Raw genomic sequence first — 127,898 nt, 5'->3', positions numbered from 1 at the left:
AGGAGTGACCTACCATTCCTTTCTGTATGCTAGTCGTCAAAAAGACCAGTCCTAATACAGTGTAGGATGGGACCAGCCACTTAAAACACTTCAAGCTTATGGCCCCCTGGTTGGCTCAGTCGTTAAGCGTCTGCCTTCGGCTCAGGTCATGATCCCAGGGTCCTGGGATTGAGCCCCACATAGGCTCCCTGCTCCACGGGAAGCCTGCTTCTCCCTCTCCCACTCCCCCTGCTTGTGTTCCCTCTCTTGCTGTGTCTCTCTCTGTCAAATAAATAAAATCTTTAAAAATAAACAAACAAACTTCAAACTTAGCTTCGTAAAATTTGTTTACTCTTCCTAAGAGCAAAGAGGATCACAGTCTTTTTTTTTTTTTAAAGATTTTATTTATTTTTGAGAAAGAGAGAAGGAGCACAAGCAGGGAGAGGGAAAGAGGGAGAAGCAGGCTCCCCGCCGAGCAAGGAGCCTGACGAGGGGCTCCATCCCAGGACCCCAGGATCATGACCTGAGCAGAAGGCAGACGCTTAACCAACTGAGCCACCCAGGTGTCCCAGGACCACAGTCTTTTTAATGTTCTACCAAGAATGTGACCTACAGAAATGTGAGGTAATAACCAAGTGTTGAGTTAAGCCACTAAGTTTATACTAATTTGTTAAATAGCAATAGAAAACTAAACTTTGAGATGATTTTGTGGAAATGGTACATTCAACCTACATTTTCTTTTCCTTTCGTCTCTGAATTTCTTCTTTAAAAAGCTGCCCAAGGTCTTTTAAGTTCTTTCAAATCATAATCAGAAGACTCAATTATTTCTAAGACCCCATTACTGATGATAATTGAATTAAAGGCTACAGAGCTGGGGCCACATTTTAATACAGTATTAAATATTGCTTTGTTGGGATTCTAATACTGCAAGCCATTCAAAGGGCTGTGGTTTCCCCCATTGCAGACAAAAACTAAAACTAAAAACAGAGGGGCCAAAGACGCAATCAAGAATGTTCATAGCAACTCTATTCATATTAGCTCAAACTAGAAATTACTCAAATGCCCATCATCAGGAGAATGGATAAACAAATTGTGGATAATAAAATGGAGTACTAACAGCAATAAAAAAAAAAGGTACTGCTATATCTAACAACATGAATGAATCTCAAAACTATTATGTTGAGTGAAATAAGCCAGATGCAAAACAGTATATACTACATGATTCCACTTTCATGAAGTTCAGGAACAAGCAAAACGAACTCTTGTGATAAAAGTCAGAATGGTAGTTACCTCTGAAAAAGGACACAAGAGAACTTTGTGGATGATAGAAATGGCCAATATCTGGATTTGGGTGGTAGTTCTATTGATGTATACACAGGTGAAAAAAAAAAATGAAGGGCTATACATTTAAGGGTTGTTCATCTTCACATATGTAAAATAGCTCAGTTAAAAGGATGGCAATTAACTGAATTAATTATGTATGAAAATTTGGGGTGAGTTCTTTTAGCATAGTCTGTATATAACTGAAAGCATGGTGATCTGTCAGAACAGTTCACCCCCTTGAGGGAGTTCAGGGAAGACTCATGCTTGTGGCCCACAAGGAAATCACAGACCTTTCTTACAAGGGATTGACTAAAAATGGATCAGAAAGAATGAAATAAAATGCAAAACCTGTGGCCACCAGCTCTGCTTCCAAGGGAGGAATTTGGATCATATGGATCATAACAACCATTTATTCCCCCCACCATCTTCTCCTCCCAAATATCCAGGTATCCGTGCTGCAGACCTTTCATACTAAGAGCTTAGGCCTTTACCATAAAGAGCTGCCTTGGCCTGTGGTAGAGTTTCCCCTTGGAGATGTCTTGTTTTTAACTGATAATCTTTGGACTTCCTTGGCTGGGGAGATCATGGTGTTCAAGGCACTTTGGAACACAGACACTGTTCTGTTTCAAACTTTATCCAGCCCTACCTCACTTGACCTGTTACCCCTTAGAAGAAGAGTCTGCAATGTTCTTCTCCTGATTCTCACATGGTTCCCTTCTTGTCTGCTATTCAGATGTTAGCTTAAATATGACCTTCTCAGGGATGATATTTTTAACTTCCAGTTTAAAATAGCCACCCACTCAAATTCTATCCCAGCATTATATTTAATTCTCTGCATAGCAACTTATTACCAGTGAATATTTTACTTGCATCCTTTTTTATTGACTGCTAAAATGCAAGCTTTCATCGAATCTGTGGCTTTATGCCTTCATTAGTTTTAGGGAATACTTCTTCAAATATTGCTTTTTCTCCATTCCATCTCTCTTCCACTTTTGAAACCTTAATCACACGTACATCAGACCTTTTTACCATGTTCCATTCATCTTTTAGGTTCTTTCATGTATTTATCATTTGTTTTTCTCTGCAAGGTCAATCTGGATATTTTCTACTGATCTATTTCCAATTGACCAATTCTCTTTTCTGCTATGTACAATCTATTAACCCATTAATTGAGTCCTGAATTTTGGTGATTCTATTTTCACTTCTAAAATTTCTATTTGGTACTTCTCATTTATCCCAGCCTTCTGTAAATTACCTCCAATGTTTTCATCTATATTCTTGAATATATTAATCACAACTTTTATAAAGTCTCTGATAATTTCAACATCTGAATCATTTATGGGCACATTTCTGTTGTATTTTATCCTCTTGATTTTCAGTCATTTGGCCTGTCTCCTGGCTTGCCTGTAGACTTTTTTTTATTGAATTTGGGAGATTCTATAGAAAATTGTACAAGTTATAGGTCATTCTGTCTTCCTCTTCTGGAAGAAAGAGAAATATAAAGCACTTTGGTCCAATGAGGAAGTGAGATGATTTAAGGTTGGTTTTCATTCCCCTGAGTTTGTCCTTCCTTTTAGAATGTACCTCTGCAGGGGGTGTCAGATGAAAGCCTGGCCTCTCTTCCTTGGTGAACTCCAGGTTTTGTCTCTCTAGTACCATAAGGCTCCTGAATGCTCTACCTAGCTTTTCAGCCTTGCAGCCTCTGTTTTCTACATGGCTTCTTGGTCTCTTGCCCTGGGCAGCTTAGGAATCAGTAAATGTATCAAAGTGAAAAGTGACACAAAAGCTCTGCTGTTCCCTCCTCCCCAGGATTTTAGCCCCTCAGATATTAGCTGCCTTGCTTCTAATGCTTCAGACTGCTGTCTTGTTTTGGAGTTGCTTCTGGCAGGAGAGTTGGTCTGATAAAAGGTACTCTATCATACACAGAAGTCATCTCTAAATGCAAGCTCTATAAGAAAAGGATCTCATCGGGCGCCTGGGTGGCTCAGTTGGTTAAGCGACTGCCTTCGGCTCAGGTCATGATCCTGGAGTCCCGGGATCGAGTCCCGCATCAGGCTTCCTGCTCAGCAGGGAGTCTGCTTCTCCCTCTGACCCTCTTCCCTCTCGTGCTTTCTATCTCTCATTCTCTCTCTCTCTCAAATAAATAAATAAAATCTTTAAAAAAAAAAAAAAAGGATCTCATCTGTGTTATTTATGGCTGTTTCTTCTAGGATAGTGCCTCGTACCAAAAACGAAAACAAAAAAAACCCCACCCCTCAATAAACATTTAATTAATATAAGTAAGAATTAGACCCTATATCTATCCTTGACATCTGTATCATTTACAGTCCTCCATATCTATCCAAAGGAGCCTAGAATTGTTCATGTCTCCCTTTTAAAATAATTCCTCACCCTCATTTCTCTCCCCGACAATAGACATCCATTCTAATGCATTTAATGTGTATCTATTAAAACTAATTATGCAAAACATCTACTGTCATATTAAATTCACATAAATGCTGTTGTATAACTTACTTTGTTCCTTTTTTCTTTTCACTACCCCTGTGCCTTTAAGCTCTGTGTATATCCAATTCATTTCTTCTGACAGTTGCATTGGATTCCATGGTTAACATCCACTGCATTTTATCTATCTAGGGTAGAGCACCAAATTGCCTAACTCCCTGCCAACAGAAATAATGCTGTACTGAATATATTTTACATGTTCTCTTCATGCTTATGTGAAACTTTCTTTTATATACGTATACCTTGTCATATATATATATGTATACCCACACACACACACACACACACACGGAGCAGACTAGTTTGATTTTAACCCACACAGTTTCTTTGACTAAGTAGTACCTGATTTCTCTCCAGAATGGCTGTACTAGTCTACTTTTTTACCAGCTGGGCATGGTGAATCTTATATCCTAACATCATCACCAACATTTGACAGTATTCACTTTCCTAATGTTTGCCGATCTAATGGGCATGTGGTGATATCTGTTTATTATTTTCATTATATTTCTCCTGTTACTAATACTTTTGAGCCTCTTGAATATGCTTAGTGACCTGTTGGTTTTCCTTTTCTGAAATTGTTTCTTGTCCTTTTAGGATTGCTACAATTTTCTTGTTGGTTTGAAGGAGTTCCCTGAATAGTTCAGAAGAGTTAATCATCTCTTGACAAGCTTAAACATCAAGAATATCTTCCCCAATTCTGTCAACTATGTATTAACCTCATTGTGTCTTTTTTTGAGGTGATATCCTTTAATATAATCAGTGACTTTAATTTTTTGCCTATGGTTTGTACTTTTGAACTTTTCTTTAAGGGGACTTTTTAAAATAGATCTTCCCATTAACCTGTCTGATATCCAGGTTCCATGGGTGTAATTGTGAGAGTGCTGGAAGATTTTGGCCCACAGGAGAACTTGGACTGGATACCCTCCTGGAATGCAGAGAGCACCCAACTTGTCTTCCTTCTTGGACTTTGCCTTTCTATCCTGCACGTTCACTTCTTTTGCCCTTTTATATGCTCTTAATGTAAACCTACCCATTTTAACCTAATTTATTCTGGGTTTGGAAGTGAAAAGAGTATAAGGATTCGGGAGGACCCCAAATACAAGGATCCTAGCCTATTCAGCAGTGTAGGCCACTTCCTAAGACTCTGAAGTCAAGCTACTCCAGTGGTCAGGAAGTCTCTGTGAGCCTTTTAAAAAACAAACCAAACAAACAAAACTTCATTCCTGTCTGGATACAGCATTGTATATGGTAGTACAAGAGTGTTGAAGGGTGTAAGTGTCACTGGTGTTCACAAGCTTATGAGTTGGCTCAAACTTTACCAGCACTGACTTCCTCAAGACATCATGACCGTGCTTAAATCCTAGTTCTGGTTGCAGGCTCTCTTATTCCATTACCCCCATCCCCAACTCTCTGTTTATTTGAGAAACAGAGGAAGAGCAACGAACCAAAACATTCTCCCTCATTTTTCATCTTCCATTTCAACTATAGGTGTTGGTGATCATCATCTCAATTCTTCCTAGCAGAAACTTTGCCCTAGTCCACTGAGTTGGCAGAAATAACAAATGACATGAGAAACTTGGCTAGTATTTTTTTAAACACCCTACAGATTGAATTTAATCCATATCCTTATAACCTTTATTTTCTACCAAACTCAGGAACTAAGTCAACTCTTCCATAACTTATTTCTAGCCAAAAAGCTCAATGTGAAATATTAAGTACCAGTAATAACGTTCTATTCTGCTTTGCTAACCTCTGTAGTCATCTAGCTAGTCATACACTGGGAACATCTAGTTGTTGTATTGAAATCTGACCACACTGTACTTCTGGAGCAGGTTTGGAAGTTTCACTTACAAACGTTAAGATCTAGTTGCTAGTTGCCAACAGCAACCTACAAAGGTAATGCCAGTTAGGGCCCACAATCCCCTGGGGATTCTAGCTCTCAGGATTCTAGCCAAATTAATGAACCAACTCAATAATAAAATTCTCCATAATCCTTGGAAAGATCCACCTCTGAAAGTTTTATTTATACTTAATATGTTGACACTTTTGCTGTATTCATTATCTGCTACAAAGCATTTGCAATCTATGTATGCTGGTTGAATTTCCCTTATCATAAATAACTATCAGGAACCTGCTGCTTTAAGCACCCTGAAAGGTACAAAAAAACAAAAGATTAAGGTCTTTCTCTGAACGATTTTACTCTTAATTGAAGACGGCAAACACATGAAGAAAATAAGAGTAAATGCTAAACTGTTATTCTTACAATAGGAGCAACAGTTTTAAAGGGATTGATCACTATGAGCTAGAAGAATTAAGAACAAAAAACAATAAAAAGTGAAAAATAAGGATGGATATGGTATGATGCGCCCAGACAATTGATTAGTCTGGAATCTCTGAAACAACCCCAACTTGAAATATTTTGTATTGTTGCCTTCACGGGAAGCACTACAGTTCAAAAATGTAACAATGACTACTACAATAGCTAAATATACAAATTATTCCAAAGACTCTCGAGACAAAAGGTTATCCAAGTTAAGCAAAAACAACCTTGCAGGGTTTATCCACTCATTCGGCTGGTTTTTACTGAGCACTTAAGATGTGCCACACACTGCAGTGAGTGGCCTCAGCTAGCCAGGCAGATTTCCTGCCTTCACTGAGCTTATTTCTTTCAGAAGACATTGGCATTAGAGTATCTGAATCACTACAATAACAAGACCTACTGAACACCTATTATGTGCCAAGTACTGCGCTAAGCACTCTTCATAGCACCTAAGATTTTCAGTTCTGTCTTCTACCTTTTATCTGTCATCTACCAGAGGTCCCCATGATAGAAGCTATGTAACATTTTGCTGTGTCAAAATGCTACAGGTCCCCAACTCTCTAAAACGTTCAAAAGTAGGGAGCAAGGAAAGAATCCCCGCTGGAGCGCAGCAGGCCCAGCGCCGCGGATCTCCCTGGCGACCCGAAGGGACGCCGGGAAGTGGTAGCTGCGGCCCCGCCCCTCCCTGGAGGCGCCCTCAGCCCTAAGCTCGCTTCATGCGCATGCGTACGCGCACTGACCCCGCCCTCCCGGCGCCGCCATCGGAGCCATTTTTCTGCCGCCTCCACGCGAGTTGCGGTGTGTTTACCGGGTGTCTCTGAGGAAGGCCGTGGCTACGGGCGGTTCTAAGAGGGCTGTGTTCTCGGACACCAGGAAGCGGACGCCGGTAGGGGAGAGATGTCTTTGCCACCCGTTGGGGGTGTGGGGCCCCGCGCTCCTGCAGCCGGGCTTTGTTGCGAAGCGCGGGCGGCGGTGGCGGGTGGGGGAAGGGGCGAGGCGCCCGCCGAGTTCCCGGATTGCGGGCTGCGTGCTGCTCGCCGCGCCACGCCTGCGCTGCCCGGGCCCGAGGTATAGACCCGTTTTTCCCCCCAGCAATGGCCAATCTCTTGTCCGAAGCAGCCAAAACCCCACTTCCTCCTCCGGCCTGCGCGCGGCAGAGGCGCTGTTGCCGCTGAGTGAAAGGGGGTGCATCGCCGGGTGGTGAGCCCGCGATGACGCCACACACACCTAGGGCCCTTCATCCATTCATTCCGACCACAAAGACCGGGCGCTGTCCTGCGGGCATGGCGGTGGAGCGGTAAACACGTGGGGCACAGCCCCTTCCACTTCCGCATGGAGGTTTCGGTGGTGGTGGGAGGCAGCAGAAAAATGTCTGCAGGTTTAAGTAAAAAGATTGAGGAAATGAAAATTGTCAAGGGAGAAAGCTAGTTTGACTACGGTGGCAAGGGAAAGCGAGGAGGTAGACTTTAGAGCTGGTATGTCGGCCCTGAGGTCGAGAATGCGTCAGCTCTGAAGATGCGGGGGGAAAGCAGAATTGCAGAGATAAGGGATTAGCGCTTGAGAGCAGAGATTGGGAAGAAACAAAGAAGGCCATGTTCCTGGAGTATGGTGAGAAGGAGTGAAGAGAATGGATTTTAGGGTGACCAGAGGGGAAACAGGGATCTAGATCTATAGGTCTAGGACGTTATTGCAGTACGCCAGGTGTGCGGTAGTGGTGGCAGGGGATGGAGAGAAGCGAATGGATTGGAAACCCGTTTTGGAGGCAGAATTGCATGTAGGTCAGGAGTCAAGACTACCTGGCTTGGAATTCTGGGTCTCCCAGTTAAGAGCTCTGTCTTCTCTGGGGCAAGGTATTCTGTCTCCGTTTATTCATCTGTAAAGGGGGAGAACAATCATAGTCTTATCTGTGTAATTATCGTAAGGGTTAAGGAAAATAGTTCACGTAGATGATCCTCTAAGGTTACTGCCTGGCCCATACTGAGAGTTCTCCCAAGGGATAGCTGTGGAGGATCTCGAGGGAGTGTATGACTCCAAAGTTGTGACAGGAGTAACTTGGTAGATGGCCGTGCCATTTCGGGAGGTGGAAACACTTGGACTGAGGGAAGAAGGAACAGGTTTGGGGAGGAAACTTTAATTTTGTTTTTACTGAGGTGTCAGGTTAGCATTTGCACATTATTGCTGCAGTTGGATGAATTTGATTTTGGAGCTTAAAGAGAAAAGATTAAGTTTTCAGTATATATTTGGGCATCATTAGCCTATAGTTGATATTGAATATAATGGAGTTAGATGAGACTGCCTAGAAAGGAAGGAATTTGATAGTGTAGTCCTTCATATTTCATGGTACTCACCCTGAGGTCTTGTTTTTTTAGTTAATTATTCAGGGGTGGAATTTACAGATAGAAAAGCTTTCCACAGCTTTTCAGTTAACAGGATTTCTCCAGGGTTAGCCTGTGGCTACAGAATAAGTTTATATTGGGGTCCGGTTTTATGATGTTAGATTTAGGTGCTTACAAAATGCACTGAACATGAGGCGCCTGGGTGGCTCAGTGTCTTAAGCGACTGTCTTCGGCTCTGGTCATGATCCTGGAGTCCTGTGATTGAGTCCCACATCGGGCTCCCTGCATCTCCCTCTGACCCTCCCCCCTCTCATGCTGTCTCTCTCATTCTCTCTCTCAAGTAAATAAATATCTTTTAAAAAAATGCACTGAACAAGAAGACAAAGGTTTATTTTTTTTTTTAAATTTTATTTATTTATTTGAGATAGAGAATGAGAGAGAGAGAGCACGAGAGGGAAGAGGGTCAGAGGGAGAAACAGACTCCCTGCCGAGTAGGGAGCCCGATGCGGGACTCGATCCCGGGATTCCAGGATCATGACCTGAGCCGAAGGCAGTCGCTTAACCAACTGAGCCACCCAGGCGCCCAAAGACAAAGGTTTCATGCTAGAAATGAGGTTTCTCTCACAGCAAACTAATTTTTTTTGCATATTTTTTCTGGATCTAAATTTGGTCTTAGATATCTTGCCTTTTTTTTTTTTTTGTAAGATTTATTGTTTATTTTTAGAGAGAGAGGGCATGTGTGTGTGGTGGGGAGGAGTAGAGAGAGAGCGAAGGAGAATCTCCAGTAGACTTCCCATTGAGCCTCACACAGGGCCCTCACACAGGGCTCAATCCCACGACCCTGAGATCATGACCCCAGCCGAAATCAAGAATCAGGCTTAACTGACTGAGCCACCCAGGCACCCTTCAGATACCTTGATTTTTAATTTAGATTCAGATTTTAGACTCACAGGCTCCATATCTTTTGGTATATTTATAAACTAGATTAGAGGGAGAGTGCCAATAAGTATGGTATGGTGCACATCAAGAAAACTTAATATCCTCAAATTTTAATGAATAACAAGGCCTAAAGGAGAGATTTAGTACTTAACAGATTAGTGTTTTTAGTCTAAGTAGAGTAATATGTAGCCTACAACTTTGAGGACAGTCTGTTAGGAGACACCTCAGAATGAGAATAAACTCTTTGATTTACACACAAAATGATTGATGATCATTTCTTAATATAGTAGTTTGAATTTATGCCTCACAGTAGGTGACTTGGAAAAGTTAAACTTTCTATGCCCTTGTTTCTTCCTTTGTAGAGACACAATAATAGTATTTACTATATAATTTTATCTCCCGTTTGAGGATTAAGTGAGTTAACCCATAAGGTGCCTGTTGTAAAAAGTGGGACATTACATAAAATGTGTTTTTTTTTTTTTTTAAGATTTATTCATTTGTGAGAGCACGGGCATGTGACTGGGGGGAGGGGCAGAGGGAAAGAGAGTCCTCAAGTGGACTCCCCTCCTAGCCTGGAGGCGAAGCCTGACACTGGGCTCAGTCCCAGGACCCTGAGATCACGACCCCAGCTGAAATCCAGAGTCAGCCACTCAACTGAGCCATCCAGGCACCTCACATAAAATGTTTCTAAGAAAAGGTCAGGGGTACCTGGGTGGCTTAGTTAAGCATCCAACGCTTGATATAGGCTCAGGTCATGATCTCAGGGTGGTGAGATTGATTCCTGCATCAGGCTCCATGCTGACCATGGAGTCTGCTTAAGATTCTCTCTCTTATTGTCAAAAAAAAAAAAAAAAAGGTCAAAATCACTTGGAGTCACCCAAAGATAACCACTTTGAGGGATATTTCTTTTTTAGTCTTGATTAATGCGTATAATTCAAGTCGTGTATTTTGTATCCTGCTTTTTTGTATGACATGTTATAGGCCTTCCAATTATGTCATTAAAATTTTGTCATAGCAATTTTAATAGCAGTATGATAGAATATCCTGTGTTTAACCTAGATTTTCAGTTAATTCCAGTTATTGGTCACTTGCTGTGTTTGCTCATAAATAATGCAGTTTAACTTTTGTTTTCTTAGGTCGGAAGAAGACATTTGAATCATGGGTGATGTTAAAAATTTTCTGTATGCCTGGTGTGGCAAAAGGAAGATGACCCCATCCTATGAAATTAGAGCAGTGGGGAACAAAAACAGGCAAAAGTTCATGTGTGAGGTATTACAGAATACAGTTTATATTTTTGTGATTTTTTTTTTTTGACACTTATTTTGGTGTTAAGAGAACCGTGTTTTCTGTTCAGAAACAGTAGTGTGTTGTATGTTCTTTATTGTCGCTTGTCTGCTATTCTGTTTCATTATAAATCATTTTCAAGCGAGCATTACTTTTAAAACAATCTGATAGGTAAATTATTCTGGTTAGAACATGTATGTCCCTCAGCTGCCACAGTACCAGTAGTGCAGATTAGAAAAGTTGGATCAGCTCTTTGCAGTTTTACTAATTCCTGTGGAAAGTGGAGCGATTCTTGATTGCTTCAAGTCAAATTGCTTAAAATAAATACAAATGGGGAGCTTGTTCTTGGGTCTTATAAAATCAGATTTTAATGTGGGACATTCTGTTACAGAAGAGAATATCTGAGCCACATAAATTAATATTGTTGTTTTTAGATTAGTTTATCACTGGGCAACATAATTCAAGCTTTTTCATAAGTCAACTTATAAATTTTCTTAGATGTGTTATTTTCTGTGTTTTTATGGAGTATTATCTTCAACATTTAACTGTTATCTCTTAATGGACTATTGAATTACCTATTTTTTAAGACCCAAAATTACTCAGGTCAATCTCTTCTAATACATTTTTTTCTTGACTGTTAAAGGTTCGAGTGGAAGGTTATAATTACATTGGCATGGGCAATTCCACCAATAAAAAAGATGCACAGAGCAATGCTGCCAGAGATTTTGTTAACTATTTGGTTCGGATAAATGAAGTAAAGAGTGAAGAAGTCCCAGCCGTTGGGGTAAGTACTTAGGCAGGCCCAGCACTTAACATATATGTGGTAAGGTAATGCCAACCCAGTACGTATAGAGAGACAGGGTGATGATTTTTCAATGATGTTTTCAAATATATTGTGTTCCTTAGTGAACCTGGGAATCTTGTTTTCTTGGAGTCCAGGGATGAGTGCCTGAAGATTCTGATTTATTGTTGATTACGTACCTGACTTGTGGGCTTGGGAAATTCTTTTAATCTGTGTGTCTAGTAGTTTTATATATTTCATTCATTCATAAACAGATTTTCAGAGCCTGTTGTATTCTGTGTACTTCCAAAGATAACATTTTAAACAGAATATAAAAATCAGAAATACCTTAAGACAGTGTTTACTCCCATTGACAGTTCCTTATTACAGCAGAGAGAAAATTCTGTTTTGTGCAATGGCATATCATTTTACTTCAATTATATTGTGTAAGTATGCAACAAAGACTCCTTTCTAGTACTGTTTTTAAGAAATAAACTTTCTCATTTAAAAAATGAAAATTTGAGTTTTAACAGAGGAATTCTTAACAATATAAAAAGATTCACATTATGCTTTAAGTAAATACCTAAGGTAACTTAAATGAAAGATTCAGTTTTTATAAATCCTTTAGGAATAATATCTATATCAATTTTAACCATTTATTTTTACTGTGTAGTCTTATTTATGAAGGTTGATATAAATGTTTTATTTCCTTCCATTGCTTTGATGCAGAAATTAGGAGATTTGTATATTGTACCACTAGATAATTGGAATTGGTTGGCCCATGTGCAAAATAAAGGGATTGGACAAGATGATCTTGGAGATTTCTTAGCTATGAAAAGAATGTTGCAAATATCTTTCAAATATTTGGAACATTGGCATTTACTCCATCTATTATGACCTAATCTGTATCTTTTAACCTCTTCCTCTTAAAGTGTAGGTCTGCTGGTGACAAAGTCTTCTTAATTTTGTTATATGTGAAAATGTTATTTTATCTTCTGTCTCGCATAGTTTCACTAGATGTAGAATTCTGGTGTGCCAGTGTCCTTTTCTTTCAGCACTTGTTTTCTTCCATTGTTATCTGATGAGAAGTCAGTTATAATCAGATCATTTCCCCCTATATGTAATGTATTATTTTCTTTGGTTGCATTTTTTTTGTTGTTGTTTTCAAGCAGTTTGACTATGATATGACTAGGTGTGGTTTTCTTTGTACTTATCCCACTTGGAATTTGCTGAGATTCCTGAATCTGTAAATTTATGTCTTTTACCAAACTTGGGGAATCTTTGGCTATTATTTTTTCAAATACGTTTTTTTGCCTCATTTGTTCTCTTCTTTTGGGACTCATATGCTAAACTTTTGTATATTATCCCAAAGGTCCCTGAGGCTCTTTCTTTTTTTCTTTCTGTTCTTCAGGTTGAATGACTTCTACTGATTATCTTCAAGTTCGGGGATTGTTCTCTGTCAGCTCCCTTTTGTCAGCCCATCCAGTGAATTTATTTCATATATTGTCTTTCTCGTTTCCAGAATTAACAGATTGTTGTTTTCATTTGTGTTTTTTAAGATTTTATTTATTTATTCATGAGAGACAGAGAGGCAGAGGGAGAAGCAAGGAACAGGGGGCCCGATGCTGAACTCGATCCCAGGACCCTGGGATCATGCCCTGAGCCGAAGGCAGACACTTAGCCATCTGAGCCACCCAGGGCACGCTGTTGTTGTTTTTTAAGGGATTTTATTTCTCTGGTGGCATTTCTTAGTGTTGCATTCATTATAAGCATATGTTCATAATACGAATGTGAATTTTGTTTATGCCATTGAGCATAGTTATAATAGCTGTTTTAAAATTCTTGACTAAATCTAACATCTGGATCATCTCAGGTTGGGTTCTCTTGATTGTATTTTCTCTTGAGATTTGTTCACCTTTTTTCTCTCTGTCAAGTAATTTTGGATTATTTCTTGGGCGTTGTGATAATCATGTTGTAGAGACCCTAAATAATGTTATATTTCTTGAAAGATTATTGATTTTGTTGTACTGTCAAGAAATTCGGTTGGACTCCAGACACTGTCTTTTGGGTAACAGTTTAAATCTCATTTTAGTTTTCTGATCCTTGCTAGGCACCTTGGAGTTTGTCTTAATACGTGTGTTGTTCAGGGGTTAACCAGTGATTTGGGCAGAGTTTATACGTGGAATTTGAGATTCTTCCTTCTTTCCTTCCCAGGATTGCTGCCTCATTTCTCTAGCAGCGTTCATTTACCCAAGCTTATATTCTCTGATTGTTCAGGCCTGAAAGACTGGGTTTTCTTTTGGAGTTTTAACTGCCTCACATGGTCTTCCCTTAGGCTAAAAGCCGTAATAGACTGGAATTACAGCCTTTGCTATTCCTTGCTTTCTCATTTCAAGTCACCTCCATAATCTTCCAGCTTTGTTCACTTTTTAGTGCTTGCATAAATAGTTGTGGGGGTTTTGGGGGCAGGTTTTTTTGTATCTTTTTCCCCCTAGATTTCATGTTATTTGCAGGAAGGTCAATCTAGTCTATGCATTTGCCACTTTCCCCCCAACTTCCTCTGTTCCAGCTACACTGGCTTATCATTTCTCAATGTGCCAATACCTTTCTACCTCAAGACTTTTGTATGTAACTCTTCTTTCTGCCTTGAGTGCTCTTCTCCAGCCATCCTTGTCAAAGTTGCAAATCCAGTGCTACCATTACCCTGGTATTTCTTATCCCCTTTCATTGTTTCATTTTTCTTAGTAGCACTTACTAACCTCTAACCCAGTGCTTGTCAGCTGGAGGTGATTTTGTTCCTTAGGGATGTTTGGCAATGTATGGAGTCATTTTTGTTACAACTGGAAGGGAGTGTCAGCAATACTAACCTACTAAACATCTACAATGCATAAGATAGCCTCCTACAACAAAGAATTGTCCAGCCCCAAATGGTCAGTTGTACTGAGCGTAAAAAACACGCTTCTAACCTCATTTTTCCCCAAACTTTAATATAAGAATAAAAGTTCATAAGAGCAGGTTTTTGTCTTTTTTTTTTTTTAAGAGTTTATTTATTAGAGAAAGAGCATGTTTGGGGGGGCAGAGAGGGAGAAGCAGACTCCCTGCTGAGCAGGGAGCCCAGTCCAGTGCTCCCTGGGCACAATCCCAGGACCCTGAGACCAACACCTGAGCCGAAGGCAGATGCTTCACTGACTGAACCATCCATGTGCCCTGGTTTTTGTTTTGAGTCCATTTGCTGTTTCTACAGTGTTAAAATTACAGCAGGCACTTGAAGTTCCTTTTTTTCGGTTGAATGAATGAATGATGAATGGGTGAATTTGGAAAAACATCATATAACAAGCCAATCCCTACTTTTAACTACCATCTTCATCTCATCTCCTCATTCCTGCCAAATCCTTGATCATGTCACTTACTTCATCTAGCATTTGCCCTTTCATTCCACAAATTGCTCTTCCCGAAAGTGACCTGTTTCTGAATGCAAAGGATACTTTAAAATTTTTTCATTGTGGAAATTTCAAATGTGTACAGAAGTAAGAATAATACTATGAGCTCATGTTTTCATAATTCAGTTGCAGTACTTTACAGTAGGGCCAGTCGTGATTCATCTCTAATCTTTACTTTCTTCAGATTTTTTTTTTTAAGATTTATTTATTTATTTATTTATTTGACAGCAAGAGAGGGAACACAAGCAGGGGGGAGTGGGAGAGGGAGAAGCAGACTCCCCTCCGAGCAGGGAGCCCGATGTGGGACTCAATCCCAGGACCCTGGGATCATGACCTGAGCTGGAGGCAGACGCTTAACGACTGGGCCACACAGGTGCCCCTCTTCAGATTATTTTGAAGCATATTCTAGGCATCCTATCATTCATCTGTTACTATTTCAGTTTGTATCTCTTCAAGATAATCCTTCTAAAAAACACAATAACAATTCCATTATCAAATCTAAAAAATTTTAGAATTGTTTCTTAATGTCCTCAGATATCCAGTTAGTACTCAAATTTTCCTGTTTCCCAAATCAATTTTTGACATTCTGTTTAAATCATGCTCCAAATGATGTCCGTGTTTATATAGCAAGTGATTAATATCTCTTTTAATCGGCAGATTCTCTTACCCTCTTTCTCATTTTTCTCTGTAATTTCTTGAAGAAAGCATATCACTTATTCTTTAGTTTCCCACAGTTTGGAATTTGCAGATTAGATCCATGTGGTATCACAAAACATTTCTCTGCCTTTGTTTCCCACAATTGGTAGTTAGATCTAGAGACTTGATTAGATTCAGATTTGATGGGAGTGGAGGGGCAAGAATAAGAAAATACCGAAGGTGATGTTCTGTTCTATCAGGAGGAGGCATGTAATGTGACGTTAGCAGTGATTTATGATCACTGTTTAGATTTATTCATTAGCAGTTTCCTTTGATTTTGAGCTGGAATACTTTCATAACAAGAAACCTCTTATCAATAATTTAGTCACCCTGAGTTAGAGTTTAGACAGAGAAGGCGAGATAAATGATAATTTTACTTTACTTGGTGGTGTTCTATAAATATCTGTTGTCCGTCTGCTCTAACAAGTCATTTAAATCCAGTGTTTCCTTACTGATTTCTGTCTGAATGACTACCCATTGATGTAAATGGGGTATTAAAGTTCTCTACTATAGTTGTACTGTTATCTCTTTCTCTTTTATGTCTGTTAATATTTGCTTTTTGTATATTTTGGTGCTCCTGTGTTGGGTGCCTAAATATTTACAAATGCTATATCCTTTTGTTGCATTGACCTTTTTATCATTAGGAAATGCCCTTCTTTGTCTCTTATTACACTCTTTGTTTCAAAGTTTATTATCCACACACACACACAAAACAAAAAACAAAGTCTTATTTTCTGGGTGCTACCCCAGACAAATAGAAATGTTTATTTCCATTGCATGGAATATCTTTCTGTCCTTTCACTTTCAGTCTGTGTGTACTTCCATCTAAAGTGTATCTCTTGGATCCCTTCTGGCCTCTCTGGCTGCCATCTTGCGTCCGCATGTGTGTGCACTGAACCTCAGCTGGTCCGCCCAAGACCACCTAAGTGCCAACCAACCCTATTCCCTCATGTGGTCCTGTTTCCGTTCCAACAAGATGAAAGAAACTATCATGAACATTTGCCAAACTTGCCAAACTGCAAGCACACATGTGCATTGGTGGGAAAGAAACTGCTCACCAAGAAGAAGGTGGTTCATGGAACGGCTACAGCAGATGGTAGAAAACTTCAGTTCTCTTTAAAGAAGTTAGGGATAAACAGTATCTCTGGTATTGAAAAAGTGAATGTGTTCGCAAACCAAGGAACAGTGATCCACTTTAACAACCCTAAAATTCAGGCATCCCTGGCAGTGTGAACACTTTAACAACCATTATAGGCCATGCTAAGACCACGCAGCTGACAGAAGTGCTACCCAATATCTTAAACCAGCTTAGTGGAGACAGTCTGACTCCTTTAAGAAGACTGACTGAAGCTCTGCCCAAATCAGTCTATGGATGGAAAAGCACCACTTGTTACCAGAAAGGATGATGATGATGAAGTTCCAGATCTTACGGAGAATTTTGATGAAGCTTCCAAGAATGAAGCAAACTGAATTGAATCAACTTCTGAAGAAGATAAAACTTGAAGTTACTGGGAGCTGCTACTTTATATTATGCTGCTTTTTAAAATTCTGTTCATGGATCTGATAAAATCTAGATCTCTAATATTTTTAAGGTCAAGCACCTAGGACACTACAGCTCTTTTCAGTTTTTGCTTATACACAATTCATTCCTTGTAGCTAATTAAGCCGAAGAAGCCTGGGAATAAAGTTTGAAAGAAGGTTAATAAAGTTCTTTTTGTACTAAAAAATAAACTGTATCTTGTAGGCAACATATAGGTGGTTCATGTTTTTTTATCCATTCAGCCACTCTGTTTTGATTGGAGAATTTAGTCCATTTAAGTCAGTAACTTAAGTTCTAAAGTGCAACATTTTTACACTCCTCCACCACGTTTTCTATTTTTTATATAACTTACATTTTTTTAATTTTGTGTATCCTTTAATTATTAAAATCAGTTATTTTTTCTATTTTTGTTTTTTAACCTTCATACTAGTTTTATAAGTACTTATTCTATTACTTTTATTATATATTAACTTCCCAGTGAGATTTACTCTTTCATATTTCTTCTTGTTACCAGTTAGTGCCCTTTCGTTACAGCTTAGAGAAGTCCTTTTTTAAAAAAATACTTATTTGAGAGAGAGCACAAGCAGCAGAGGGAGAGGGAGAAGCAGGCTCCCTGCCAAGCAAGGAAGTCCAATGCAGAGCTCGATCCCAGGGCCCTGGGATCATGACCTGAGCCGAAGGCTTACTGAGCCACCCAGGCAGCCCAAGAAGTCCTTTTAACATTTCTTGTAAGGCAGGTTTAGTGGTAACAAATTAATTCTAGCATTTGCTTATCTGGGAAACTATTTCTCTCTCCTTCAGTTCTGAATGATGACTTTGCCAGGTAACATATATTCTTGCATGGAAATTTTTTTTCCAGCGCTTTGAATATATTATGCTACTTCTACCTTCTGGCCCCCAAAGTTTCCACTGAAGAATCTGCTCATGGATGAGGGTTCCCATGTGTGTAATGAGATGTTTCTCTCTTGCTGCCTTTTATTCTGTCCTTGCTTTACCTTTTGACATCTTAATTATAATGTGTCTTGCTTTGGGTTTCTTTGCATTCATCTTACTTATAACCCTCCGGGTTTCCTGCATCTGGATAGTCTGTTTCCTTCCCCAGGTTAGGAAACTTTTCAGCTTCAAATAAGATCTATGCTCCTTGCTCTTCCCTCCTCCTTGAAACCCAGTGATATGAATATTAGTCCATTTGATATTTTCCTGTAAGTCCCTTAAGGTATCTTTACGTTTTTTCCCTTTTTTTACTTTTTGCTGCTCTGATTGGGTGAGTTCCACTGCCTTGGATTTGAATTAACTAATCCTTCTTTTCCATCTGGTCTGCTGTTTTAACTCCTCTAGTGTTATTTTTCAGTTCAGTTACTGTATTTTTCAGCTCTGTGACTTCTCTAATTGGTACTTTTTTATATTTTCCATCGCTTTGTTGAAGTTCTATGTTCATACATTGTTCTCCCCAGTTTGGTGAGCATCTTTATGATTTTAAAGTCTATCAGATAAATTACATAGTTCCGTTTCATTAAGGTTTTATCTGGTTCTTTCATTTGGAATATATTCCTGTTTCATTTTGCCTATGTTAGTTTCTATACAGTACATGAAACAACTACTTCTCCCAAGTCTTGAAGGAGTGGCCTCATATAGGAGATGAACTTTTTTATTCAGTGTTGCCCCAGCTTTTGGTGGTTTCTTAAACCTCTGTTCTTGTCCAGGCAGTTCATTAATAGCTCCTTGTAGTTGAGGATGTGCTAAGATCACTCAGTGTCCCAAAGGGTAGGATCTCAGCACCTGATTCAGGCAGACTAGAAGCCAGACCCTCAGGCAGCATCTTTTAAAAGTATGTGAATATATATAAAGTTCTGAGGTGCCAAAAGCATAAGTCCTGCTGGCCACCAGAGCCAGGTAATCTAGAAGTGTTCCCTGGGCAGCAGTTAACAAATATTTGGGCTCCAGACGAGTGTATAATCTCCTTTTCGGGAGATACCAACAAGCTGGAACAAGGCAGAGGAAGATCACCAAGATGGCATCTATAGCATATGTTCCTTCAGAGCAGTTACCTGGGCAGTGTGTGCCAAACCTGAAGCCTGCCTGTGTCTGAAGCTTCAGGACAAATGAAGTGACCTCCTTCACAGAAAGACTGGGGATGTGCCTCAGTCCCCTCACTGTGCCTGGGTATGGTAGTCTGCCAAGAACTGTTGCTCCAATCAACACAGTCCCAGGGGACCCAAGAACATAAGCCCCTGTGGCAACCGGAGCCAGGTGATTGAGGGGCATCCCTGGGTGTTAGCTGCAAAAACCAGATGCTTGTAAAGCTTTTCCTCAGGAGACACTGGCACTCTGGAACACAGTAGAAGGAGATAGCACCTTATCTCCGAGGTCTCTGGAATACAGTCAGCCCCTAGATGCCTGTTTAATTAGAAGCCTACTCCGGCCACAGTCATGATGTTTAGCTAAAAGTAGGCCTCCTTCACCGAAAGACAGCTCCTGGATCTGTTCCCTCTTCCTGTGCCATGGGTGTGATAGCTGTTGAAGAGCTGTCTCCAGTAAGCATGGTATAACATACACACTTGTCACATCACTATGTTGTACACCTGAAACTAATATAACATGTGTTGCCTATATTAAAAAAAAAAATTAATAGGAAAAGAAAGAACACTTTCTCCATTGGTTATAGTCTTATGGGACCCAGGAGCATAAGCTGCACGGGCCACCCGACCCAGGCAAAGTAGAGGTGTCCCCTGGCAGCAGTCATGAGATTTGGAGCCACAGACAGGTTCTTGAACTCCTTTCTAAATGGTAATGCTGAGGGCGCCTGGGTGGCTCAGTTGGTTAAGCGACTGCCTTCGGCTCAGGTCATGATCCTGGAGTCCCGGGATCGAGTCCCGCATCGGACTCCCTGCTCAGCCGGGAGTCTGCTTCTCCCTCTCACCCTCTTTCCTCTTGTGCTCTCTATCTCTCCTTCTCTCTCTCTCTCTAATAAATAAATAAATTCTTTAAAAAAAAAATAAATGGTAATGCTGATTATTACAGACCTATATGACCAGGAACACAAGCTTACCTGGCCTCCAGAGCCAGGTGATAAAGAGGCATCCCCTGTGCAGCAGCCACAAAAGTTGGGGCACCACGCACATGTAAAGGTTCTTTTCTAGGATATGCTGGTGCTCCGAAGCATGAAAAGGTAGTACTCACCGGTCTCCATTCCTGGGTAATGTTCCGACAGACTTCTAGATGGATGTGTTAAAGTAGGTGCCTGTGCCTTGGACCAAGATTTTAATATAAGCAAGTGTCTCCTTCACTTTAAGTCTGGGTGCAGTTGGCTGCTTCTGAGCTGGGCCCTGGGACAGGGCACTCCAAGCACACAAGCCCTTTAAGAGACATTTTACAGATTGCTACCATCTTGTGGGTCTTGGAATATAAGCTCTCTTGGTTTCTAAAATTAGGTGTTGTGGGGGCTTGTTCCAAGTGTATGTCTTAAAACTTGAGTGTTGAACTCTGCCCATTGGGGAGGAGTTCCAGGTTGAGTTCCCCCCTGGCTGTGGGTTGCCACACCTGGAGTAGGGTTTTTGGCAAGATTGCCCCAGCTTCTCCTACCTGTTTCAAAGTGGCTTATTCCTGCTTGCCTGATGTGTGTAGTCATCACTCAGCTAGCTTTTAGATTTTTTTTAAAAGGAAACTGTTCCCGTATGTAGCTGTAGACTCAGTGTCTGCGTGAGGAAGCAAGTTCAGGATCTTCCTACATCAGTATCTTGAACCAGAACCCTTGGTAGCCTAAAAAAATGACTAAGAGATTTAAAAAAAAAATTTTTTTTTGCTTTTCTTTAGTTATTTAATAAATGGAATTATGTTCCCCCCTTTTTTTTTTTTTTTTTTTTTTTGAGAGAGAACATGCACACATAGTGGGGCAGAGGGAGAGAATCTTAAGTCCAGCTTGGAGCCCAATATGGGGCTCTGTCTCATAATCCTGAGATCATGACCTGAGCTAAAAGCAAGAGTTGGAGCTTAACCAACTGAGCCACCCAGGAGCACCTAATTTTCTTCATTTGAATTGTCTATTCATTTATTTATCAGCTCATGTTTTATTAATTAGGTATATTATGTATATAAGTTCTAGAATTAAACATTTTTACAGCGTTTAATACGTATTGCAGAAATTTTGCAAAACATACAAATTGTAAAGAAAGCAGCATGAATGAACTATGTTATTGCCAATAGATTTATTTTTGCTTCAGTATTTAAATGTGAATTTCAATTGATAGAATACATATTGCACAAACTATTTTATAACCTGTTTGTTTCACTTAACATAATTTTTCAGATCATTAGATCTTCCTTAGAGCCAAGGTTATGTACTACGGCACACTTTTAATACCCTCATTTCTTTTTTTAATTCCAGTAGAGTTAACAGTGTTTCAGGTGTAAAATAATGATTCAACACTTCCATACATCACCCAGTGCTCATCAGGACAAGTGTACTCCATCACCTGTTTCACCCATCCCCCACCTACCTCTCCTCTGTTAACCATTAGTTGGTTCTCTAAAGAGTCTGTTTCTTGGGGCGTCTGGGTGGCTCGGTCATGATCTCAGGGTCCTGGGATTGAGCCCCACATTGGGCTCCCTGCTCAGCAGGGAGTTTGCTTTTCTATCTCCCTCTGCCCCTCCTCATCCCCCTCTTGTGCTTTCTCTCTTTCATGCTCTCTGTCTCAAATAAATCTTAAAAAAATAAGTCTGTTTCTTGGTTTGCCCCCCCTTTTTTATCCTTTGCTCCTTTGTTTTGTTTCTTAAATTCCATATAAGTGAAATCATATGGTATTTATTTTTCTCTGACTTGTTTCACTTAGTATACTCTCTAGATCCTTCCGTGCTGTTGCAAATAGCAAGATTTCATTTTTTTATGGCTGAATAATATTCTGTTGTGTATATATATACACCACATCTTCTTTATCCATTCATTTATCAATGCACAGTCACAACTGCTGCCGTAATTTGGCTGTTATAAATCTGCGTAAACAGAGAGGTGCATATGTCCTTTCAAATTAGTATTTTCATATTCTTTGTGTAAATACCCCCTAGGGGAGTTACTGGATCATATGGTATTTGTATTTTTAATTTTTGAGGAACCTCCATGTTACTTTTCACAATGGTTGCCTTTTTCTCCACATCTTTGTTAACACTTGTTTCTTGTGTTTTTTATTTTAGCCATTCAGACAGGTGTGAGGTGATATCTTATTGTGCTTTTGATTTGTATTTTCCTGATGATGAGTGATGTTGAGCATCTTTTCATATGTCTGTTGGCCATCGCTATGTCTGGATAAGTGTGTGTTCATGTCTTCTGCCTTGTTGAATGAATTTGGAAGTTTTCCTTCTATTTTTGGAATAGTTTGGGAAGAGTAGGTATTAACTTTAAAATGGTAGATTTTGCTTGTGAAGCCATGTGACCCCGGACTTTTGTCTATTGGGAGTTTTTTTTTTTAATTACTGATTCAGTCTCCTTGCTGGTAATCAGCTTGTTCAAATTTTCTATTTCCTCCTGCTTCAGTTTTGGTGGGTTATATGTTTGTGGGAATTTACCCATTTCTTCCAGTTTGTCTAATTTGTTGGTATATACTTTTTCATAATACTCTATTCCAATTGTGTATCTGTGGTGTTGGTTGTTATTTATCTCCTTTAATTTGATTATGTTTGAGTATTTTTTTTTGATAAGTATGGCTAGAAGTTTATCAGTTTTGTTCACCTTTTTTTTTTTTAAGATTTTATTTATTTGACGGGAACACAGCAGGAGAGGGAACACAAGCAGGGGAAGTGGGAGAGGGAGAAGCAGGCTTCCCATGGAGCAGGGAGCCCAATGTGGGGCTTGATCCCAGGACTCTGGGATCATGACCTGAGCCAAAGGCAGACACCCAACGACTGAGCCACCCACGCACTCAGTTTAGTTCATCTTTTCAAAGAACAAGAATCTGGTTGCATTGATCTCTTCCTTTTTTTTTTTTTTTTTTTTTTTTTAGTTTCTGTATTTCTGCTCTAATCTTATTTTCTTCTGGTTTGGGTTTGCTTTGTTCTTTTTCTGGCTCCTTTAAGTGTAGAATTAGGTTGTTGATTTGAGATTTTCCTTGCTTCTTCAGTAGGCCTGTATTGCTATAACCTTCCCTCTTAGAACCACTTTTGCTGCATCTCAAAGGTTTTGGACCATTGTTTTCATTTTCACTTTCTTCCATATATATTTTTTTTTAAGTTTTTTGTGTTTTTTTTTAATTTGATAGACACAGTGAGAGAGGGAACACAAGCAGGGGGAGTGGGAGCAGGGAGCCTGATGCAGAGCTCGATCCCAGGGCCCTGAGATCATGACCTGAGCCGAAGGCAGACGCTTAACGACTGAGCCACCCAGGCGCCCCTCTTCCATGTACTTTTTAATCTCTGATTTCTTGGTTGATCCCCTTCATTGTTTAGTAGCATTTTATTTAACCTCCCTGTATTTGTGGTCTTTTGAAATTTTTTCTTATGCTTGATTTCTAGTTTCATAGCATATGGTCAGAAAAGTTGCATGGTATGACTTCTACCTTTTTATATTTGTTGAGGCTTGTTTTGTGGCCTTATATATGATCTATATTGGAGAATGTTCCATGTGCACTTGAAAAGAATATGTATTCTGCAATTTTAGGGTGGAATGTCAGAATATATCTGTTAAATCTGGGTGGCTCAGTCAGTTAAGCATCTGCCTTCCATTCAGGTCATGATCCCAGGGTTCTGGCATTGAGCCCCACATTGGGCTCCTGCTTAGCGGGGAGCCTTCTCCCTCTCCCTCTGCCTGCCGCTCCCCCTGCTTGTGCACTCGCTCGCTCTCTCTCCTTGTCAAATAAATAAGTAAAATCTTAAAAAATAGCTGTGTGTCACTGAAAGCCACTGTATCCTTGTTGATTTTCTGTTTGGATGCTGTGTCCATTGATTTAAGTTGTGTGTTAGGGGCGCCTGGGTGGCTCAGTTGGTTAAGCGACTGCCTTCAGCTCAGGTCGTGATCCTGGAGTCCCGGGATCAAGTCCCACATCAGGCTCCCTGCTCGGCGGGGAGTCTGCTTCTCCCTTTGACCCTCTCCCCTCTCGTGCTCTCTATCTCATTCTCTCTCTCAAATAAATAAATAAAATCTTAAAAAAAAAGTTGTGTGTTAAAGTCCCCTACTATTATTGTATTACCATCAATTATTTCCTTTATGTTTATTATTATTAATTGCTTTAAGTGTTCGGGTGCTCCCATGTTGGGTGCATAAATATTTATAATTGTTATATCTTCTTGTTGGATTTTCCCTTTATTATTATATCTCTTGGTACAGTGTGTTTTAAAGTCTATTTTGTCTGACAGAAGTATTGCTAGCCCAGCTTTTTTTTTTTACATCTAAATATTTCTCCATCCGTTCACTTTCAGTCTGCAGATGTCTTTTGAGCTGAAGTGAGTCTCTTGTAGGCAGCATATGAGTCTTGTTTTTTTTATCCACTTTGTCACCCTCTTTTGATTGGAGCATTGAGCCCAAGTAATTGTGATAGATACGTATTTATCACCTTTTTTTTTTAACTTGTGTTGTCGTTGTTTTTATAATATTTTTCTGATCCTTTCTTTCTCTCTCTCATGGTTTGCTGGGTTTCTTCTTTGATATTTGGATTGCTTTCTCTTTATTCTTTGCATATCTGTTAGTGGTTTTCAATTTGTGGTTACCATTAGGTAGTGTATAACATCTGCATATAGCAGTCTATATTATTAAGTTGATGGTTGCTTAAGTTCAAACCATTCTTTACTCCTCTTCCTCCCAGTGTTTTATGTATATGATGTCCTACTTTATTACATTCTTTTATTCTGTGAATTTATTTTGTTGACTGATTTTTTTTACAGAAATACTTATTTTTACTGGTTTTGTGTTTCCTACTTTTCATACTCTCAGTTAAAGGACTTTCCTTCCTACTCTGAGTCCTCTTTAATATTTCTTGTGGGGCTGGTTTAGTCCTGAACTCCTTTAGCTTTTGCTTGTCTTGGAAACTCTTCATCTCTCCTTCTATTCCGAATGATAGCCTTGCTGGATAGAATATTCTTGACAGTAAATTTCTTTCCTGTTCAGCACTTGGAATATCATGCCTTCTCTTGGCTGCCAAAGTTTCTGCTGAAAAATCCACTAAGAGCCTTATGGGGTTTCCCTTGTATGTAACTGTCTATTCTCTTGCTGCTTTAAACATCTTTTTTCTTAGGGCCCCTGGGTGGCTCAGATGGTTAAGCATCTGCCTTCGGCTCAGGTCATGATCTCTCCAGGTCCTGGGATCAAGCCCTGTGTCAGGCTCCCAGCTCAGTGGGGAGTCTGCTTCTCCCTCTCCCCCTGCTTGTGCTCTCTCTGTCTCTTTTTTTCAAATGAATACATCTTTAAAAATAATTTAAAAATTTTTTTCTTTATCTCTACTTTCTGCCATTTTGATTACTGTGTCTTGTTGTGGACCTCCTCTGGTTGATTTTGTTGGAGGATCTCTGTGTCTTCTGGATCTAGATATCTGTTTCATTCCCCAGATTAGGGAAGTTTTTAGCTATTATTTCTTGAAGTAAATTTTCTGCCCCCTTTTCTCTCTCTTTTGGGATCCCTGTAATGTGAATGTTATGCTTGATGAAGTCACGGAGTTCCCTGAGTCCATTCTCATTTTGCATAATTCTTTTTTCTCTCATTTGTTCACCTTGATTACTTTGTATTACTGTCTTCTAGTTCATTAAGTTGTTCCTCTGCTGCTTTCAGCCTGCTATTTATTCCATCAGGTGTATTAATTTCATTTATTGTGTTCTTCATCTCTGGTTCTCTTTTATGTTTTCTATCTTTTAAGCGTTCTCACTGATGTTCTCCACTCTTTTCTCATATTCATTGAGTTATCTTTATGATCATTATTTTAAAGTCTCTATCAGGCATGCTATTTATGTCTGTTTCACTTGTGTCTCTTGCTGTGGTTTCCTCCTGTTTCATTTGTGACCTACTCTTTTGTGTCTTCATTTTGCCTAACTCTGTTTCTGTGTGTTAGGAAGGTCAGCTACATCTCTTGATCTTGAAAGTAGTGGGCAGGATGCGCACTTTTAACTAGGTGGCACTGGCCCTTCTCCACAGGGGATGCATAGCCGTTACGGAGACCGAGCTGGCTGGTGCTCCTCCACAAAATGTCTGGAGGCAGGTGGTTAATACCCTCTTTGCCTCTACCTTCATCTTAGTTGATCAAGAACTACAAAAAAGAAAATCCTCCCTGTTTAGTTCGGGCTGCTATCACAAAGTACCATAGTCTGGGTGGCTTGTAAACAACAGAAACCTATTCTCACACTCCTGGAGGCTGGGAAGTGTTAAGATACTAGGTTCTGGCTGATTTAGTGTCTGGTGAGAGCCCAGTTCCTGGTTCATGAAAGGCTCTCTCACTATATCCTCACATGGTGGAAAAAGCAAGAGAGCTCTTTTTTTTTTAATAAGTCACCAGTTCTTTTATGGGGGCCGTACCCTCATGACCTGATCCCTTCCCAAAGGCCCCACCGCCTAATACTATCACATTGGAGTTTAGGATTTGGCTATTGGGACTGTCCCTAGAATAAGCTGTACTTGGCTTTCGCAGCCCTAACCTTTGGAAGAGCACTGTGCTTCATGTTACATGCTATCTGTATAAAACAAATCTTTAAATTAGAAAGATTGAAAGTAAAGACATGAGTAAAACTATACCACATGAAGTACAAAATAATATCAAAGTAAACTTCAAGGAAGAAAGCAGGAAAGACAAATATTAGTTCACAATATATACCCATCTAATGTTAGAAATGCAAATGTGTATATTGGCCCAACTAAAATGGTAATGTGAGAAAGTAGCAAAAAATCCTGAACATTAGGAAATTTAAACACTTGGTTCTAAATGAAAATTAGAAATTATACACTGTTTAGGTAACAATGTCAAAACTCTCGAAGACCAAAGGAATTGTCATTTAGTTAAAATAGTATCAAATGCTTTTATTATTGCAAAAGAAATAGTTTTTTAGATGAGTAAACTGGTAAATTTTTTTTAACTGTTAATTTTCAACTCAGGAAAATAAAAAAAACTTGAATTAATAGAGATGAAACCAGAAATTGTAGAATTAGAAATAGAATTGATGAGTAAAAATCTTAACTATAAAAGATAAATAGTCCATTCCAAGTCTAATTAAGAAAATAGTAAATAACTATAGATTCATAGTCCTTTATCAAAAACCCATGTGGTAAGATAGGTTTGAGAATTCAGTATTTTTCATATTTTAGAAAAGTAATACGGTACACGTACCGTATCTTAGATGACACCTCCAGCAAATCTGAAGCAAAACCTGGTAATCAGACTTTCTTGCTACATCATGTTAATGAGTTCATAAGAGAAAAGTACCTATCTACTCAGTGGTTGACTTAATAGAGGTTTAAAAAAAGTATTTGAGGGGTGCTTGGGTGGCTTCAGTTAAGCATGACCTTCCGCTCAGGGTCCTGAGATCAAGCCTTGCATGGGGCTCCATGCTTGGTAGGGAGTCTGTTTCTCCCTCTCCCTTTACCTCCCCTTCCATTCATGCACGCATGAGCACTCTCACAAATAAATACTTTAAAAAAATAAAATTTAATACTTATTACCAATAAAGTACTTAGGAAATGGAGTAGAAAAACACTTCTTGACGTGTTGAAAAGTATCATCTAAAAATAATAGTTCGTGTGCCTGGCTGGCTGAATTGATGGAGCATGCAACTCTTGATCTCGGGGTTCTGAGTTTGAGCCCCATTTGGGTATAGAGATTACTTAAAAATAAACTCTTAAAAATATAAATAGCAAAAATAATAAACGCTGTACTAAAAACAGGTCATAGCGCAGTGTTCAAAATGCTGAGGTGGTAAGTACATAAATGCATGCGCATCTAGATATGCTAATGGAATTGTGATACACTTGGGTTTGTATTTTGTATGTCTTATATTTCTAGGAGCAGTTCATTTTTTGTATATTTATAAAAATACTGTTTCCAGTGGATTAGGGGAAAGAACTCAAAACCAGTTCTTCACTGCAGATAGTTTAAGGTGCATTGAATTAGGGAATTTCTGTAAAGTTAAGACAAGACCAAGCACTATCACCACGAATGCAGTAAATAAAAAATAAGCAAGATATGTAATATAAGAGGAAAAATGAAGTGTAAATATCATAAAGAATTTAATTGGAAAAAATCCTATTCATTGTAAAAGTGAAAATTACAAAGAACTTAAGAATATGTAGTTGGTAGGACCTTTAAGAACAATGTAACAGATTTTTACTGAAGGATAGTATCAAGTCTGAAAGAGTCTGAGATTTTACCATACTTGCAGTCTAACAATTTAGCCTGCTTGCAGAAGACACAAGACTTCTGAGTGAGAGACAAAGGATGTTATTACTCATGGGATAGCAGGCAGCATCAGCTTCATGTTTGTATTGGTTCCCATGTGTCCTCAAATCTTTTGGGGACGATACAGAGCAGATCCATGTGGATCCTGAGGGCACAGTGAATTTGTATTATACTTGAGGTACGTTGAGTTTAAGAAACCCTCAGTCTTATAAGGGGGCTGCTGGCAAACCTGCCACCCTCCCTATCTTTACTGTACTCATTTGGAAAAAATCTCCCTATCCTGGAGGAAAATATCGCTACTTTCCAAGGTTGTTTGCTATTCAGACATCCTTGAGAAGATGTTTAAATAAAGACTTGGAGAACTACCAAATATTCATGGAGAATTGTCTCAACAGATAGATGATTTTATGAAATGTAGAGCCATACTCGGTTTCTGGGTGGGAGGTTCCATTATCATAAGATGTCAGTTACTTTCTTGTAAGTAAGGAAGGCCGTTTTCCCTAAGTAAATTGTATATATTTACCATTATTTGATAAAATAGAAAAGTTAATTGGGGGGGGCGCCTGGGTGACTCAGTCAATTAAGCATCTGTCTTTGGCTCAGGTCATGATCCTGGAGTCCTGGGATTGAGCCTCAAGTCAGGCTCCCTGCTCCTCCCTCTCCCTCTGCCCCTCCCCTGCTTCTTTCTCTCACTCAAATAAATAAATAAAATCTTGTAAAAAAATGAAAGAAAAGTTAATTAGGAAAAATAATTGCTGAAAAATAGCCAAGGAGAATTTTAAAAAGTTATGAAGTAGTAGTTGGTCCACATATTAATAAAGAATTTTAATTATTGTAAGGTTACAGGAACTATATTTACATGATACTGTCTCCAAAATGAAATTATGAAAATGATGCAGAGTAGGTTTTGGACAGGAAAGGCCATTTTATGGAGGCTATCACAGGCAGAAACTAGATTTGATTACACAAATAAAAAGTTCCTTTTTGGGCAGTAAGCATTTACAAAGTGAAAAAAGGAATCAGGACAACAAAAATTATTTGCAACTTGTATGACAGAGTGAGGTGAATAGCACTGAGATGTTAAATTCTTAGAAATTAATGAGATCAATGAATATCCAGATAGAATAATAGGCAGAGAAAATGTAAATTAAAATAGGTTGCCATAACAAAAAACTAAGGTAATATTGGTAAAGATGTAAAAACACTTGATGTAATTCCTAGAATTGGAGAGGACGTGAGGAAATTGTCAAATATATAGGGCAGGTGCGCATATGGAACTGCAGCCTTTCAGTAATGCACTATGGTGCTTTTTTAAATGTTGATGCCAGGACGCCTGGGTGGCTCAGTTGGTTAAGGGGCTGCCTTCGGCTCAGGACATGATCCCAGGGTTCTGCGATCGACAACGACCTGCCCCCCCTCCCGCATTGGACTCCCTGCTCAGCGGGGAGTCTGCTTCTCCCTCTCCCTCTGCCCCTCCTCCCACTTGTCCTTAAGTAAGCATGCACGCGCTCTCTCTCTAGCGTGTTCTCTCTCAAATCTTTTTTTAAAAAAAGTAGATGTACATAAAATATTTTACATCTTGGAACGTGACATTCTGTCTGGAAATCTCTCCTCCCCGTACTCTTTTGTTCTCACTTGTTCCATCTCTTTTCACTTATGAGTGTGGCTTTGCCAGTTAACTTTATTTAAACAGATCTCTCACAGTCCCTATTTGTCTTTTGTGCTTCATTTTTTTGTATAGTATTGTGTTGTACTTGACATATTATGTGTTTATTCATTGTTTGGCTCTGTAAGAATTAGAGTATAGGTATTTGAATAGCTCTAAGTACAGAACATCTGTTTCTTTTGTTCATTTTATCCTCAGTACCCAGAACAGTGTCTACTTTATGGAGGGTTCTTAACAGATATGATACTTCTTGGATGTGGAATGTATTTATAAAGCTACTAAGTGGGAAAAAATTATACACCATAAACCAATCCCACTTTTTGTGGAAAAACTGTATTTGTTTACACATATAAAATCTCCAGGTGGAGAATTACAAGTAATTTTTACTACCTTCTTTTCTGCCTCAAGTAAGAATATTATAGTTTCTAAACTTTGAAAACAAAGATGTTAATATTATGGGGTTAGGAGGTGGTGACACATGGACCTCCTTTAAGTATAAAAAAATTTACTACTCCCTGTGAGGGTGAAATTACTGATCCTGCCTTGACTTTGCCTCTTGCAGGTAGCACCTCCTCCACCCCCAATTACTGATACACCTGACACCACAGCAACTACGGGTGGAGGTTTACCAACAACCATGGGAGGGCCTCTTCCTCCACATTTGGCTCTAAAGGCAGGTAAGGGACTTGAATGTGTATGTATGACACGATAAGATACACATGATCCTTCTTGGTCTTCATCTCTTTCTCATTTGGATAAAAAGATAACTACAGTGAACTCATAATGTTGAGACAACCCAGGTCCTTCATAAATTTACAAATACCACCGGTGATTTCTCTTACGAAGTACGATACAGCTTAATTCCTTACTTTCATTAGCTTTTACTAATTTTTATTTCTGTATAAATTTTGCACAGGCTAGATCGTTTGATTAAAGGGTCTTATTTATTGCCCTTTCTTGTTTCTAACTTATTCCTTCCGAATATATTGTAGACTTATACCTTGTGCATCCAAGGTGTTATTGAATTCTGTATATTATCAAAGCTTTTATTGGTCTTGCCCCAGTATAGGATAGATTAACTAGGATCTTGGTCAAGTTACTTAAGTCTTAGATCCAGTAATTATGAAATGAGAATAACAGTAGTATTTATTTCATGAGATTGTTGTGAGGAATAAATTTTTCTAAAAGCATGTCGTGGACTTAGTAGAGTTAATAATCAGGCAGTATTAGGTATCTTTAGTTAGTCTGCTTTCTTACCAAGATTTTAACACTTACTTACACCTTTTCAGCTTCTTATCCCCATCACTAGTGCTAACAGGTTTCTCTCAAGGTCATATTTAGCAAAGAAGCAGTTTGAACAAATTTAATCAGTTACCAAGTTTAACCAACTTGAAAATGTATGCTAGATTGTCAGTCACTTATGATCATTGCTAGTAGCTCCCTCCATACATACCAGCCTGGCGGTTATCAATTTAGACCTATATTTCAAACATGAAACAGTTTTCAAGTAAGTCATGAAGATTTGGGGCACATTTCCAAATAATTGAGAAACTTTGGCTTTCTAGTTACAGAATGCCAAAATCTAAAAATATTCTTTAAAATATTTAGGATCTTCTTAAATATTTCATTTTCTTTTCTTATAGAAAATAATTCTGGAATTGGGGCCTCTGGCTATGGTCCTCCTGGGCCCACCTGGGATCGAGGAGCCAACTTGAAGGATTATTATTCAAGAAAGGAAGAACAAGAAGTACAAGCGGTAAGGCTATCCTATCACCCTTTGTCACATACCCAGGGTTGTCACTTAGTACTTGGTTCACTGCAAGACTTAAGATATTCACAACTTAATAATTTGGTAATTCTTTTAAGTCATTGTTTGAGGCTCCTTGTTCACGCAAGACAGCATAAACCTAAGCTACCCATTAAATCTGGTCGCTAGAATTGCCTATGAAACAAAAGAGTATTTTTCTGGTGGTGGAATGTATCCTCATCTGTTTTACAGGAAATGTAATTACCTTAGTAAACCTCATTTCGTGAGCACTCAAAAATGTCTTCATAAAAAAGCTTATTTTTCCACTTAATATGTTTAAAGTGTTAGAGCCAACACAAAATTTGTCAAGGTTTCTTAGGAATAATTTAAATACACAATACGTTAACTGATAGCTTGTTTATACAGTAGGATCACCAGATGTAGCAAAAACTATTTCTCGCTCACTTTTGTCTAGGAATAGAAGCATTAAAAACAGTTTTTGCATTATAAAGGGTGGTACAAAGAAGATATTGTTAGAAATTTCTGTACCTTAGATATGCATAACTAAATTAAAATTAATGCAACCAAATTTAATTATCATTGATTCAACAGACTTTAGAGTCAGAAGAAGTGGATTTAAATGCTGGGCTTCACGGAAACTGGACATTGGAAAATGCTAAGGCTCGTCTGAACCAGTATTTCCAAAAGGAAAAGATTCAAGGGGAATATAAGTACACCCAAGTGGGTCCTGATCACAACAGGTTTGCTTGTTTCAGTCTTTTCCTTCTATAGTAAGTTAGGGTTGTTTTATATAGTCATCGTTCTATTTTTGTATGTGTTACCTGATTCAGTTTGTGGATTAGCAATGAATTGTGAAAAGAAGATACTTTGCATAAGAAAAATTATCATTGATTTGTAATTAGTAGTTTACCATGGTTTTTATTTAGGAGGAGGATTTTAGAAGTTCTGCAAAAATCTCCTGTTTGTGTTGCTAGACTTAGGAGGTTCTCATTTGTATCTGAGAGGCAAAAATCATGCCACAAGTGGTGGTTTGTCCCTGATTTAAAAAGCAGCCCGAGGTGGTGAGTTTATTCACTGTGGTATTGTTAAAGGTAGTTATAAGGATTATTTCTTTAATAGGTCAAGTTAGACACTTAAGTTCCAAAGTCTCAGGTAGACTGCATTGCATCTAGATCCAAATTTTCCTTTCACTTTGAAAGTTGCCAGCTCTTAAGAGTCCTGTTGAAGTGTTTAAGGGCTTACTGTAAAGCTGAAGGATAGCTTCAGTCTTTGTATGTGAGTTAAAATAGCTTACTTTTATTCTGTTAAATATATAAAACTGAACATAAAGGGAGGTCGTTGTAACAGTTGACAGTATGTTTCTCAGCCTGCTTGCTATTCTTCCTGAGAGCATTCCAGGGTGTAGTAATTATTACTCCCAGGAAGGCTCATATGGATTAGACAATTGCTTTCTGGGGGCACTGTATTTTTATTGGAAGAGAAAGAAGGCTATAGTGGAAACCTTCTGGATGATTTAATTTGCTGTCCTTTATATGAAATAAATTATTCAAAATACATAAAAAGTATTTTCCTTGAAAATCAGAGTGTTCTCCCTTCGATGCATCTAGTAATCCTAAAGTAATTATTACTAAAACTTTGACGCTGTGGTCAAAATGTTCAGAGCATGGATCACCCTGCTTCCTGTTTGTTCAATCCTGAATTCTCAAATACTTAATTTGACATCAGATTTTTTAAAACCCTCAGAGGTTATAAAGGAAGGATCCATTTGTTGATTTTTCTTTAATATTTTGTCCTTCTGAACTGATTGAGCTTATTAGTAGCCCTTGGTGACTTTGAGAACAAATAAATGTGTCTGAATCTTGTAAACATGTTTTGATACCAATATCTTATCATTGACTCCTGATAGAAAAAGAATTGAAGAATTCAGGATATGACAATGAGGGAAGGCAAAGACAATTGGGGGAGCTAAGACAGCATCTCCTTGTATGTCCTTTATTTAAAGGCATAACAGACAGCAACACCAGAGGTCTGTGTTCATACACACATGTGCTGCTGCTTAGGCTGAACTAAGCAATCACATGGAAAACTATTGTAAACTGATTTCTGGTGTCGCTGTTCCCCCTAGGTGGAGGAGAATGAGATTGAGTGCTGACTTTAAGCCTGGCTGAGAAACATACTGGCATCGGTGTCATTAATGAAAGGGTGGATGTTGTTCCCTTGAAAGCCAGTGGCCTTTGACCCCTGAAGCCGCTGTGCCTGAAGGTCAGTTCACAAGAGGTATAGGAAGGAGTCTAACATTTTTTTCTTAAGCCTTACCTACCTTTTATTCACAGCACAAAGTCAAGGCTAGAATGTACCTGAGCAGTGGAAGGATCAGAAAGCATATAGTTTTCAAAGGACAGTTTTTGCTTTCTTGAAACTAAATTCATCCCCTAGAATCTGCTAGCAATTTGAGCTCTAATTTCCAAAAATATTTTGTTCCCTGGTTTAAATAAGTGTGGTATAAATAAGCTAAGTTTTTTGTTATCAAGGGCTGCTTCCAACTGCAGGCAGATACCAGACCCCTGCCTCAGGAGCCACAGATACATGCATAGTGTTTGTATGTTCATGTGTATGTGTGCATGCATGCATATATTTAGCTTATCTTAACAGATAAGTCATTAGTGGGTGGCCCATGCAAAGCAATCTTAAAATAATCACAACTATAATTTAAAGAATTTGGGGACTGTGTTATTTCTTGGCCCCAGGCTAAATGGAAAATTCCTTTTCATTGAATGTGTTCTAGCTATTGAGACTGCAACCTTTGGAGTAAGTAAACACAGAATCTAAAACCTTAACATTTTCTTTTCGTGAACAGTTGGCTTGTCAGCTTTGATTATAGTTGTCTTGTGCCATATTGTACATTATTTGAAGTTTACATATACTTGATTCGTTCTAGGATTGAACAGAAATAAGTATTTACAGTGGTTTTTTGCTGTGCCTTGCCTAAGCAGTTGGAAAGCCTGCCTGATTTGGGAATCCTGGATTTAGTAATTTCTAACAGTGAAATTCCTAACCTTGTTTGTATATGTTGTTACAGGAGCTTTATTGCAGAAATGACCATTTATATCAAGCAGCTGGGCAGAAGTAAGTGTTACTGCTTCTCTGATAACTCTGAGTCTTATATAGTAGAGTAATACATTAAAGTCTTCAGCCACATATATAATAATCTTTATTAATTGAAAGGTAGCATCCTGGGGTATTTTAGAATATTAGTAATTATATGAATTAGAGGGCCCAGTTTCCCAGTTTGCAGGTGAAAAAAAAAAAAAGATCGTGCTAGTATTTATTTCAAAGGGTAAGAGATGGTAGGTGGCCTACTTAGGAATCTGCCAGCCAGACAGCTCTAAAACATTTTTTTTAATCTCTGTACATAAATTTGTTCAGGTAGTTAGGTAAAATTTAGAAAGTAGAGTAAATGTAGAGTAGATGATAGCATTTGAAGCTCCAAGGTGGATGTGTAGCATTTAAGAGTCAAGGTGTAAAAGTTACCCTGAGGAAACAGGAATGGATTTGGGGGGTATTCATAAAGGAAGTGAAAAGGCAAAGATATAATCCTGTATTCTCTATTCTTAATAAGTTTACAACAGGCAGTGTGTTATGCTTGAAAGTAAGGAACTAGTTTACTGGTTTTGTTACTGACATTGCTGGGACCCCGTTAACTTACCTGCAAATTGAGAGAAACGGCCTAAGATTTTTTCAGCTTGAGAATTCTGCAACTAACACTAAGGATTTAAATTTATAGTGTATAAAAGACTTTCCTCATAAAATCAAACCTTCAAATAAATCATCAAGAGATAGTGTTGAATTTTTTTTATCCTAGACTTTAAAAATAAGACTTTGAGTAGATGGGATGTTAAGAGAACAGGATAAAGGCAGTCCAACTTGTGCTGTTGATCTTTCAGAATTAATTTGACTAAATTGGCTAGTAGGCCTAAAAGTATCTGTGCCCCTTCCTTACCTTATGTCATCTCCTAAAGCTGAATGATACTGGAGGAGAAGACAGTTTGTATTAGCATTTTCTTTAAGAATTTGAGTAGTTGCTGGCTTCAGTCTCGTGCCGGGATCAGCAAATTATAGGCCTCTGGCCAAATACAGCCCATTACCTGTTTTATAAACAAAATTTTATTAGAACACAGCTACACTTGTTTGTGTCAGGGGCTAGCAAACTTTGATAAAAGGCTAGATCGTAAATATTTTAAGCTTTGCAGGTCACATATATCACCCATTGTTATTTTTGTCTTATTTTTACAGCCCTTTAAAAACATAAGCCATTTTTAGTTCCTGGGCCCATAGTTTGTAAAACCCTAGTTTATGTGTTGTCTGTGGGTGCTTTCACGCTAGGCAGAGTTGAGTGGCTGTGATAGACACTATGTGGAGCCTGCCAAGCCTAAACTATTCATTATCTTATTTTTTATAGAAGATTGCCAACTCCTGGTCTAAGTAACCACTTTGGACCCATTTTCATTTCTTGCCTTGTTTCGCTTTTCAAAAATTAAACTACATTTTCTTTCTTTGTTTTAACACCAGATATTAATAATGACAACTTGGTTGAAATAGGTTTTCTGCTTTTATAATGATTTGTCTGTGTCTTAGTATCTGCCTGTAATTGAGATGGTTATTTAGTTGGTATGCTGTTAACGGAATTGCTTTTGGTTAGCAGTTAACATAAAAAAGAACTCAGAGTCTGTAACATACTCTGTGTTTTAGGGGACTTTTGTACCTAAGCCCCTAGTTGCCTATGATGAGATGTTTCTTTACTAGGATGATTTATTCTTCTGTCTTTAGTAATTCTGAACTTAAATTATAGGGATTTTCGCACGTGAACATGGATCAAATAAAAAACTGGCAGCACAGTCCTGTGCCCTGTCACTTGTCAGACAACTCTACCATCTTGGAGTAATTGAAGCTTACTCTGGACTTACAAAGAAGAAAGAAGGAGAGACAGTGAGTCTTTAGACTTAGTAGCCCAGAGGGAATGATTCAATTTAGTTTTTGATTTGGCTAAAGAAGTTTAATTCATAGTTCTTGGAATCTTAACCTTAAGAAATGGAAATGGCCCGACTAATCATCTGTCTGGCATGATACTGTGTTCGGGGGGACAATAAGTAAATAATCAGTTAGTTTTACATGACGAGGAACTCACTCATTGGCTTCAGGAATATTGTAGACCTAGTGCTGACTGCATGCTCTTTACCCTGCCATAGTAGATTTGAGTAGTGTTCATGTGTATGTTACATAATTTTCATGGCTATCCTTTTTCTGTAGGTGGAGCCTTACAAAGTTAACCTCTCACAAGATTTAGAACATCAGCTGCAAAACATCATTCAGGAGCTAAATCTTGAGATCGTGCCCCCAGTAAGCATACAGTTAATTTAGTACACCTTTGTGTTGAAAATTTCTAGTCCGGCCAGCAACTGGTATTGTTTATTGTTTTTCTTATTTTTTAATAGCCTGATGATCCTTTTATGCCTGTCGTACTAAACCTTGGCAAATTGGCTCACTTTGAGCCATCCCAGCGACAAAACCAAATGGGCGTGGTTCCTTGGTCACCTCCACAATCCAATTGGAATCCTTGGACTAGTAGCAACATTGATGAGGGGCCCCTGGCTTATGTGAGTGCAACATTGTTTTTGAGCTCAGACTCTTGTGTTTTATTTTTGAATATATTTCATTAAAAAGCCCAGATTTTAAAAAATGTTTTCAATTTGAGGCTAAGTTATGTGCTTTTGTTTGACTGTTGCCTTCTCATTTTACAGGCTACTCCAGAACAAATAAGTATGGACCTCAAGAATGAGTTAATGTACCAGCTGGAACAGGATCACGATTTGCCAGCAGTAAGTCAGTGAAGTATTTAGACATATGGTGCCCAGAGCTTTATAACTTTCTAGGTATGGGCAAAAGAACAGTGAATAATATATTTTGCTCTTTCTAGGGAGGTGGATCCAAAGGTATTTACCAAACCTCTAATTGTGTAGTTATCTCTGAGGATAAGTTTTTTTAGTTAATGTAAATGGAGAAATTTGGGTAATAACTTTTTTGTTTTGGCATTCTTCATTATTTTTTGAGTAAAACAACATTAAAATGTTGTAAGAAGGGGAATGTATATGGAATGTTCAAGGAGAAAGGAGGAAAACAAGAGGGTAGACAAGGCCACAAGATAGATTCTTCAGAAATTCAGGGAAGAGAGGCAGTTCTATTAGAGATTTAAATATGTGCATTGTTTTGAGTATGAAGCCACTGAAAAGGAATGTTTTTATAGAGATGGGAAATTTTTTTAGGATTAAGAGAGTTGCTTCTAATGTATGTGTTGTAAAACTTTGACTGCCATGGAGCTTTCCTAAAACAGATCTTAAGGGTACCTGGGTGGCTCACCTGGTACGTCACCTGACTCTTGGTTTCAGTTTGGGTCATAATCTCAGGGTCGTGAGATTGAGCCCTGTGTCGGGCTCTGTGCTCAGTGTGGAATCTACTTAAGATTTTCTCCCTCTGCCCCTCCCTTCATCTCTCTCTCAAAACAAACAAAAAAAAAAGATCTTACAGGAGAGAGAGTTGCTGCCTGTGAAGAAATTTGAAAGTGAAATCCTGGAAGCAATTAGTCAAAATTCAGTTGTCATTATCCGAGGCGCTACTGGATGTGGTAAAACCACACAAGTTCCACAGTTTATTCTAGATGACTTCATCCAGAATGATCGAGCAGCAGAGTGTAATATCGTAGTAACTCAGGTAAGTAGTAAACCAGCTTACAAGGTATGTGTCTGGTGTTGATAGAGTTTGAGAGGTGGAAACACCTAGAGGCCAGGCTATTTCTAATTCTTTTATTAACTCCCCTCAGTAGCCACATCAGGCTCTTTAAAATTAAAAAAAGAAGAATTTAAGTCTTGTTCTAATCTTCAGTGATAAGCTGAACTGAACCATGCGAGCGATTCTTTTTGTCTGGGCTAGAGGGACTCTTTGGGCTTAGAATCAGATGAGACTAAGGATACTTTCTCCCCAAGTTCACATGCAAGTCTTGCTCCTCTCCATCTTACCTTAACACTCAGAGCAAGAGTAGGCAAGCTAACAAAACGGTTAATAGTTGACTCTTAACTGAATGCCTAAAGTATGCCAGGTTCTGTTTTAAACATTTGGTATTTTTTAGGCTTATGTAAAGTTTATTATGACTCTGAGATGTACATATTATTTTATTTAGTATTTCTCCTTCAATAAATTAAGGCACAAAGAGTTAAATAAATTGCCCAAGTTATTAACACAGGAACTAGTGAAACTGGGATTCAAAACCAAGCAATTTGCCTTTGAGCTTCTTCCTTTTAACTACTACATTATATTACCTTACCAGCAATAAGTGATGCCTGTGAATTTGTCCCAGAGCTTAGGGAAAAGCTAATTACTCTTCCAAGCCTCCTCAGGTTAAAGCAGTTCCCATCAGCTCTAACTCTGTACTTCTGGCACCTAGAAGGAGACCATTGCATAGAAGCCAGATACCACCTGTCAGGCTGCCTCAGACCTTGACTTAGAATCTTATGCTTAACCTGGGGCACATAATTGATCCTTGGGGAGGAGTAGTGAACCTCAAAGTAGCCAGAATTGTTTGTGCCTATGCATTTATGTGTATACATATCATATTTTTAAAAATTTCTGTAATTGAGGTAGATCTTATAATCGGTGTCGGTGTTTGATATGATAGTTGGGTTTTTTGGCCTAAAAAAATAATACTGAAGGAATGAATGTTGCATTTAAAATCAGTGCTATCTTAGGCTTAAAAAATATGATAGGTCTGTATTTTCCTGGGAAAGGACCCTTAGCTTTCTTTTCAAAATGTTCCTTGATTATCCTTCCCACTCCCAAAACTGGCTCTGAATCCTTTGCCTCATAGTGAAAGTTCCAACCCCAACTACTGTGACCAATAAAATGTCCTTGCTCCTTTTTTTGTTGTTTGTTTTTTTTGTTAATATCCTTGCTCTTAATGCTTACCTGTCTTACAGGAGATACATTGTTTAGAAACGTATGTTGTTTAGAAGAGGAGTCCTTCGGGGTGCCTGGGTGGCTCAGATGGTTAAGCCTCTGCCTCCAGCTCAGGTCATGATCATAAGAGTCCTGGGATCGAGCCCTGTGTTGGGCTCCCTGCTCAGCGGGGAGTCCGCTTCTGCCTCTCCCTCTGTCTCTCCTCCTGCTTGTGCTCTCTTTAAATCAAATGAATAAATAAAAAAATCTTGGGGGAAACAAAAAAGAAGGGGAGTCTTGAGCTCTGCTTTGCCCTCCTTCCTTACTACCACTTTTTCCACTTTTAATCTAAAAAACAGTTCAATCATATAGGAAGAGATGCAGAATTCAGCAGATGAGCTGAAAACCTTTGTTCTCACTCAGAAGTTGTTCGCGTGTCATGAGTAGAATAAAATCACTTCCTGCTCAAGTGAGAAGGTGTTTTTTTCACTAGCCATCTAATAAATATCAAAGCCAAGTTAATTTAGCCAAAAATGGCTTTTGTGTGTTCTGGACAAAATAGGCTTTTATTATTATAGTCTTAAACTTTGTATAATTTGCTACTAGCTTGTGTCCTTTCCCAGATAATTTGGACATTTCCAGTGCCTTTATCTGTGAAATGTACAGGGTTCGATACAGAGGCTATAACAAATGTAAGCAGTGAGCTATAGGGTGAAATGAAATGTTATTTTACTTCTTTGCATTTGAAAACAGCTTTCACTTCTCTGTTGGTCCTCTTTTATTTATATTCCTTCATAAAGTGAGAGAATCATACTTCAGAGATAATACTTCAGAGAATTCCATCTTTTTTCTCTGGGTAGAATGTTCATAATAGATGGTCACTTAATAGGCGGTCACTTATGCTTGAGAATTTCCATCCATGTGGGAATGTAGCTTGTGTTCTGATTTTGGACAAATGACTCTGAACTGTCAGTCATAATAAATCTTTGTCCTAGTGCTTGTCCCAAAATCAGTCTCTGATAACTTTTTCCTGTAATGTCTTTAAAAGTTTAAAAAATTCTGTGGGGTCCTAGTATGTTTGCTTTGTTTTATAAACATCTATAGTTCAGCCCGGAAGATAGGCTCTAAGACTCCGTTAACCACATTTGAATGCATTGACATCCTACCTGGAATATAAAAGGTGGACCTGAACGTACTGATTGGTCATTGTAGAATACAGTTTTTAATACTCTTAATATTTTTAATAATACAAAGTATTCCGGGGCGGCACCCAGGCAGCTGAATTGGTTAAGCGTCTGCCTTCGGCTCAGGTCATGATCCCAGGGTCCTGGGATCCAGCCAGTGCAACGGGCTCCCTGCTTAGTGGGGAGTCTGCTTCTCCCTCTCTCCCTCTGCCCTCCCACCTCTGCTTGTGCATGTCCCCCCCGCCCCAAATAAATAATATCTTTAAAAGAAAAAAAAAGTTTAAAAATACATAGTATTCTGTTAAGGCGATCTGAGATAGCATTTGTTTCTTTAGCCATTTGAATGAATAGTCCTTGATACTGATTCCTGTGCATAGTCAAGGAAATGTGGCCCATAGTGCTTCTGAAGATGGTTGTTTTAGAACCACTTATGTTAATTGTAACCTCCATCATGGATGGCTTTCTTGAGTCACTTAAGACAGTTGTTTGGGGGCCATATAGAGTTAAGAACTACAACAGGTACTGGTTAGGGAATATGCCATCTGCTGTCCATAGTCATTTTAGGAGGCTGGAAAATCTAAGGATCGTAGCCCTGAAAGTAGCCTCAAGGAGATCAAAGCAACCCCCAAGTACCCAATAGCATATGAATATACCTCTGAGGAGTCCAGTAACCTCATAGATTTGAAGTTCTTCTAGAAGTCAGCTATTTAGTAGGAGTATTGAAAACTTCAGGAAAGACAAAAAATAGAGCAAGGAGATAAGGATGGTGTCAAGAATTTATCTATTTAGGACGCCTGGGTGGCTCAGTCGGTTGAATGTCTGCCTTCAGCATGGGTCATGATCCCAGGGTCCTGGGATTGAGCCTTGCATCAGGCTCCCTGCTCAGCAGGGGTTTTCTTCTCCCTCTACCTTTCGCCCCTGCTTGTGATCTCTCTCACTCTCTCTCAAATACTTCTTGAAAGGTCCCAGAAAACACTATTTTGTACATTTAGTGGAATATCATTTTTACATTTCCTGATGTAAGTATATAGTCGAACTCTTCTTTTGAGGGCTAAATACAGAGCTTAGTTCTTCATGTAACACTTAACAGTGAGGTGCAGAGTAGTGGTCAGTAAAAGCTAGCATAGCTCAGCAAGTTAAGGCACATAAACCAGAGTATAAGCTCGGGAAAACTCAACACCATGTGTTTCGAGAAGGCATCTTTTAATTCCTTACCTTTGTGGACAAGATAAATATAAACTAGGTGATTGTATACTTACCTATATTTGTTACTAGCCCCATGCCCTACGGGACTCTTAAATTAGGGATATAAAAATTAATAAATCATGTTTTGTATTGATTCAGAAAATAAATAGCTTTAGTGAAGTTACTGAGGTTTTGTTTTGGACTTTTTTTTTTTTTAAGATTGTTATTAGTCTCTGATTTCCTAGTCATGTCGTAACCTGGGATAACATCATATTGGTATTTAAATATGAAACTCAGTTTTCTTAAGCAAGGAACTGAAGTACAACCTGTCATCAAGAACTTTTTGGCAAAATCAAATTTAAGGCAACTTAGAAGCATTCGGTCTTTATAAATCTGCATGTACTTCCATATCTAATACCTTCAGGACATAGTAATAGCCATAGTATCCACCAAGTAAATACTGTTTTGTGTACTTACAAGAATATGAAATACTTTAGAAAATTTTATTTTCAGAAAAATTAAGGTCCAACACTTAAAACATTAACAGCATTCCCTTCGGGTTTGGCATATTTATTGCTGGAAACAGTAATATACACTGTTTTCCTCGCTATATAAGCTCATCAAGAACAAGAGTGATTTCATTTAGTTTTCTGTCTCTAGTATTGTCTGTAGCACCTAATGCAAATATGCAATGAATAGTTACTTTACGAGTTAATGAAATGATTGAATGAAAGGTGGCCATAGTAAATATGGCAAAGAAGGAGCTTATTTACCCTCCTAATACTTATACAGCTCAGTTAAATAATTTTTTGAACATGTGCCTTCACTTTGGTAGGCAGTTATAAGAACTCCCGATGTGCTCTGTCCCCTTTCCTACTGGAAAATTACTCTGAATATTAAGAGTTTGGGCCAGTGGTGAAAACATTTTATTTTCTGTAAAAACCTGAGAATTATTTTATATACAAAATGAAAAACAGCATTTTTAAGAGTCTGCCATAGAATTCAGTGGTAATTTTTTTGTTCTGATTTATTCTAATAAATTTTGGAGCTTGCTAAGAAAGATTATTACTATTATTTGTGTTGATTGCTGAGCTGGTAGTGGGACAGATATGCTTCAGTAATTTAATAACCCTGATGAACAAGTGTAACTGTAATTTGGTAGCTCTGAATCACTTTTTTTTTTTCCTTGTCTCAGCCCAGGAGAATAAGTGCAGTTTCTGTGGCTGAGCGAGTTGCCTATGAGAGAGGAGAAGAGCCTGGAAAAAGCTGTGGCTACAGTGTTCGATTTGAGTCTGTCCTTCCTCGCCCTCATGCCAGTATAATGTTTTGTACTGTTGGTCAGTAATGTGTTTTATTTTGGTCTTTGACTTGGAGTTTATATTGTGTTATTTATGAAGAAACTTGGTAACGGTGCAGAGTGGCTAAAAATAAGAAGTCAAGGAGCCAGTCTAAGAATTCTTGTTTCAGTAGAACTTGTGGCACTTTTTCTCTAAATGGAGAGCTAACGGTCTCCTCTGGTTACCGCTGGTTGTTGTAGCTTAGAGAAGGTAAAATCTGCTTAGGTTACTATAGAGTTATGTATGTCTTTTAATACTCTTCATTGAACAGATGTGTTTCAGAACAGTTACCTTTTTACAGTTTAAATATACAGATTACTATTCTCTAAAATGATGCTGGGGTTATATTAACTGAAGCACAGTTGATTGTCTAGAAGTTTGTTTCTTTACACATTTTTATACCTCCCTACTTTAATCAACATAGAAACTCATCTCCAGTTGTTCTGCTCATTTCCTTTTCCAGGTGTGCTCCTAAGAAAATTAGAAGCAGGCATTCGAGGAATCAGTCATGTAATTGTAGATGAAATACACGAAAGAGACATAAATGTAAGTAACTTGAGAGTTAACAGTAACGTACTAATACTAATATTCTGAATAAAAAAGTCAAAAGTAGAATGTCTTCCTTTTTCCCACTTTTTACATCTTCTATCAAAATCAGGAGCTTCAGTCACTAAGATACTGGACACCTGTTTTTAGCAAGGCAAATCTTTTTTTGTTGTTAAGTGCATAGAATTCTGAAAGTCCTGTTAAGTATCATTGCGGTGATCAGTAAGAGGTAGCATAATTCAACAGCTGAACTGTTTATGACTGAATCATTGATAGAATTTTAATTAGTTTTTCTTTGAACTGGAGATTTATCTGGGATAAATTTTGTAAGTTTTAAATTCAGTATAATTAGGAATGTCTTTTTGGATGTTTGTAGCTCTCATCTTTTCAGATATTAATGATAATCATGCCAAATTAGGAAGAAACTAAAATTTATTTCATAACTCTTCCCTTTTTTGGTGTTTGGCAAAATTTGTATACAATTACTATATAATTGTGTAATTTGAAGGTTGATAGCATAAAGCAATGATGTGTTTTTATGCCACTATGTTACATATCCAAACAAAGGTGTCAGTGAATAGGCAATATGTCAACCAAGCTGCTGCTGTTCAAAACATTTATTGGAGCACCTTCTCTTTAGAAAATACTTGTATAGCTGTTGTTGCTAATCATCTTTACTTTGGCAAAACTTTGACTTTTATGGTTGAGCTGAAACGAGTAAGAAGGTTTGGTTTATTAGATAGCTTTTAAAATCTGAAATTTAACTTTTCAGTGGGATAAAATTTTTGCTGTTTTTGTCATTCAAAATCTCTTGAAAGCTAGTTCTTTTTCTGATTAACTTAATCAAAATGAAATGTTTCCATGTTATCTTCACTAGCATGGTAACATATGGGTGTTTTTAGAGTTTATCCCAAATCTTACTGGAAGCATCATGGATCATCATTACTATTTTCCTAAAAAAAAAAAAAGTAAGTGTTTTGGTCAGCTTTTATTCAAAGACTGTCAGGTCTATGCAAATGTACGTTCACAGGGAACAATGAAAAAATGCCTTTGTAGAAACTTTTTATATCCTCTTTCAGATGAACCTTATCCTAAATTATTCAACCTAGAGACCAGTAATTATAAATAATAGGGAATAGGAAAATTTAACAATGTGGCTGGATGAGAAGGTTAATTACAAAAGTCAGTTGTGTCTTATGTATTATAAACAAACAGCTAGAAAACAACTCAAAAGATAACAATCATTGCAGTAGTCAGAATGTCAAGTACTTCAGAATAAATCAACCCTATAGATATCCCTTCTCCTCAAGTTGATCCAGTTTGAATGTAGTCCTAATCAAATTCCTATCAAGGTTTTTCATAGAATAGGCTGATTATGAATACTTACAGGGAAGATTTATGGCCAAAAATAACCAGGATTTCTGGGGAAGAGTAGAATGGATTGTCTTGGCTTTACAGATCTCAGGATGTAATTCAAAGCTATAATAATTGAGATTGTACATGGATTGATAGTTTGAGCACTGAATTATTTAGAATGTGGGAACAGATGGTGCGTTGAATGCAGTGTTGGTATAAGAGTAATGGCATGTCGGGTCTTCAGGACAGGGGAGTGGGTTCTTCAATAAATGGAGCTGGAAACAAATGGTTGTCATAAGGAAATGGTTGCAGTTGGATCCTTGCTTCCTGTCCAGATACAAGAATCGATTCCAGATAGATTAAGGACTTAAATGCCAAAGCAATTTTAAAAATCATAAGTAAAAAATAGAAGTAAACATCTAGACAGTACTGTCCAAGTAGAAATACATATATATTTCCATATATACTCTCTCTATATATTGTATAGGTACCTGCATAGATGAGAGAGGAAAGGTATACGAAAGGAAGAAAAAATACAAGTAAACCTCTAGACAGCACTGTCCAGTAGATACATATATAGTATGGGTACCTGCATAGATGAGAGAGGAAAGGTATATGAAAAGGAATAATAAGATTCAGGATGGTTTTCTCTAGTTGAGGGAGGCCGTGATGGGCAAGAGGGCCACACACGCAGAGAAAAGTTTTTTGTCAGAGCTGTAGCTTTCGTGTTGTTTGGTAGGTAGATGGATACTTTACCTTATTAAGTTATAACTGTTTTGGCCATTATTTTGTTTGAACCAAATAAGACCTTTTCAACATTTTTAAGATTACTTTGCAGGTGGTTGGATAACTGAGTTTTGGTTTATCCTGGCTTTCCCTCTTCCCTAGTTAGAGTTTCTTTGCCTACAAATATAAATTTCACTGGAAATTTTCAGATGAATTCTTTGCTCTCATTAATTTTTTTTCTCTTCCCTTCTTTTAGTCTACAACTATTCTTAAAAATACTACTGAATCCCACATTAATCCTTTATCTTTCACTTCTGCAAGCCATCAAAGAAACTGAATTTCAGTGATTTCTGCATAACACAAGAAATCTCTTGGGTGTCTCTTAATTAGCATGAACTTTTAAGCAATTTTTTTTCATTTGTGTTTTAATAGACAGACTTCCTTTTGGTAGTGTTGCGTGATGTGGTTCAGGCTTATCCTGAAGTTCGCATTGTTCTCATGTCTGCTACTATTGACACCAGTATGTTCTGTGAATATTTCTTCAATTGTCCCATCATTGAAGTTTACGGAAGGACTTATCCAGTTCAAGGTAAATAGTTTGGAGGTGTGGTGGGAAGGGTGAACATCTTTTATGCGTTGGTGTTTGGATTTTCTTAATCTTGGAGATTGGAGTAATAGTTCAAAAGACATTTAAAATACAGGCCAAAGTAGAATATCAAATGCATCATAGCATTCTTGGGCTTTTACTCAAGCAGCAGTGAGTACATTCTGAGGAGCAAGAACAAGTTTCATTCATTGCTTTGAGGACTTGGCGTATCCAGTAAATTTCCTGCCTTTTCCTTATAGCTAAACATAACTTTCAGAATTCTATTCTGTCAAGTGTAAATCAATATGGCCTATAGATTTTTATGGGAAATACTATTAAAAAGTTTAAGCAGCAAGAGTCAAATTACAAGAGAATCTGAGAGCCAAAGCAGGCATGCGTTAAAATGATACTAAGGTGAGTGTGTCAAGATCAAGTATTTCTGATTGGTAAGAGCTCCTTTACTTTCTTTTTTTTTCTTTTCAGATTTATTAGAGCACGTAGGCCAGCTAGAGCAGGGGGAGGGGGAGAGGGGGAGGCAGACTCCCTGCTGAGTGCAGAGTCTGAGAAGCCTGAGGACAAGGGGCTTGAACTCCCCAGAGATCATGACTTGAACCGAAACCATAAGTATGATGTTTAACTGACTGAGCCACCCAGGCGCCCCACTCCTTTACTTTATTGAGAGTATTTTATCACCATTTTTTAGGATAGTTATCTAATAGCTTGGTTAAAAAAGTGAATTCTAGCACAAATTGAGGGCATGAAAATAAAGCTAAAAAATTTGCTTTGTCGGTATGAGATGATAAATGGTTATGTCAGGGTACTATTTTTTTTTTAAGATTTTATTTATTTATTTGACAGAGATAGGGAACACAAGCAGGGGGAGTAGGAGAGGGAGAAGCGGGCTTCCCACTGAGCAGGGAGCCCGATGCGGGCCTCCATCCCAGGACCCCGGGACCTGAGCCAAAGGCAGATGCTTAACGACTGAGCCACCGAGGCACCCTGTCCGGGTACTATTTTTTAAAATTCAGAAGTAAGGGGAGCTCTACAATAAAAAGGCAGTGCAGTTGTATCTTGTGAGGGGACAGGTTGACAGTCGTAAAACTGTTTACATGTATACTGAGATTGAAAAAATAAGTGGATGGCAGTTGGGGGAGCCAGGTTTACTATTGGAGTGAGAGGCTATAGGTAAGTCAGAGGGAAGGCTTGAATGAACCATGTGGTGTATGATTACATGTGGAAACATCAGTAAGAAGTCATGTTCAGATACAAGTGAATAGATAGAGAAATAATTAAAATACGTATGGATACATGGGTGAGTGTGCTTGCATATATTTCCTAGCTCTGTCTGCTGACCACAGTGATGGAGACAGGGACACAGCCAACCTGAAAGAGCTGGAGTAATTTGAACAAAAATAAAGTAATACAATACTGGATTATAACCCTAAGGATAAAATAAATACCCATGAGTCCATATGGTAGTTGAATAAATAAATGGGTAATAAAGACACATCTCTCATATGGAATAATTCTAAAAAAAATTATAGATATCTCCCTCTTACCTCAAAAAAGTGAGGCTTACCTCCCTGTCCTTTGAGTGTCCTGTGTTTAATGATCTGCTTCCACAGAGTAGAGGATGGAAAGGGAGAAACAACGATAACTTCACAGTAACTTGGAGTAACTTGACAAACACTACCTCAGGTGAATGGGTTTAGCATCATCAGTGATGAGTCCTATCGGTTGTATGTACCCTTGGTATAATGTGAAGAGTAGCACTTTGGGGCTCTTAGCATAGAGAGGGGAACTGTTTATAGATTATGAGACATTTCTGGGCCAGCAGAGTATAATTGATCAGCAGATATCCCAGCTTTGCTGATGTCCTTCTTTAGAGTGGTAACTAAAGGGAACCCATTTTATGTGCACATCCTGATAGAGGAAAGATGGACTATAGTATATTACTGTGTTCACATTCTTTCCTTATCTAAATGCCATACCATGGGAGGGTACAGCATAGTGCATGTACCCTGTACCCGTCCCACACATGTTTGAGTATTGTAGATAGAGGGTACCCTGTGTGGCTTAGTGGGAACGTGTAGGAGAGATACTTCACCCTCCTTCGGGGACCAAGAGATTGGAACACTGAGTTTGGAAAAAAGCTTATTTATTAGCACTGGAATTTCTTGCTAATTATGAAGAATCGGGGTATTAAGGTCATTTTGAGTTATGAATTAGAAAATGAGTTTTGAAGACTGCTGCTTTCTGAAAGTTGGCGGTACTCACCTGACTGGGTTGTCTTGGCAGAATATTTTTTGGAAGACTGTATTCAGATGACCCACTTTATTCCTCCACCAAAGGACAAGAAGAAGAAGGAGAAGGAAGATGATGGTGGTGAGGATGATGACGTGAGTGAATCTGCATGGAAAATTTTTCATTAGGGACAAATTTTGTTACTGTAGTGAAGAGATGATTTTAGTAAAAGCATATAAGGAATTAGCATTATAGAAAACTTTTTTAAAAAGTGACTATAAAGTCTATTTTTAAATTAACTGATGTATTTTACTCCAAAGGATTCCATGTTCAGTGACAAGGTCTTCTCATACTATAAGTTAAGTCATTTCTGGATAAAGGTCAAAAGAAAAAGGAGGAAAGAATAAGACGTTTAAAGGCCACATGTGGTTAGAAATAACTCCTGTTGTCAAGGGGTCACAGTACCTGGCAAGCTGGTAGAAAAGCAAAAGTCTTGTGCCCCATCCCAGATCTACTAAATCAGAATGTACATGTTAAAATCTCCACGTGGTCCATATGTACAATAAAGTTTTCAAAGCAGCAACTACCCTCCTAGATTAGAGAGCCTGTGTGGTGATGACATTATCAGGTGGGTATTAAACCAGGGAGTTAGTTATGAGGAATTTCCTAAGAAGAGGAAAGAAAAATGACACTTATTTTGAGATTTGGACTAACGATAATACAAAAAATGCATCTTTTATCTGGAATTTTGAACAGAGTAAACATTGTAAGACAGCAATGCAGAATTGATAGGAAATAAGCTGGAATATTTTTAATTAAAAGATAGGATATAAATGAATAGCAAATTAGAAAGTTTATCAGGCAGAAAAAAGACCAATTGTAACAACTTTCTCACTACTAAAGGCTTGGTTTAGCACTGATTCTAAGGCAGACTTTTTAGAAAATACCACATTATTTTAGAAATAGATGATCAAATGAGCTGCCAGCAGGATACTCATTTAAGAATTAAAGGACTTCATATTTGGTATGAGATGAGCCTGGGAATAACACAGGGAGGTGTTGTGTATAGGTAAAGTAATCATATGGTAGTTGATACACAGACAGGATCATAGTAGCAGTTCATTTATCAGTAAGGAGAATATTTTTGAGAGACCAATGGAGTAAAGTCTTAATAAAGAAATACATTGGTAGAAGAAACCATTAGAAGTTTCAGAGTCAAATTTAAGAGTTTGTGCTTGAATTATAGACATTGCCTATGGGAAGTATTGGTCATGAGAAAAATACAGTATCTCAATAAGTCGTAGGTTCTGCATTTTTGGAAATTAAATTTCTTCTGTATGCCAGGTAAGACTAATAAGCTAGAATTAATAAGGACAGGTGTTACTTCAATGTTAACAAATCTAAGAGACATCTCGTGAGCTGTAGTAATTAAGACAATTCAAAATATGTCTCCCTATTTTTTGCAGGCAAATTGCAACCTGATCTGTGGTGATGAATATGGTCCAGAAACAAAGATGAGCATGGCTCAGTTGAATGAAAAGGAAACCCCTTTTGAACTCATCGAAGCTCTACTCAAGTACATTGAGACCCTTAATGTTCCTGGGGCCGTGCTGGTTTTTCTGCCTGGCTGGAATTTGATTTATACTATGCAGAAGCATTTGGAGATGAATCCACATTTTGGTATGAGTCTTTGAATTCTCACATATTTGACAGTGAAAAATGAATATTTTTGTTTATGCCCTAGCCAGCATGTGAAAACAAAATGTAGTGTTGTGTCAGTATTTGGATAAAAATATACATAATGTTGAGCAGTTTTAAAATAGACTATTATTTTTAGACCTTAACCTTTCCTTAATTGTTATAGGAAGCCATAGGTATCAGATTTTACCTCTGCATTCTCAGATTCCTCGAGAGGAACAGCGCAAAGTATTTGATCCAGTACCAGCTGGAGTAACCAAGGTAAATAACATTTACACTTATAGGTTGGAGGTTACATAGATATTAAACAGATATTACAGGCCTTCATAGAGCTACCGCAAAAAACTTGTAATCCAACTAAATTGAGGAGGGAAAGAGAAGGGGTCTTCTCTTCCTGAGCTTAGTAAGTTTTTCATTAGTTGGGCAGTGGGTGAATGATTTTTTTAAGGCTCCTGGAGTTCTCTTGCCACTTGTTACATAAGCAAATCCTTTTAAGTGCATAATAGGAAAATATTTTCTGAAGTATAATTTTTCTTAATATTTCTTCACAGGTTATTTTGTCCACAAATATTGCTGAGACTAGCATTACCATAAATGATGTTGTTTATGTCATTGACTCCTGCAAGTAAGTTTCCAAGGAACCTATTTGCCTAGAATAAACCTTAAGAATGTTCCATGTAGTAGTTAGTATCAGTTAACAGAATCAGAATCACCCTTTTTTTTTTTTGAAGTCCTGTGTTCTTGTACTGTCTGAATTATTGTGTACTGTATACTGGGTTACAGGCTAATTAATAATTCTTGGTGTTGATTTATCACAAATCATTTATCATGGTAGAAAGTGACAAATCTTGACACAGTAACTGCTAAGCTTCCCACTGCTCGTCTGCTGATACTTGCTCATTTCTCATTGGTTGTTTCCATTGATCACATCTATACAGTAGCATACTGCTTAGTGTATAAAGATGACCAGTATTTATCTTATGACAAATATCCTACCTGTGGGACATTCACTTACGAATTAAAAGAATTTATATTTGGTATGCAATGAGCCTGGGAAATACACAGCGAGGCATTGTGTACAGATAAAGTACACAATTATATGGTAACTGATACATAGGACAAAAAAAGTCAAAACTTTGTTATATCTGGCTAGCTTGTGCCTCATGTCTTCTCTACATAGTCCCTCAGCCTCCCCGGCAATTGAGAAAGATCTGCCAGTGCCCACTGTAGAGAATGGTGACTAGCACGCAGCTCCCTTGGGCCAGCTCCAGTCATTTAGTGCCAGCTGCCTGTGTGGAGCGTTGAAGGGTTCTGAGGTTGCCTTAGGGGTTCAGCAGGACTGCATGGGCACTGCTTGGTGAGGTCATCAACTTTTAGATCATAGATAGCCTGGAAGTTACACTAAACTTTGGGACAGACTTGGCTTGAATAATTACTGTTTACTCTCATGTATGTGCCAAATCCTGTTTGAATGCTTTCCATTCATTAATTCACTTAATGTTTATAAATAAAAACCCTGTGAGGTCGGTAAGAGTATTAATAGCCATTTTCAGCTGAGGAAAATGGGGCACAGAAGGGTTAGTAACTTGGCCAAGACCATCCAGCTGATAAGTGGCACAGACGTGCTGTTAGAAGGTTGATGACTCAGAAGGTGCAGTCACATTCTTCCTGGTGCTGCACACAGGCTTCATGTCAGCATAGCTACCTGGAAAGCATCCATCCCTTAGTGGAAATATGATAGTTATGTACTGGTGGTACATGTGAGTCTAAGAATTAGCCACTGTTTCCTATTTAGGCAGAAAGTGAAGCTGTTCACTGCTCACAACAATATGACCAACTATGCTACAGTTTGGGCATCTAAAACAAACCTTGAGCAGCGGAAAGGACGAGCTGGCCGTGTGCGGCCTGGATTCTGCTTTCACCTGTGTAGCCGAGCTCGTTTTGAGAGGTAAGACCAATTCTTGAATAAAGACTACAGATTGGTTTTTTTTACCCCTTCATACAATACACCACCTCCCGTCCCTACCCTGCTGTGAACTTACTGAACTCAGAGTACGTAAATGCCTCCAGTTACCTATATTGGAGGATAGATACTTGGCTTAACAAGATTGTGGCAAGAATGAAATTGTCAGTGATGGCATGTTTGCTGATTTTCTCATTACTACTAATCTTTTAAACGGACGCTATATGGACATTATTTTAGTTCCACATAGGTCACTTTAGGATTACTGATATTTATGGAATGGTTAACTTCTTGAAAGATATATTTAAAAAATACTTCCATATTTACAGATTTTTCCCCCTAATGTTAGCACATCACTGTACCTCAGAATCCTCATATGCCTGAGAAATAGAGGGCATTATTTGGATAAGGAAACTAAAGCTCAAGGCTCTTAGCTGACTTCTCCAGGACTAAAATCCAAGTCTCTTAATACCTTGTCCAATTCCATTTATACTATAAGCCTGTTGGGGAATGTTTGTGGTTGGGACTTGTTTAAAAAAAGTCCTTATTATCTCTCTGAATTACAGATTGCAGATGCATGGTTATATATATATGTTTCTGGATATCCATGTGTGTGCATTAGCTTTAACCAATTGACCATAAGATAGAGTTAGGGTTTTTGTACACATGTGTATTTATCACAATAAAGTATTGTGGGACACACTTAATTTAGGTGACCAGATGTATATAATGCCCTGAAGAAAAACCAAGGAAACTTTTATTTGGTTTTGTGCTGGTAACTTACGGCTCCCTGGTAATTGTAAATGTGGATTTATTTGAGCATCAGAAGTTAGCTTAGGATACTGGCTGCAAAATTTGGAAGGTACCTACTTTCTAAAGGTTAGATTGTCCCTGGAAGAAACAAGTATTGTACTCTGACATCTTAGAGTGAAAACCACCTACTAATTAGTAATGGCATGAATAGACCTATAATAAAGGATTTTTGTTCTTCTCTTTATAGGGTGGGGAACAGATAATGCTATCTGCATTTATGTAAACCTTAAGCTGACCAGTCTTGCCAGCAGTGTTGGAATCATCTGTAAATGGTTCCCTTGAATCTTCATCATGAATAGTGTATAGCCAATAAGTCTGAATTAGAAATTTAGAGACCTGGGGGTCCCTGCCTGGGTAGCTCAGTCGGTTAAGCATCTGACTCGATCTCAGCTCAGGTCTCGATCTCGAGAGTTGTGATTTCGAGCCCTACACTGGGGCTCCATGCTGGGCATAGAGCCTACTAAAAAAAAAAAAAATAGATTTTAATACCATTTGTACCTATTTGTGGAATTTAATGCCATTTGTACCTATTCCATGACATAACCTAAATATTTACACTCTTTAGGCCTCTGTTTCCCCATTTTGTAAAATAAGATTAAGTTACTTAACTTTCTGTGCTGCTTCAGTTGAAAATGGAAGATAGTATAATACCTAACCCACAGGATTTGTTTGAGAGCTAAATGAGTTAATAATGTTAAATACTGAGAACAATGCTTGGCATATGGTAAGCTCTCAGTAAATGTTAGCTATTATCATTGTTAATATTATTTGTAATAGTAACTTCTATTAAAATTTTTAAGGGTTGGATGATCTGTAAAATCCTTGCTGGTAGTACTAAATTTTATGAACCAGGAAGGGAAGGTGATTGTGGGGATATGTTAGTATTAGCCCAAATCTCCACAGAAAGTCTTACTACCATTGGGGGGTAGGGGGCAGATGGAGGGAGGTGTTTGTTTTTGAATATAGTTGACAATTGATGTTATATTAGTTTCAGGTGTTCAGAATAGTGATTCAGCCACTTTATACATTATGCTATGCTCCCCACCAGTGTAGCTACTATCTGCCACCATACAGCACTTTTACAGTACCATTGACTGTATTCTCCGTGCTGTACCTTTCACCCTTGTGACTTACTCATTCCATAGCTGGAAGCCTGTATCTCCCCCTTCCCTTCACCCATTTTTGCCTGTCCCCTCACCCTGTCCCCTCTGCTCTGTCTAGCCACTGCTTTTAACCCATGTTTGTCAACCAGTGAGACCTGAAGAAGTCATAGGTATGGGTAATAACATTAAGGATTTGTGATAATTTTTCATCCTCCTTCACTCCTCATATGAAAATACCATCAAGCTATAATTGTAAAGTCGTAAACCACTGCTCAAGCAGTTAAGAGGGTCTTGTCCAGAGAGTCTTTGTTGTAAATACAGAATATTCTTTGATAATTGTAAAAGGATAAGGGAGGGACAGCTCTATAAACCTGATTATCTCTCTGCAAATATTTTATTAAACAGCAGATGTGTATATATTAGAGTGGATGGTTATTTTATGCTTTTCTTCCCTTAGACTCGAAACCCACATGACACCTGAGATGTTCCGAACACCATTACATGAAATTGCTTTGAGCATAAAACTTCTGCGTCTGGGAGGAATTGGACAGTTCCTCGCCAAGGCAATTGAACCTCCACCTTTGGATGCTGTGATTGAAGCAGAGCACACTCTTAGAGGTACCTACAAATACAGACCTACCTAACAACATGTTAATTATTGTCTTGTTTTGGCAGCTAACATGTAACAGATGAATCAAGATACACTCAGCAGGCTGGTGAGTGGTAAAACTTCGAGTGTTGCCTTACATATTTAGTGTGGTCAGTTTCATAAAATGAGGTAAGAAAGGGGTAACGTGAGTCTTCTTTTGGTAAAAACTGTCATTTCTTAACCAATATTTTATAATCAGAACATGCATTACTCACGATACAGGCTTTTATGTTTATCTGTTAAAACATCTGATTGTGTTTTCTAATCATGTCATAGAAGTGGTATAGTATTGTGGGGAAAAACTAAAGGTGTTGGCCATGGGAATCAGATTTTGAATTTTGAATCTAGTACTCATCTGCTATATGAACTTTAGACTTTCACTCTCCAGATTTCATTCCTCTCTCAAAATTATCAGTAAATGATATTAGACTTGTTAGGGCATGTGTACTTAGGCTGTTACTTTAGTTTTTGTATGTATAGAGTTTGCATGGACTATATTCAGTTTACAATCTACAGGGCCTAATTCTAGTACCACCTTCTTATCGGTGTTCCAGAATTTGGTTTTGATGTGTTTTTGAGTGAGGAGAATTGTTGACTATGGGCATGGTGCTGGCAGTTGGCTTGACAAATAATGAAAACTCAACCTGTAAAGAAATGCTTTGTCTTTGCCTCAGTTAAAGGGGTTTTCGTTACTATTTCCGCTCTTTTACTATTTCTGCTCACAAAGAACTATCTCCCCACAGAACTTGATGCATTAGATGCTAATGATGAGTTGACTCCTCTGGGACGAATCCTGGCTAAACTCCCCATTGAGCCTCGTTTTGGCAAAATGATGATAATGGGATGTATTTTCTAGTAAGTGCTTTTGTATTATTGCTGATACTTAAATGGTAGAACAATTTCAGAATCTTATTCCCCTCCCCATAAAAACAGGATAGGCTCAGAAGAAAAAATTGAATTCTTAGGTATAGAAGTGGCATACTTCAGATACTAAGAAAAAAATGAAATGAGAAGAATGCATGGTCCCAGTAAATAGACACCTGGGCCCAGCTTGTTGGGGGAAAGAGCACAAGTTTCTCAAAAGAATTGCAGTTCGTCTCAGGAGCATAAGTAGTTGTCTTTGAAAGAAAAATAGGACTAGGAAAACAGGTATATTTTATCAGGAAATTTTGAAGATTAAGAGATTTGAGAAGATGGGGAAGAGAATAAGGAAAAATATAATACTTGGTCATAATTTATGGTAAATAGGCATCCATTAATTATCAGAGCTCCTTATTTTTTCCCTTTCTGCTTCTGGAGAGAGCAGCTGTAAAAGTTCTTTGTTAAGCCAGTCTCAGTGCTAATAAAGTGGTATCATAGCCAGTAAAGACTCTGACCCACAGTGACAGTTCTGCTCATGAACTGCTGGAACAAGAGTGTGACAAGACTGAATTTTCCTGTCTGTTTCAGTGTGGGAGATGCTGTCTGTACCATCTCTGCTGCCACCTGCTTTCCAGAGCCGTTCATTAGTGAAGGAAAGAGACTGGGTTATATTCATCGAAATTTTGCTGGAAACAGATTTTCTGATCATGTGGCCCTTTTATCAGTCTTCCAAGCTTGGGATGATGCTAGGTATGGATTTGAAAGAGGGAAAGTTGTAAGATGTGAGAACTGTCTCTGGTTGCTAATGTATTGGGGCTTTGAGAAATGACTCTTAATCTATTTTAGAATGGGTGGAGAAGAAGCAGAGATACGTTTTTGTGAGCACAAAAGACTCAATATGGCTACACTAAGAATGACCTGGGAAGCCAAAGTTCAGCTCAAGGAGATTCTGATTAATTCTGGATTTCCAGAAGGTAAGACTCTCTAAAGATCTATCTGAAGTGACATTTATGCAGCATGTGCACATTGACAGTGCAGTATATTTTAGCTTCAGACTTTAGACTCTGTGCTTTTTCTGTGTTCCTAGCTATTTCTTCATTCTTTGAACTATAATGATAATCAGTTTTTCACATTTATTCCGTCTTTTAAAAAAGGAAGCAAAAGGTTGTGATGCTCAAATTATAACATACTACACAGATGATTAATAGATGTTTTAAGAATTGTGCTACTTTGAGAGGTTTTTTTTGTTGTTTTTTTAAGTCTCTTTTAGGAAGAACAGAGGTTTAGCTTTTAGCAGTTGTAGTACAGAATAAGCAGTTTGTTGAATAACCTCAAATAGTGGTTTGTGAAGTGATTGGTCATTCTGCCCATGTTCATGTTTAGACATGAAATTTACCACGTTAAATTTTAAGTTCCTTTAAGTAAGGTTTTAGTGTGCTGGCAGGTAAGAGGGCTTGGGTAATGTGATGGATTTATTAGTTGAGCTCTTGAACTTTTGTTCTCCAACTAGATTAAAATTCCTAAAATTGGGAATTGAAGCACATAACCAGAAATAGCTGTGTAGTTGAGAGCATAGTTGGGCAAGATGGCAAATTTTAAAAGGATATGATATAAATAACTTATAGACAAAAGGTTTTCCTCTGTTGTAAACTGATTTGTTTGTAATTTTTTATAATCAAGGAAAGAGGAAGGGCATATTTTGTATGATAGAATCCTCACAATAATCCTGAGATATAGGTATTGTTACCCTGTTTTTTAGAAGAGGAAGCTAACACAGAGGTTTAAATTACTTGTCCAGATTCATTCAGTTAGGAGGTGAGAAGATTTAGAACTCAGGTGTTTCCAGCACAGAATATATCCATGCTCATAGTGGTCACTGTCATACTTCCCAAACCATGATGAAGTACTCCTAAAGCATAGTCTGGGTGAAAATACCAGCCCTCCTTCCAGTGGGCTTCCCTTGGATTGTCACTCCATCTAGAAAGAACAGCTATTTAGGAACAGCAGATGGAATACTTGGTTCACCTATTGGTCTAGCTCACTTGGTGAATAGATGATTAATCTGGGGGTGGGGGGAGGTGGCTTTTTGTCTTTTAAGTAATCACTCCAAGCTTGGGTTGTGGTTGAGTCTATAAGAGAATGCAAGTATTTTAGTTTTCTTGTTGTGGAGACTCAGCAGAATTTTTCCTTGAACTTCATGGGGGTGTAAGAGTTCTGAGAAGACAGGAAATTAGGTTATCTGAAAAAAGAGGTGGGAAGGAGTCAGTTCTCGTAATTCTCTTAACTAATTTACATGCAGTATGAGAATTAACCATATATCTGATATTTTTACCCCTTTCCTCTTACAGATTGCTTGTTAACACAGGTGTTTACTAACACTGGACCAGATAATAATTTGGATGTTGTTATCTCTCTCCTGGCTTTTGGTGTGTACCCTAATGTGTGCTATCATAAGGAAAAAAGAAAGATTCTCACCACTGAAGGGCGTAATGCCCTTATCCACAAGTCGTCTGTTAATTGTCCTTTTAGCAGCCAAGACATGAAATACCCATCTCCCTTCTTTGTATTTGGTGAAAAGGTAAGAAAAGATTAGTTAGGAAAAATTTACGTTGAGGGGCACCTGCATGGGCTCAGTATGTTAAGTGTCTGACTCTTGATTTCGGTTCAGGTCATGATCTCGGCCCTGTGTCAGGCTGTGCTGAGCAAGGAGCCTGCTTGAGATTTTCGCCCTTTCCCTCTGTGCCCCCCCCCCCCCCCGCAAAAGAAAAATTTACGTTGAAAGTCTGCATTGTCAGTACTTATTAATGTGGAGTGGGAACATGAGTTCTAATTTTCGAAGCATAGTTCATTATCATTATATGGCAATTGATTGGCAGCTGGACTGTCATCTGTTTCTTCTTGCCTCTTTTTTCATCTGCAGATTCGAACCCGAGCCATCTCTGCTAAAGGCATGACCTTAGTTACTCCCCTGCAGTTGCTTCTCTTTGCCTCCAAGAAAGTCCAGTCTGATGGGCAGATTGTGCTCGTAGATGACTGGTATGGATTTTCAGATGTGAACTTCAAACTACATTCTTAAAATCGAGGTGTAATGGGATTCAGCTGCTAATCTAACTTAATTTGTGAAAGAAACAAGACAAAATTTCATGACATAAATGAGATGTTTTTTATAACATTGTCTTGGAGAGTGATGTATCTTGGTAGTGTAGTTCGTAGGTAGTAAGTCATTCCAGTGGAAAGAAATGCATTTAGGCATTGAAGCCACATCTGCCCCCATGAATATACTACCCTAGGGAATTGGAGTTTAATTGGAACTGGGGTACCTCTTTCATGTACTCTGTATGTTGGTTAGAGACTACTGGTAAGCACGTACTAACCACTTGACAAAAATGGAATAGATCTTAGTGACCTGTCAGTAGGCTCAGTCATATTCCTGAAAACTCCAGCAATGTGAGTCTCTTCTTTCATTCTTTTTTGGAAGCTGAGTGATCTGTATTGCTAACAGTAGTTTGCTTGATAGACTTCCTGGTTTACAGTACCCGCCAGTAGCCAGCAGTGGGTTTTAAGAAGTTAGTGTAAGACTGTTACCATTCTTCATATTTGTGTTTGCCTAAGTCTGGGGAATTGAAAGTATTGGTACTTAGTAAGAAGTTAAATTTATTCCATCAGTTACCATATGTGAAATTGAGAGTCTTTTGCTGTATGTACCTCTCTTGTACTTTATCATTTTTCTCTGTTTTAGGATCAGACTGCAAATCTCTCATGAGGCTGCTGCCTGTATCACTGCTCTCCGGGCGGCCATGGAGGCTCTGGTTGTTGAAGTAACCAAACAGCCTAATATCATCAGCCAGTTGGACCCTGTTAATGAACATATGCTAAACATGATCCGCCAGATCTCTAGACCCTCAGCTGCTGGTATCAACCTCATGATTGGCAGTACACGGTGAGTACACAGTAACTTCTCTTTGAACCAAGCGGAGGACAGTGATCTTATACTGGCCTAAAATTCCCACAGTTAACTGATAGAGGCCTTGTTTATTTAAGTTAAAATTCTAGACAAACACTGAATATGAAATTTAATTCTGGTTAACACACTCAGAAAAAAGGGTGTTACTTTTATCTCTGTTAGTAGTGTATCAGTGCATGTTGGAGATTGAAAGGGACCTCAAAAGGACATACAAAGTCCGGGGTGGGTCACATGACGGGAAAGTGACAGAGCCCAGACTCTTCACTTTCCACAGTACTGTTTTATCTCTAATGAAAAAATGTTGATGGAAGGGTTAATTGCTGCTTCTTCAAATGAAAAGCCTCAAGGTTTATCTTAGTAGGGAAATGCAAGAATGTGACTGTCTTAAGTGTGAAATTTCTCTTAATTCTTAAAATGTCTTATTTTTTCCACCTTTTTTAATCTCCCTTTGCTCACAATTCTTTATTTGGAAATATTTGATACCTGCAGAGAAGGCAGAAGAATAGTACAGCGAACACCCATATAGTCTTATAACTTAAATTCACTAATCGTCAGCATTCTTTGATTTCTTGCTTTCATACATGTGTGTAAACACACATACCTTTTTTTTAGATTTTTTGTTATGTTAATTACCATACATCATTAGTTTTTGATGTAGTGTTCCATGATTCATTGTTTGTGCATAACACCCAGTGCTCCATGCAGAACGTGCCCTCTTTAATACCCATCACCAGGCTAACCCATCCCCCCACCCCCTCCCCTCTAGAACCCTCAGTTTTTCAGAGTCCATCATCTCTCACGGTTCGTCTCCCCCTCCAGTTCCCCCCCTTCATTCTTCCCCTCCTGCTGTCGTTGTCGTCTTTTTTTTCTTAACATATATCGCATTATTTGTTTCAGAGGTACAGATCTGTGACTCAACAGTCTTGCATAATTCACAGCACTCACCATAGCACATACCCTCCCCAATGTCTATTACCCAGCCACCCCATCCCTCCCACCCCCCACCACTCCAGCAACCCTCAGTTTGTTTCCTGAGATTAAGAATTCCTCATATCAGTGAGGTCATATGATACATGTCTTTCTCTGATTGACTTATTTCACTCAGCATAACACCCTCCAGTTCCATCCACGTTGTTGCAAATGGCAAGATCTCATTCCTTTTGATGGCTGCATAATATTCATTTGTATATATATACCACATCTTCGTTATCCATTCATCTGTCGATGGACATCTGGGCTATTTCCACAGTTTGGCTATTGAACACACATACCTACTTTTACTTAATTTGTGACTGAGTTGCAGAGGTTATGACGTTTTACATCAGTATATTTCATGCATCTTTTAAGCATATAACTGCAATACCATGATCACACCCTCAAAATTTAAGTGTTTAACAACACTATCTAATATACATATTAAAATTTTTCTAATTATCCAAAAATATTCTTTAATCTCCCTTTCAAGGAACAGTTGCTTTCGGTTATAAACTGTTAATAATTTTAATATATAGAACTGCTAGAATTCATAAAGCACTCTGGGTCCCATTTTACTATAAACGAATTACTTTTTAAAATTTATTAATCATACACATAGTATTCAGTGTGTGCCAGGCCCTGTGCTGAGTCCTTTTCTGGTATTAACTCATTTTAATATTTGCTCTATCTATGATGTAGGTAGATCTTTGTCCCCTTTAATATGAATAAGGAAACCAGGACAGAAGTTAAGACCCAAGGCCATACAGCTAGTGAATGGTAGGACTGGATTCAGACTAAAGCAGTAATGGCTCCTGAAACAGTGCTCTTACTTACTGTGCTATACCTTGCTCCTCCAGTGGGTCAAATACATATGAGAATTATTGAGCAGTCTTCAAAGAGAAAGAAAGAGTAAATGTCATAGGCAGATACAGATGTGGTGCTCATAGGTATTTAGAAGAGAGTTTACTTTTGGCAGGAGGCATGGTGAATAAGGAGACTTCACATACAGTCTGCTCTGTGGAGGACAAAAATCCAGAACCTAGAAAGGATGGGATAAATACAAGAAAGAGTTTAGGATGCATGAATATAATGATGGCTTGAATTACAGTAGGGAGAATTGAAATGGGGAGGAGTAGATGAGACAAGTTTGCAGGACCATCAGGAGGAATTGGTGATGGATTGAAATGGGGGGGAGCAGGGCAGCGAAGGAGTGAAGAGAGATCCCAGCTATATTTCTGACTTGGACAACTGCCGAGTTCATAGTGCTGGTCTCTATAAGAAAAGCTGTGCAGGAAGAATAAGCAGTTTGGGGTGTGCTGAGTTGGAGGGTTGTTAAGTGAGACATCTTGATTTATGCAATTTTTCATTACCCCTCATTTTCTTTATTTGCTGCATGAAACACTGATGTGTAAACAAATCACCGCAGGTATTTTTCAGAAACGTACTTCAGAGTTAATGCAGGAAAATACGTGGTGATAAAGATCAGATAACACTGCCAACTCCAGGAGTCTCTTCCTTGCATATTACTGCTTTCATAGAGTGCTGTAAAGCTGAGGCTCAGTGAAAGCGAATCGTTATCTTAAGTTGTAAGGGCATACTGCCAAAATGTAAGATCTTGGAGAATGAACCAGAAAGAACTTTACAGAAATGGGTGGTTAAAGTAGATGCATTCTTCTGTGTCTATTATGGAGTAACAGATTTATTTCATTTCAGTTTATATTTTTGCACTTGGGTTCATTCCCTTTGTGTATTAAATTTCCAAATACGACTTTATATTTTATGACTAGTTGAGATGTATTAAGGATGCTTTGCTAGAGTGGTGATTTCGTACTTTTCCTAGGTATGGAGATGGTCCACGTCCTCCCAAGATGGCTCGATACGACAATGGAGGTGGATACCGACGAGGAGGTTCTAGTTATGGTGGTGGAGGCTACGGCAGCGGAGGCTACGGAGGTGCCAGCGGTTACGTCGGTAGTGGAGGCTACGGTGGCAGCGGCTATGCTGGCGGCTCCAACTCCTATCGCGGAGGCTACGGCGGAGGCTATAGAGGAGGTGTCAGTGGTGGCTATAGAGGTGGCTCAGGAGGAGACTATAGAGGGTCTAGTGGAGGAGGCTATAGAGGAACTGGGGCATTCCAGCGAGGGGGTGTCAGGGGGGGATATGGGAGTGGTTACTTTGGACAAGGAAGAGGAGGAGGTAGTGGCTATTAAAACGTGTTCTGTCAGTGCCTCTGCATAGACAGTTTAAAAAAAGAATGCATGCTACCTGTTTTCCCAAGTTGTTTATTTGATGCCAGTAAGTAAACCCATTTTCCACCCATTTTGTGGTTCATTATAGTTTAAGGAAACCAAGCATATAGATACATTAGTGGTTTTGTTTATATTATGTAAAGTACACTGATTGTAAAACTACCACAGTTTGTATTTTTTCTTTAAGGAGTAAAGATTTGCCTTTAAAATTAACTTGATATTTTCTTGGCTTTAGTTTATTAATACAATAGAAAATAAAGTATTATACCAAATACTGGCCATGTAGTTCATTGTTGACATTACACGTTAGAATAATTTTACAATGCTGGTTACATCTATTTGAAGCATCACAGGAAAAATTGTACTTTCTGTTTTCCAAAGTATACCAAGTGATACTGTTACTTGTAGTAAGTTTTTAGAATAAATAGCCTTGAAATAAAATTGTTCTTCCAGTAAATACTGGCCAGTGCACAATTTCACATGGACCTCTGCCCCTGAATAAAACTTTTGACCTAGGGCTGAACATTTTCACTTTTTCCCAAGCTTTGTCTTTGAAAAATCTAAGACCAGGTAAGCATTCACTTTTCTAAGTTAGTTTGCAGTGTAAAAATTAATTTTAATTAGAATTAAAAATTAACCCACAAAATTCTTGAATTAAGGTTATATTTAGTCGAAGAATGAGGGTAAGTGAAGCTTCACCAATGCATCAAGTTTATTTTAGTAGAGATGTTTAGACATTTATAACATTTTATGATTTTCAGTAAATTTTCACGTTTCTCATTTGAAATAGCCTAGTACAGTAAAGTTCACAAAGGCTGGGGCGCCTGGGTGGCTCAGTCGTTAAGCGTCTGCCTTCAGCTCAGGTCATGATCCCAGGGTCCTGGGATGGAGCCCCACATCGGGCTCCCTGCTCAGTGGGAAGCCTGCTTCTCCCTCTCCCAGTCCCCCTGCTTGTGTTCCCTCTCTCACTGTGTTTCTGTCAAATAAATAAAATCTTTAAAAAATCACAAAGGCTTTGGATTAAATAGTAGACTCATCTTTTTATTTTATTTTATTATGTTAATCACCATACATCATTAGTTTTTGATGTAGTGTTCCATGATTCATTGTTTGCGTATAATACCCAGTGCTCCATTCAATACATGCCCTCTTTAATACGCATCACCAGGCTAACCCCTCCCCCCACCCACCCCCAGAACCCTCCGTTTGTTTCTCAGAGTCCATAGTCTCTCATGGTTCGTCTCCCCCTCTGATTTCCCCCCTTCATTTTTCCCTTCCTACTATCTTCTCTCCTCTCTCTCTTTTTTTTTTTAAAGATTATTTATTTGAGAGAGAATGAGAGAGAGCACTAGAGGGAAGAGGGTCAGAGGGAGAAGCAGACTCCCTGTTGAGCAGGGAGCCTGATGGACTCGATCCCGGGACTCCAGGATCATGACCTGAGCCGAAGGCAGTCGCTTAACCAACTGAGCCACCCAGGCACCCTCTCTCTTTTTTTTTTAAACAATGTATTTGTTTCAGAGGTACAGGTCTGTGATTCATCAGTCTTAAAACAATTTGTGGCGCTCACTATGGCACATACCCTCCCCAATGTCTGTCACCCAGCCACCCCATCCCTCCCCCACTCGAGCAACCCACAGTTTGTTTCCGGAGATTAAGAATTCCTCATATCAGTGAGATCATATGATACATATTTTTTGCTGATTGACTTATTTCACTTAGCATAATACCCTCTAGTTCCATCCACATTGTAGCAAATGGCAAGATTGCTAGGTGGTGTTTTTTTTTTGATGGCTGCATAATATTCCATTGTATATATACACCACATCTTTATTCATCTGTTGATGGACATCTTGGCTCTTTCCATAGTTTGGCTATTGCGGACATTGCTGCTGTAAACACTAGGGTGCACATACCCCTTCGGATCACTACATTTGTATCTTTGGGGTAAATACCCAGCAGTGCAATTGCTGGGTCATACGGTAGCTCTATATTCAACTTTTTGAGGAACCTCCATACTGTTTTCCAGAGTGGTTGCACCAGCTTGCATTCCCACCAACAGTGTAGGAGGGTTCCCCTTTCTCCGCATCCCTGCCAACATCTGTCGTTTCCTGACTTGTTAATTTTAGCCATTCTGACTGGTGTGAGGTGGTATCTCATTGAGGTTTTGATTTGGATTTCCCTGAAGCCGTGCGATGTTGAGCAATTTTTCATGTGAGTAGACTCCTCTATCTTAAAGCTACTCTAGGACACATGAATTAATCTTGGGCAAGTTATATTTTGCGTTCGTATCCTTTTCAAAATCTTCTCATTTTAACACATGTCCTTTAGATAACCTGTTGATCAGCTGATGACTCCTACCTATTTACAGAGTCTCAGATCTGTATGTCCACCTGAGATTTCCTTGCGGAGCATCAGATCCTATTAACTGCTTACTGGACATACACTGCTGCTAGATATCCCATGGAAATAGAGAACTCAGTTTTCCAGACTGAAGAAAACCACCTAATTCAACCTGTGCCCTATCCTATACCCTATTCCCTGTTCAAGTATGTGTGGTTTTTTGTTATGTTTTAATCATGGGGGTTTCAGCTACTTAATTGCCAAAGCCTTAATAAATTACCACATGTAGTTAGTTCTACTCCCAAAACACCTTCCAGTTGTGCTTTTATAAACCAACTACATACTCTATTCAGGCTATCATTAACTTGGATGTACAGTGATGCAGCAGCCTCTTAACTGATCTTCCTGCTGGAAGTCCTTCTGTCTACAATCCATTCTCCATACTACAACCAGAGTAAACATTCCCATTCAAAGCTAATACCACCGCCACCAGGCACTCCTGGCCTAAACGAGAGATTCCTACTCTAGCCTCAATCCTCCTTACCAACCATACTGAACTTCTAGCCTTATCACTGGACCCTGCTTTCTGTTGCCTTCATGTTGTGAAAACTTGTACCACAGAAAGTATAAATTGAATAATGCCTCGTTTAACTGGTACTCATTTCTCCAATAACTTCAACTAGAAGTGAGAAATCAAAAGATGACTAAAATGGCTGAGAGAGATGTCAAATTACATTCTCTAAAGCTTGAAAGAACGACTTTGGCATAGTTCTAATAGTCTTTTGAGTCTTTAGCTAAGAATTAAGAAAGTGCCTATGCAGATTTCTAGAACTCTTTTTGTGGCTGCCTCCTCTGTTCTGCCCCACAAATCGTAGCTACCCTCCCTAAACCGGCCTCTGTCTCTTCAGCTCTGAGACCGCTTGTGTTCTGCTTCGTTCATTCTTCCTCTGCCATGATCTGTCAAAGTACCTCCACACAGAAAGGCAGGGTGATCCTCGGGCTCGTCTCATTTGTTTATCTTAATTTGGTGATCACTGTTCTGCATTGTTCAATGCCTGAAAGCAGTTGATTCAGATAAATACACACACACATACACATATGTAGAGATACATACAATATTGTGTATGGAGATAGTTTTTAAAAAATAGATCATTTGGTTTTCTAGTTGGTTACATGGGAGTGGAGAGGAAAGTCAACTATCAGACTGTCATCACTGTAAATGGAAGTCAACTTAAGTTGATTTTAATTGTCAGTCCATTATAACATCATATCCAGAAATCATTCCTTCGAAAGAATGATCAGACTTACGGAGCAGAAGGCCACATGGAGTATTTTTTGTGGCGTATTAATACCTGGAGATTTCAGCCAATGTGCTGTGTTTCTCAAGCATCCCTCTACAGTCTGCCTAAAACAATATTCCTTTTAAGGGATGTTGCAGCAGGTGCAAGATGACTTGGAAAGTGTTTCCAAAACAAGAGCCAATTGTACCCCTCCCATTCAGGAGATGAAAGGAGCTAGACACAGTATGGGGGAGAGAATTTGGAAAGAAAGAATATGTAGATCACCACACACATACGTTGGGGTTTGGAAATACAGTGAGAGTTGGCACTGACAAAAGTGGGTCTGCCCTTCTAGAAATTTAGGCAAGGATGAGAACGGACCTGTTCTGTGATGGCATCTTCACTGTGTACTTAGATGCTTGAAGATTATAGCAGTGACAACCCAACAGCTTTCTTTGAGGCTGAGGGTGATGTAGAAGGGAATTGTAAATTTCCTTTGGGCCCAGAGAGAGGCCGAAAAGTTAACTGGGGCAATAAGTTGATGGGCCATTTCCAGGAAGCCACGCTGAAGAGACTGTTGGCACTGTGATCTTTAGCAGCAGCTACAATTTGATGGGATCTCCCATGCTGTGGAGCTGCACATAAAACCCTTGGGACATCACCTGTGCCAAAGGAACAGACCAGGAGAACATGAACAGTGGGTCAGTTTAGGGTCAGCACAGACGAGAAAGAGGACATCAACTGCGGCAAAGCCCATATTTGAAAGCCGGTTTCCCTGCCTCTGAGTCTGGAAGCAGAAGTGGGATTGTAAGGCAGTAAAGGACACTAGAAATGGAATTTTGAATTGCACTGGAACTGACTGACGGGTTTTGGTTCTGATTGGAAATAAAGTTCCTGAATTCCACTGGATTTACCCGAAAGACACATGGGCCAGAAGACAGGAAAGTTATTTAAAGTGTATTTGTGTGCCTTTGCTATTTGTGGACTGTCCTATTAGGTGTAGTGTAAAAGGTTTCTGACTCGTGGGGAAAATTTACTATTGAATCTTTCAGAGCTAACAGGTTATCAGATGACTTTAGTGATGATTTAGCTTTTAGTAAAGAATCTACTTCCTGGGAATGAATTAGGGTGGCAAACTGGAACAAGTTGGTCACCCTAGGATTAATGTTAATGGTAGATCAGTCAGGAATTTCTAAACTTTGAAATTGCGTATTTCCTTCAAACCTAGAAATATAAGTATAGAGGCAATAAAGGAAATTGTCTGTAATTCAGTGTTTAACACTTCTGACTTTAACTGGTAAACCTATATTTAAACCTATATTTAAAACCTATATGTAAAAATGTAAAATAACTATAGTGATTATTTTTAATATTTTAGTAATTATTCAAGTGAAAATTTATAGTCTTTTTAAAATAATAGGAAATACAGTAAGATTTGGTTAATCTGATCTAAATAAAATTTAAATTTTTTCAGCATTAGTAATAGTTTTGAGCATTTTCAAAGTAACAGTATTTCTAATGATACCTGTCAATGACTTCAGAATTTTATTGGTAAGTAAAAGAAATGTGCATCTTATGCAGCCGCAAAATCTGAAATCACCAAAAAATTTGTGTTGTCATAATGTTTAGTATTAAAATACTGAGTTACAAAGTTGCCTGAGTTTTCCACGGAACAAATCGGAATGTTCTGAGGTTTAACAAAATATGTAGCAATATATTTTGTTAAAAGACAACTATTTGAGGTTTCAATTGAACAATAATATGTGAAAGGAAACTTAAATGTTACCCAAATCTGTGGTCGTAAGCTTCTGTGGACTGAGAGGCTCCTTTGAGAATATGATGAAAGCTGTAGACTGTCCACCAAAAGGCAGGTACACAAAATTTTTCTGACTTAAAATCTCTGTAATTCACAGACTCTTGAAACCTGTCTATATATTCCAGTGTAAGAACACCTGATTTGGTTCAATCACTGAAAGTATAGTATATTTACATAGTTTTCTCATTTTTCACTTTAATACTTTGGAAGAATTAGACCTGTCCTCAAATGCAATCAGTCTAGAAGATAACACATACGCACTCTGGGACGGATGTCTTACTAAGAATGGCCAATTACTCCTATAATCAGAGCAACTTTTCTGTGCCCTGTGCTGCCAGAGGAATGTCTTTCAGTCTTTTGATCTGTAGCCACCTGCCATTTCACTGCTTCTACTTCATAAACTGACAACAGGCTCTAGCATTGTGGGTCCCATTCTGCTCTTCAGTTGAGGCTCTGCTCTAGCTGCTGCCTGCGTGGTAATGGAACAAAGGAAGTCTCCACTCCCACTGCCAGTCTCTCAGGAAAAGCAAAAAGGGATTCAAATTCATCCCTTTTCATTCCGCATCACAGGCCACTCTTCTAATCTTGATTTGCCCAGTCTACACCTTCAGAATCCTAACCTTTTCAGCCCCAGCAACTGTGATGAGATATCCTTAAAAGCCCTGGATTGTAAATCTTATCTCCGTTTTTAGCACAGGCAGAGAGCCACTAGTATCATTCTTTACAACTAAGTTATTACTTGGATTGTACAGACAGTGTGGGATGTAATGTTCCTAAGACCCAGCACCTATACTCTCTTTAAGAAACTTACGGTCTCATAGGAAAACCAGTTATGTGCACAAAAGGGAAGGGCGGAGCAGAAATACTGAAACTTCCCTCCTTTCGGTTCTAAATTAGAATCTCCTAAATGTATACAAGCTATGCATTGGGTAGTTGTCCTGGTGAAGGAAACTTTCAATCCCATTTGAGGAACAGACTTAGGGTTTGTCTTCCCTTGACCTAGAAAATTGGTTAAGATAAATGGTAGGCAGACTAATGCCCCCCACCAAAGATGTCCACATCTAATCCCCAGAACCTGTGAACACATACCTTACATGGCAAAAGGAACTTTGCAGATGTCATTAAAGTTGAGGACCTTGAGATGAGGAAATTATCCTGGATTACCTAGGTGGGCTATATCTAATCACATGAGTCCTTAGAAGTGGGAGAGTGGGTCAGGGCAGTGACACAAGAAGAGGCAGGAGAAATTCAAAGCAGGAGAGGGACTCAATGCCTCTGAAAATGGAGGAAGGAAGCCATAACCCAGGGAATGTAGTTGGTCCTCCGCTGACAGCCATCTAGGAAACCTCTCAGTCCTACAACTGCAAAAAGCAACACTGCCAGCCACCCAAATGCACAGGAAAGTTCCTGTCAACACCTTGAATTTAGCCCGGTAGGACCCATGTCAGACTTCAACCTACAGAACTGTAAGATAATAAATTGGTGTTAAACCTTTAAAGTTGTCATTTGTTACACTGGAGGGGAAAGTAGAGACAGGAAGGCGAAGGAAAAAACTTTGTCAAAGACCAAATTTCTTAGAAAATCTAAAAAATGCTTTTATGTGCTTGAGAGACAGAGAAAACCTACTCTGAAGTGGGCCTGGAAAAGAGAAATTGGTTGGAAACCAATGGCAGCAGCACATAAAAGGCAGATGACCGGTGAGTGAGCAGTGTGCTCACGAAAAGCTCTTGCTCTTTTTGCTCTCAAAAGATCCTTTGTCCATCACCTCTTCCTGAAGCCAGAAACAGAGGAAAATCCCTCCTCTTATAGCTCATTTAATTCATTGTAGAAAGACTGTTCTTGTTAAAGCCTCCATGACAATACCTGAAATTATCTCACGTAACCGTTAATAAGACCTTGTGTAAAAAAAATTAATGAAAAGGCTATTGATGAAACTGAAGAACAACCATGCCTTATTAGACTCTCAACCTCAAGAGATTCTCTATGGCAACACAGGGTCACCTTTGAAGTTACAGATAACATGAAATAAAAGTCAAATTGAGGAAGGAAAATAAGTGTGTGAGTCTGAGGGCTTATTTCCTTTTATATACAAAATCAAAAATAAAATACAATGTAAGTTCTGCTTTGTGAAAAAGACCATTAGTTGTATCTTAGGAAATGGACCCCCTATTTTAGAAGACACATACCCATCCAATTTAAAGATAACTCTTAAAAAAATAAAGATAATTCCTAGCTTCAGTTGCAGTTAGGTGGAGCCATGTAATAAGATTCTAGTGGGAAGGAGGCATGAAAGTTGGAACAATGTGTGTAACTTTGTAGAAAGGTCCTATCCCTTCTGCTGCATGGCTGGAATTTTTTTTTTTTTTTAAGATTTTGTTTATTTATTTGACAGAGAGAGACACAGCGAGAGAGAACACAAGCAGGGGGAGTGGCAGAGGGAGAAGTAGGCTTCCCGCCGAGAAGGGAGCACGATGCGGGGCTCGATCCCAGGACCCTGGGATCATGACCTGAGCCGAAGGCAGACGCCTAATGACTGAGCCACCTAGACGCCCGCAGGGCTGGAATTTAAACAATGGCTTGAGCTATTGCTCAATTGCCATCTTGGCCCACGTGGTGATTTTGAATGGAAACCATACAATGGTAAGACAAGATAGAAGACAATTTTTTTAAAGATTTTATTAATATTTGAGTGAGAGCACAAGCTGGGAAGGGCAGAGGGAGAAGCAGACTGCTGAGCAGGGAGCCTGATGCAAGGCTTGATCCTAGGACCCCGGGATCATGACCTGAGCCGAGGCACTTGGCCAACTGAGCCACCCAGGCACCCCAGACATCTGAATTTCTAACATGGAACACTTACCTACCAACCCTACACTGAGTACCAACATGCGTTATCTATTAACCCTATACTTCAGATTACCTCTGGACTTACTGAATATGAGGAAGAAATATATTTCTATGTTCATTTTTTTTTTTTTTAAGATTTTATTTGAGAGTGAGTGGGAGAGAGAGAAGGAGCAGGGCGAGAGGGAGATTCAGCGGACTCTGCTGAGGAGGGAGCCCAATGTGGAGCTGGATCCCAGGGGTCCGTGATCATGACCTGAGCCGAAGGCAGACACTTAACCAACCGAGCCATCCAGGCACCACTATGTTTCCATATTCTTTACTTCTTTTATTTTGCATTTCCTTGTTTGCTGCAGTTGAACCTAGTTCTATATAATATAGTGAGTGCTATAGTGCTGTCTTACCTTATTCCAGTCCTAGCACAGATAAATAGGTGAATCAGGAATTGGCTATAAACTTGTTTTCTGTTATCTACATAGAACACCTAATGCTTATTGGACTAAGAGTATCAAAAACAATGTTTAAAACCACATTTGCTTTGGAATTAAGTAGTGATGATGGTGGTACCTTTTACTGAAAATATACTAAATACTGTTAAATTATATACTTTAAAAGGGTGAATTTTATGGTGTGTGAATTATATCTCAAAACTTATTTTAAAAAGTTAAAATGAATCATCCAATGAAAGCATTAGAATGTTTAAATATTTTTTAATTAAATAGGTTTTGAATTTAATTAAAACCACCATTTCTGTGGGATATGAGAATTATTTACTAAACAAATCTCTGAAATATAAAACATTAACATAAATCCAGATTCTTTAACTTGTGACTATTCTGATATCCCCCTTCAAGTTTGCTTCTATTTTATTGTTGTTCATCTCCAGGTTCAGATTCTGCATTACCCTAGAGAGCATACTGTCATCTTTTTTATCCCCTGAAGCTGCCCCTTTGTTGAGGGCTTCCTCTGCTACAATAAAAAATTGTTCAGTTGGTTGAAGAATGCTTACACCATAGCCATTGTTGTTGTAAATATGATTATTAGTCATCTTCAATTTTGGTGCTGGAAGAACCTGTTAAATTATTCAAGGAAATTAATTTTTTAATAATTTCTATAAAAACAAAATATGAACTGTAGAATTTATTCTTAGGTTTACATGTTTCTTTAAAACAACTAAATCTGTTTTGAGCAAGCGATATTTTCCTCACACTGATTGTTGTAATAATAACCAAGGAAATCTCTAGTGTTGAAATATTAAATGAAGATTTCAGTTTATTTTATAAAACAATATCTCATGAAGCTTTTAATATAACAAATATGAAAATAATTTCAGATATCAAAAATGATAAATTTTGAAATAATAAAGTAATTTCAAATAATTATATGTAACCTAGAATTCTAGGGAAATACTTCATTACATTAGTCTAGAGAGGGACCTAGAAGAGTAGAACTAATAGAAGTAGAAAGGAATGGGAAGGCATTTCACTTACAAATTGCTATTGTAATTGGTTATTTTAATTGGCTAGCTTAAATTATTTTATAAACTTTGAAAGTAAGACTTAAATATTTCATAATATATTTATTATTTTTATTTGCTTTACTTTCCAAAATGTATTATAGACCTGCCCAATGAAAAATCTAGAACATTTTTATAAAAGTAAAACTATCCACTTCATCAAAGTTATCTGCTACGAATTTAAGTTGAAACTATTAAATTAGAAAGCTAAACTTGTTTTATATCAGCCATCATTTAAACCATATTTTAATTATCTCTACTATTATTTTCCAAATCAGTAACATTTAGACTAGACTTTGTCTAGAAGTAATATTTTAGTATTTTTGTGATAATAATTCTTATAACAACTGTATATTAAGAAATATGAGAATACCTTCATATTAACTCCACCTAAGGTGCTTTTTGAATTGTCAGTGGTTCTGAGGTTATTACAGTGATGAATTTCATTTCTTTCTAAAATGGCTATGCTCCCAGGATACAGTTCAACACCAGCACCCTGTAAATTGAAAGCAAATAAAACAATCTCAAAACACACATGTACCTCTCCAAAATTTTCTTTAGATTTAAAACTTGTAATTCTATTTTAGCACTCTCAACAAAGTTACACAAAAATATGATAATTCATGTAATGATTTATTGTAGAGATAATGTTTAAAAACGTTGAAAACTAGTATTATCTGTGTGTTGGAAGATCATTGGGTCTAGAAGGAGGGCTGAGGTCACATAGTCTCATTGAGTCACATTGCTCTCCCACCCAAATGAAATCTCTAGAAGGGAGCCAAAAATCTCTTTAAGCAGTTCTTTCAATTGTTATAAAAATTAATTTATATATATTCTAAATCCCTCAATGCTGCTAATGTTTACTTCCTCAGTTTAGTGGAAATTAAGTCATTCTATTAAAAAAAGGGTCCTATTATTTTCATCCTTTATTCTTCCTTTTCATTCAATTTTCCAGTATTTTAATACTCTTTGTGATTGTTATCTGAAGATTCAAACTCATTTCTTTTTAAGTAAACGTTAACAAGTTAACTGACTCATCCGTTTTGTAGCCACCAATTCCTAAATTTTAAAAAAAAATCACATTTAAAGCCAGTAATTCTTTACTTTGGACTTAACTTAGTTCATTTTTCCTATGTGTGCTATGACACTCTGTACTTGTCCTCATTTTATCAGTTTCTAAGCTTGATTATAACTCAATTCAAAGATGAAGTAATTGTTACCCTTTGCACATTAAGATCACTCAAAGTTATCTGTTGTCGTATAAAGCTGTTTTCATAAAATGAAATACCTGGGCACCAGTTATTTCACTGTCTGTAATTGTCAAAGCAGCCCCTGTAAGAACACACACTCCTGTTCCTTCACATTTTAATATACAGTTTTCTAGAGTCATGTGACCAGACTCCACCACCACAATACCATCAACTGTCCCTTGTTGTATCAAAGATAGATGCATTAGCTTCACATTATCAGCTTTAGACACCACGAAACTGTCATGAGAAGGTTCAGAAGTAATCATAATTTCCTCTCTCTTTCCAACTCCTGATTCATAGAGAAAAACATGAAAAAATCAGTAATCCCAAAGTTTAAAGTTCTTTAGTCATTCAATAATACTGTTTTTCTTTTCACATTTTTAATAAGTAATATATGTAACTACTTAACTATATAATCTTTTGTCCATATTTTGATGCCATGATGGGAGAATCTGGGTTTATAGTCAATATAGATGTACCTGTGTATTCAACATACTCATTCCATAATATATTTTCCTAAATTTCCTATTAACATAATCAACAGTCATTTACAAAATGTCTAAGATATAAAAACTATCTTACCCTAACCTGGTTTCAAAACCATAATAAATTACCATAACCAAAAAAAGACTGTCAGAGACTTGTGAATTAGGTTATAAGATTAATGTAATCATATCCACAATTTTGATCTAGAATAGTCAAAGCAATCATCTAAATTTAACATCAGGGCGCCTGGGTGGCTCAGTTGGTTAAGCGACTGCGTTCGGCTCAGGTCATGATCCTGGAGTCCCGGGATCGAGTCCCGCATCGAGCTCCCCGCTCAGTGGGGAGTCTGCTTCTCCCTCTGACCCTCTTCCCTCTCGTGCTCTCTATCTCTCATTCTCTCTCTCTCTCTCTCTCAAATAAATAAATAAAATTAAAAAAAAATAAATTTAACATCAGTCCAAAAATAAGGGGTTGTATCTTCAAGAAGGCTATAAAATTTGAAAATGACAAATATATTATTACCCATGCAGTTCAACAAAATACTACTGATTACAGTCATCAGGATCTAGTGAATTTTTGCTCAATTTTTGAATTGACAGGCAAAACCTAAGTCACCTGGTTCTTTTCTTTTGGCCACACAGTGGGAATATCCTTACTTCAGTGTTAAAGGACAGAATTAAAATTACTAAAATAGGTTCAGAACCTAAAAGAAATTTAGTAAACTCTTCTACTTGTAGCAAGTTTGCATATGAATTAACCTGAGAAAATGCTGAATATATTTTAATATAGCCTTACATTTGGGTTTTCCTACTAAAGTGATAAAAAAATGCAATAGAGGAAGAAAAAGTAGTTTGGGTAAAAATAGTACAAACAGGTTTTTGGTTTTTTTTGTGGTTTTGATCTTTTTAGAATCTGTGCTTGTAGTGCTACACTATCATGGGGAAGAAGTAGTCTCATTGATTTGCTTTGGTACATTATGTCCAAATGAAGTCACCTGTACAGATAATACACTCATGAACAGGTGAGAAAATCTTAATTGTAAAAAGTACATAAGGGATTTTTGTATTAGGTAAATCATGTTTATAATATACATTTTTTCCAGTATACATTGCTATAAAAAGATTGCAAAGGATGCCCTGCTAACCCTTTATAATGATGTCATCAGTCAATAAAGCAAGATTTACAGCTTGATATTCTCCTGGAAAAATAACTACGGTATCTCCACTATAACAACTATCCAAAGCCAAATCCAAATCATCATGCTGTTGGAGAAGTGTGTCTGAAGATAAGTCCTTTACCTGAAAAGAAGAAATAAAACAGTACACTTTTAACAATGAATTAAACTGAAACAGGTCATTTTAATCAGTTAACTTATCAGTAACGTGCTTTTCTCAAAGACTTACCTTGTATATTACACTGTAATACACCGTAAATACTGTATGTCTTCATGTTCATTAAATATTCCAAATATCAGTGTATCAACTAAGGGAATGTTGAAATGGGATTTTCTTTACAATCACTAATAATTTTACAGCTATGAAAGACTGTGCCAGAAGGCAGAATTTTAACTTAACATATTACCTCCCAAGGCTTACAACAGCTCTTGGAGGGGAAGTTATATTATCCCCTTATCAGGTGAAGGACATTGAAACTCAGTGAGATGAAATTATTTGCCCAAGATCACAGAGTTGGTGAGTGGTTAAGCGAAGCTGTAGATGCAGGGCTTTATGACACCAGATCTCTTTACAGTCTACCACTTTATTTCTTTAACTCAAACTAATCCTATAATTTTAGTAAATCAATAAAACTTTATATATTAAATATTCTAGAACTAAAAATAAAAGATACCAGGAATCTGCACTGAGAGTAGAAAAGGGAGGAGAACTTCATTATTAGTACCATGAACCGTGGGGAACTTTCAAAATAAAATTTGAAAACTGAAATTCTGAAAAATGCCTATTATTTTATCCCAATAGAAATGGCATTATCATTCATATATCTTTTTTCTTATAGAAGGGTTATAAGAAAAACATTAAAAATGAAAACATAACAAATGGAAATTTTAACCTAAATAAATGTATTTATATAGCTATTTCCTTTTAGTCTTTCTCCCATGCATATATTCATTATTCATAATACCAACATATCATACCATACATATACACGGCTTTGAATCCTGACTTTTTAAAGATTGATTTATTTTAGAGAGCATGAGTGGGAGGGGTAGAAGGTGAGGGAGAGAGAATCTCAAGCAGACTCCAGGCTGAGAGCAGGGCCCAACTCACGACCCTGGTATCATGACCTGAGCTGAAACCAAGAGTCAGACATTTAACCGACTGTACCACCCAGACACCCCTGAATCCTGACTTTACATTACATCATATTTTCCCATGTCTTCAAATATTTTTTCAAAGCCTAATGTTTAATGATTACATAATAATGTATCATATTGGCATATCATAATTTATCATAATTATGATTTTCTTACTCTTAGATTGTTTATACAATTTTTTAATATTCTGAAAATACTACAATAAATCCTTATGCACATCTCTAGTTATTTATTTAGGAAAAATTACTAGATGGGGAATTACTGTGTCAGAGGTACAAAAGATTTTAAGTGTCTTGGATACATATTGCTAAATTGCCCTCCAGAAAAGTTTAACCAATTAAAGTTTGGTTTGAGAACTCATTTTGCTATAAACTCATCAGCATGGGGTATCTTTTAAATTTATAAAATATTTGCCACCTTAATAGGGAAAAATCTTCACTGCCTCATGTTAATTTCCATTCCTTTGATAAGCAAGAATGAACAGTTTTTCCAGATATATTTGAAAGTCAATCCTTACTAATTCAGCAAACCACTATATTCATTTACGTGTGTATTCTAAGTACTTTGGTGGCAGAGAGTACAATTACCTCTGTAAATAAATAATTTGGAAGAACTCTAGAATCCATCTCATTTATATTTTTCTTATTCATGAAAATAGGAAATCCAGGAGAGAGAAGTTTGCAGGGGAACATAATGAGTTTAGTTTTGATGCCAGTCAATTTGAAGTACTGGTGGAGTCACTAAGCAGAGGTATCCAGTAGACTGCATATAAGAGTCTAGAATATAGGACTAAGATTTGACTGGGCATAAAGATCTTGGAGTTATTTACATATAATTTGAGCATAGGAATGGATAAGTAGCTATAAGACTGTATAAAGAGGGAAAGATAGCACTCCAGGATGGAACACTGAAGAACATTTAAAGAACAGGCAGAAACGAAATCTCAAAGCTGAGACTGAGGGGTAGCCTAAGAGGTGGTAAGAAAATTAGGAGACCACAACGTCAGGAAAGGAGGAAGTAGTTGATAATGTCAGGTGCTGAAAGGTTAAACAAGATGGTGATCCTTGAGTTGTGCTTACTGCATTTAGCCACAGCTTGGTCCCACATTGACCACAAGGGCATTTACACTGATATTCTGGAGGCAGAACCAAGATCACTGTGAGTAGAGGCATGAATATGAAGGCAGTAGAGACAAGTACAGATAAATATCTCAAGAAGTTTTGCTGTCTAAAACAAGAGATAGAGACGTGGTATTTAGGATACACATTGTTTTATTATTTCAAAAACCAGAATTGAGGGGCACCTGGGTGGCTCAGCCGTTAAGCATCTGCCTTCGGCTCAGGTCACGATCCCAGGGTCCTAGGGTTGAGCCCCGCATCGGTCTCCCTGCTCGGCAAGAAGCCTGCTTCTCCCTCTCCCACTCCCACTGCTTGTGTTCCCTCTCTCGCTGTGTCTTTCTCTGTCAAATAAATAAATCTTAAAAAAAAAAAAACAGAATTGAATACATCTCAATGCATTTAGGAAGGAAACAGTAGAGAGAAAGATACAAAAGAGAGGTGATGTCATGGAAATAGTGGAATAAAGAGTTCCAAAAAATGGTTCTTCCACTGAAGCAATTATTAAGTTGGGGGAAAAAAATGACAGAATGAACATTTCTGGCACTCTGGAACCTAATCAAACACAGCAACCCATGGAAGTGCCTAATGAAGAGGCTGTTAAAATTTGGCTTAAAAAAAAAATGTGTTTTTGCTTAGCTGCTTACCATCTTCTATTCCCCAGCTTGGCAGCAGCTGTGAAAAGAACAACCCATGTTTCTGTGGCTTGCCAGTGCTGGAGCAAGCATGGGGTGGCCTGAAAGGGCCCTGCATGGGGGGGGGGGGTGTCCATGGGCAAGCATACGGACCTTATTCTCAAAAACAGTGTGGTGGTGAGGGGCGCCTGGGTGGCTCAGTCAGTTAAGCATCTGACTCTTGATTTTGGCTCAGGTCATATCATCAAGGTGGTAAGATCAAGCCCCTCATCAGGCTCCACACTGGGCATGGAGCCTGCTTAAGATTCTCTCTCTCCCTTTCCTTCTGCCCTTCCCTTGCTCTCTTTCTTAAAAAAAAAAAAAAAAAAAAAGTGGTTGTGCATTTTGACTAGTCAGTATCTCAGGGAAAGGACTGACAAAGCTGACTTGTTTCACATCCCCCTCAGAATTGAGTGATAATGTAGGTATCACTTGATGAAAGCATTTAAAAACATACACTACCTATAGGTGTCTGGGGCAAAGGAAAACCCTGCAAAGGAGGAGGCTGAGAAGGAAGATTCTTGGGGAAATAGGGCTACCTCATAAACTAGGACATCTAGAGTGAAATGCACATGACCAGGGCTGGATGCATGCTCAGGAGAGATCTGAAAGGACCCTAAGCTTTACTTCCCACTGATCACTGGGCCCTGTGAAAGCAAGAGGTGAAAGCCAAGGCAGAATTGTAAGCAGCTTGGCTTAGCTTTGAAGGCGTGCCTCAGCTCAGAGCTAATTTGCAAAGACTGTGAGAGATTCTTGTTTTTGTTTTAAGCTGTAGGTGTTTATGGAAATTTGTCAGGTAACTGGCTACCTGCTGAGATTACATAATAGAATTTCAGTAGCCACACACAAAAAGAAATACAGCTTTTGCAAAAATAGTTGGAAAATTTGCTAACCATATGGACAACTGCAGTCCTCAACAATTAACAGAGCAAACCCTGGGGATAGGGTAGACTGATATCCAGAGTTATTAGACTATAACATTCAAAATAACCAATTTTCAACAAAAAATTACAAGACCGGAAACTGTGGCCCATTTACAGGGAAAAAGATTGACAGAAACCATCTCTGAGGAAGCACAGACAAGCCTTTGGATTTATCAAACAAAAACTTTAAATCAACTGTCTTAAATATGCTCAAAATGCTAAAAGAAACTGTGGACAAAGAACTAAAGGAACCATAAGGACAATGTATGAACAAATAGATAATATCAATAAAGAAATAAAAATTACAAAAAGGACCCAAATAGAAATTCTATTGTTGAAAATTACAATAGATGAAATTAAAAAAAAAAAAAACCTCACTAGAGAGGCTTAGATATCATATTTGAGTGGGAAGAAGAAATAATCAATAAACTTGAAGACAGGACAATTAAAATATCCAGTCCGAGGAGCAGAAAGAAAAAAGCAGAAAGAAAAATAAACAATGTTGAAGGGACCAGTGGTATACCATCAAGAATACAAATATATGTATTATAGAAGTCCCAGAAGGAGAAGAGAGAAAGGAGCAAAAAGAAGATTGAAGAAATAATGGCTGAAAACTTTCCAAATTTGTTGAAAGATGTGAATCTATACATCCAAGAGCTTAATGAGCATCAACAAGGATAAACACAAAGAAAGCCAAACCAACACATATAATCAAACTGTTGAAAGTCAAAACAAAGAACTTGAAAGCAGTGAGAGAGAAGCAATTCAGTATATACAAGGAATTGGCAATAAGATTAATGGCTGATTCCTTAACAGAAGCCATGGAAGCCAGAAAGCAGTGGGATGACATATTTAAGGGGAGTGGGTACTGTCAACCAAGAATTCTATATCTAGCAAAACTATCCTTCAGTAATTTCTCAAATGTATGAAGCAGCAAGACTGTGGATCTGGTTCAAATGGTATCTCCCTCAAATGCAGTCTTTCTCATATTTGTCTCCTATCCTTCCCATAGCTACTATTAGCATAGTGCCTAGCAATAAGGTTTGTACTCAGTAAATAGTTGCTGACATTTATTTATTTAGTATCTATTATATGCTAATCACTGAAGTGGATGTAATGGGGGAAAGAAGGCATTAATGTCAGATAAGAAGCCTACCCCCAAAGAGCTTCTTTTCTGATTATACACAACTACAACTTAAATGAACAAATAGGGATAAAGTGTATTTCTTACCATGTCAGTAGTCATCACTTTTGCCACAATATGTGTTATAGTCTTTCCAAAATCTCTTTTTCCCTTCCTGCGCCTCAGAATTCTTGGAAAGAAAGGTCCATGAACTCTAGAGTTGAAAATATTTATTATGATTAAATTAACCTCAAAAAGACTCAAGCTATACTTACTTAGAAAATAAAACTTGACACCAAGCATCTTTGAGAAGTAGGTTTCACTAATTTTAAGCTCTTTGAGAGCAATGAGCAAATTGAGAGCGATGGAATGATTAAAATCTTTTAGATAACTGAGTGTTTAAACCCTTGAACTCTAAAATCTTTTCATTTTCATGGTTTCTACCTGGAAATCTGTATGTAACCCCCTACAATCAATGCCTCTTACCTCAACTCTTTAATACAGTAGAAAATTTTCCTGAATGTACTTTCATAGTCCAATGAATGTGGACTCATAACAAAGCAAAGGTGGGTTATGTCTGTGATACAGGGTATAAGAATGTTTAGGGAAGTACCCAATTTTAGATACTGTGTTCAACCAACAGACTGTTTTGTTTCAAAGGATATGGTCTCCATAGATACGTTGACTGTGGCCTCCCAACAGAACAATTATAGCTTCTTTCTGAGTTGTGTGTGTTTTTTTTTAATTATTGTTTGCTCTTCAGCACTTCTAATTAATTCCACTCTTTCTCTTCTTTCTGCTCTTCTTTATAATTCCTATTTCCTAACTCTTAACCATGTAAGTGTTATCAAAAGAAAGAAATTTTGAGCATAATATTTATCATTACTATCAGCGGAAAGGGACATTCCTTTACCAACAGATGTAGATTTACTAATAATCTCCTTAGGTGCTATATTTTGGGTTCTCTGCAGCACTTTATTGCTTGACATGTTTCACTGAACATTTCAAAAGTAAACCCATTCAGCATTTTTATACCTATTTAAGCAAGTGACTATGATCTTGTGAAAGAGAACTACTCACACATTTCTTCACCATATACCTGATCACTAGCTGCTCAAAGAGTATAGCATCCTATGTTCAGGAAATACAGTAGTTTATCATGCAATCCTAGTTTTAAAATCAAAAGTATATATCAGTGGGTTTTTTTTAATCAAATTTATTAAGGTATAATTTACATAACAAACACTCATTTTAAGTAAACCATCCATGAGGTTTCACAAATGTGTGCATTTGTGAATTTAACTCAATCACAATAATCAAGGTATAGAACATTCCCATCACACCGATAGGTTCCTTCGTGCATCTTTGCACTCAATCCTCCACACCTATTCCCAGGCAACCACTGATCTACTTTCTGTCATAGAGTTCCCTTTCTTGGATTTTTTAAATGAAATTTTAAAGTGAAATAATATATGAGGTACTCTTTTGTGTCTTTTTTTCATTCAGTCTGTTTTTTGAGATCCATCATGTTATTTTGTGTATCAGCATTTTGTTTATATTGCTGAGCAGTATTTCATTATTGGATTTTCTGTATACAAAATCATGTCATCTGCAAATACAGATAATTTTATCACTTCTTCCTTTCCAATCTGGTTGGCTTTTTCCTTGCCTATTGCTCTAGCTGGAACCTCTATTACAATTTGAATGGAAGTGGTAAGAGTGGATATCCTTGTCTTCTTCCTGATCTTGGTGGGGAAACATCCATTCTTTCACCTCTAAGTAGGATTTAGTTAAAGGTTTTTCACAGATGGCCTTATACAGGCTGAGAAATATCCCTTCTATTCCAAGATTTTAATTTTTATCATGAAAGCATTGCATTTTGTCAAATTCTTTTTCTGTGTCTATTAAGGTGTGGCTTTTGTTTTTTTATTTATCAATATGGTGTATTATATCGATTCATTTTCATGTGTTAAACCAACCTTACAACCCTGGGATAAATCCCACTTAGTCATAGTGTCTGATCCTTTTACCATGTTGCTAGACTCAGTTTGTTAGTTTATTATTGAGGATTTTTGCATCTATATTCATAAGGGATATTATTCTGTAGTTCTCTTCGATGTTTTTGTAGTTTTGGTATCAGGGTAATAATTGTGGCCTCACTGAATGAGTTGGGTAAATGTTCCCTTCTTCTTCTTCTTCTTCTTTTGAAGTTTGTAAAGCTTTGGTGTTAATCCTTTAAATATTTGGTAGAATTCACCAGTGAAGACATCTGGTCTTTGGCTTTCCTTTGTAGGTAATTTTTAATTTGCTAATTTAATCTCCTTACTTGCTATTGGTCCATTCAGGTGTTCTGGTTTGGCTTGAGTCAGGTTGGGTAGATTTTATCTTTTCAGGAATGTGTCCACTTGATTTGGTAATCTAATTTTCTGGCATATAATTGTTCGGAGTATACCTTAGTAATCCTTTCTTATGTCTGTGCAGGTTTTTATGTGAATGTAAGTTTTCAACTTATTTGGATAAATACCAACAAGGAGCACTATTGCTGGTTCATATGCTTAGACCACATTAAGCTTTTAAGAAACTACCGAACTATCTTCCAAAGAAGCTGTGCTGTTTTGCATTCCAATCAACAATAAATGAGAGTTCTGGTTCCACAACCCTGCCAGCAATTGGTATTGTCAAGGATTTTTTTGTTTCTGTTTTTGTTTTGTTTTTTGGATTTCAACCATTCCAATAGGTAAGTAATGGTATCTCATTCTTTTAATTTGCAATTCCCTAATTGCAATGATGTTGAGCATTTTTTATTGGCTTTTTTTTTTTTAACCATCTGTATATCTTCTCTGGTGAGGTGTTCATTCAGAATGTCCATTTTTTTCTTTTTTTTAAGATTTTATTTATTTATTTTAGAGAGAGAGAATGAGAGATAGAGAGCACGAGAGGGAAGAGGGTCAGAGGGAGAAGCAGACTCCCCACTGAGCAGGGAGCCCGATGCAGGACTCGATCCCGGGACTCCAGCATCATGACCTGAGCTGAAGGCAGTCGCTTAACCAACTGAGCCACCCAGGCGCCCCATGTTCCATACAAATTTTAGAATTGTTTGTTCTAGCTCTGTGAAAAATGCCAGTGTTATTTTGGTAGGGATTGTATTGAATGTGTAGATTGCTTTGGGGAGTATAGACTTTTTTTTTAAAGATTTTATTTGAGAGAGAGTGTGTGACAGAGAGAGAGAGAGTGCAAGCAGGGGAGATGGGAAGAGGGAGAAAGCAGATTCCCTGCTGATCAGGGAGCCTGATGTGGGACTTGATCCCAGGACCCTGGGATCATGACCTGAGCTGAAGGTAGATGCTTAACCGACTGAGCCACCCAGGTGCCCCAGGAGTATAGACATTTTAATAATATTTGTTCTTCCAATCCATGAGCATGGAATATCTTTCCATTTCTTTGTGTCTTCTTCAATTGCTTTCATAAGTGTTCTATAGTTTTCAGTGTGAAGATCTTTTTTTTTAAGATTTTATTTATTTATTTGACAGAGAGCGAGACAGAGAGAGAGGGAACACAAGCAAGGGGTAGTGGGAGAGGGAGAAGCAGGCTTCCTGTGGAGCAGGGAGCCCGAAGCGGGGCTCGATCCCAGGACCCTGGGATCATGACCTGAGCGGAAGGCAGACACTTAATGACTACACCACCCAGGCACCCCTCAGTATGCAGATCTTTCATCCTTTTGGTTAGGTTTATATAGGTATCTTAGGGTTTTTGGTGCAATTATAAATGGGATCGATTCCTTGATTTCTTTCTGCAGCTTCATTATTGGTGTATAGAAATGCAACAGATTTCTGTACATTGATTTTATATCCTGCAACTTTGCAGAATTCATGTATCAGTTCTAGGAATTTTTTCGTGGAGTCTTTTGGGTTTTCTATATAGAGTATCATGCCATCTGCAAATAGTGAAAGTTTTACATCTTCCTGCCGATTTGGATGCCTTTTATTTCTTTTTGTTTTCTGATTGCTGAGGCTAGGACTTCCAGAACTGTGTTGAACAATAGTGGGGAGAGTGGACATCCCTGTCGTGTTCCTGACCTTAGGGGAAAAACTGAGAGTTCTTTGAGGATATTGAGGACATTGAGGACATTAGCTGTGGGTCTTTTGTATATGGCTTTTATAATGTTGAGGTATGCTCCTTCTATCCCTACTTTTTTGAGGGTTTTTATCAAGAAAGGATGCTATATTTTGTCAAATGCTTTTTCTTCATCTATTGAGACGATCATATGGTTCTTATCCTTTCTTTTATTAATGTGGTGTATCATATTGATTGATTTGCGGACTTTGAACCACCCCTGCAGCCCAGGAATAAATCCCACTTGATCATGGTGAATAATCCTTTTAATGTACTGTTGGATTCGATTAGCTAGTACTGAAAATTTTTGCATCCATGTTCATCAGGCATACTGGTCTGTAATACTCCTTTTTAGTGGGGTCTTTGTCTGGTTTGGGGATCAAGGTAATGCTGGCCTCATAGAATGAGTTTGGAAGTTTGCCTTCCATTTATATTTTTTGGAACAGCTTCAGGAGAATAGGTATTAATTCTTCTTTAAATTTTTTGCAGAATTCCCCTGGGAAGCCATCCAGCCCTAGACCCTTGTTTGTTGGGAAATTTTTTATTACTGATTCAATTTCTTTGCTGGTTATGGGTCTGTTCAAATTTCTATTTCTTGCTGTTTCAGCTTTGGAATGTTTCCTATGTTTCTAGGAATTTATCCATTTCTTTCAGATTGCCCAATTTGTTGGCATATAATTGCTCATAATATTCTCTTATAATTGTTTGTATTTCTGTGGTGTTGGTTATGATCTCTCCTCTTTCATTCATGATTTTATTAATTTGAGTCCTTTCTCTCTTCTTTTTGGTAAGTCTAGCTAGAGGTTCATCAATTTTGTTAATTCTTTCAAAGAACTAGCTCCTAGTTTCATTGATCTGTTCTACTGTTTTTCTTTTTTATTTCTGTATCATTTATTTTTGCTCTAATCTTAATTATTTCCCTTCTGTTGGTTTTAGACTTTATTTGCTATTCTTTTTTCAGCTCCTCTAGGTATAAGGTTACACTGTGTATTTCAAACTTTTCTTGCTACTCGAGGAAGGCCTATATTGCTATGTACTTCCCTCTTATGATGTGTCCCATACGTTTGTGACTGTCGTGTTTTCAGTTTCATTTGCTTCCATGTATTTTTTTTATTTCTTCTTTAATTTCCTGGTTAACCCATTCATTCTTTAGTAGGATGATCTTTAACCTCCATGTATTTGTGGTCTTTCCAAATTTCTTCTTGTGGCTGACTTCAAGTTTCATAGCACTGTCATCTGAAAATATGCATGGTATGATCTCAATCCTTTTGTACTTGTTGAGGCCTGATTTGTGACCCAGTATGCAATCTTTTCTGGAGAATGTTCCATGTGCACTCAAAAGGAATGTGTATTCTGCTGGTTTAGGATGAAATGCTCTGAATATGTCTGTGAAGTACATCTGGCCCAGAGTGTCATTCAAAGCCATTGTTTCCTTGTTGATCTCCTGCTTAGATGATCTGTCCATTGCTATGAGTGTGGTGTTAAAATCCTCTACTATTATTGTATTATTATCAATGAGTTTATTATTAATTGATTTATATATTTGGCTGCTCCCAAGTTGAGGGCATAAATATTTACAACTGTTAGGTCTTCTTGTTGGGTAGAACCCTTTATTATGATATAGAGACCTTCTTCATCTCTTATGACAGTCTTTTTAAAAAGTCTAGTTTATCTGATAGAAGTATGGCTACTCCCTCTTTCTTTTGATGTCCATTAGCATGATAGATGGTTCTCCACCCCCTCACTTTTAATCTGGAGGTGTCTTTGGGTCTAAAATGACTCTCTTGTAAGCAGCATATTGATGGCTCTTTTTTTTTTTTAATTCATTCTGATACCCTATGGCTTTTGACTGTGGCATTGAATCCATTTACATTCCGAGTAGTTTTTTTTTTTTTTAAGATTTTATTTATTTATTTGACAGAGACAGAGACAGAGACAGCGAGAGCAGGAACACAAGCAGGGGGGGTGGGAGAGGGAGGAGCAGGCTTCTTGCCAAGCAGGGAGTCCGATGTGGGACTCGATCCCAGGACTCTGGGATCATGACCTGAGCCGAAGGCAGCCGCTTAACAACTGAGCCACCCAGGCGCCCCCTAAGTAATTATTGGTAGATATGAATTTAGTAGCACTGTATTATCTGTAAAATTGCTGTTCCTGTAGATTGTTTCTGTTCCTTTCTAGTCTTTGTTGCTTTTGGTCACTCTTTCCTGCTCAGAGGGTCCCCTTTAAGATTTTTTGCAGAGCTGATTTAGTGTTCACAAACTCCTTTAGCTTTTGCTTGTCTTGGAAACTCTTTCTCGCTCCATCCATTCTGAATGACAGCCTTGCTGGATAAAGTATTCTTGGCTACATATTTTTCCCATTTAGCACCTTGAATATATTATGCCACTTCTTTCTGGTCTGCCAAATTTCCGTGGGCAGGTCTGCTAACTTTATTTGTCTACCTTTGTAGGTTAAGGACCTTATGTCCCTAGCTGCTTTCAGAACTCTCCATCTTTGTATTTTGCAAGTTTCAATATGATATGTCTTGGTGTTGACCTGTTTTTGTTGATTTTGAGGGGAGGTCTCTCTGCCTTTTGGAGTTGAATGCCTGTTTCCTTCCCCAGATTAGAGAAATTCTCAGCTACAATATGTTCAAATAAACCTTCTGCCCCTTTATCTCTTCTTCTGGGACTCCTATAATATTATCGTGCTTTGTGGAATCACTGAGTTCCCTAAGTCTATATTCATAACCTAATAGCTTTCTTTTCCTTTTTCTTTCAGCTTCATTATTTTCTGTAATTTTATCTTCCATATTACCTATTTGTTCCTCTGCTTCTTCCATCATCATTGTGATTACATCCAGTCGGTTTTGCATCTCAGTTAAAGCATTTTTTTTTATTTTGGCCTGATTAGTTTTTAGGTCTTTTGTCTTTGCAGCCAGGGTTTCTCTGGTGTCTTTGCTTCTTTCAAGCCCAGCTAGTATTCTTATGACTGTTCTAAGTTATTCTTTAGGTATATTGCTTATATCTGTGTTGAGCAAATCCTAGCTGTGATTTCTTCTTTATCTTTCTTTTGGGGAGAATTCCTCCATCTTGTCATTATGTCTAGGTTTCTGTCTTTTGCATGTTATGGAAGCTTGTTTTGTTTCTGCTCTTGAGAGTAATACTATATTAAGAAGGGTCATACACTGTCCAGGGCCTGGACATGCAAAAGACAGAAACCTAGACATAATGACAAGATGGAGGAATTCTCCCCAAAAGAAAGATAAAGAAGAAATCACAGCTAGGATTTGCTCAACACAGATATAAGCAATATACCTAAAGAATAACTTAGAACAGTCATAAGAATACTAGCTGGGCTTGAAAGAAGCAAAGACACCAGAGAAACCCTGGCTGCAAAGACAAAAGACCTAAAAACTAATCAGGCCAAAATAAAAAAAAATGCTTTAACTGAGATGCAAAACCGACTGGATGTAATCACAATGATGATGGAAGAAGCAGAGGAACAAATAGGTAATATGGAAGATAAAATTACAGAAAATAATGAAGCTGAAAGAAAAAGGAAAAGAAAGCTATTAGGTTATGAATATAGACTTAGGGAACTCAGTGATTCCACAAAGCACGATAATATTATAGGAGTCCCAGAAGAAGAGATAAAGGGGCAGAAGGTTTATTTGAACATATTGTAGCTGAGAATTTCTCTAATCTGGGGAAGGAAACAGGCATTCAACTCCAAAAGGCAGAGAGACCTCCCCTCAAAATCAACAAAAACAGGTCAACACCAAGACATATCATATTGAAACTTGCAAAATACAAAGATGGAGAGTTCTGAAAGCAGCTAGGGACATAAGGTCCTTAACCTACAAAGGTAGACAAATAAAGCTAGCAGACCTGCCCACGGAAATTTGGCAGGCCAGAAAGAAGTGGCATAATATATTCAAGGTGCTAAATGGGAAAAATATGTAGCCAAGAATACTTTATCCAGCAAGGCTGTCATTCAGAATGGATGGAGCGAGAAAGAGTTTCCAAGACAAGCAAAAGCTAAAGGAGTTTGTGAACACTAAATCAGCTCTGCAAAAAATCTTAAAGGGGACCCTCTGAGCAGGAAAGAGTGGCCAAAAGCAACAAAGACTAGAAAGGAACAGAAACAATCTACAGGAACAGCAATTTTACAGATAATACAGTGTTTCTGTGTATGCTGTGCGTTCTCTGCTGTTGTGTTTTGGCTGCTCTTTCCCACAGATCAGTCATCTACAGAGTTCCTCCTTGCTTGCAGGGGGTAATGTTCAGACCTTTAACTAGGTGTCTTGGATTTGTTTGTTAAGATAAGCCTGATAAAAAAATTGAAAAAAAAAATCTGATCCAAGAAAAGAGAAAAGGAAAAAAAAAAAGCAAACAAAAAAACTATTAAACCCAATTCTAAAGAATACAAAAGAAGGAAAAAAGAAAAAGTCTGATCGAAAAAAAAGAAAAAGAAACAAACCAACAAATGAGCAAAAAAACTATAAGCCTGATACCAAAGGGAAAAGAAAAAAGAAAAAAGAAAAAAAAAAAGAAAATATAAGAAATTAAAATGATAATAATAAAAAAATAAAATTTAAAGAAAGAAAGAGGGGTGCCTGGGTGGCTCAGTCGTTAAGCTTCTGCCTTTGGCTCAGGTCATGATCCTGGGGTCCTGGGATTGAGCCCCATATCAGGCTCCATGCTCAGCGGAAAGCCTGCTTCTCCCTCTCCCACTCCTTCTGCTTGTGTTTCCTCCCTCGTTGTGTCTCTCTCTGTCAAATAAATAAATAAAATCTAGAAAGAAAGAAAGGGAAGAAAGGAAGGGAGGGAGGGAGGAAGGAGGGAGGCAGGGAGGAAGGAAGGAGGGAGGGAGGGGAAGGAGTGGGAGTGGGGGAGGGAGGAAGGGAGGAGGGAAGGAAGGAAGGAAGGAAAGCCAGCCTGGTCGTATTTCCATCAGGATTGGGCTGACACTTTGGAGCACTCCATGATCAGCTGACCTGGTACATGTGGTGGGGGGAGGGGAGAGGGGGGTGTTGGTCTTCTGAGGGAGAGGACCTATGAGCCGGTTCACAAACAGACCTGCCTTTGCATAGAATCCCCTACTGGGTGCAAGGCAGCAGGGTTTTGTGCAAGTGACTCCAGCCTCCAGGTGCTGTGTTTCTCTCCGAAGTCCAACCACGCTGGTGGGGGGAGGGGAGGAGGGATGGACTCACCCTGCCCTCTTGTCCCCCGGGGAGGGGAACTCATGGCCACAGGTGTTCAGGAGGCCCTTACAGAAAAGCAAACAACCTCCTCTCCTATGTCCTAGGCTTTTGTCAGATCGCTGCCCTCAACATGTCTGTGCCCAACTGTCAGCACACCCGACACCCCAGTTCTCCTGTGTTTTATCTCTGTCACATGGCTGGGATTCAAAACTCCAAATCTTAAAGGGCCCGGCAAGGCATGGACTGCTTCCCTCCCCTGGAGGAGAGCCTTGCAGTGCAGTCAGCACCATTCTGTCCCAGAAAAGCTGTCTCATGGCACATGCTCAGTGGCTGGAGTCTTGCAATATACATTTTAAACTAATCTTAGTCCACCTTCAAATAACACTATGCTACTTCATATATAGTGCAGGTACTTTTTAACAGAGTAGTCCCATTTTTTTCCTCAGCATATTACTGTCATTTATTTTACCAATCTATACACTATTATCACCCAATACCATCAAAACTACTATTAAACAGTATCTTTTCAATCGAGATAAAGAAAAATAAAAGATTTTAATTTACCTTTATTTATTCTTTCTCCAAACTCTTCTTCCTTCCTATACATAGATCTGAGTTTCTGACCTTTAGCAATTTTCTTCTCTAAAGAACTTTTCATTTTTCTTGCAAGGTGATATATTCCCTCAAGTTTTTTTTCCTTTTTGTCTAAAAGAGCTATTATCGTTTCACTTTTGAAAAATATTTTCACCAAATATATAGAATTCTAGGTTGGTAGTTCTTTAACTACCTCTTGGATATTTCACTCCTTTCTCATCTTGTTTGCATGGTTTCTTGTAAGAAGCACGTTGTAATTCTTATTCTTATTCACCTATAGATAAGGTGTTCCTTCCCCCCTCAGCTTCTTTATATATAGTTTTCCTCAGTTTGAATACGATATGCCTATGCATAGATTTTTTTTGGTATTTATCCTGCTTGGTATTCTCTGAGCTTCCTGGATCAATGGGTTTGTGTCTACATTTAATTTTGGAAAATTTTCACCATTATTAATTCACATTTCATCTGCTGCATTTGTTCTTTTTCTCTTCTGGCATTCCAATTACACATATGCTGCACCCTTTGAAATGGTCCCACAGTTCTTGGATGTTTTCTTTTTTCATTCTTTTTTTTCTTTGCATTTTTTCTGAAAAGATTCTGTTGACATACCTTCAAGTTCACTGATTCTTTCCTCAGTTTCATCCCATCCATTAGTAAACCCATCAGAGGTATTCATCATTTTTATTGTTTTTTATTTCTAGCATTTTCTTTTAATTCATTCTTAGAGTTTCTGTTCTTATGCTTACATTATCTGTCTGTTCTTACATTTTGTGTCCTTTTTTCATCAGAGACTAACATATTAATTTGGTATTTTAAATTCCATCGGATTAATTCCAAAATCATAATTGAGTCTGGTTCTGATGCTTGCTTTCTCTCTTCAGGCTTAGTTTTTTCTTGCCTCTTAGTATGTCCTGTAATATTTTGTGGAAAGCCAAGCATGATATATTGACTAGAAACTGAAGCAAATAGGCTTTTAGAGTGAGGTTTTATATTAATCTGGCCAGGAGGTAAACTGTGTTTAATGTTTGCTATAACTGTAGGGGTCAGAGGCCTCACATTCCTATGGTGTCCATATTTGTGTCTCCTCTGTTGCCTTTGAGCTTCCCTAAGAACTCCTCTTTAGACAGAGTTTGTGTCTTGTAGTTCTTTTAGCTATAATCCATTTGTTATACTGGAGCCTGACTGATGTGTTTGGTATGGTATGGTGGAGAGGAATTGTCCTATAATCTTATGATTAAATATTAGTCTTTGAGTGGGTCTATGTCCCTGGACCGTAACCTTCACAACTTTCTTAGTGCCCTCCTCTTCCCAGATAGGAAGGCTAGAGGGGACTGGAGTCAAGGAAATGCCCTTCTCCCCTAAGTGGGAAAAAGCTCTGGTAAAGTCTTTTCATCTGGTGAATAAATCTTTGTCATGGAGATGCTCTGGGTATATTTCTTTCTTTTTTTTTTTTTAAGATTTTATTTATTTATTTGACAGAGAGAGACACAGCTACAGAGGTAACACAAGCAGGGGGAGTGGGAGAGGGAGAAGCAGGCCTCCCGCAGATCAGGGAGCCTGATGCAGGGCTCCATCTCAGGATCCTGGGATCATGACCTGAGCCGAAGGCAGACGCTTAACGACTGAGCCACCCAGGCACGCCCTCCCTTTTTTTTTTTTTTTAAGATTTATGGGTATATTTCATAATAGTAACTTTTCCCATCCCCAACCAGAGGCATAATGGGATTTTTCCTGACTCTTCACCAGAATTCCTGGAGGCAAAACCCCACAGAGATGTGGGGTATCTCCCTAGGAACTTCATCCCTCCAGGAGTTTCTCACTTGAATACTAGTCCACACGCAACCACCAGCAGTTTAACAAAATTACCACTTGTGTTCTTACAGTTTATGGCTCTAAGTGGTTATCTGTTCCAGGTAAGCAGATCTTGGTTGTGATTCTGAATTTACTTCTTTCTCCAGATTTCAAGGTGGCAGTTTGCCCTGTGACCTCAGTTTTCTTATGGGTCGAAGAAAGTCATTTTCAGTTTGCTCAGCTTTTTTCTTTTTTTAAGGATGGGAGCGATAATTAACAAGCTCTTTACATGTCAGAGCTGCATCTGAAAATATTTTATTTGTTTTTAAGTTTCCATTTCTCTGTTGAGATTCTCCACTTATTAACACCAGTTTTCCTGTAATTTGTTGAACATATTTATAATAGCTGCTTCGAAGTCTTTCAAATCTAACATCTGGGCCTATTCAGACTCATATTTTATTAAATATCTTTTTTCCTGGGTATGGATCTAATTTTCTGGTTTCTTACCATGCCCATTAAGTTTTGGTTGAACACTGGAGACTTTGGAAAATATATTCTCATAACTCTAGATTGTGTTTTGTTCTTCTGAGGATTGTTATTCTTGTATTCTAGCAGGCAGTTAACTTGTCTGGGCTCAAAATGCAGCTGACATCTCTCTTCAGTTCTCTCAAACTCCATGCTTCAACTACATATTTTTTTTAAAGCATGGTTCCCAAATTTCTCTCCCCAACCAACGCTAGCACAGTTTAGTGGTCAGTCAAGAATTTGGGCAGAGTTTATGCTAAAATTCTAGATATCACCCCTTTTGCAACTCTTCTTTCAGGATACCCCACCTATATTTCCAGCTCTTCTGCCAGCTTTGTATTCTGTCCTTTGCCATCATGAAGTAGTTGGACTGCATTTTTTGCTGCCAGAGCTATAAGAACTGGTGATCCCTCTCAGACTGAAAAGCAACAAATTCCCATTTCTTACCCATTCCAAGGATAAATACATTTCAAGGCTCTTGCCTGCTTTGGTTATTTGACAGTACCTTCAAATAGCTGGATACTTTCAATACATTTTTGTTCAAATTTTATAATTGTTATCTATGCAAGGGTTTGACCAATTAACTTACTCCACCACTCCCAAACCTAGATTCTCTGTGATTATAACTTTTAAGATGAGAGAACCCTGTGCTGCCCTATGCCATTAGAATCTGAAGTCTAGTGATGATAGCTTGTATTCAAATTCAACTTTTGTTGAATCTGGATTTCTAGATAAATAGATTTCAAAAATCTTATCTATACTGACTTCCCAAAGTAATCCCAAATTTTCTTATATAGGAATCCCCATCACAACATCAACAATAGGCACTGAAATGGGATTCTTAATGATTAAAAAAGTAAGTCAAATTTGAAAGAAAATACAAAAAGAAAAGATTTAAGCTAATAGTTAATTGTTGGACAAGTAAAATGTGGCTCAGAGTTTCCTAGGCACAGAACGTGTACAGGTGGAACACAAAGGAAGAGGTTTAACAATCTAGTATGAAATAGTCAGATGTCCTTTGGCTCCATTCAAAATTTTCCATTAATTTTGAAACCATGAGCAAGAATTCTTGTTTCCTCTCTATCTAAAACAGACAGAAATATGTACTTTACTACATAGTAATGTAAAAATATTTTAAGACATTTTCAAGTATTCTGGAGAATAATGCTAGTTAAATCTACATTGTTTTATTTATCACAAAAAGAACTTATCAACTTATGTTGGTTAAAAAAGAAGAAATTAAGAGGCAGCCAAATTATTCAACTTTCTCTTTACTTTGCATATTATATGTGGTGGAGATCTACCTCCTCTTTTCTTAGGCTTTGGCCAAAATCAAGAATGTAAAGATGAAAGATAAGGAAAGAACCAGTTTGATGACATGTTTTTTTATCCAAAAAGCCAATGATTTCAGTGAACTCAGTTATATAAAAATAACTTTCCAATACTGGTAGTTGCACTTTGTTCTTATCTCAAAAACTGGACATCTAATTTTATAATCTACTTCAGTCAGGGTAACATATATGACAAGTGATATGATAAAAGAATGCCCATGTAATCTTTTTGTTTAAAATAGAGCAAATCATTACCGGAGGCGTAAATCTTCCCACATTTTCAATAATCCACAGAGCATTACTATCTCATAGTATTTTTTCCAGCATTCAACAGCCTCTGCTGCAGATGGATCTTCCTTAATATTACTCTGATACTCGATGAGCTCAACACGTTTGTTTTTATATTTCTCCAAAGTTTTTTTGAAACGTTGTGCAATAGGACCAGGTATGGTTCCATCTTGTATATCACACCACCTGAAAAGTATCAATATAATTACAACGTTTATCTTATAATAATAATAATGTGCTGAGTTCGTTTTTAACTATACTTACAAATTAATTCTTTCTTCAATCAAAGCAGTGTAATTCTCACAACTTTCTTCATCATCCCAGTCCCTCCAAAGAAAGTCATAAAAAAACCTATGATGAATCAAAATAATATAAAAGTGATCAAAAAGAGCCAATACCATGTATATAACTAAAGACACTCTCATGTTAGAATTCTTTGTATGAATTCTGAGAAAAATGACTTCTCAGTGAACTAATATTAAAATCAAACCTTTAAAAATTAGATTATCTAAACTCTCACTCTTTGCAGATGATATGATACTTCATGTGGAAAACCCAAAAGACTCCACCCCCAAATTGCTAGAACTCATACAGGAATTCAGTAAAGTGGCAGGATATAAAATCAATGCACAGAAATCAGTGGCATTCCTATAAACCAACAACAAGACGGAAGAGAGACAAATTAAGGAGTCGATTCCATTTACAATTGCACCCAAAACCATAAGATACCTGGGAATAAATCTAACCAAAGAGACAAAGGCTCTGTACTCAGAAAACTATAAAATACTCATGAAAGAAATTGAGGAAGACACAAAGAAATGGAAAAACGTTCCCTGCTCATGGATTGGAAGAACAAACATTGTGAAGATGTCAATGCTACCTAGAGCAATCTACACATTCAGTGCAATCCCCATCAAAATACCATCCACTTTTTTCAAAGAAATGGAACAAATAATCCTAAAATTTGTATGGAACCAGAAGAGACCCCGAATAGCCAGAAGAATGTTGAAAAAGAAAAGCAAAGCTAGTGGCATCACAATTCCGGACTTCCAGCTCTATCACAAAGCTGTCATCATCAAGACAGTATGGTACTGGCACAAAAACAGACACATAGATCAATGGAACAGAATAGAGAGCCCAGAAATGGACCCTCAACTCTAGGGTCAACTCATCTTTGACAAAGCAGGAAAGAATGTCCAATGGAAAAAAGACAGTCTCTTCAACAAATGGTGTTGGGAAAATTGGACAGCCACATGCAGAAGAATGAAACTGGACCATTTCCTTACACCACACACAAAAATAGACTCCAAATGGTTGAAAGACCTAAATGTGAGACAGGAGTCCATCAACATCCTAAAGGAGAACACAGGTAGCAACCTCTTCGACCTCAGCAGCAGCAACTTCTTCCTAGAAACATTGCCAAAGGCAAGGGAAGCAAGAGCAAAAATGAACTATTGGGATTTCATCAAGATAAAAAGCTTTTGCACAGCAAAAGAAACAGTCAACAAAACCAAAAGACAACCAACAGAATGGGAGAAAATATTTGCAAATGACATATCAGATAAAGGGCTAGTATCCAAAATCTATAAAGAACTTATCAAACTCAACACCCAAAGAACAAATAATCCAATCAAGAAATGGGCAGAAGACATGAACAGACATTTTTCCAAAGAAGACATCCAAATGGCCAACAGACACATGAAAAAGTGCTCAACATCGCTCGGCATCAGGGAAATCCAAATCAAGACCTCAATGAGATACTACCTCACACCAGTCAGAATGGCTAAAATTAACAAGTCAGGAAACGACAGATGTTGGCAGGGATGTGGAGAAAGGGGAACCCTCCTACACTGCTGGTGGGAATGCAAGCTGGTGCAACCACTCTGGAAAACAGTATGGAGGTTCCTCAAACAGTTGAAAATAGAGCGACCATACGATCCAGCAATTGCACTACTGGGTATTTACCCCAAAGATACAAATGTAGGGATCCGAAGGGGTATGTGCACCCCAATGTTTATAGCAGCAATGTCCACAAGAGCCAAACTGTGGAAAGAGCCAAGGTGTCCATCGACAGATGAATGGATAAAGAAGATGTGGTATATATACACAATGGAATATTATGCAGCCATCAAAAGGAATGAGATCTTGCCATTTGCAACAACGTGGATGGAACTGGAGCATGTTACGCTGAGCGAAATAAGTCAATCAGAGAAAGACATGTATCATATGACCTCACTGATATGAGGAATTCTTAATCTCAGGAAACAAACTGAGGGTTGCTGGAGTGGTAGGGGGTGGGAGGGATGGGGTGGCTGGGTGATAGACATTGGGGAGGGTATGTGCTATGGTGAGCGCTGTGAATTGTGCAAGACTGTTGAATCACAGATCTGTACCTCTGAAACAAATAATGCAATATATGTTAAGAAAAAAAAAAAGAAGAAGAAGATAGCAGGAGGGGAAAATGAAGGGGAGTAAATTGGAGGGGGAGACGAACCATGAGAGACGATGGACTCTGAAAAACAAACTGAGGGTTCTAGAGGGGAGGGGGGTGGGGGGATGGGTTAGCCTGGTGATGGGTATTAAAGAGGGCACGTTCTGCATGGAGCACTGGGTGTTATGCACAAACAATGAATCATGGAACACTACATCAAAAACTAATGATGTAATGTATGGTGATTAACATAACAATAAAAAATTTAAAGAAAAGAATTAGATTATCTAGATTCTATTTGAGGTTACTACAGACAATGTTCCTTGAAGTGGGAATGAAAAATGTTTCCAAATTTCCTAGATTTTGGCTATGGTTTTGTTCAACAAAGAACTAATACTTAAGATATAATCAAATTTGTATATTCAGGGGAAGCATTAGAAAAACAAAAATATGCCCCCAAAATATTCTGTATTATATTTTTGGACACCTTCTCTCAAATTGTATCAACTTTTAAGAAGCAATCATAATGTAGATGATGACATCTAGTATCTGTAATGCCCTTACATGTGAAACATAAAATCTAATATACTTAAGATGCTTAAATATGAACAAAATTTAATGTTACTTGTCTCTAGAACTTTTTTATCAATTTTTGAAAAAGCAAGATCAAAAAATGGCAAACTTTTCATTGCCCATATATAATACTTCTGCAAGAGAATGTTAAAAGAGTTACAAATATGCGTTCATTAAAAACGGACAGGAGCACCTGGCTGACTCAGTCAGTGAAGCATGTGACTCTTGATCTTGGAGTCATGAGTTCAAGCCCCATGTTGGGTGTAGAGATAACTTAAAATAAATAAATAAACTTTAAAAAAATGGACAAATTGAATTCAGCAGTGAGTAAAAATTAAATCAATAACTATTTATTAAGTGCTTATATACTTACGTATTAACTTTTTGAATAGGAGAATTTTAACTTTAAGAGGTAAAAAGGTCTAATACCTTACAACTTCCAAGGCCAAAGCAATATCATGTATATCAGAATCTTGTACTTCAACAGGGTACACTTCCAAGAGAGGCACACTATGCTCCAGTTCTTCCAAAATCTCATTGACCAAATTCCTTGGAATATTTGCAATGTTAGAAGAAAAGGGCTCAGCAACAGATACGGTAACTTTGAAACAAGACGATGAGCTTTGGCATGGTTTACAAGTTACCTACGACAAATATTATAAAATTTGTAATTACAAATCAAAATAAATCACAGGATTTTTTTCCTCACACATGATCTGCTTATAAAATTTCTTCTTTTAAATTTTATGACCTCTTTAACCACACACAAAGTAATTATAGATCAATATTAAATAAAATAACACAATTTTTCAAACTTCCTCCCGCCCTCTCTCCTTTTCTTTTCCTTTCCTTTTCCTTTCCTTTCCTTTAGTTCCAGTGTAGCTAATAATGTTATATTAGTTTCAGGTGTATAATATAGTGATTCAACAATTCCGTATATTACTCAGAGCTCATCAGGATAAGTCTTAATCCTCTCCAGCTATTTCATCCATCCCCCTACCCACCTCCCCTCTATAATATTTGTTCTCCCAATCCCTAAATACAGAATATCTTTCCATTTCTTTGGGTTGCCTTCAATTTCTTTCATCAGTGTTTTATAGTTTTCAGAGTACAGGTCTTTCACCTCCTCGGTTAAGTTTATTCCTGGGTATCTTATTATTTTTGGTGCAATTGTAAAGGGAAGGATCTTCTTATTTCTCTTTCTGCTATTTCATTATTAGTGTATAGAAATGCAATGGATTTCTGTATATTTTGTATCCTGCAACTTTACTGAACTCATTTACCAGTTCTAGTATTTTGGTGAAATCTTTAGGGTTTTCTATATACAGTATCATGTTATCTGCAAATAGTGAAAGTTTCACTTCTTTCTTACCTATCTGGATGCCTTTTATTTCTTTTTCTTGTCAGATTGCTGTGGTTAGGGCTCCCAGTACTATGTTGAATAAAAGTGGTGACAGTGGACATTCTTGTCTTATTCCTGACCTTAGGGGAAAAGCTCTGTTTTTCACCAGTGAGTATGATGTTAGCTCTGGGTTTTTCATATATAGCTTTTATTGTATTGAAGTATGTTCCCTCCAAACCTACTTTGTTGAGGGTTTTTATCATGAATGGATGTTGTACTTGGTCAAATGCTTTTTCTGCATCTATTGAAATGATCATATGGTTTTTATCCTTTGTCTTGTTGATGTTATGTATCACATTAATTGTAATTAATGTAATTGTAAATACTCAGCTACGCTTGCATCCCAGGAATAAGTCCCACTTGGTCGTGGTGAGTAATTCTCTTTAATGTATTGTTGGATTCAGTTTGCTAATATTTTGTTAAGGATTTTGGCATCTATGTTCATCAGAGATATTGGCCTGTAGTTCTCTTTTTTTTTGGTAGTGTTTTGGTATCTGGTTTTGGTATTGGAGTAATGCTGGCCTCATAGAATGAATTTGAAACCTTTCCTTCCTCATCTATTTTTTTAATAGGTTCCAGTTATTGATTCATGGATGCTTTTGTCTTTTATTTCTGAGATTAATAGGTTTTTAAATATATTTATGTACATATGTGTGTGTATATATACATATATTTCCCTTTTCCTTATCATTTGTTTCTTCAAAATGTCTTCTTTTCTGCTGTTTTAACCACAATTTTGATATTAGAGTTTCTTCAAATGCCTGGTGATCCTTGTCTGTCTGCTCATATTTAAAAGTGGAGCACTAAAAAGGAGGTCTGTGTATACAGGTGGAATAAGTACAGATATTCTATCTGTAGATGTAGAACATCCTACAGATGTTCTGCACCAGCTCTTTCCATGGGAACTCAATATGACAACTACCTTTAGATGTGTTCTTTTGAGCTGAATATAGAAAACTTTTCCAACTCTCATGCCTGAAGGAGTATGCCTTAGCTGCTTGTGTTCTAGAAGTAGAGTCAGAGTAGAAGGCAGAAGATCCTAACATTCAGTACCAATAAACTTTGACCTATTCCCTTCTTCTCAGTGGGATACTTCTATCCTTAACCATACTTCTCAAGCCAGCTTCTTAAATCTGTACATTTATGTCTTTTGCCAAATTTGGGAAAATTCAGCCATTATTTTATTCAAATATTTTTTCAGCCACACCTCTTCTTCTCTTTTTCTGGGACTCAGAAGACATGAATGTTAGGTCTTTTGTTATAGTCCAACATGTCCCTACAGCTCTCTCTATTTTGTTTTCCAGTCTACATTCTTCCTGGTGTTCAATTAGGTAATTTCTAATTTTCTATTGTCAAGTTCACTGATTGTTTCCTCTGTCTTCATTCTGCTGTTCAACACATTCTTTTGAGTTTTTTATTTTAGTTACTGTATTTTTCTAGTTCTAAAACTTTGCTTGGTTTTTCTTTATATATTTCATTTATTTGTAGAGACTTTCTATTTTTTGCTGAGACTTTCTATTTTTTAATTTGTTGCATATGCATTCATAATTGCTCAGTGAAGCATTTTTATCGTGACTGTTTTAAAGTCCTTGTCAGATAATTCTAACATGTGTGTTATCTCAGTGTTAGTGTCTATTGTTTTATCTCATTCAAGTTGAGATCATCCTAGTTCTTACGAGGGACTGAGAAAAGATGACAAGTGATTTTTCTGGACATTTTGAGTATTATGTGAGATTCTTGAATTTATTTAAATCTTTTATTTTATCAGTCCTCTTTTGACACCAATCTGCCATAGAAAGAAAGTTGCCACCCTGTTACTGCCAGATAGGGAGAGAAGTCCAGATTCTTCACTCAGTGTCTGTTGACCAGGGGAGTGTGGGGAGTGTTTCTTCTTTACTGCTATTCTGGGGTGAGAGTTCAGGTTCAACATGAGATCTCCACTGATACCAGCTTGGAGAGAGAGGAGCACCTCATTACTGCTCCCCATGTTTTCTTTGACATCGTGGTAGGGTGTTGAGTCCTGATTCTCCACTAGATCTTTTCTGACACCACTGCTCCAGGAAGTGGAAGGAGTCTCTCCTTACTCACGGGGGTGATAGTCTAGTCTTCCTACGTAGTCTACATTGACACCAGGGGGGGCAGGGGAAGTTCCTTATCACCCAGCTTCCCATTTTCTTCCCACTAGGTCTTCTCTAACACCACTCTGGCAGTGGGGTTAGCCTGCCTTGTTTCAACTTAACAAGAGTGGAAGTCTAGGCTCTTCACTTGGGTCTTTTCCTGCAGTGGGGAAAAAGGGGCAGCAGGTTTGGGTTTTTTTTCCCTGTGGTGTTTGGCTACCCCTTTCCTGGTCCTTTGGCTAGAGAAAGCAGGCCTTTGGGAGTGGGGAGTGATGGGGGTGGGCTTTTTCATTTTTCATTTTTACTTTTAGTCTACACCTATTGGTGTTTTTAGGTTGCCAGATTCTCTGGTACCCAGTCTAGGACATATGAAGCAAACCTCAAGGAAGTTACTGTTATTCCTTGGGTCATGAGGTCCCTAGGCACTCTGTCTTCTATCCATCTTTTAGAGTCTTATGTTGGTTTTATATTAATTATCCAGGTTTTTCTTATACTTGGTAGGAAGAATAGGGAAAAATATGTCTACTCCATCTTTCTGGGAGTGGAAGTCTCTGTTTCTTAAATAGCTTTCAACAATTCTTTCTTAGCTCCATATTCAACCTTATTTCCAGAGATGTAAGTACAGTCAATTCTTTAGGCTATTTAGTGTATATCAAGTTGTTTTTTGGCTTTCCCTACTGCAAACTTAGAATTCAACTTTCTTAGCTTTACTGTCGGTTGCCACTTATTTATCTCTTTTATGCCTCTAAGTTTTGTTGCCATTATCTCCTTTCCCATCTCTTGTCCTTAAATACCTTTTAAAAAATTCCTTTGCTATCATTTTGGCGGAGGACTCTGGGGATAAAGAAAAGCTCCTATAAGTTTCCAGAGAGGAAAAATATATAGGTGTTATCAGAGGACTGATGACATTGGCTTCTCAACCAGCAACACTGGAAGCTTGAAGACAATGAACAGTATTTTTCAAATTCTTGTCATAAAAATCAAACCTAGAATCATGTACCCTGTCAATTTTTCAAATAAATATGAGGATATTTTCAAGAACACAAGATTGCAGTAATTTTATCTTCTTTGTGTCCTTACCCATGAAGCTATTAGGATAAGGTCCCTAGCCAAAATGAAAGAATTAAGAAAAAGGAAGACAGGAATTCTAGGAAATGGATTATTTATACAAGAGAATGGTAAAAGGAATTCCTAAGATAATGATGGAGGGAGATCCCCTATCCATCAGGTCTAGAATCACCAATCCAGATTGCAGATCAGAAGGATGCAAGAGATACCTCTTTAAGAAGACAAAATTGATAGACATGTTTATGTTGAGAAGATTTACATAACTGTAAATTATGACTGGGGAAGAGTCTAAGGACAAACTAGTAAGAAAACAAAAAGAAATGAAAAAAAAAAAACAAGGTAATCAACTCTAGGAAAACTTTTTTAAATGTCCAGGAAAGGAAAATTAATCATAGTATACCAAAGAGTTTATCTATCTATGAAATGAATACTACATACAAATGAAGTAGACACTGAGTATATGATAGAACCAAAATTATTAAGTGTTTTGGGAGTATGGGAGCATGTAGAAAATATGGGCATAAGGTCGAACAGGGAATGTATTGGTGGTGGTATATAAAATACCTAAATCCCCATTTTCCATAGTGGGAGCCTATATATAAAACCTAAAACAGAGAAATCAAGAAGTAGCAATATAAGCATGATTCTTTTTTTATTTAAATTCAATTAGCCAACATATAGTACATCATTAGTTTCAGATGCAGTATTCAATAATTCATCAGTTGCATATGACACCCAGTGCTCATCACATCATGTGCCCTCCTTAATGCTCATCACCCATTTACCCCATCCCCCCACCAACCTCCCCTTCAGCAACCCTCAGTTTGTTTCCCAGTGTTAAGGGTCTCTCATGGTTTGTCTCCCTCTCTTAAAACTGAATGGGAAGAAATATAAGCATGTCTCTTGGAGATAGGGAATTGATACTATAATAATTAACTAAACTGGTTAAAATTGGCTGCACCTGGAAAATACAAGAAATTGCAGCAGAAGGTGGATAGAGGTTGGGTGAGCACATCATTTCATAACAAAAGTTGTAACTGTATTTGACTCTATTAACTTTGTGCATATTGAATTTTAATAACACTAAGAAAACATGTAGCAATAAGTGGGTACACAAAGGATAAGGAATTGAGACATTTAATATAAACTACTATTTGGGGACTTTACAATGACATAAAGGAAAGAGACAGAGAAGGAGCTAGAGGGAAGAGAAGGGTCCCAAGCAGTCTAAAATGTGAATTTAAATGCTTCTCAATTTGTTCAGAAAGCAAGTTACAGAACAGGCTTTAAATTCAAGGATTCTAGGGGTGCATAGATGGCTCAGTTAGTTAAGTGTCCAGCTCTTAATTTTGGCTCAGGTCATGATCTCAAGGTTGTGAGATTGAGCCTCACAACGGGCTCCATGCTAGGTGTGAAGCCTGCTTAAGATTCTCTCTCTCCTTCTCCCTCTCCCTCTGCCCCTCCCCCCAAATAAAAATAAAAAATAATAAATAAAATCAATTATTTTATAACTAAAGGTGGAAGTTTGTGGAAATAGCCACAATGCGAGATGTAAATGTTGAGAACAGTTCAAAGTGACTATTCCCTCTTTAGAACTATGATACAGTAGAATCAGGTAAATAACCAGCTTCGGAATCCACTGAGAGATCCCTTAAACGTCTCCAAATTAAAGATTCTCTAAACTGGGAATATACCTCAATATAATAAAGGCCATATATGAAAAACCCACAGCTAATATCATCCCCAATGGGGAAAACTGAGAGTTTTTCCTCTATGGTCAAGAACAAGGCATGGATGTCCACTCTCACCACTGTTGTTCAACACAGTACTGGAAGTCTTAGCCTCAGCAATCAGAAAACAAAAAGAAATAAAAGGCATCCAAGTCAGCTAGGCAGAAATAAAACTTTCACTATTTACAGATGATATGATACTCCATATAGAAAACCCAAAAGACTCCACCAAAAAATTGATACAATTGATACAGGAATTCAGTAAAGTTGCAGGATACAAAACTGACATACAGAAATCTATTGCATTTCTTTACCAGTAATGAAGCAGCAGAAAGAGAAAGTAAGGCAAAAACCTCATTTACAATTGCACCAAAAACAATAAGATATCTAGGAATAAACCTAACCAAAGAGGTGAAAGACCTGTACTCTGAAAACTACAAAACATTGATAAAAGAAATTGAGGATGATAAAAAGAAATGGAGACATTCCCTGCTCATGGATTGGAAGAATAAATATTGTTAAAATGTCTATACTGCCCAAAGCAATCTACACATTCAATGCAATCCCTATCAAAATACCAATAGCATTTTTCAGAGAGCTAACAATCCTAAAAGTTGTATGGAACCACAAAAGATGCTGAGTAACCAAAACTACCGTGGGGGGGAAAAAAAAGCAAAGCTGGCAGCATCACAATTCTGGGCTTCAAGTTATATTACAGAGCTGTAGTGATCAAAATAGTATGGTATTGGCACAAAAATAGGCACACAGATCAATAGAACAGAACAGAAAACCCAGAAATAAACCTGCGAGTATATGGTCAATTAATCTTTGACAAAGCAGGAAAGAATATCCAATGGAAGAAAGACAGTCTCTTCAACAAATGGTGTTGGGAAAACTGGACAACTACATGCAAAAGAATGAAACTGGACCACTTTCTTACCCCATGCACAAAAATAAACTCAAAATGGATTAAAGACCTAAATGTGAGACCTGAAACCCTAAAAATCCTAGAGAACACAGGCAGTAATCTCTTTGACATCAGCCATAGCAACCTCTTTCTAGATATGTCTCCTGAGGCAAGGGAAACAAAAGCAAAAATAAACTATTGGGACTTCATCAAGATAAAAAGTTTCTGCACAGCGAAGGAAACAAGCAACAAAACTAAAAGGCAGCCTACTGAATGGGCAAAGATAGTTGCCAATGACATATCTGATAAAGGGTTAGTATCCAAAATATATGAAGAACTTAATGGCCAGAAAACAATCCAAGTAAAAAATGGGCAGAAGACATGAATAGACATTTTTCCAAAGATATCCAGACAGCTAACAGACACATGAAAAGGTACTCATCAGCAATCATCAGGGAAATACAAAAGTACAATGAGATACTACCTCACACCTGTCAAAATGGCTAAAATCAACAACACAAGAAACAACAGATGTTAGTGAGGATGTGAAGAAAGGGGAACCCTTGTGCAGTGTTGGTGGGAATGCAAACTGGTGCAGCCACTCTGGAAAACAGTATGGAGGTTCCACAAAAAGTTAAAAATAGAACTACCCTATGATCCAGCAATTGCACTACTAAATATTTACCCAGAGAATACAAAAATACTAATTCAAGGGGATACATGCACCCCAATGTTTATAGCAGCATTATCTACAATAGCCAAATTATGGAAACAGTCCAAGTGTCCATCAACTGATGAATGGATAAAGATGATGTGATATGTGTATATATACGTACATATACAATGGCATATTACTCAGCCATAAAAAAGAATAAAATCTTGCCATTTGCACGGACATGGGTGAAGCTAGAGAGTATTATGCTAAGTGAAATAAGTCTGTCAGAGAAAGACAAGTACCATATGATTTCACTTATATGTGGAATTTAAGAAACAAAACTAACAAGCAAAGGGGGGGAAAAAGAGAGAGGGAAGCAAACCAAGAAAAAGATTCTTAACTATAGAGAACAAACTGATGGTGGGCACCTGGGTGGCTCAGTTGGTTAAGCGACTGCCTTCGGCTCAGGTCATGATCCTGGAGTCCCAGGATCGAGTCCCACATCGGGCTTCCTGCTCAGCAGGGAGGCTGCTTCTCCCTCTGACCCTCCCCCCTCTCATGTGCTCTCTCTCTCTCTCATTCTCTCTCAAATAAATAAATAAAATCTTTTTTAAAAATTTCAAAAAATATTAAAAAAAAAAAAGAGAGCAATCTAATGGTGACCAGAGGGAGGGTGGGTGGGGGGGATGAGTTAAATAGGTGCTAGGGATTAAGGAGTGCACTTGTGGTGAGCACTGGTGTTGTATGGAAGTGTTGAATCACTATATTATACATTTGAAACTAATATTACACTGTATGTTAACTGGACTTTGAATAAACCTTTAAAAAAAATAAAGATTCTCGGGGCGCCTAGGTGGCTCAGATGGTTGGGCATCTGCCTTCGGCTCAGGTCATGATCTCAGGGTCCTGGGATCGAGCCCTGCATCAGGCTCCCCGCTCAGCGGGAAGCCTGTTTCTCCCTCTCCCACTGCCCCTCGCTTGTACTCTCTCACTCTGTCAAATAAATAAAATCTTAAAAAAATAAAAGTCTCTAAATTTATTGATAGTGACTACACATGCTCTTTGTACAAAATGTTTAAAAATCAACCATAATCCTAACAGAGATAACCAACTACCATTAACCTTTTTATCTTCCAGTTTTATTCCTATGTCCTTATATTATTTACATAGTTGGATCATACTGCATATCTAGTTCTCTAATCTTTTATTTTTATCTTATATATACAATGAGCACTTTTCTAAATCATTAAAAGTTTTTTCTTAATATAAGTTTTATGACTACATAATATCCTATCTTATGGATATATCATCATTTATTTGACCAGCATCTTATTATTAAAGTTTTATGGTATCACCAATTTTTCATTTTATAAATATCACTGTGATCACTCAATATATAAATCTTCTTCTGCATTTCTGATTTCTGTAGAATAAATTTCTAGAAATTAAGTGAACTTTTTCATTTTCATTTTTATTTGTTTTTATGTGCAGTGGGGTCTATTTATTTATTTTTGTTATTTTTATTTTTTCTAGCTTTATTGAGATAACTGACATATAATGAGTGAATTACTTTAAAATTCCTTTTTTTTTTTAAGATTTTATTTATTTGACAGAGAGGGAGAGTGAGAGAGAGAGCGTGCACGTGCACAAGTAAGCAGAGCGGCAGGGAGAGGGAGAAGCAGATTCCCCGCTGAGCAGAAAGCCCGAAGTGGACTCGATCCCAGGACCCTGGGATCATGACCCGAGCAAAAGGCAGACGCTTAACCAACTGAGCCACCCAGGCGCCCCTACTTTAAAATTCTTGATATATTTTGGCAAACTGCTTTTTACAGAGGTTATAAAAAAAGTTCCCTTAATTTCTGGACCATTGTGTAACCAAGATTAAGAATATGCTAGATTTTCTTCCAATCAAATATTTCTAAATTTTTTCTTTGTTGTGTGAATTTGTACCAGGCAGAATAATGGCCCTCAAAGATATTCATGCCTTTATCCTTGGAACCTGTGAATATATTAATGTTACTTTACATGGTAAAAAGGACTTTGCAGGTGTGATTAAGGTTAAGGAGTTGAGATGGGAAAGTTATCCTGAATTACCCAGTTGGGCCCATTCTAATCACGAATCTTAAAGGACATGCACTTTTTCAGCCTGCAAAGAACCAGACAGATAGAGTCTAAGAAAGACTTTGGAGATGGAGAGAGGGGGCCAGAAGTCATGGAATGCAGGAAGCTTCTAGAGGCTGGACAAGACAAGGAAACAGATTCTCCCCTACAGCCTCCAAAAGGGAATGCAGCCTTGCCTATATCTTGATTTTAGCTCACTGGGCCCATGTCAGATTTTTTTCTATAGAATTGTAAGATAATAAATTTGTATTGTTTAAGTCACCAAACTCATGGTAAATTCTTGCAGCAGCAATAGAAAATTGAGCATCTAAAGAAAAAGAGAATGAGGTCCAGAGAAATAAATTATTGTGACTTCAGAACAAGGAGTATCAGATAGCAACTGTTGATACTTCAATCCAAGTAAGATTTAAGAAGCTTTGGCAGACAAAACAACATCTGAATTGTGCAGCACTACCTTAAGAGGTCCCAAGATCTAATTTTACGGCCACATAATTCAAAGAATTAGAATCTGCCAACATACTATTCTGCTTTTTGCTCTGTTCTCTCCTTTCCTTCCTCCCTTTCTAATGTTTAAAGGACACTGGCAATCTCTCGAGGATTGGCAATCCCTAGAGGATTCTAAAGCAATCTAATTATCTGTAATCTTGTGATTTTTGGAGTAAGAAAGAGCAAACAATCAATGTATTGCATGTAAAACCTTAGAACTTGATATATTTTCTAGATAATCTAATCCAGTGAGTTTTCACATAAATTTAAGGATCTTCCAAGGTTTTATGGAGAATAGGGGCTATCATGAGGTGTCGGAAGAAAAACCAAGTAATTGCTAGAATGCCATCCCCTTCCTTTCAGTCAGAAATGTCCTGCTTTAATGTGTTGTATACGTTAGGCTTCCACATAAAACTTGACTAAAGAATTCCCCCCCAAAATGTTAAAGATACCAATATAGTATACCTCCACTTATTTTATCCACATGAAAAAAGTCCAGAGAAGTTATGAAAGTTCAAGGGAAAAGCTACTCAAAATCTGAAGTTGAGCAAACCTCAAAGAAACACTAAAAACAGAATATTATTGAAAAACTAATGCCAAGTCTCTATTATATTTTTTGTATAGTCTCTATGATAAAAAATACGGCATTTTTTATCTGTAAAAATACCACAAACTTACTTTTCCATAGAACACAGAATTGAATTGTTCTCAGGTAGTGTGCAATGTAATGAATTTCAAACAAAAATTTTTCTTGTGACCAAACAACAAACTTGAAATATCTGAGGCAGGGATACCATTTGTGATTATAGATATTAATGTCTATACAAGGATAATAAATCTTTAAGGGAATCAAACTTATGACATCAAATATGCCACAATATTTAACCTATAGACCTAAAAAAGTAAAATCTTATCAGATGAAGGCTTGGAAGTTGAGGTATTATACTAAAAGGGTACTTTTCATAGGAAGAAATTTCAAATTTTACCAATAATTTTTTGATCCACTTTTTCTGTCTTACTTTAACTAAACCTCATAATTCAGACAAAAGAAGATTAAAGGAAAATGATGGAAAAAGAAGGCCCAAGTCTGTTAAAGCCTACATTACTAATTTTAAAGAAATGCACTTTTGCTATTTGAGCAATTGAAACTAAGCTAATAAATACTGTCTGATACACTAGATTCCATTTAATAATTAACTGTGCCCAGGTAAATGGATGCTAATATCCCCCTTCTTTTTATGCTATTAATTTGCTTAGAAACTTAAAATAGACATTAACCTTTGTCAATCTGTGTTTAAGTATCAAAGCCCCAAATTAGTAAGGTCATATTTTGGTCTTAAAAAGAACTGATAATTTCACTCAAAAGAACAAAGCTCAGGTAAAAGTTATTTACCTCAACCAGTATACCAACAAAAGGGATAGAAGCTTCTTCATATTTCACAAAGAATAACTCAGGATTCGTCTTCCAGACTCCAAGCCATTTGTCTTTCAACTTTAATTTTTCTGATAGATATTTACTCATAGCCTCATCAGCATCTTCTGCCTAGCAAAAGAAAAAATATGTATAAATATATAAAATTATAGATTTATACATAAATATTTTTACTGATTTCTATTTAAATATACCCTTAAATAATAAAAAAAAACCCTGGAAAGTAAAAGATTTTAATTGAATCAATGTTTACTGGAAAATATCATAAACTTAAAAGAGATCCATTCACTCAATAGAGTAATTCAGTGCTGAAACATCTACTTGTTATTTATATTTAAGCAATCTGTTTTATTAATCCACTGAGGACAAAGAACTGTAATTATACATTTAAAAAATAGTAATTATCATTTTAAAAAAAACAGCAATTATTTTTTCTGAACTTTAAAGATACAGCAACCTATTTAAAACATAGTACATAAAAATTTAAAACAGCACTCCATTCTATAAAACAAATGAGCATATTAAGCATTCAAAAAATACTACCCATTTTATTTTTTAAATTTAAATCAGCTACCTCAAGGATGATAATCATCTAAGCTATTGTGAAACCCAGTCATTAGACCCCGTCTGATTAAGAGCACAAAAATGTCTATAAACGTTTTTCAATTGCCTTTCAGAGACTTCCTCTTCTCCAATCCTCATTATCAGATATAAGTTGGCCATTAATACTGTCCTAGTTTTATGGTAATTGTGTAATTGTGTTTTTTTTTAAGATTTTATTTATTTATTTAATTGACACACACAGAGACAGAGACAGCGTGAGAGGGATCACAAGCAGGGGCAGTGGCAGAGGGAGAAGCAGGCTTCCCCGCTGAGCAGGGAGCCCGATGCAGGGCTCAATCCCAGGACCCTGGGATCATGACCTGAGCAGTAGGCAGTCACTTCAACTGAGCCACCCAGGCGCCCCTATGGTAACTGTGTTCTTAAAAATAAAATTTTTGTCTGAGTATAAAATACGGTTCACCTACAGAAAATCTGAAAAATGCACAAAATGCAAGGAAAACAAAACCCACTCTTGATCCTGACAGCCCAAATAACCGTTGTTGCTAATTCCTTCCAGTCATTTTTCTATGTTTGTATTCATCCATTCATATGAATCATGTTTTGTTTTGTCTCCTGGGGTTTTTTTTTTTAAACATTATTGCGTCAGATATAACTAATGTTCTTAAAAACCTAAGGTCATTCCACTTCCCAGACTCCGAGTCTGGGAACCATCGAGTGTAGACCTGTGCAGTACTGTCGGGTAAAAGTCAAGGCTGGGTCATCGTATCGTTATGTGCGGACACAAGTCGTTAAATGCGAAAACTAAGACGCAAGCCTGGGCACTGATAAGGCTTATCGATCTAAGATGTAAACCTGGGCACTGATTAGGCCTATCGATCTTCATCTCTTGGAAGCTGCCAGAAACCCGGGACACGCTCCACCAGGGCTGCCCCCTCACTGACAACAGCTTGTGTGCGGGGGGGGGGGGGGAAGCCAACGGTAACCCTCTGGGACAGGCCCAGTGCCTCGGGCTCGGCGGAGGCCCTGCAAACGCCGGCCGGCTGGCCCCTCACCTTGCGGCCCTGCAGCATCTCGTCGCAGTACAGCGCCACCTTCTCGTCGCGCCACATGCCCCTCATGGGGGACACGCAGACCGGGGGCAGTGGCTGCGCCTCCTCTTCATCCTCCTCGGGCACCGACAGAAGGGGCTCCTCGTCCTCCTCCGCCCCCTCGCCCCGGCCCTCGGCCTGAGAGGCCGGCAGGAGCTGCAGCCGCCGCCGGGCCGCCTCCCGGCCCGCCTTCCCCTTCGCGGGCCGCGGGGACGCCACCACCGCCCGCACCGGGGATGCGGCGCTCTTCAGGGTCCCTACCGCCACCGAGTCCCCGGTGGGCGCGGGCACCCCCTTCTCTCCTCGCCTGCCGGGGCTGACGGTTCGGACGGAGTCCTCCGGCCCGGGAGCCCGGGCCCCCGACGCCATCTCCTCACACCGCGAGGGCCCGCTGCAGCCGTTAGTCACTTTTCCCGCCCTCAGCCCGCTGGCCAATGAGCGGACGGTGCCCGCCGAGCCCGCAACGAGCGCGGGGCCTCGAGGGGAGCCGGCCCGGGTGAGTTGGGGAATGGGTGTACGGGCGGGGGCGGGGGTGCAGGGGGCCGCGGCCCGCGAGGTGGTGGGGGGCGCGGGTGCTGCGGAGGGGGCCGCGGGGGACAGTGTGGCGCTCGGGGCGGCGCCCCCACCAGGTGGCGCCCACGCGCAGGGCGCTCGCCCTAACCCCACGCCGCTCCCCTTGGACCCACCCAATGAGAGAATTCTCTCCCCAGGGGCCTCTTACGTTTTCAGGGTGCTTGTGAGTCACCCCCAGGTCATCATGACCTAACTCATGCGCCGCCTACCACTGCACACAGGCGCATCTGCACAAAAACAGTCTGAAGGAAAATTTAGTTTTACGCTGGAGACCGATAGTAACTGGAGCCCTCTGCTCGTGACCAAAGGACACTCTAGTGACAAATCCAGCGACCTAGATTTTCCCCAACCTATTCACACGGTTCCCAATATAAAACTGCCTTTACATTTTGAACAAGACACTTTTTGCCAAAAAGGGTAGGTTAGTCTGTTTTCATGTCTCTGTTGTGTTGCTCAAAAGTCTCATTAAAGATTATATTATGTAATTGTTAAACTGGACTCAAATTTCCAGCTGGGAGTAATGTGTGCAAACTATGAATACCCTCACAATAAAAATCTGCTCAAGATAATACATTCTGGAGAAGAACAGAGACCACTCGTTTCTGTTACATTACTATGAAACCTGCTTGGAGCCAGTTGGAGTAACTTCTGTTTGCTCTCTAGCTGTGAAGTAACTGCCCTGGGGGGGGCCAACAGCGCCCACAAAGAACAGCACTGGGAAAACACCTGCCTTCCTTCACCCTCATCTGGAAGAACACTGTGTTGAATTTGGAGTTGATTTTGAGGAAAATATTAGTCTTAATATCATGTTCAGGGAATAATTACAACATTTATCCCGTGTTGACTCTAAGTTTATTCCTTTTGTCAGGAGTCCTGGATTTTGTTTAAAATTGTACTTAGCTACAGATTGCACTCACCAAAAGTAAAATCTTTGTACTCTAGCATGTCTTCAAAAAGTTTGTTTTTTAATAAATTGTGGGGTTTGATTCAGAATAACAGAGACTACTTGTCCTAGTCAAAAGTTTAAAAACAACAACAACCTCTTTCCAAAAAACAAACCAAACACAAACACAAACAAATATTTGTAGGAACCTACCATGTGCCAGACAGTGCATAGATGCCAAAGTTCCAGAAATAAGACAGAATTCCTATCCTCATAGTCTTAGTGAATGGTGCAGATGGGTCAATAGATGATTGTGTTTGGTAAGGACCCTGATTTAAAAATATATATATATAATATATATATATATAATATATATATGCTCAAAATTCTCTTACGTTTTCAGGGTCCTTGCTTGGATAAGCATTTTCTTATCACAAATTATTTAAATACATTATTTTCAATAGCTGCATATAGTTTCCATAAACCCATACTTTCAGATGTTTGGGTTATGTTAATTTTTATAATAATGAATATGCCATTTGTGTATATTTGTGTATAAGTTTTGCCTATATTTTGTATCCCCCTCCCTCACCCCAGGGAAAAGTGGGATTCCCAAGTCAGGATGTGTAAATATTTTAAGGCTGCTAGTATTGCCAAGTTTTTTCCCCAAAAAGGATGTGTATGAATTTCCACTTCCATTAGCAGTTATAATTCCCAGATGGGCTGTGTTATGAAATAGTAGATTATAGGCACCTAAGCTGGGAATAAAATGGGAGATGGAGTAGAATAAACATTCCGGGCAGAGAGAGTCATTAGTGATTTTACAGAAAAGTAAAAGAATTTGGTCCAGGTAGCTTGGTATGGCTAGAATAGAGGGGGCAAACTGGGACAAATCCTCAGGCTGGAGAGCCATACAAAAGCCATCTCACAGAGGGTCATGTATGTTATGTATATAAAGGAGTTGAATTCTAACCATACTGAGAAACTCTCCCTTATCTAACTTGCTATTCCACTCTCTGATCTAGCACCCTCAGTAGCCATTCCCACATAAACTTTCCTAGGTCACGCCAGTACATGGTGGCCAGTTCTCATTCTCCCTTAGAGGACCCAATACATCTCTGGCTGGGTTATGTTGTGTCTTAATCCTATTTATTGGACTGGCGGCCAGGAGGGAGTATGGGGTAGATCCTCAGCGGTGGTGCATGTAATCTTCCAAGGCAGAAGCCTGTGTCATCTGCCAGCATGGGGGGCTCTAGCTTTTAATGGGGAGAAGTGAGCTCAGAGGGTTCAGGGGAATCTGGGGATTCAGTATCTCCCAGTGCATCAACCAGGATGTCCTCATACCAAGTCTCAGGATCTCTCCTTTCCAGTCAGAGCCTGACTGGTTTAGCAATCCTGCTTCTGAGAACTCAGCCTTTTCTGGAACTCCGTTACTTTTTTTTTTTTTTTTAAGATTTTATTTATTTGAGACAGAGAGGGAGCATAAATGGGGAGGGGGAGGGAGAGAAGGAGAGAGAATCTCAAGCAGACTCCCTGCTGAGCATGGAGCATTGAGCATGGGGCTCAATCCCAGGACCCTGAGATCATGACCTGGGGCTGAAGTCAGGCGCTTAACTGACTGAACCACCCAGGTACCCCTGGAGCGCCATTACTCTTATAAAAAAAACGTGGAGCCCCCGTTTTTTCTGCCCTTCCACTGGATATGAGCCTCTTCATGTGCTGCAATGGAGGCCTTCTGGTTTTGACACTTCACCTTAAGTTTGTTATCTCAGCATTTCTTTGTCTTATACCAGTATATACATAATACTCAGGAAGAGACAAATGATTCCATGGTCCTTATAACACTATGTCCACCAAACCTCTCCAACTCCTGACATTACACCACCAGGGCATTCTCTTCCCTCTCACCCAGAGTAGAAGTTGAACAATTGCACCAGCATAGCATGCTGGGAGTGATCAGTATTCCCCATGCCACCAATGACGACGTCCTCATTGACAGCTGCCTAGAAGGTGATTCAGCTCCAACATACCATTTTATAATCTGCTTCCATACTGTTTGCCTCAGCTTGGGTCTCCTGGGAAGGATCAGAGGCAATGACTTGCATAAAGAGAATTTGGGGGGCTGCTTTCGAGAACGATATCTGTAAGGGAATGGGGGACTCAGGAATGGGCAAGGAGAACTGTGGAACTATAATGTGTTTGTAACAGAGTTCTCAGCCCTTCCTCCTGGAAGCTCTGCACTAGGATGGCCCTTTCAAGTTATGGCAAGAGGTGGGCCTTTACATCCATGCCTCTTCTAGTCACCGGGGGTGAGCTGCCCACAGAGAGAGACATGACCTTGATGTGGCAGCTCCCTTTGTAAGAAACTGCCAAACTGTCTTCCAGAGCAGCTATATCATTTTTGCGTTCCCACCAGCAATGAATGAGAGTTCCTGTTGCTTTGCACCCTCACCAGCATTTGGTGGTGTAAGTGTTCCGGCCATTCTAACCGATGTGGGGTAGCGGCAGCACCTTTTGGCTGAGGGTCACTCCCAGAGAGGGATTTAGAGGTGAGTTTTCAGCAGCCTACACTCCCAACATCCAAGGGAATGAATGTCTTGGTTCTAAAAGAAGGCTTGGGGCAGCAAGCCATAGCACCCACTCCACACAGTTATCAGACTGAGATATAAGAACAGAACTCTACCAAAGTGGACTTGCTGCTGACTCCTCTGAGCCGCTGGCCTTGAACACAGCATTAGTCGAGCACTTGAGATTATTGTCTAGAAGTCGGTTGGTTTTAGCTCTGGGTATTGATGGGAAACCATACAAAGTGTTAGCCATGCTCTCCCTAAGCCTGGGATTCAAGGGTTTTGAAGGATGGACACAGGCAAAGTTTTTGAATGTCCATGTAGCTAATCTCACTGGACTCATGTCTTTGAACTTTCTTTTCCTCCAGCACTTTCTCTCCATTCATTTTTTTTGGTGAGGTTATAATGTAAAATGAATGGTCAAGAGCATGGACCCTGGCCAGACTGCCTGGCTTCTATGGTGTGGCTCTGATGTAAAGGTAAATTTCTCTCCTCTTCGAGGCCTTTTCCTTGCCAGTAAAATGGGACTTAAATAACAATTTGTGGTAAGGAGTTTCTGCGCCCTCAGTGTTCTACTTTTTTAGTAGTGCCTGAAGCCCATCCCACCCAATGTTCAGTCAGCTTTTGCTTTCCCATAGCAGTTAAAACAATTCTTGTGTTTGATTAGTGATTCTAACTAACAAGGCCTTGGGTGTTAAATGAGGCCAGCTCTGTTCTATATCTTGGGGTGGAAAAACTCATTTCCCTTCTTTCTCCTTGGGGGCTTTTCCTTGAATTGGCTCTTCCTTCCCATTGAAGTGGTGAGTTACAAGAGGGTGATTGTTGAGAGGGGCCCTGGCTTGCGTGGGCACTAGGACTCAGGCCTGCCTAAGAGGTGCAAGAGAGTCTGTGGTTCCTGCATACGTGCGCTAGTTTCCACGTTGGGCTTTATGGCCAAAACCTGCTGGCCTTATCTTGTTTCTCACAAAGACCTTCTGCCTGGCTGTGGCAGAATTGAACTTGAGAAATCTAAGGTCCTGGCTATCTTTCTTTATCCCTTGTTTCCAGGGATCTGACCAGTAGCCATTGTCCTGCCTTGCTCATGCCATTTTCTTCACCTTGAATGTCCTTCCTGCTTGTCTCTACCTGTCAGAATTCTCCTAGGCCAGCTCTCATGAGAACTAAGCTTTTTCTCCTCTGCTGTCAGAGTACTTTCTGCCCAGTATTACAAACACTGAAAACACTTCATGTACAGGGACAGATATATTTTATCCCCAGTACTTAGCACAGTCCTTGACACATAACAAGTAAAAGTTTTAAGAATGGTACCACTATAGGTATAGGTATAGGTATAGGTACCACTATAGGTACCATAGGTATAATCAATATTTTTTCCAATTTCTGAGTTGAAGTATGTATCCGTTCTTCTCCTCCCCTAGGATGTTACTTCCTTGATGCCCACCCAGGATCAGGTCTATTCATCTTTATGTCCATTGCAGAACTTACTTAGCATGTGGTTTAAGTTCCACAAATTAATGGGAATATTCACAGGCTTTTATTCTCTTCAGGCTGGGCTATCTGAGGGACTGCTAAGTTCAATCCACAGGCTGCCTCCAACATACAAATAATCTACATTACAAAAGTTTATTTAAAAATTAGGGACGCGTGGGTGGCTCAGCAGGTTAAGTGGCTGCCTTCGGCTCAGGTCATGATCCTAAGGTCCTGGGATCGAGTCCCGCATCGGGCTCCTTGCTCAGCAGGGGAGCCTGCTTCTCCCTCTGCCTGCCACTCCCCCTGCTTGTGCTCACTCTCTCTCTCTCTCTGATTAAAAACAAACAAAAAAAAAATTAGAACTCATTATTGTCTACCTGAAAAATATTTCTGATCAAAACTTCTCTTCCTAGGTCACTGAAGCAGAAAGTAGGCTTATAAATTCTTTCAGTCTTCCACTCCCTGAAAATTAACTCTTTGACATCTTCTTTTCTCTTTTTTGCTCTTAGAGGGAAAGAGCAAAGCACTGATGAATAATAACACCTAGCTGTAGACAAAACAAGAATAGATAAGAGTTGGGGCGCCTGGGTGGCTCAGTCGGTTGAGTGTCTGCCTTTGGCTCAAGATCTCTGGGTCCTAGGATCCAGCCCCGATGGGCTCCCTGCTCAGCAGGAAGCCAGCTTCTCCGTCTGCCCCTCCCCCTGCTCTCTCTCTGTCCCCCTCCCTCTCAAATGAATAGATAAAATCTTTTTTTAAAAAAAGGAATAGATAAGACTCACTGACATTTCAGAGATTCACCCAGACTCAGTTTCCTTGAGGTTTCATTATTATGTAGAGTAGGGACTTGGGGTCAGGAGTAGACAGGTCTACTGGATATAAGTCCAGAGATGTTATAGGGGCTGGAGTGTAATACAACCAGCTCTCTGGGACTGGGTAGATGGACTGGAGAGACGGCAGAGACTGGGAGTATTCACCTTCCTTTCCTCTTAGTGATGACTAACTGGAACTTAGGGGAAGAGTTGGGGACCAGAATTAAGAGGAACTGAGGGATCCCGTGTAACAAAGAGAAAAGAGAAGGGCTGTTGTTTCATTTGACAGATTGTTGTTGTCAACCTACTTTGTGCTGGCATGGTGTTAGGTGTTGGGGATATAGCAAAATACACAAAAATCCCTCAGCTTGCATTCTGGATAAGGGAGATAGACAATAAACATTTTTTTAAGTAAAATTCCCAAGAGAAACAAACACTTGTCCACATGAAAACTTGCACAAGAATGTTCAGAGCAGCATTATTTATAATAACCAAGAAATGAACTCAAACATCCCTCAGTTGATAAACAGAAAAAGGAAATGTGGTATAATCCATATAATGGATATTATTCAAATGAAGTACTGAGGCATGCAACATGGAAGAACCTTGAAAATATGCTAAGTGAATGAAGTCAGTCAAAAAGCCCACAGGACGTATGATTCCACTTACATGAAATGTCCTGAATAGGCAAATCTATAAGGACAAGAAGCAGATTAGTGATTGCCTAGGATTAGGGGCAGTGGGATGGCTTGAGGGGAAATGAGATCCTGCTAACTGCTAATGGGTCCAGGAGTTCTTTTAGGGGTGATGTGAACATACTATAACTGATTATAATGAAGGTGGCACAACTTTGAGAATACACTAATAATCACTGAATTGTAGGTGTTAAATGGATGAATTGTATGGTATGTGAATTAAAGTCAATTTGAAAAAGTAAAATTTGTAGTGATAAGCGCTATGAGAATGATAAAAATATGGCAGGGAGCCGAGATGGGGGAGTTTTGGAGGGTAGGGCTGGGGATACAATTTTTACACAGAATAGGGAGGGTAGGTCTCACCCATAGGTGACATTTGAGTGAGTACAGATCTACAGGAGGTCAAGAGGAAAATATTGGACTTTGACAGTGCAAGGGAAAGAAACTTTTTTCCATCACCCAGTTATTTCCAGAGGGCAATTCGGATAAAAAGAACACAGGTAACTACAGCTTTAGAAAGTCCGTAATACAACTAGCATATTATTTTCACATTTCCTTATAAGCATTTAAATAAGGCTCACACTGGTCAGAAAGCACTAAATGAGTACATCTGGGGATTTAAGAATTTTAGAAGTTTTGTCTGGTGGGGATTGGTTTTTACCATTTTGGTGAAATGTTTGGTATCCTTTTGGGAAATGCTGTTGTATTTGTTTCTCCACTTGGTTTTCTCAATTGAATAAATAACTAAATATTAATAAGCACTTCAATCAGCAATTTATTCTCAAGCACTTTCATTTTTCCTCTCTTCGAACACGAATTTTCCCCTCTTCCTTAACTCTTTGACCGTAACTTTGTAAACAAATACTCTGGGGGGACCAGGGAGGAGCAGCTCTCTCGGAAGCATGTAACTCCTCATTTTTGCCAGAGGAGGGCACTGGAGAGCTTTTGGGCCGTTTTAAAGGCCCCAATCCCAAAGGGCTAGGTGGAGCCTGCAGCGATCCTTCAGCCCAGCCCGCCCCAGTCCTGACTCAGAGTCAGACTGCGCACCACTTTTGCTAGGGGACAAGCTCAGACACATCTCTCTAATGTCTCACACGTCTTTAACCACAAACGTGGTGTTCTGCTAAATCTTCAAACTTTGACAGTGTGTACTAACTCCCTGATACTTGTTCTGTGTTCTGCTTTTGTTTTTAGCTCTTTTTGAGATAAATACAGGATTTTAATTTTACATTAACCAGCACACATATTAGGGGCACATGAGCTCCACTAAAGAGAGGCAATAAGGCATATGGACAGGGAACAGCCTAAAACCGCTGACAATATCTTCCCGAGCAAACAGCTAACGGCCCAAACTTGCCTGAATAGTGCTCAGAAGTCTTAACATTTCAATCTGACTGCAAAGGACACTAAGAATGATAGGGACAATGGCTAATTAGCCTACATTTCAAAAGGTACCTAGATATCTAATAGTAGGGCAAACACATAATATTGATAATGACTACTGTAAGATACTCACTCTCGACCACTGTTGATAGAAGTCGAAATTGTTAAAGACATTTAGGAAGGCAATCTGGCAGAATCTTTCAGAGTGTCAAATGTGCTTTAACTTCAATCCAGCAATGTCATCTTTAGAAATCAGTTCCCCAGAAATGGCTTGTGCAGAAAGGCATATGGAATAATCATAACGATGATAATAGCATTTATAGTAGATAACAGAACTCCATGTATATTGACTAATGTAATTCTAAAAGTAGCCCAGCAATCAATCCCCTCTTCACTGATGAGGAAAGAGGCACAGTGAGGTTAGTGACAACCACAATGGAAATACAGGCAGTCTGATTGCAGAGTTTGCGCTTTCTTGACCAAGACATTGCTCAGTACAGAGTATTTACCGTAGCATTGTTTCTAATAGTGTAAAACTGGATACAACCTACACCCATGACTGGTGGAATACCTAAATCACGGATGATACAGCCATCTTATCAAAATGAGGTCAACCTAGATGCACTGACTCAGAAAGAGTCCCAAAGACATATTGTAGGGAAGATGGCCGGTGGGCAGGGGGAGGAGGGAAGCAATTCTCAGGATAACATATATAATATGATTCCATTTATGGTTCTTTAAATTTCATATTTGTACTTGGACATATATACAAGCATAAAAAAAGGATGGAAGGACATTAAAGGCATCAAACTGTACTAGTTGTAAACTTTGGGGAAGAGAGTGGGATTGGGGATGGGGGTGTTTGTAAAAGGGAAATTTCAATGTTTTACCCTATATAATTCTGAATGACTTAAATGTTTTAAAATAAAATGTATTTATGTACTAGAGGAACATCCGTTCAAAGAGGGAAAATGATATAGTGTAAAAATAGAAGGTCATCTTGGCAAGCAGTCCAGTCAGCCCCTTCACATCACAAATAAGGAAACTGTGGTGTTGAGGAGTAGAATGGAGTGTGCGCTGTTTTAGTGCAGCGGCCGAGCTAAGCTAGAACCTGCCGGCCCCACTCCTGCCCCGGCGTTCTCTGTGTTGCACCATTTTGCCTTCACCCTAGTGAAACCTCTGAAAATGAGCCATGCACTATCTTAATATGATCTCACAGTTATGTTTTATTTCAGAGATTCATAATCATCTGGCCTTTAAAAAGTTTTGGAAGGTATATAATGTCAGTCATTCAATCAACAATTATTTATTAAATCAAATAATTAGAGAGTACTAATTAGATGCTCATTGTTATATGCCAGGTACTGCCCTAGGCCTGGAAGTACAGTGGGATTTTTTGTTTGTCTATTTGTTTTATTTCAAGTTTTTATTTAAACTCTAGTTCGTTTAGAAGTACAAAGTTGATCGAGGAAAAAAAAAAACAGTTGTTGCCCTCAAGAATTCTGGACACATGTTCACCACATAACCATGTATGGATTAAAGAAAATATGAGGCTGTGCCTGCTGGAAGAAAATGCACAAAAATGTTAATGGCTTTGTCTTAGGAGTGTTAGGGTGTTTTATGTGGTTCTTTACAGATTTCCATGTTTTCCTTTTTCCAGAAGTTTCCAATTTGCGTGTATTTCTTCCACACTCAGAAAAATATATTTTAAAGGATCAAGTAGTAGCTCTTTGTCTGTGTCTGAAGTATGATGAATTATATGGAAAGGGAAGAAGGTCATTATACTGGAGGAAATGAAATGTTTCCTGGGGGGAGAAAAGGCTTGGGCAAGCTGTTCTCTCCCTAACACTAAACTGAATGGGCACTGAATGGAGGTGGGAGATCTTTTGTCACACTCCAGGGAACATCAAGCAGTGTGCTAAAGGGGAGAGGGCGCTGGAAGCCACGTACACACTAACGGGTCAGTCCTCAGGCTTTGGAGACGGACACCTGGGCTGTGCACCCTTGGGAAATATACTTACCTTTCTGAACTTGTTTCTCCATTCATAAATGGGAAGAAGATAGATATCATACCATTGGGTGGTTATGAGAACTAAATGAGATAATGTGTGTAAGCAGCTCAAAACCAAAAACAAAATTAAAAAAAAAACAAAACACAAAACCATGGTTGGCCCATAGCGGTGTTTAGTTTATGTTGCCTGTTGCGGAATTCAGCAACAAAACCTGATCCTCACTCCCTTGGCCATCCCCTCATGCCTGCACAGTCCCCACACATATATGCACTCACACCTAAAAACACAGGCCAGGCCAGAGAGACAATGTCATCAATGCTATTTCAGGCAGTCATACAAATTAGTTCATTTTCCTAACAGTCGGACCAGAAATAGAACAAATATAATAATAGAGAATGACCCCCATGACATTTCTTTTCACATTATTGCTCAGGGGTCGTCTATGTCCAGAGAAATAGGTCTTACGGCGCCTGGCTGGCTCAGTTGGAAGAGTGTGCAACTCTTGATCTCAGGGTTGTGAGTTCAATTCTCACATTGGGTGTGGAGATTACTTAAAAAAATAAACTTTAAAAAAAAAAGAAATAGGTCTTAATATTTTACTATACCCATTGCCTTATTTTTCCAATTCCTTAAAAGGAACCTATAATGGAAGGACTCTGAAGAAAAGTGGCCATGTGGTAATAATGTAAGAAGGGTTAGCCCCAAGTGCCAGGGTGTCCAAATAGGCAAAGGCTTGGATGATACCTGACATGTGATCAGCAGAGCTATCTAATTTGAAGAGACCACATGGGCTCAGACAAGGAGGATATCCATGGCACCCATGGTGATTTAACCCTTAGTCATTGTCCAACACCAGAAGTTTGGGCTTCAGCACTTTGATGCTTCAAAGAACCATTTGTAAAAGACTCCTATCTTTGTCTAATAATGCAGCACCTGCTAGATTTTGAAGGAAAGTAAAACAATATATTAAACCTACAGTGAAATCACAAGATCACTTTCCAACAAGTTGTCCTACTGCTAAAAGCCTTCTTGCAAACATGAAGGAAGCCAGACTGGGTGCAAAGCCAGGAAAACAAGAAACAGAAAGAAGGAGAGCCAGAGCCTCAATCCAACTATTCCTGAAGCTTGGAACCATTTCTGGACTCTTCAATTATATTGGCCAATAAGTCCCAAGGCTTTTTGAAAAACAACCAATAATAGATAGTTCATATTGCATATATTAATGAAGCAAACAGGTATTCAGCAGAACAAGTGAGTTTCCTATTCTGGTTTTGAGTCAGAGAACCAAATTTATGGAGCTTGAACTGATACAGAGTCACACCAAAGTTTTTGCACTAGTATGTTTGTTCCCTATCACTAGCAATTCCAAATTCTATTGATTTTGGAATACTTCTTAACTCAGACTTTTTAAATATATATTTAAAAGTCAAAGCTGTAAGTATGTTTTACTGATGAACACAATTCCTGGTGAACACAAGTCAACTTACCAGTTGGAGGTTTGGAAGGCTCACCAAGCACATGACTCACTGCTGGGGAAGAGATACCAGAGCACTTGGCTGACCTGGGGCTCCCGCCAAATGGGGGCTGAGGGAGCAAACACTGTTCCAGGGAGTCACTCATCCATCTTTCTGCTGTGGATTTGTTGCTGGAGGGAACATATCAAACATTAAGGAAAGGGGAAATGAGCTACATTTCAGATAAGGAACTGTTTGACTTAAACAGGATTTCTCCATGCCCTTCTCTTTGATCTCAGAGAGAACAAGAGGAAAGAAACGTGCTAGTGGAGAGGTAAATGAGAAGAGCAGCCATGTCTTTGCCTCATGAATGCCAAGAAACTTGAGTCCCAGGGCGCCTGGGTGGCTCAGTCATTGAGCGTCTGTCTTCGGCTTGGGTTGAGATCCTGGGGTCCTGGGATCCAGCCCCGCATCGGGCTCCCTGCCCCGTGGGGAGCCTACTTCTCCCTCTCCCACCCCCCCGCTTGTGTCCCCTCTCTCTGTCTCTCTCTGTCAAATAAATTTAATTTAATTTAATTTAATTTTAAAAAAAGGAAATTTGAGTCCCTGAATACCAGAATACTGCTAACTGGCCTTTGCCTGGTTAGAGTTAAAAAACCTCCTTCAGGCAGCCCAGGGAAGAATACAGAAATGGAGAATTGGAAAACTCCAGCAAGGCTAGTTCAAAGCAGGTTCCAATTTGACTTAGAAATGTAATTCATTTTATCCTGTAGCTGTGAAAAGTTAATGCCTTTCTAAAGAACTTAGAATCAGAGGGTAACTAATGGACTACAAAAAAATGGAATGGTTTGAGGTAGAATGATTTGGGAGGGCTTGGGACACACACCCCTCCTTGGTATAAGACAACTGGAAGTTCCATTGCATTCATAATCAAGTGCATCTCCCCAGCCAAGAGCTGAACACACTCCACAAATTGGTCTAGACTTCTTTTCTTGCCTTGTCTCCGGCTAAACTTTGTTTATCCCATACCTTTCATACCATTCCTTACCTTTGGGCTTTTGTTTAAGCTGCTCCATTTCTGCTTGGAATTCCCTCATCTTCTCCCTCCACATAGTATCTGCCCATCAGATTTATACTTTTTTTTTTTTTTTTTTTAAGGCCATGGCTCCAAACTGACACACCCCAAGTGCCTCACAAAGTTCTTCTGGCAGGAAAGAATTTCACTGTCCTTAATGTTCTCATAGTGTTTTGTGTGTACTGATCTTGTACACTTACTGCTGGCTGTCTTGTATCACAGTTATTTATGTGCTTATCTTCCATGCTTGGTTATCTGCTCAGAATGCAAGGACCATGCTTCTTTCACCTTTGAGCCTCCATCTATGCTCTTTGCCCATATGGTATGGCTCATGGATTCAGTGCATTCCCATTTTCTTGTAGTATTTATGTACTACCCATAATAATAGCTCACCTTTATTCATTCAAGCACGGTTTTAAAGATTTTATTTATTTATTTGACAGAGAGAGAGATCACAAGTAGGGAGATAGGCAGGCAGGCAGAGGGAGAGGGAGAAGCAGGCTCCCCGCTGAGCATGGAGCCAATGCGGGCTCGAACCCAGGACGCTGGGATCATGACCTGAACCAAAGGCAGACGCTTAACCGACTGAGCCACCCAGGTGCCCTCAAGCACGGTTTTAAAAGCTATGCATATATCAACTCATTTAAAACACACAACACTGCTATGGGGTAGGTTACCGTTACTATCCACAGTTTACAGTTGACAATACTGACATGTTACAATAAATTACCCAAGGTCACACAGCTAATAAGTAGCAGACAGGGATTCGAATCTAGAAAGTCTGGGTCCAGAGTCAGGCTCTTAACCACTAAGAGATATGTGTGTGTGCGTATGTGTGTGTGTATACATGAACACCATTATTCTTAATTATTATATTATTTTGGAGAAATCAAAGACTTTGGTAAGTCACACATTGCATGGGAAATTCTAGAGGTCTGACATCATAAGAGAATTTGACTGAACATGAGTAAATCCATTGACATTGGAAGCTGTTGAAATGGATATTTCTTATTTTTAGTCTCCCCAGCATTTTCTGATCACTTTTGCTACATCAAGGAAATCTTTAGACTCAGGAGTCCTGCTTCCCCAAGACAGAAATCCAGAAAATTCAATTCCCTGGGATCCTTTGCAGCTAGCCCATAGGTATGTGAGATTTTATCTCCGGAGTTGTACAAGGAAATGGACTCAGTGGAAGCAATCCATTTTGCAGATAAAGGTGGAAGTAGAGGGGACGACTTTGATCCTAAGGTTGGTTGCCCACCTACGAGTTAGCTGTGGTGCTGCCCAGCAGTATGGACACTGTAAAGTCAGTTCCTGGCAGAAGGACCATGGTGAGCCGTCCATGGTGGGGAGAGCAAGGCCAGCAGGTTCCTCATCGGACCATTCCTTCACTAGGGTTTTCACTGTTGCTCCTGGAAGTGTAGCTTCAGTTCACATCTGTTTTCTCGGGTCGTCCCCCTGATTCTGTGAGCCATCCTGTGATAGGATTTATAATAAGAAATATATAGTTGGTTTTTGTCCAGTGAAGAGAGTGAAAAAAAAGACGTCCTTTGTTATGGTAATGAGATGACTTTTGGAAAGACCTTAAGGGTGGGGCTGGTCAGAGCAATTACAGGGTTGGAGTTTTCAGTGTGCCCTACTCCCCCACCCCCCCACCCCCGCCGCCCCAGCCCCATCCTGAGGAAGGGAGAGGGGCTGGAGATTGAATTCAATCACTGGTGGCCACCGATTTAATCAATAGTGCCTGTGTTATGGTTCCTCCATAAAAACCCAGAAGGATGGGGTTTGGAGAGCTTCTGGGTTGGTGAATACTTGGAAATAAATGTGGGGAGAATGGCAGGACCAGACAGCATGGAAGCTCCATGCTGCCCTCCCACACACCTGACCCTGTGCACACTTCATGAGAGAGCTAAGGCTGTCCCTGTATCAGTGCTGGAAGCTAGGATAGCTCAGCAGGTGAATCTTGCTTATCAGCAAAAGAGAAACTGAAGGCTGACTGAGGAGCCTGATGCAGTTCAGGCCTTTAACTGAGAACTGACGATACAGCAAAGGAATGAAGAGTCTCATCCGTTATGAGTTTGGTATCCACATGATAAAATCAGATCAGAAATGACAAACTGCTGAGTTTTTCTGTTGTCTTCTTTTTTTTTTAATCTGAGTCTCAGGAGGTCTTAAATATTAAATCATTTTGTCTAGAAATCTTGTGTAAAATTGGACTTGAATAAATTCAAGACAGTAAGACATGGATTGTATTTCCAAATGGTATCTTTTTAAAATATTTAATTAATTAATTAATTTATTAATTTATTTAGAGAGTATGCGTGAACCGGGGGAGGGGGCGGGTGGGGAGGAGCAGGAGAGAATCTCAAGCAGACTGCACTGAAGTGCAGAGCCCAACACGAGGCTCGATCCCACAACCCTGAGATCATGACCTGAGCTGAAACCGAGTCCCATCACTTAACTGACTGAACTGCCCAGGCACCCCTCAAATGGTATTTTTAAGAAAAATCCAATCATGCCTTTTCAGCATTCAGAACTCAACCTCCGTCCCACCATACACAGCTGTACCACTGTGAGCAAAAATCCAGGGCCTAAAAGAGATTGAGAGAATAAACACTCCTTGGAAGTTGTTTCTAGCCAGAAAGTAAATATGATCAAACAATGGAGCATGGTTGTGGTATTTTTCAAATATGAGCTAAATTCAGCATGGTGTGTTACCAAGCTCAATTTACTTAGCACAAAATATTCCAATTCACAAGGAGGTGTGGGGAAGAGCCCCAGTTTACTTTACTTGCAACTGGAAATTTTGGAGGAAGATTAAGTTTAAAAGTTATTTTTCTCATCCTGAAGTTTACTTTTGGTTTTTAAGGGCTCAGTGGCTTCTCAGGACATCAAGGCAAAGCATGCTTGTTGTTTTCACTGTGAAGTTACAGTAACTACCTGGTGGTTTTTAGAAACACACAATATAAGGTTGCCTTTGTCAGCAAGCTATTAGAAATAGACTGTTGATTAACCCCTACTCAAGGTCTGATGTTTAACTTCTTGAAATAAACATTTGCAGGTCACAGTAGTGACTATGTATAGGTTTTACATATCACTTCAGGTGAACAGATGAAAGTGTTAATGGTAAACTACACATTTGGTCAATGTATCTGTTCCCTGTGTTTAAGAATTGAATGTGAATTACAATGATAAAGGAAATCAGCCTCTTGGATTCTAAACTATAAATTCATGATAATTTCAAGAAAAATATTTATAACTTTATGATTTCAATGTGGAACTATGATTTTTGAAATTTAAAAGTTTGCAGAAAACTACAAAATCTTTAAAAAGTTTTTAAAAAAACATTTTACGTTGGTTTTTTAAATTTCCAGGACACAGTAGGAATCCAAACATTCTAGTAGTTGCTCGATTTCTGGAAATAATTACCTGCAAGGAGATTAACCACCTCTAGTGTGGTGTTAATCTAGTTAATCTAGTGTGATGTTAGTGGCCCCGCTGCATGCTATTGTTTGTTGGTAAAGGAGCTA

At 38.5% G+C, this 127,898-nt stretch overlaps 2 protein-coding genes across 3 annotated transcripts; one reads left to right on the top strand and one right to left on the bottom strand.

The window, feature by feature from the left end:
• The first annotated feature begins 6,872 nt into the window (after positions 1–6,872).
• DHX9 (DExH-box helicase 9) lies at positions 6,873–63,622 on the top strand. 2 transcript variants are annotated; one of them, XM_025878002.2, is made up of 28 exons: positions 6,873–7,010; positions 10,536–10,668; positions 11,327–11,467; positions 30,723–30,837; positions 31,804–31,916; positions 32,520–32,668; positions 35,008–35,054; positions 36,778–36,914; positions 37,236–37,325; positions 37,421–37,582; positions 37,727–37,804; positions 38,502–38,693; positions 43,476–43,617; positions 44,081–44,163; positions 46,678–46,834; positions 49,130–49,230; positions 50,542–50,755; positions 50,940–51,034; positions 51,325–51,398; positions 52,569–52,721; positions 55,110–55,270; positions 56,045–56,156; positions 56,751–56,912; positions 57,009–57,136; positions 58,511–58,740; positions 59,083–59,198; positions 59,902–60,102; positions 62,942–63,622. In XM_025878002.2, exons 2-28 carry the CDS (start codon positions 10,558–10,560, stop codon positions 63,309–63,311), a joined length of 3,834 nt encoding a protein of 1,277 aa, XP_025733787.1. In that variant the 5' UTR covers positions 6,873–7,010; positions 10,536–10,557; the 3' UTR covers positions 63,312–63,622. The 2 variants fall into 2 exon arrangements, with proteins under 2 accessions (XP_025733787.1, XP_025733788.1); XM_025878003.2 differs by lacking the exons at positions 6,873–7,010; positions 10,536–10,668; positions 11,327–11,467; ... (1 more) ...; positions 31,804–31,916; positions 32,520–32,668 and adding an exon at positions 34,055–34,190.
• Positions 63,623–72,317: 8,695 nt separating this feature from the next.
• On the bottom strand, positions 72,318–112,123 carry SHCBP1L (SHC binding and spindle associated 1 like). Its single transcript, XM_025877854.2, has 10 exons — positions 111,412–112,123; positions 109,757–109,906; positions 98,307–98,521; positions 95,138–95,224; positions 94,841–95,059; positions 81,155–81,260; positions 76,024–76,177; positions 74,432–74,682; positions 73,517–73,639; positions 72,318–72,699 (listed from the first exon to the last, which is right to left on the bottom strand). The coding sequence occupies exons 1-10, from the start codon at positions 111,814–111,816 to the stop codon at positions 72,448–72,450; spliced, it is 1,962 nt and encodes a 653-aa protein (XP_025733639.1). The 5' UTR covers positions 111,817–112,123; the 3' UTR covers positions 72,318–72,447.
• Between the last annotated feature and the right edge of the window lie 15,775 nt (positions 112,124–127,898).

This window comes from Callorhinus ursinus, unplaced genomic scaffold, assembly GCF_003265705.2.
Source record: "Callorhinus ursinus isolate GAN/ISIS: 27379988/994484 unplaced genomic scaffold, GSC_fseal_2.0 scaffold13, whole genome shotgun sequence".
Classification (NCBI taxonomy): domain Eukaryota; kingdom Metazoa; phylum Chordata; class Mammalia; order Carnivora; family Otariidae; genus Callorhinus; species Callorhinus ursinus.
Note: the sequence above shows the minus strand (reverse complement) of the source record. Positions and strands in the feature narration are given on the sequence as shown.

Excerpts from the sequence above, each read along its gene's own strand:
- DHX9 (XM_025878002.2), top strand. The coding sequence starts at position 10,558 with ATGGGTGATGTTAAAAATTTTCTGTATGCCTGGTGTGGCAAAAGGAAG. Across the intron at positions 30,838-31,803 it reads ACATTTGGCTCTAAAGGCAG|AAAATAATTCTGGAATTGGG; the intron begins GTAAGGGACTTG and ends CTTTTCTTATAG. Across the intron at positions 31,917-32,519 it reads AAGAACAAGAAGTACAAGCG|ACTTTAGAGTCAGAAGAAGT; the intron begins GTAAGGCTATCC and ends TTGATTCAACAG.
- SHCBP1L (XM_025877854.2), bottom strand. The coding sequence starts at position 111,816 with ATGGCGTCGGGGGCCCGGGCTCCCGGGCCGGAGGACTCCGTCCGAACC. Across the intron at positions 95,060-95,137 it reads ATTGAAGAAAGAATTAATTT|GTGGTGTGATATACAAGATG; the intron begins GTAAGTATAGTT and ends GATACTTTTCAG. Across the intron at positions 74,683-76,023 it reads TGATGACATCATTATAAAGG|GAGTTGGAAAGAGAGAGGAA; the intron begins GTTAGCAGGGCA and ends TCTATGAATCAG.